A 144179-nucleotide genomic window follows, 5' to 3' on the forward strand; every position below is an offset into this window, starting at 1 on the left:
TTCCTCCCTTCGATCACCGCTTGCAGAGGCAATAAAGTCATTGTTGCTTCACATTCATGCATTCTTTATTCATTCATCACACAAATAGGGGGATGACTACCAAGGTAGCACAGGAGGGGTGGTGGAGGAGGGAAGGAAAATGCCACACAGCACTTTAAAAGTTTACAACTTTAAAATTTATTGAATGCCAGCCTTCTGTTTTTTGGGCAACCCACTGTGGTGGAGTGGCTGGTTGGCCGGAGGCCCCCCCACCGCGTTCTTGGGCGTCTGGGTGAGGAGGCTATGGAACTTGAGGAGGAGGGCGGTTGGTTACACAGGGGCTGTAGTCTCAGTCTGTGCTCCAACTGCCTTTGCTGCAGCTCAACCATACACTGGAGCATACTGGTTTGATCCTCCAGCAGCCTCAGCATTGAATCCTGCCTCCTCTCATTATGCTGCCGCCACATTTGAGCTTCAGCCCTGTCTTCAGCCCACCACTTACTCTCTTCAGCCCGCCACTTACTCTCTTCAGCCTGCCACCTCTCCTCCCGGTCATCTTGTACTTTCCTGCACTCTGACATTATTTGCCTCCATGCATTTGTCTGTGCTCTCAGTGTGGGAGGACAGCATGAGCTCAGAGAACATTTCATCACGAGTGCGTTTTTTTTTTCTTTCTAATCTTCACTAGCCTCTGGGAAGGAGAAGATCCTGTGATCCTTGAAACACATGCAGCTGGTGGAGGAAAAAAAAGTGATAGCGGTATTTAAAAAGACACATTTTATAAAACAGTGGCTACACTCTTTCAGGGTAAACCTTGCTGTTACCATTACATACATAGCACATGTGCTTTCGTTACAAGGTTGTATTTTGCCTCCCCTCACCGCATGGCTACCCTACCCCCTCAACCCTCCCCCCTCCCCGTGGCTAACAGCAGGGAACATTTCTGTTCAGCCACAGGCAAACAGCCCAGCAGGAACGGGCACCTCTGAGTGTCCCCTGAAGAAAAGCACCCTATTTCAACCAGGTGACTATGAATGATATCTCACTCTCCTGAGGATAACACAGAGAGATAAAGAACAGATGTTGTTTGAACGCCAGCAAACATACACTGCAATGCTTTGTTGTACAATGATTCCCGAGTACGTGTTACTGGCCTGGAGTGGTAAAGTGTCCTACCATGGAGGATGCAATAAGGCTGCCCTCCCCAGAAACCTTTTGCAAAGGCTTTGGGAGTACATCCAAGAGAACCGCGAATGCCGGGGCAAATTAATCCTTTCACATGCTTGCTTTTAAACCATGTATAGTATTTTAAAAGGTACACTCACCGGAGGTCCCTTCTCCACCTGACAGGTCCAGGAGGCAGCCTTGGGTGGGTTCAGGGGGTACTGGCTCCAGGTCCAGGGTGAGAAACAGTTCCTGGCTGTTGGGAAAACCGGTTTCTCCACTTGCTTGCTGTGAGCTATCTACAACCTCCTCCTCATCATCATCTTCTTTGTCCCCAAAACCTGCTTCTGTGCTGCGTCCATCTCCATTGAAGGAGTCAAACAACACGGCTGGGGTAGTGATGGCTGAACTCCCTAAAATGGCATGCAGCTCATCATAGAAGCGGCATGTTTGGGGCTCTGACCCGGAGCGGCCGTTTGCCTCTCTGGTTTTCTGGTAGGCTTGCCTCAGCTCCTTAAGTTTCACGCAGCACTGCTTCGGGTCCCTGTTATGGCCTCTGTCCTTCATGCCCTGGGAGATTTTGATAAATGTTTTGGCATTTTGAAAACTGGAACGTAGTTCTGATAGCACGGATTCCTCTCCCCATACAGTGATTAGATCCCGTACCTCCCGTTCAGTCAATGCTGGAGCTCTTTTGCGATTCTGGGACTCCATCATGGTCACCTCTGCTGATGAGCTCTGCATGGTCACCTGCAGCTTGCCACGCTGACCAAACAGGAAATGTGATTCAAAAGTTCGCGGTTCTTTTCCTGTCTACCTGGCCAGTGCATCTGAGTTGAGAGTGCTGTCCAGAGCGGTGACAATGGAGCACTCTGGGATAGCTACCGGAGGCCAATACCATTGAATTGTGTCTACAGTATCCCAAATTCGACCCGGCAAGGCCGATTTAAGCACTAATCCACTTGTCTGGGGTGGAGTAAGGAAATCGATTTTAAGAGCCCTTTAAGTCGAAAAAAAGGGCTTCATCATGTGGACGGGTGCAGGTTTACATCGATTTAACGCTGCTAAATTCGACCTAAAGTCCTAGTGTAGACCAGGGCTAAGGTACCACAAGTACTCCTCATTGTTTTTGCACAAGGTGAGTAACCCTCTCTTCTAAGCAGCAAAATGATGAAAGGAAATGTTGAATAGTGAATAAAAAATAGCTTCCTTTAATTATGTCTTTTTGGATGAATGATTATTAATGCCAAAACTAATAAAACTTTTAGCATTTGCACACATTTTCACAAAGGAACACTGGGCATTCCAATACTTGAATGTGTAGCATACCGACATGAACTCATCAAGTTTCTTTGTGAAAATATTTGCAAATTGTGTTTTGTGTTACTCAACCAGCTATACTCACAAGTCTCTGGTCCCCACAAACATAAAAACCCATGCAAATTTTTTCTCAGGTCTGTTACATGATTTCATACACTGAACTGTTGATTTTCATAACATTTCAGGGGACTGAAAATGATTAGCCACTAAGCAGGCAAAAACATGAAAAGCCACTTTCGTTTGAAAATTCAAACATGAATTCAGAAAAAACAGCAACACTAAAAGCCACCTGGTCTAATGGATAAGAAAAGGATTTGGAGCTGGGAAGTACTTAGAAATACCAAGAGGAGGCACTGTTAGTTAATGGGTCAGGCAGAGGTTGCAGATAGAGCTGGCTGGAAATCTTCCAACAGAACTTTTTTTGTCAGAAAATGCCAATTCATCAAAAGCAAAATGTTTTGTGGAAATGTGTCAATTTTGACTAAATTTAATTTCGGGGGGGGGGGCGAAGAGAGCGTTCTAATAGGATCAAAATAGAATATTTCGGTTTTTCATTTTGAAATAACTTTTCATTTCAAAATTTATTTTATTTTTAAAAAGTTGAAATCAAAACAAAACTTTTCAGCAGAATTTTTTTTTCAATGTCATTTTATGGGACATTTTGAAATATTTTGATTTTGTGTAGTTTTGGAATGGGAAAAAAAATCAAAATTGTGGAAATTACCATGAAACAGAAAATACAGTTCTCATCCAACTCTGCTTGCAGAGTGAAGGGACTAATAGATTTTAATCAGGAATGTAGATTGTAAACTCTAGCACCTAGCATAATGGAACCCTGATCCTGGCTGGAGCCCATCAATGATACAGCAATACAAATAATACAGAATAATCTGACACTGACTCAGGCAAATCTCTTAAAACCCCTGCTCACTTTTCTTAATGAAAAACGAAAACATTGATATTTACCTACAAAAGGATGTTTGTAGTGTCTTATATAAATATTAAGACCAATCAACTCTGCTCTTCCTAGTGCCAACCAAACACTTAGGCCCTAATCCAGAGCCCAGTGAAGTCAATGGAAGTTTTCCCAGTGACTTCATTTACCATTGGATCAGGCTCTTAATCTTCTGAATTACAAAATTCTCATTCTGTGCCATCAGCAGTGTTTTTTTCAATTTCACAATTTTTAATTTTTGACAAATATCAAGGAGGTTCTTGATATTTCACAAGCAGCTGGATATGTGAAATTATTTCACTGAGAAGGATTGTAGACTCCACAGTAGGCATATTTTGATGAAAAAAATGACATTCCTACAATTACTTTCATTTTGACAGGTTTCAGAGGAACAGCCCTGTTAGTCTGTATTCGCAAAAAGAAAAGGAGTACTTGTGGCACCTTAGAGACTAACCAATTTATTTGAGCATGAGCTTTCGTGAGCTACAGCTCACTTCATCAGATGTATACCGTGGAAACTGCAGTTTATATAAAGTCTGCTGCAGTTTCCACGGTATACATCTGATGAAGTGAGCTGTAGCTCACGAAAGCTCATGCTCAAATAAATTGGTTAGTCTCTAAGGTGCCACAAGTACTCCTTTTCTTTTTTCATTTTGACGTTTCCAAACCACTTTACAAACTCAGTGATTGTGAAAAGAAAAGGAGTACTTGTGGCACCTTAGAGATTAACCAATTTATTTGAGCATAAGCTTTCGTGAGCTACAGCTCACTTCATCGGATGCATACTGTGGAAAGTGTAGAAGATCTTTTTATACGCACAAAGCATGAAAAAATACCTCCCCCCACCCCACTCTCATAGAATCATAGAATATCAGGGTTGGAAGGGACCTCAGGAGGTCATCTAGTCCAACCCCCTGCTCAAAGCAGGACCAATCCCCAATTAAATCATCCCAGCCAGGGCTTTGTCTCTCCTGCTGGTAATAGCTTATCTAAAGTGATCACTCTCCTTACAATGTGTATGATAATCAAGGTGGGCCATTTCCAGCACAAATCCAGGGTTTAACAAGAACGTCTGGGGTGGAGGGGGGGGTAGGAAAAAACAAGGGGAAATCGGTTACCTTGCATAATGACTTAGCCACTCCCAGTCTCTATTCAAGCCTAAGTTAATTGTATCCAATTTGCAAATGAATTCCAATTCAACAGTTTCTCGCTGGAGTCTGGATTTGAAGTTCAGACCTGTCTGGATTTGAAGTTCAGACCTGTGCAGGCATGTCTGATAACTGTGTGTTATCAGACATGCCTGCACAGTGGCACCAGAACCTATGGCACACGAGAAACTACAGCAGTACTTCATACAAAGAACTGACACTGATTATTATTTATTTGAGGGTAGCACTGAAAGTCTCAGATCAGGATCAGGGCCCCACTGTACTTAGCGGTGTACAAACAGAGAGGTAGACATGGTCCCTACCCTGATGAGCTTAGATTATAAAAAGAACTGATTAACTGGATTTCTCTTCATGATCCTTAGTTTCCCCTCAAACTTGGCAGTAGTATGTGGGACCTGGAGAGCTACTTTATTAGCAGAAAACTATCTAGATTTTTATGTCACAGTATTCCTAACCCAAAGATTTCAAAAATCATAGGCCTCAAAAAGTCATGAGATTGGTTTAAAATAATGAGATTTTAAAAATTAAATAAATTTGGGGTTCTTTTTCACTTCAAAGATTCATAGTGTTAAAGGCCAGTAGGGACCACTGGATAATCTGTATGTCACAGACCCTTCAATTCCAGCAGTAATTCTCATATTCAGCCCAATAAAACTTGTGTTTGGCTAAAGCACATCTTCAAGAAAGGCATCCAATTTTTATCTGAAGATATCAAGAGATGCAGAATCCACCACTTCCCTTAGTAGTTTGTTCCAATAGTTAATCACCCTCACTGTACAAAATTTGTGCTTATTTCTGATTTGAATTTTTCTGGCTTCCAAACACTAGCTCTTATTATGCCTGTCTTTGCTAGATTAAAGAGCCCCCTAGTACCCAGTATTTTCTCCTCAGGAAGGTACTTATACACTGCAATTAAGTCATCTCTCAATCTTCTTTCTGATCAGCTAAACAAATTTCCTAAGGCATTTTCTTGAGCCTCAAATAATTTGTATTGCTCTTCTCTGCATCCTCTCCAATTCTGCAACATCATATTTTTTTAAATGTGGACACCAGAACTGTCCACATTACATATTCCAGTATCAGTCTCATCAATGCTATATATAGAGTTAAAATCATTACTCACTACTCCATTCTTGATCATACATCCAAGGACTGCATTAGCCCTTTTTGCCATAGCATGGCACTGGGAGCTCATGCTGAGTAGCTTCTCTGCTATGACCCCTAATTGGCCCAATTTTAGTTTGCCTTTGGCTTTAAGAAAAACATCAAATGTAGAGAGACTCACAATAAAATGGTGAGAGTTGGCCACACTGACACCAGCTCATCACCATGGTATTTGAAGGTCTGCTTGGCTCCTTTAGAAAGCAGGCTGTGTCTGTCCCCCAAATCTCTGCCTAAAGTGGGAGTGTCTCACGTTAGAGACCTAGCACTCAGTCCCCTCAAGCCTTCACTTCCCACCAGTTTGCTCTCCTCTGCTCCCTGCATAGCTGCCCCTGCAGAGTCTCCTTCATGTGGGGTGGACAACACAGCAATAGACTTTGATGTGAATTTGACCACCTTAGGTACCTTTCACTTACCTCCCTGTGTGGTAGGAACATGGCGGTGATGAGCTCTGAGGGCTGTGAAGTGAAAATAACTAAACCCAGTCCATTTCACAATGGAATCTGTTGTGGTGCTATAAACCTAGCACAAAACAGACTCTGTTGGAGCAGACTCTGTGAAAGGGAAAGCAACAGAAAAAGTAGAGAGGGAGGAGGTAAATGGGGGAGGGGAAGGGATAGCTGGGGGGGGCGTGTGCAATAGATCAGGAAGAAGGGGGCACATGTGAGTCAGCAGAAAGAAGAAGCTGCTAAGAATATGATCTTTTTTTTTTAAAAAAAAGAAAACAGAAGTATTTGCAGGCAGACAATAAACTAGAGCACTGCCAGCTAGCTCTACCTAATTAATACCCAGTGTTTGCTAGTAGGGAATGTCATGATTTGAGGCTGCTGTAGAAGGAGGAATTCCCTACTACTGTGGCATGAAACCTGCTGCTTGAGATGAACCAGTGGTAGGAAGTTCAGAGTGTGTACGGCTTTGGGTTTTCACCCTTAGAAATTCATTAGATGTTTCAGGTTTGTCCGAAACTCTGTTCTGTTTGAACCTGGCAAATTTTGATGGTTTCATATACAAAAGTGAGAGTTTTGCTCCTCCAGTCCCTTCCTCTTTTCCCCAGCTTCACCTGCCTTCCTACTTACCTTTTTATGTTTCCTTGTAGTAGGGCCAACAGTCTTTCTATGTACGTCTGTCATTGTCTTTGGAATGGGCCGACTAGCCTCCACCCAATGCTAGATTTTCAGGTGACTGCCCCACCTGTACTTTCCAAGAAGTTGGTAAACTCACCCCAAACACAGATACACCCACTATCTTCTAGAGGTAGTTACGTTTCAGCTCCTCTCCTCCATTCTGAAGCAGAGTGTCTGAGAAATGGATTTCCAGCCCCACTGTACTGCTTCGTTCTGACCTCTTTACTTTAGTGTTGAGATATGTACAAATGCACATGCTAATAGGTAATCCCTTCCTGAAAAGATGGAGGGATGAACTGTATCCACTACTTACTGTTAGAGAGGAACTAACTGAGAATGTGAAAATACAAGGGAGCTTGGAATCAGTGTCCACAGTGTTCTTTCATTTAGCACAGGAAGGAAAGCAGCAGTGCAAGGTATTAGATTCCTTGATAGCTAATTCTAGAGAATTAAGAAAACCACTGAGTAAACTGCAATGGGGAAGAAGCATCTGCCAGTGTAAAAGAAAGCTAGAAAGCATCTTAGACATTGGTCCAGATCATACACACGCCCAGAGAAGACCCCTTTTATGTGGCTCACTTCAGCCTGGATGGAACTGGGGGTCAGAAGCTTCCATGATGCTATCCCCTGGTCTCTGTGGAGGAATGGAGAAGGGAGGGAGGGTTGGGGAATGTTTATAATCCCATCCATCAACCTGCAGAATCCACTGAACAGTTAATATTCCTTGAGAAGATTTCTTCAAGGAGACTGGAGGAGTATTTGACAGTGTTGCTCCAATGGAGCTGCACTGCCAGTAAGGGGAAAGGAGGTACCTTCCCTAGAACTGTTTTAGTGGCACTTAAATGCATTTAATTAGAAAAGGAAAAATCAACAAAACAACAGAGACAGTTAAAGCTCACAAAGATGGGTGCCAAAAATAAAATGGTTTGAACCTCTTAAGGTTTGAATGAATGTTAACCAAATAATTGAAGACAAATTAAGTATGTATATTATTTGTAAGCCTTGTGGCCTGAAGCCCTAGAGAGCAGGGAGATCACTATTGACACCTATTGGTTAACTGGGTGAAAAGTGGCCCAGAGCTGCTTGCGAACACCAGGTTGACCAAGCCTCTGCAGAGAAGAGTGTTCTCCACTGCCATCTATTGGCAGGCAAGGGGAAATTACTGAATGGGCCAGGCCTTATTTGCATTTCTGTTATGTGGCAATTTGGTCAAAATTCAGTTAAGTTCTGGGTTTGAGGGTAATAAAACATTATTATCCCTGTCAGATAACGAAAGACAAGACAACCACACCAACTGTGCCTGGGGTGGAGGGGTCACCCTGACCAAAACCACAGACTGGTATGATTGGGTAGGAGAGCCTGGCCAAAGCTATAAATAAATCAAGAAAAAAAAATAATTGTTTTGTTACAATAGTGTATCCTAGATGGCAAGGATTCTGTTGGGGTCCTGAATACTGCTGATTCTTCTCTGAAGATTTTATAAAGGAGGGGTATAGAGATAGTTCTTTGCTAAAGCTAAAATAGAATCTAGTAGTATAACTGAAGAATTCCACTGAGAGCCCTTTTATGTAACAATCAATAACAGCTGTGATTACTACCATTGGATTAGGTAGTAGACTAGCATTTACCTTAGGGGCTGGAGATAGACCTATCCAAATTCTGGACTCCACAAACCTTGGACAACAAACAGTGAGTGAGGGGCGGAAAGTGGCTCTTGCAGGAATGTTTTACCTGTTGAATGCTTACAATCTGAATAGATACATACAGATATTGTTGATTAATTATTATTGGTTTTCCCAAGTTTATTCTATGCCCCTTTTCCCCCAGTGAAATGTTCTTTGTTTGTACAACATACTCAGTGCTTGTGCAGGGGAAATATTGTCTATCAAGTTTCAGAGGAACAGCCGTGTTAGTCTGTATTCGCAAAAAGAAAAGGAGTACTTGTAGTCTCTAAGGTGCCACAAGTACTCCTTTTCTTATTGTCTATCAAGGATGTTTGGGGAGGGGAATAGGGGTGGAGAAGATATTTAATTTTCCCAGGTTTAGGGGCCAGGGCTCAAGCCAGTGTTGTTCATTAAGTTTTCAGACAGAACTACTTGATAATTGAACCCAGTCCTTTTTGCTGTTGACAACAGCTGGCAGAAGAGTTTTAATGTCATGATAAACAAACATACAAACAACATACAGAAAAAGAACATTGTGGTTACAAAATCAGGCACTGAAAACTTAGGAAATACCAGACATAAGGTTGCCCCTGCCCTAAACCTTAATTTCTCCCCTCCCCCGTTTGTATGCATTATGATACAGTCTTTAGTTACATGCTCACATATTATTTTCTCCACAGGACTCCTACTTTATTCATTGAACGGGGGGGTTCAATTTTTTTTTTATCCTTAGTCAATGTGTGTGATCTCAGGACTTAATTACCACATAATATTCAAACCTTCCACAATGCAAAATTATTGATTTCCTCCTGGATGTTGCTATTGTGTTCTCACCATAGTGTCTGAGCGCTCCACAAACATTCATCAATTTAGCTTCACAACAGTCCTGTGAGAATAGCTGGTGTTGTTATCCCCATTTTACTGACCGTGAACTGCAGTTTCCACGGTATGCATCCGATGAAGTGAGCTGTAGCTCATGAAAGCTCATGCTCAGATAAATTGGTTAGTCTCTAAGGTGCCACAAGTCCTCCTTTTCTTTCTTCAAGAATAGCCAGTAACTCATTCACTCACCTGGGATGTAGGAGACCTGAGTTTAAGTCCCTCCTCAAATCAGGTAAAGCAAGAATTAAAATCTAGGTCTCTCACATCTCAAGTGAGTATCGTAACTACTGTGCTATTGGCTATAATGGGGTAGGAGTCTCTCTGTTTATTCATGAGAAGGGACTGACCTAGCTTAAGCACCTATCCCCAGGAGAGGGGTCCCAGCTGAGAATCCCAAGCAGAGATAGTAGTCTGCCTTATGCCTGTCAGTCAGCTGTCTAAGGCCCTGATTAGTGGGAATTAGGCACTGAAGGGCCTCTGTTGATCTGGGTCCTAAGCCCCATACTTTTCTTTTGCATTTCTTACTGGTTACATTAGGCAGCTCCACACTCAGCTTGCTGGCTTCTGAGAATCCCTTTCTTGAGAGTCTAACTCTCCCCATACATTGTATAGAAAGCCTGGGCACCTAAACTGAAGCTGAGAATTCTACTGGATAGTAGGGCACCTAGAAGTTAGACTGAAGTCCCTTTGTGAATCTAGCCCAGAGAGATTAAGGCTAACTTGTTAAGTGTCCACTAATTTTGGATGCCCAATTTGAGACACCTAGTCTCTGATTTTCCAGAGTACTTAGCACCTTATGTTCAAAGCACAGCTCACATTGACTTCAGGTTTAATTGTGAGCACTCAGCACTTTGCAAATCTCGCTCCAAGTGTCTCATGTTGGGCACTGAGAAAATGACAAATAGACAATTAGTGGCCAACTGTGAACATTTTGGTTTAAGCAACCATTATTGCCAACCTCAAAGCGATCAAAGATAATGAGTCAGAACTCCAGATTTTTAAATTTGGTTTTTGTTTTTATCTTTTGATTTTTGAACTCCACATGTCCATCCCTAGTGTGCGTGTGTGACAATAAGTGTTGCCCACTTTTCCAAATGTATAGGGTAAGATGATTTTGGCCACGGCTGAAAAATCTCTCACCCTCACAACTGGCCATCCCCTGCCTAGCAATTAATCCTGTCCCCCCAGTCGCACCTACCAGTTCTGTCCCCACCCCAGTCCTCCCCTCAGTCCAACCTCCCCAGCTCCCATCACTTCAGTCCTCCCCACAGTCCCTTTCAGCCCCCTACCCAGCCTCACCTCTGCTCCTCTTAAGGTTCTTCAATGCCCCCCCAGGCTGGTGGGGCAGCAGTTGTGTCCCCTCTCCCCCTTCCCAGGCTGCTGGGCTCTTTGCTAACTCCTCGTCCTCTCCTCCCTGCTCCCATGAGAATGGGGAGTGGAGGAAAGAGACTCTGCTGGCTTCTAGCAGGGCTGAACTTCATGAGGGGGCCGGAGCTCCTCACATCATCATGAGACAAGCCCCAGCCCTGTCTGAAAACCCATTACTTACAAAAAAACAAAAAAAAAAAACCAAAAACCCAACAACGCTGTGAGAGTTTGCAGTACTGAGTGACCTGCCCAGCATCACCCAGGAACTCTGTGGCCGAGGCAGAACCCAGGATGGCATTCTATTGTCTTAACCATGAGACCATCCTTTCTCTTCCTCCAAATCCCTGCCTCATTCACCTTCCAACTTCTCCAAGAAATGAGTACATACAACAGCTTCATTCATTATACAACTCTGATTAAATCCCAGATTACTGTCCATCCTCTGCACTGAATGAGGGAAGAGTCCTGTAGAAAAGAAGTATGGGATCATGTAACTGACTGTACACATGTACACATGTAAAATACACATGTACAAGGGGGCAGAATTAAGGTTGCATGGACAGCCTTAAGTCTAGCATTTCCTAACTTTCCAGCACTCGACTTTGCAACCTTCACGTTCCTTTTAAAATAAGGGTTTTTATGTAATTTCATGAAACAAACCAAAACACAGAACACAAAGCTGGGAAACGGAAATCAATCACCTGGAATGATATTAACTCCCAAATGGGGTAATCAGCAGTGTTTGCATGTTTAGCCACAACACAGAGCTCTGCTACTTGAGGTATCTGGTAGCAGTAGTAGACTGTGTATGTGGATCAATACATCTTGCCAGTGGGTTTCACAGCTATTTACTGACAGCAGAGGAATGTAAATGCTCAGCACTCCTTGGGTTCAATTCCAGGTTCCAGAGGGGAGCATGCTGTAGTGGTAATATATTATTATTAATAATTATTATTATTTTGTATTTCTGTAGCATATAGGAGCCCCAGTCATAGACCAGGACCCCACTGTGCTAGTCAATGTACAGACGCAGAAAAAGAAGATGGTCTATGCCTCCCAAGGACTTAAAATTTACTCTTTACCCCTGACCTCCACCCCCTTCCAAAACTGTCTCTGTTCCTTTCTCCTCCTACCCTCCCTACCTGCACCCCAGCTCCTGCCCACCTCCCACTCTGCCCCTATCTATCCGCTGGCTCCTGCCCTCTTCCCCTTATTTGTGCCTCCCTATAAACCTTCCAAACCCTTCCCCTCTCACTGCCTTTTACCCAACTCTCGCCTGTTCCTGTACCTTTCTCACTCTACTGCCTTCTGTTTCACACTGCTTCTCCCCATCCCCATTGTGGCTAATGCTCCCCCTGCATCCCCCATCCCCTCTGCTTTTCTTCACCCCTTGGCTCCTGCAACCCCCTCTCCCCATATTCCTTCCTGCCTCACCCCACTTCATTCTAAATCAGGCTGCTTCTTCCTCCTCCTCACTGCCTCAGCACCAGCAGGAGGAAACTTGAGAGCACAGGAGAGATTGTTTGGCCTGCCCTAAATTTTGTTGGTTGGTGCTACAGTGACCCAGAGCAGCCAAATCCAAGGAAAGTCCTGCTCAGAGCCCTGGACCGGTGCTCTGTAGGGATGGCACCTATACAGTCTAATCAGCAGGTAGGAACTGAGAGGGGCTGAAGCATGCTTAATACAGACAGAATCGTCAGAGAATTTAACAGCCAAACTCTAAAAAGTCTCTACTGAGCACCTACAAACTGATTTGTCAAAGGATCATAACTTGGCCAAATCCCCTTCCGTCCCCCTCCCCCACCAAAGGAACTTCCCTTGACCTTAGGATGACTTTCCCCTGCCAAATTTTCAAGTCCCTGCTCCAAAGCATGGAGGCACTAGAACTTCTAAAATAAATTCTTACAACCAATTCATTAATTTGAGGAAGATAACACATCTCACTCTTGGAAACAGCTCAACAATTTTTGCTGAAACTTTCCAAAAATATTCAGACACCCAGCATGTAAAATTTCAGCCTAAATGGTTAAAGCTCGGCAAAGTTATAAGCAACTGAATACAGGGTTCTATAATGGGAAATATCTGGCAACCTTAACTGCATCACCTATAATATCAGGGGAAAGCAACTGATGTACTACTGGCAATTTAGGTCTACCAATGAATATAGAGAGGCATGAAATTAATGACTTGGATATACCTAAGAGGACAAACTTATTTTTAAAAATTCATCTTCAACAAGAAGAATAAAGAAACAATTAGAAAATTGACTTCGAGGAAAACCTTATTAAAATAGTTATTCATTAAAAACTAGGAAGAAGACTGCTTGGAAATATAAAGATACAGACATCAGCCCCCACAAATATGTATCATAATTTATTAAGGGAGTTAGGAAATTAATTTTCTGTAGCGCAAGTAATTGTTTTTTGACAAGTCATGGAAGACTGGTGAAAAGGAAATGTACCAATCTTTAAGAAAGGGAAGAAGAATGATGCTGGCAATCACTTCCCTGATACTCTTATTTCCCCGATTAAAATAATTTGACTAATATTAAGAGGAAAAAATTTAGAGAAGAACGTAAAAGCAGGAGGGCTTATAACTGTAGATTTTCCTGGACAGATCTAAGTTGTTTTTTAGACAAAACTGCACAATTAATGGAAGGAAGGAAACCAGTAGCAACAGGTGTGGATTTTAATACAGAATTTGATTCAGTGTGTCCCAAAATCGTACACTCAAAATTAATACAAACTGGCTTGGATGTGAATACTCATATGGATTGAAAATTGCAAAGGGCTATAACATAATTATAAAATAATCTGCCAAGTACATTATCGAGTTGAGGGGAGTTGTAAGCTCTTTGGAGCAGAGATCATCTTTTTGTTATCAGTGTGGTCAAAGACTAGCACAATGGAGACTACTGTAAAAATCACCATCATCTTCATGATTTAGAAAAGGGCAAAAACAATATGCTAATGAAATTTGTAGATAGACTCCAGATGTGAGTTGGAATATTGATGTCTGAGTGGTCAGCAATAATGTAATATTTAATGATGCATTAACTCTGAAGCCTAATGAGAACATTTGCATATCAAAAGAGTTCACTGTTTCACTACTGATCATTTTAGTAGAAACAACTGCTACTTTGGTATTGTGGATTTAGTTTGTGATTGAGGAAAGGGCACTATTACAATTTTTTCCCTGCTCTGACACCTGTGAAGTCCAGAGCCTTCTTCAAGGTTCACAAAAAAATTCAATGCAAAATTTTGCAAAGTTCAAACCAGTACCAAAGTGCTCACTGGCAGAGAATGCCTCATCTTAGAACCGAGGCATGTTATCAGTACCTTGGTACTCTTCAGCAGGGAATGCTCTTAAAAGAAATTAACTGTTTGTTTGCCAGAGTTCTCAGTGAGTTGAGGTGTAGCTGGACATCAGATGGGAATAACAGGTGTATAGGCCAAGAAGAAGCACATTCCAAGTGGGTCAGGCCTTGAAGTGCAGAGAGCAGTGGAGGGCCTGAATAGCCCACATCTGGGATACGTTAGCGGCTTGATACCTGGGGACAGGTGGCAACAGGGTCAAAGTAGATGCAGGTTCACACTTCTACCTCCTGGGGAAGTAGAGACACAAGAAGGGGATAATGAAGGGAAGGGGAGACACGAGGACCTTGTCTTCACTACATGGTTTTGTCGAGAAAAGTCAGCTTTTGTCAACAAAACAGTGGACGTGTACATACTTCTCTCACCGATGTCACTCTCCTGCTAAGCCAACATAATAAAACCACCTTGACAAGAGGTATAGAGCTTTTTGCGACATAGTTAGACTGATGCAGTGTCAGTATAGATACCCCAATTGGTTATGTCGCCCTAATAGGCCTCCAGGAGGTATCCCACAGTGCTCATCATGATACCTCTGGTCAGCGGTTTAAACTCTGCTGCCCTGAAGCTACACAGGTATGCGCCCCTCCACCATTTAAAGGTCCAGGAATTTTTGAAATTCCTCTTCCTGTTTGCTTGGCCTGAGAAGTTCGCATCGCATCTTCCCAGTTGACCATGCTGGCTTTCTGCAGCTTTGCGCTCCTGAGTGGAGCACACCAAAGTTGTTGGATCTGCTGAGTATATGGGGAGAGGAGGCTATGCAGCTGCAGCTTCGCACCAGCCATAGAAATTTTGATACATGAGCAATGACTTTGGACGTAGTCAGCTGACACAAGGAGCATTGTGTGGACATGCTCCACAGATGTTATTAAAGCAACTTATGATCATCAACAAAACTTAAGTTGATTTAACTCTGTAGTGTAGACATGGCCTAAGTGGCAGAGCAGTAAGGAGGAAGTGGTGGGGAGTGAAGTGATATGAAGAGTAGGTAAAGGATGAGGATGGAATTGGTCAGCAAAGTGGGAGACAGAAGCATTGATGCAGGGGCAACAAGGACAACACTATAAGGATTTGGGGGATGGGGGCAGGAGAGACAGATGGAAAAGCTCAGCAAGGGGGAAAGGAGGGACATGAAGGATATGTCTACACTGCCCACGTTACAGTGCTGCTGCAGTAGCGCTGTGACGTGGTCAGTGTAGTCACTCTTTATCGCCAGGGGAGAGCTCTCCCGGCGATAAAAAATAACCACCTTGAATGAGGGGTGGTAGCTTTATCCCACTCCTGGTGATAAAACACTGTCTATACGGGTGCTTTTCAGGGCTAAAACTTTTGTCACTCAGGGGTGTGTTTTTTTCACACCCCTGAACTAATAAAGTTTTAGCGCTGAAAGTGGCAGTATATTCACAGCCAAAGACAGAAACAGTGACAGTAGGAAGCTGAGACATGAGATGGGGCAGCAAAGGGTTAAGAAGAGGCAAAGAGAAGGCAGGCAGTGAGGAGGGGCAATGAGAGGGGAAGCAACAGTGAGACAAAAAGAGATATAAGGGCAGGGAATGGGAAAGAGACACCTGACACAGGAGCAGCAAGGAGGAGGGGAAGGAGAGAAGGAAAAGTAGGCAGAACATAGAGGAGAAAAAGACCTATTTATTATTACATGACAAAAAACCCTCCTATCAACATTGCCCTGAGTGCTGTACAAACACACAGGGCTTTCCCTGAATAACTTAATACATTGGCCAAACCGGACAGTCTCTATGTAAAAGAATAAATGGACACAAATCAGATGTCAAGAATTATAACATTCAAAAACCAGTTAGAGAACACTTCAAACTCTCTGGTCACTTGATTACAGACCTAAAAGTCACAATTCTTCAGCAAAAAAACTTCAAAAACAGACTCCAATGAGAGACTGCTGAATTGGAATTAATTTGCGAACTGGACACCATTAAATTAGGCTTGAATAAAGACTGGGAGTGGATGGGTCATTACACAAAGTAAAACTATTTCCCCATGTTTATTTCCCCCCCTACTGTTCCTCACACGTTCTTGTCAACTGCTGGAAATGGCCCATCCTGATTATCACTACAAAAAGTTTCCACCCCCGCTCCCCGTTTCCTGCTGGTAATAGCTCACCTTAACTGATCACTCTTGTTACAGTGTATATGGTAACACCCATTGTTTCATGTTCTCTGTGTATATAAAATCGTCCTACTGTACTTTCCACTGCATGCATCTGATGAAGTGGGCTGTAGCTCACAAAAGCTTATGCTCAGATAAATTGGTTAGTCTCTAAGGTGCCACAAGTACTCCTGTTCTTTTTGCAGATACAGACTAACACGGCTGCTACTCTGAAATTAATCTAAACTATTTATTCTTATTTAGTGATTTCAGTCCATGCTACCACGAGCCTGTGAGAATGGTTAAAGGAGAGAACAGAAGTTGATTTTCTGAAGGACTGGGGCTCATGCAGTTCCTATTGTCCACATAGGGAGCAGCTGGGTTGACAGCATTTTTGAAAATCAGGCCACATAGTTAGGTGCATAAATGTGATCGCAGAAGTCTAACTTTATGCACCTATATTTTAAAAGCTTGGCTTTTGGGCACAGTCAGTTTCACTCTTTTCCCAGTGTAGTCAGTCAGTTTCCCCTGTTTGTGAAGGTTTTTTAAACAAACTTTTTTTTTTTTTTTTAAACATAGGAAAATACGGATGCAAATACCACAAAATTTGGCAGGACGACCCACGGGCATGGGTAGGACATCAAAGTCCTTTTCTCCCCCCCCCCTTTTTTTTTTTTAAACATTGATTAGATTTCAACTCGTCCTTGTTTTAAGATAGTGAAAGTTAATGTAAGTCACAGATGGTTTTTATGTTTTATCATATTCTTTTGGCAGAAAAAAAATGGGCCTGGATCTGGTCTCCCACTGGTGCAAATCAGGAAAGAAGCCACTGAAATCAGTGGATTTACACTCGTGTAAAACTAGGCCCAAGTTGCCCCTGTGGTGTCAGGCAGGCAGGAGCCGGGGGGGGGGGGGTCCCTTTACCCCCAGCGGATTGCAGCGGGTGTGTGGGGGGCGGGGCCAGTACACGAGCGCAGAACCGGGCCCCAGGTGGGGCAATAGCTCTTGTCCTCGTGGGCCCTCGGGCTGGGTCAGTTCCGCTGAGGCGCCTGGCAGGGGGAGGCGCGCGGCTCGCGCACTCCCTCCTCTGTAACTTTCCCGGCCCCGCGCGGAGCTGCCCCCACGGGAGGCGGGGCCCGGGCACTCCGGCGGCGCGGCCCCTTTAAATGCTAATGAGGCCGCCCCGGGCTCGGGGCTGGCCCTCGCTGACTGTATTAAAAACTTCGGCGGGGCCATTTTGGGGGCAGTAAGACCCAGCGCGGAGCCCGAGCGACCCAGCCCGAGCGCGAGACACCGACCCACCCGACGCGCCACGCGCCAGCACGCGGCCACCACCGACCGCCCCGGAGAGACGCAATGAGCGAGGCGGCGCAGACCAGCCCCGCGGCGGCCGCGGCAGCCCCCCCGCCTCCCACCGGCCCCCCCGCCGCCGCCACGGCCTCCCCGGCCCAGGACGCCAAGCCCAAGAGCCCCGCTAGCCCAAGCGCCCCGGCGGGCAGCGCCAGCGGAGACGCGGCCCCCGCCAGTGACAGCAGCAGCGCGGCCCCCGCCGCGGACACGGAAAAGAAAGTTCTGGGTGAGGCGAGGCCCGGCCCGGCCCGGGGGGCGCGCGCGCAGGGGAGCCCGGGGGCCACTGACAGCGACAGAGCGGCCCGGCCCGGTCCGGCCCCGCCCGAGCGCTCCCCCTGGGGTGGGCGCGACCCCCTCTACCCCCCAGGGCGCGACGCCCCCTCCACCCGGGGCGCGGGGGTCCCTGCCCGGCCGGCCGACCCGGGGCGAGACCCGCGGCTGGGAGCTGCCCCCCCCGGGGGTGGGGTGAGCTGAACTGGGCCGGGCCGGGCCGGGCCGGGCTGCCCTGCGCACGTGTAGCGGGCCGGGGATCCCGCCTGGCCCCCGCGGCTGCTGTGGTGTCCGGGGCTGGAGCGCGTGTCCTGCGCCCCGGCTGCGGCGGGTTCGCTGAGCGGACGGGTCAGCTGCGCTGCGCTGCGCTCCGCCCCTGGGACTCGCGGCCGCGACCTGCCCCGCTGCGCGGCCAGCCAGGCCCTGTCCTCTCCGCGGCGCGGCCGCGCTTCCCGGGCGGGGGCGCTCACGAGAGCGTCGGAGAAAGTCTCCGTGTAAACAGGGCGCGTCTGAGGCTGAGCTGCGCAGCGCGCGCGCCGGGCCCAGAGGCCAACGCTCCGCCAAGCTGTGGGAAGCGCAGTGCCCTTCCCGGGAGCCGGCTGCTGCGCCCGCGCTGCGCTGTGGGAAGCCTCATGCTGTCAGCAGGGACCGGAGTGAACGCCACGGGGGCGGCTCTACCTGTGTCTGAGATCTGGCGGGGGGGGGGCGGCGCTACAGTTGTTTGCTCTATTGTTGCAGCGTGTTGGTCTCAGGGTATTACAGAGGCAACGTGGGTGAGGTAATAGTTTTTTACTGAACCAACTTCTGGTGAGTGAGACAAGTTTTTGAGCTACCCAGACCTGAAAAAGAGCTCTCTGTCGCTTGAAAGCTTGTGTCTTTCACCAGCAGAGGGGTCCAGTAAAAGATATTACCTCAACACTTCAGCGTTTATAGTTGATATTAAACATCCGTTTGCTAATGGAGACAGACTCGTGTAAAGGAGGTTTCATGGTGGGAGGAAAAGATTCTGGTGTTGGGAGATCTGCTACTTCCTCTCACAAGTAGCTTCTGTTGCCCATCATTCCTTTCAGGAAGATAGTAAGTGGCCTGCCAGTCACAGTGGGCATCAGAAGTGACCCTGTGGAGATGCATGCTCCTGTTTCACTTGACTCACCATGATCTGACACACTTGGTCACGGACTCTTGTCTGTTGTTTGTCAATGAATTCCTTAAGGACTTCTGAATGTCCTAAGTGAAGGATGGTGATTCCCTAGCACCCTAGTGCTGAGAGAGGCCAGTACTGAGAGAGGACCAGGAGCATGGCCTGGTGGGTGGGCTTTTTGAGGATATTAAATGTGGTGGTAGCAGCGGGGAGAGAAATAAGGAGCAGGTGGAATTAAAGCCAGGTCATTCGGGGGGTCAGCTACTGATATTGGTCATCAGCTTCCTAAACTTTGTTTTTCAGTATTCTGTGTTTCCTTTCATAATACTATATTGCATCCATTTTGGGTAGATCAGCAATATAGTGTGGAGGTATGTCAACAGTGTTCTAGGGGTATTTTAGCCATGCTTGCAGTAATTGTGGGATAATTCATCAGCATTCTGGAGTACAGTTGCTCTAGTAGTATTGGGTTAAGGTTCTTTTGCAATATGCTGTCATGGGCAAAGATGCACTGAAACAAGAACTCCTAGATCCAAACCCCAAACTTTGTGCAAGTTTGGGTTCTGAACTGGATTTCATGGTTCAGGCACACCTAGGATACCTGACGGGTATATCAGCAGTTATGTGTTGCTATCTATTCCAATTTTTACTGGATAGAGTAGCTTGTAGGATGGCTTAAAAAGTACTAATGTATTTTAGGAACTACACTGTCACATGGTATGTTTGCACTAGGGAAGTAAAATGTTAACTGGTTAACTGATAAGCATCAGTCTTACCGGTAATGCATTCAGTTAATGTTTAAATGCCTAATGTGCACATTAAAAACATCGTAGCAATACCATTTCATAGTGTATGTGGAACTAAGTTCTCTATTGTTAGGAGTTGGGACCATTGCTATGGAACTGATGTCATATTTGCGGGGTGTGCTGCAGCACCCCCATGTTTTACATGGCAGCTAGCTGCCGGGACCCCGGGTAAAACATTGGGGTTCTGTAGCACCCCTGGTTCCTGCACCTATGTTGTGAACTTGTTAACGGTTAAATATTTAACCGAAGCAATTTTAATAGTTTAAATGTTTACTTTTTTTTAAAAAAGCTATTTACATCCCTAGTTTGCACCTTCTCCAAAAAGAAACAAATGAGGAAACCATTCTGTTGTGAAATTACTCTGGTTCTGTGATATTGCGTTATCAGAAAGGACAGGATTGCAGCCTATAAATCCCTTAAGTAGAGCAGTTTAAATGGAAGAAGGGAGAGATGTTTTCCCAGTCTCTGATGGGAGGACGATTAACACAATAAAGCTGGGGCTATGAGACTAACTAGTAGGGAAAGGCCTTTACACTCATAGGGACTGAGACACTTGAATACGCTTCCCAAGAGAAGCTTTCAAAGTCCTATGGTTACTTACATACAGGAGCAGATTAAAAAAAATGCCCTTGGGAATGAGGGTGGAAAGAGTCTTTCAAAATGCAAGGGGGAGAACATCATTGTGCATTCCCCCACTTCCCTTGCCCTCTGATTCATCAAGAGCAAGTCCGTGCATATCAGTAGCCATTAGTACACTATGAAGAAGTAGCCGATAAGGTGTAATATCTTTTTATTGGAGCTTCAAAATACAGTTATAATTAAACCTTTCCTGACTGGAAAGATAACTTGTGCCTTTACTACTTATTTTTTTTTCTAATAAGAATGATAAAATCTTAAATTTGGTCTCATGTCAAAACATTGCTGTTGTCTGCAAACCAGCCTTATTGCTAGGTGTTTGTGGTTTTTTTGACGCAGGGAATGTAAGGATGGTGGTTTGACTGTGTTGGTTGAAATGGTCTCTTGGGCAAGTCTTTTTATTTATTTTGTTAATCTCAAACTTCCATGTTAATGGCTCTGCAAATACATATGCTAAGTTTCTGATCAAAAAGGAACCACCCAGCCAACTGCCCCTGAAAGCATATTGTAACACATGGTGAGACCACCTGAATTTGATGGACAAATAGAAAAATTAGTTACCCACCAATTATTGTTGACTCTTGAAGAAAAAATTTTTTTTCTGAAGTTCCCTGGGATAACTGGTCAGATTTGTGAAATTATTGGTTTCAGTCTGAGAGCTTTCCATGGACCTGTTGAAATGAGAGGTCTAATTCAATTCCTATTGGGACAGGTGTGCATACCACAAAAATCACCTCCATGATTGGCACTTATTGATCCCCGTTTTGTCAGACTAACTGGAAAGACCAGGGTACTGAACTCTCATCCCTGGAAATGATATCTCCATGGTGGGGATGAGATACATTTGTATGAATAATGACAACTTCCTCCGTTACATTAGACAGATTTTAAAAAAGTATAAGTAGTCTAGACCATCATGCTTTAAGACTTAAGCCCATTACTGACTGCCTAGAGTTAGGTAGAGGTATTTCCTGGTGGCAGCTTATTCCATAATTGCTAAGGCACCACTTAACTTGTGATATTGCGGAAAATACGGATTCCACAATATTAGGCTTCCATTGCAATTTTGACAGCAGGAGCCCTGCCGTGTACGTGTCAACCCTGAGTGGCCGACACTGGAAAACTGCTGAAAAATAATAAATGGACTTAATAAATCATTTATTAATAATTAATTATTAGTAGTAATAACTGAAAATGTCCGTTATTTTTTCACAATTTTGCATGGCTTGTCCACTACTCAGCTGCAATTGTTTGACAGTCATCCCACAATTCATGTAGGGCCTTAATAATTGCCCATTTTGGGGTTTCTTGTGCCTTCCTCTGAAGCATGAAGTACTGGCTTTGGCCACAAGATGGGGTGGGGTGGAGGCCTGGATATTGATAGACCCCTGCTCTGAGCTAGTATGGTAATACCCGTGTTCCTATCATTCTAGTTAAGGGTTTTGGCCAATTCTCTGTCCAACTCCCTTTCTTTTCCTTGTTCTTTGAAGCAGGTATATTCAGTACAGATAAGATAAATATTAGAAATGAAATTTCAAAGTGAATTTTATCCTTTAAAAATTCTGAAATTCAAGAAAGTCTGTTACTATTTTAACATACATGTTTGTCTGTTTATTATATCTGGCAAACTTGTTTGGTTGGGGGAACATACCATGCTACAGGAGAGTGGATCTCAAACTTTTTTACTGGTGACCCCTTTCACACAGCAAGCCTCTGAGTGCGACCCTCCCCCAATAAATTAAACACACTTTTTAATATATTTAACACCAGTATAAACGCTGGAGGCAAGCGGGGTTTGGGGTGGAGGTTGACAGCTCGTGACCCCCCCCCATGTAATAACCTTGCAACCCCCTGCGGGGTCCTGACCCCCAGTTTGAGAACCCCTGCTATAGGACCTGGTGAAACTTGTTCCTCCAAGATAGTTTAATAGAGTCCATGTGAAGGAGTGTGGTTGGGGACTGTTAGCAGAATGTTTCAGATCAAGAGCTGTGGGATTTTAGGGCTCAAGATTGTGCTGAGTTCTCAGTAACTGTGGGAGTCGGTGATCATGGAAAAAACAGAGAGAAGGAGGAAAACATCAGAGACCAATAGATGAGACTCAGGCCATCTGTTTAGAGGTTCCCTGTTTCACTGATATAATCTTCCTTTTGATTTTCTAGAAAGAAAGGAAGAATTGGCCAAGGAGCGGATATGGTTATATCTGTATCCATAGAATGTAAGAGTTAGTATAAGAAAAAAGCTGTTTAGGGAAAACCAAGAGGATCTGTAACTAGAGATAAAGGGGTGAAAAAGAGCAAAGGGTGAGCATTTCCAGTGGGATATCAGAAAATATTTCCCTAACAGTAAGAACTATCAGCCTGTGGTATAATCTCCTTAGGGAAAGTGGTAAAAGCCCCCTGCTCTAGTGATGCCAGAAAAGACCTGTCAGGTCAGGTCCTGCCTGTTACCCACACTCCAGATGATCCAGCATGAGGTTAGGTTCTCTGTGCTATTTTGCTGAGTCTACTTCTAAATGTCCTGAGCAGGCACTCCTGCCATGTTTGCTTTTTGATAGCTGAATACTAGAGTTAAACACAACTAAGTGGTGCCCCAATGTGGCAGCTGGATTCTCTGTTTGTATGTCCTGCATCTTGCCACAGCTTATGCTCAAGCTAGGGATCGCACATGGGGATCAGTAGGCAGCAGCTGGATTGTAGAGGTGGGAAAGATGTGATCTAGTGGTGAGAGAATGGGGCTGGAAATCAGAAAATCTGGGTTCCATTCTTGTCTCTGCCACTGACGTGCTGTGTGACTTCAGGTCAGCGGTTCTCAGCCCATGGGCCGCATGCAGTCCACTTAGCACACAGCTGCAGCCCAGCTCAGCTGTGTTCTAAAGATACTGCCAGGTTCCTGGCTGCTCAGAGCAGAGGGGTCCAGGCTGCAAGTTCTGAGGGCTGGGGCAGCTGTCCGCCCCCGGTCCAGGGCAGTCGCGTTGTGGGGGTCCCGGGTCGGGCTCCGGGCTGTCGCTGCCCTGCCACCTGCGGGCTGTTGCTGCCTTGCAGTCCAGGTAACACATTGTGGACCACTGCTTTAGGTAAATTACTTACCCTCAGTCTCCATTCCACATCTGTGAAATGGGACTACTCATTTGTCTCCAACTGGGTAAAATAAACTGATAAAACTAAAAAAGTGCTATGTAAGTGTAAAGTATTATAAGGGAGACTTTCTTTGACTATAATAGGGCTGCGCTATGCATTGGCCTGTCCTAAATAACTCCGTATAGCATTTGCAGGTGTAAAGGAAGGGGAACACACATCTGTTGCGTTTGATGCAGGAAGCTACTAGATGTGTGTTACTAGAGGGTGACTGATATTAATTTACTTTAATTTTCAGCCACTAAAGTTCTTGGCACTGTCAAGTGGTTCAACGTCAGAAACGGATATGGCTTTATCAACAGGTATGTTTGTTGTTATTGATAAATTTGTGCAACACTGCAGTTCACATGCTTAATGGATCTATTAACTCTTGAGTCTTCAAAATCAGGCTAGAAATCTCACAGGAAGAGGGGTTTTCTGAGATTTCTGGTATTTCCTGTTTCTGGTTGGGTTCAGAATACCACAAGGTTGGCCTGTGATGCCGCATTTTAGCTCTGACTGCCTGATAACCATTAAGGTTCTGAGTTAAAATCAGATGATAGGTGGATGTGGGAGGAAGTTATTGAGCCTTTCCAAACGTGTGTGTTGTGGTAGGGAGGGGAACAGACTTGAGCTTTGGAGAAAGTTTTGGTAAGGGTGTTCTTATTTTCTGTCCAAACACGTTCACTCATCCCAATTCCAATCTCCCCTAACATTCCACAGTTCTGTGTTTTATAGTTATAGCTGGTCACAGATTTGAACGTGCAGAAGTTATGGGGTATTCCAAAGCTCAAGTCCAGATCCACGTCTGAATTTTGGAAGTGGTCCCTCTCTCTCTCTAATAGGTCAAACCAGAATTCTAGCTCGACTCTCCCACATTGAATTCTAAGAAACTGCATCTTGTACTCTCAGTACACCCTCAAAGGCATCTTATCACCCGCTCATGTGGGTTTCTAAATTGTTTCTAAGTGACTTCAAGCAAAAAATGGGAGAGCTAAAAGCTAGTGGTACATGTCTTGCTCATGAAAACACTGTGATAAACTTAGTTGACAAGCTACAGAAACTTGCTTATTAATATTATTTATTATTTAAAATAGTTTTCAAACTTTTTTTTTAAAATCCTCTGTCAGAAAATGGATATAGCAAAAGAATCCACACAAGCTTCAGTTCAGGGAGTTTGATAACTCAAGGAAATCAGAGAAGGGAGACACACAGTCTTTCACATCATAGAAACCATTTCCAATACAACACTGTATTGTGGCGGACTCGATGTCTGTGATGAATTAGAGAATGGGGATACCGAACCTTTCAGTGCAACCACAGCTCATTGAGGCTGGCTGCTCCTCGAAAAGGGCACTGATATTGGGGAGGTGGAGAGGGGATCTGATTCATGTTGAGGGAGCTCTATATCCCCTTCTAAAGCACATTTTCCAAGGTCGTGCAAGATCAGGAGGTTAATGAATGGCTTGGAGTTAAGGAAAATAATATCAAGCCTTCCATCTCTAGGTCGTTGGTTTTACTTCAGCCCCTCAGAGGTAGTGATTGTTTCCAATTATGTTCTCTCAGTGAAGTGAATTTTCTGGGTCTCAGTCCAGTGGGAGAAGTCTCCACACAAAAAAAACATTATCAAAATTTGCACACTTAGCTCTGGTCTACACTGGGGGGGGCAGGTGTCAACCTAAGATATGCCATTCGCATATCTTAGGTCGACTTACCTGGCCATGAGGACAGCGGTGAGTCGACCGCTGCTGTTCCCCTGTCGACTCCGCTTCCACCTCTTGCGAGCTGGAGTTCCGGAGTCTTCGGGGAGCATGTTCGGGGATTGATTTATCGCATCTAGACGAGACACAATAAATCGATCCCCAATAGATCGATCACAACCCACCGTTCCGGCAGGTAGTGAAGACCTGCCCTTATTCTGTTCCCCTACTTTCCCTGATCCACCCATTATCAGTCCCAGTAGGGAAGCCAAACTGTTGAATCGGCCATGGAGACTTCCCTTCCTTCCTGGGAACATAGATAATATACCCAATAGTGCTTCTAATTCAGTATCCTGACTCTGACAGTAGCCAATGCCACATGCTTCAGAGGAGGGTGCAAGAAACCATGTAATAGCCAATTTTGGAACAACCAGCTTACAGAGGAAGTTTTTAACCCCTGTTAGTGCTTGACTTTTATGCCTTGAAATAAAAAGGTTTATATTCTTATACAATTCTACCTTCCTAAGTCAGGAGGAGCATATTTGGGAGAAGGGCATGGGGGAGTCCCTCAGATTTCTTTACTGAAAACCTAGCACCTTTTCATAAGCCACAGAATTAACTTCAAGTACCTGTTGTAAATAGTAGAGTGGAACTGAAATTGTTTTGGAGTATTTAAGAGTTCCTAGCTTCTGCATCTGTGTGTGCGCACTGGATGTGAGTTTCTCAGATATGTCAGCCTGTATCACATGTAGAATCCTGTACTGGCTGGAGGATTGTCTAGACAACCTAGAAAGTGGGGTTTTTTTGTTTTTGGTTTCTTTATTTCATATGTAGCTCTCCCCCTCCCAATGAGTATTCCTAGTCCCTCCTCTCCTGGGCTGTGTTGGGTTTCAGTGTAAGGGGAGCTATGTTAACAGCTGTGCCCAGTCCTGTTGACAGTCTCACTTGACCTGTGGGATAATGTGCTGGGAGCTTGAGTTGCAGGTCCTGTGGTCATGGAGAGGAGAGGGAGAGAATATAATAGTCTTGCTGCCTATGTCAGACTACACCTTGGATGTCTGCCCACAGATTACAGGGTGGTCCCTGGGGAAGGTGGACAATCCCCTCCTGTTGGGGAAATGATACAGAGCGAATTCACAGCCAGGTCTGGATGGAGAGGCAGAGTAGGTTTGTACTGCACATGGACTCCCAGGGGGTGTGTGCCCTATGGAGGCTTCAGGAGATGTATTTCCAGGTTCTGCTCCTCCTCAGAAGAGGTGCATGGACTGGTGAGCTGAACCCCAAGAACTATCTCCCGTAAAGCCGCAGGTCTAAATAATCAGATGTCCCATGATTACATCTCTCTCTTCACACTTTTTCCACAGAAATGACACAAAAGAAGATGTGTTTGTTCATCAGGTGAGTGAGAGGCAATGGACTGTCTTTTTGTACATTCTATGCATGGTAAAACTTGTTGCTATGTACTGTTCATATTCATCTCTCAGCCCTAGTTTCTCCTTACGAGTGCTAAAGGGGTCATTCTGAACTGATTCAGCCCCACATGTATCACTGACAAATTTCCTTCTCTTAGCCACTCTCATTATATGGAGTTAAAGGGGTTGTCCTACTCGGAACTCTCCCAGCTTCCTCTGTATGTAACCGTGACAGATTCCCCTCTGTCTTTCAGCTCCTTCTGTCTTCTCTTGCCCACTGTGGTTTAGGCAGGGGGCTTTTTTCTTTCCAGCAGGGTAACTGCTCAGTTGGTGTTGGGGAGGGAGTATCTGGCTCAAATGAAGTTAAATGAACCTTTTTTGCTGTTTTCTACCTCATCCTCCCACCCTCCTTTTCTGCACTAGACTCTCTCCTGTTCATACTCCAGGCTTCTTTTCCAGTCCTCTCAATCTTCTTTTCTCCTTTTCATTCTCAGCCCTATTCCTCCTCTTGCTCTACTATCAATCTCTCTTTCTGTCCCCTTTCTTGCCATTTTCTTGAAGGAAAAGGATCCAGTCTGGTCCTTAACCAGCCTGGACATTATCAGCTGTCACAATGTGAGATAGCTGCAACCAAGAATGACAGGCAAGAGGGAATGCACCAGTTGTGACTGGGCAGGGAGTGGTCAACAAGAAGCCTGCTAGTGCACATGGGGTTCCCTGAACCATCAGCAGGTCATGCTTTTAAAGTGTTTCCACATAACCTGGAACTTCTGTTCTGAGAATTGAGGATGGCTGCCATATCCTGAGGGTTAAATGCTCAGGAGCTATCTGTATTTACATCACACTCCTTACTGTAATATCTGAGAGATGCACATTTGACCAAGAGGTTGTTACCCACACAAAATTCTGTTACACACTTTAGGGGAACCCACCTTTACTCGGTTCCTAGGGCTCAAGCATAACCCTCATAATTCAGACACCCCTACCCTTTCCCTGTTCCTAGGGCTCAGGTATAACCTTACGCTCTAGGGCACCCACCCTTCCACCATTCCTAGGTCTCAGGAATGATCCTGTTAATTTAGGCACCCACCCGTACCCTTCCGTGGGCTCAGGGCATAACCTTACACTCTGCAAGTTTGCAGGGTCTTTTACCAGTGAAAGAGCCTTACTCAGTAATAGCCTACTTAACCTCTATTTATTAACAGTTCCCTCCAAAAAAGAATGCATACGCTAAGCATACAGTGCTCACTGCTTCCAGTCCCGATAAGGCAGATGAACTTTTCTTGATGGCCAGTCAGGATCAGGTCATCTGGGAGACTCCAGCTTCCTCACGGAGTGGTTGGCAAGGTGTTGAGGTCTGGCAGCTCTGATCTTGGGGTTGTGTCCTGGAGTTGGCTCCCAAGAACTTCCTTTTGGACCCCAGTTTATATAGTGAAACTTGAGTCCTGCTTAACCAATACCATAACCAGTCATTTTACTAAAATATTACAAAACAATTTTCTAACCAATCCTAGCATATTGTAAAACAATTCTTTAACCAAACATACCCCACCACCTTAATTAATTTACACCTGGCAAAATTAATTATGTAACAGACAGAAACAATCAACAGACAGAGACCCTGCAGATAAACAATAGAGAAATGGGGGACCATAAAGACAAAACAATAAAGTAGGGATTTCACAACCACAACTTGTCGATAAATGATTTCTTGCCAGACAGAATGTCATCAAGCAAAGTTTTCTTCAACCATCTTAAGATCGGTTTCTTTGTCTGGTGATGGTGGTTGCTATTAGGACAGGATCGCCTTCTTAACAGCCCGATATTACATTGTTTTAATGTAATTTAGATGGAATGTAAGGATGTGACTTTCTGCTTCTTGGCTAATGGCTGCTGCTCTTCTAATGTGGCTGCAGAGAAAGGCCTTAGGCCTTACAGGGTTACATGCATTCCCTGTTGGGAAGCTTGTCCTAAACGCCTAAAAACAACAAAATTTCAAATTCTCCCTGATGAGCTAGCATCTTGTATAGCGCCTGGAACTTTAAGCACCAAAAACACAGGCTTCTACCACTTAAAACTAAAGGAGTAACTCCATCAGCTGTAAGAGGTTATATCCTCTATGTGACCCAGCCACTAGAAGCAGATGAGACACACACACAGCGTGCATGTTAAACAATGGTTAGTGTGTATTGTATATAACATTACTGGTGCTAAGGATGCTCTGCTTAGTGGTGTGACTGTTCCTCAGGGTGATAGGAGTCAGAGTTCACCTCACAGTTTTAAGAGTTTGTGAACGTGTTAATGAGAGATGAGACACCAGGGGTGCTTGTGTGTAATTCATTACAATTTATATTGCATTAGGGTTTATAGCCTCATGTGCTAGTCATTGTACAATATCTCCCTGTCCCAAAGAGCTGACCGTCGTAAGTGCCAGGCAAAAGGCAGCAGGTGGATACAGCTAAAAGATGGGGGTCAGCACAAGGGAACAGTGAGATGATATTGGTCATGGTGAAAAAGGTGATAGCAGCAAGTGAGCTGCCTAATCATTGTCAAGTTTTAATAGGCATCATGGCAGTGAAGTATTTTTAAGGGGAAATTTAAAGAAGGACAATGAGGTGGCTCTACAGCTATTTACAATGGTGTGGGTGTAGGCACAGAGGTGCTTGTTGAAAAGTTTTTAAAATGGGCAATCAAGAATGGCATTGGTAGCATTCTTGCATAAAAGATGATGGTAGATGAGGGTTCTTAAATGTGAAGAATAATAGTTTGTTTTGATGTAGCAGAGTTTCTACCCACTCTCTTTGTCACCTCTTTGTTCCTGTTCTCAGAGAAGGGGAGATATTTGATTCCCATATGTAGATTAAAGAGCTATAGTGGGAAGATGGGGGAGAATTTTTGTCCTTCCACAGGTCAATATATGGTAAAGTGGATGGTTAAAATCCTCTAGGAGTGTGCCCTTTGAGCAAAAGTCAGGCCTGATGTAAGTGAGTGAAACTCCATTTATTTCAGATGTCTGTTTACTCTAGGATTAAATATGTCCCATTGTTTCAACATCCATAACTAGACCATTCTGGCTGGTCTGAGACTTGGTCCAGGATTTGATGTTCCCAAATTCATGCTTCCTTCCCTTTCTTCTGTTGTCCCACTACCCTGTCAGGAGCCCTAACCAAATGGCATTTGAAACTCTGAAGGACTGACCACCTTCAGGCAATACTAGGCAATTGGAGTTGGTATTGATTCAGTGGGAAGCGATATCCCCACTGCAGTAGTCTAGGTTTTCCTGGTAGGATTCCCAACCAAATACAAACTAAACCAATCCCTGCTGAATTTATGAGAGATGGGAGGGATCTTAGCATCCCCTTGGGATGGTACAGTGATTCAGTCAAGCAGATTGGGGCCTGCCTGAGTGAGAAGGAAAGGGAACAGTCAGGCAGGGAGTGGCAGTTACAAAGTCCTATCAATCACGTACACAAACATCCTGCTCTGAACTGCCTCTTTCCTCTGTGGGTAGTGACTGTTCCCTGCCACTGTGGACTCCTCCCCCAGCATTTGGGGAGTATGGAGGAGGGGCTGGATTACACATGTAATCTCTTTAGAATAAGGCTGACCTAGTTGAAGGGACACACCCACCCTCCACACGCACACAGTGGGAGGGGAGCAGGCAGATCTCATGATCAGGGTGAGGGTTAACACTCTTTATTTGCTGCTATTGGATGCTATTTATATATACACAGAGCATACAGATTAAAATGCTTCTCTCCTTAGAGCATATGTGGCTGCTTTGTATTAACAGTTTCTCTCTTGCCATGGCTCCAAATCATGTAGAATCTGGAGCTAGAAAGACCTATTTGACCTCATCTTGCTTATCTTTCCCTGCTTTCTTGGACACAGCCTGATCATTCTTTGCTGTGTTATCTAGGTCTCTTGTCTATTACCAGTTATAAATGACCCAAGTGATGTGCCTCTACCATTCTCATTGGGAGGCTATGGCTATTCCAAAATGAAATAAACGATGAAATATTTCTTGGAACTTTCCTCCTGAAATTTCAACTAATTTCTTCTAGTTGCAGCCCCTTTAGCACCCTTAAAGGTCTCTATCCCTCTTTGGCTGTACTGGGTCAGACCATTCTTATGTTCTTAAACACCAATCATACATCTAGCCCAGTATCCTGTCTTCAGACAGGCCAATGCCAGGTGCTTCTGAAGGAATGAACAGAATAGCAATCATTGAGTGATCCATCCCCTGTCATCCACTCCCAGTTCTGGCAATCAGAGTCTAGGGATACCCAGGGCATGAGGTTGCATCCCTGGCCATCTTGGTGAATAGCCATTGATGGACCTATCCTCCATGAATTAATCTAGTTTTTGAACACTGTTATAGTTTTTGGCCTTCACAACATCCCCTGGTAACACATTCCACATGTTGACTGTGCATTTTGTAAAGAACTATTTCCTTTTTGTTTGTTTTTTGTTTTTAAAACCTGCTGCCTCTTCATTTAATTGGGTGACTCCTAGTTCTTGTGTTATGAGAGGGGTAAATAACACTTCCCTATTCACTTCTTCCACACCATTCATGATTTTATAGACCTCTATCATATCCCCCTAGTCATCTATTTTCCAAGCTGAAAAGTCTCACTCCTTTTATTCTTTCCTCATATGGAAGCTGTTCCATAGCTCTAAACATTTTTTTGTTGCCCTGCTCCAATTCTAACATACGATGGGACAACCAGAACTGCATGCAGTATTCAAGGTGTGTGCACTGAAATGCAGTTGCTTCTTGGATGGAGCATGGCTATTTTTTAACATGTCATAGTAACATGATATGACTGTATCATCAGAGGATACATGAAGAAGACTTCTCCAAATAGGCTTCTCTTTGGAAAAGGAAATCCTGTTGTACAAGCTTTTAACTATTGAGTGCCCAGTGTGTCTTAATTTGTAATGCTCTCACCTCTGAGATGGAAGGGCTGAGTCAATCTTGGTTTCACACCTGTTGCTGATACTGCACAGCAGTAAGACAGGACAGTGCTGCTACTCATCTTTTGAGGAAGACTTCTTGCCTGTTTACATCAAATTTTAGAGCCTAGGGAAACCCTTGAACATAAGAACGGCCATACTGGGTCAGATCAAAGGTCCATCTAGCCCAGTATTCTGTCTTCTGACAGCGGCCAATGCCAGGTGCCCCAGAGGCAATGAATAGAACAAGTAATCATCAAGTGATCCAACCCCTGTCACCCATTCCCAGCTTCTGGCAAATAGAGGCTAGGGATGCCATCCCTGCCCATTCTGGCTAATAGCCATTGATGGACCTATCCTCCATGACAGTTTATCTAGTTCTGTTTTGAACTCTGTTATAGTCTTGGCCTTCACAACATCCTCTGGCAAGGAGTTCCACAGGTTGACTGTGCATTGTGTGAAAAAATACTTCCTTTTGTTTGTTTTAAACTTCTGCCTATTAATATAATTTGGTGGCCCCTAGTTCTTGTGTTATGAGGAGTAAATAACATGTCCTTATTTACTTTGTCCACACCAATCATGATTTTATAGACCTCTATCATATCCCTCTTTAGTCGTCTCTTTTCCAAGCTGAAAAGTCCAAGTCTTATTAATCTGTCCTCATATGGCAGCTGTTCCATACCTGTCATCATTTTTGTTGCCCTTTTTTGAACTTTTTCCAGTTCCAATGTATCTTTTTTTGAGATGGAGCAACCACGTCTACACGCAGTATTCAAGATGTGGGTGTACCATGGATTTATATAGAGGCAATATGATATTTTCTGTCTTATCTGTCCCTTTCTTAATGATTCCGAACATTCAGTTATCTTTTTTGACTGTTGCTGCACATTGAGTGGATGTTTTCAGAGAACTATCCACAATGACTCCAAGATCTTTCTTGAGTGGTAACAGCTAGTTTAGACCCCATAATTTTATATGTATAGTTGGGATTATGTTTTCCAGTGTGCATTACTTTGCATTTATCAACATTGAGTTTCATCTGCCTTTTTGTTGCCCAGTCACCCAGTTTTGAGAGATTCTTTTGTAGCTCTTTGCAGTCTGCCTGGGACTTAATTATCTTGAGCAGTTTTGTATCATCTGCAAATTTTGCCACCTCACTGTTTACCCCTTTTTCCAGATCATTTATGAATATGTTGAATAGGACTGATCCCAGTACAGACCTCTCAGGGACACCACTATTTACCTCTCTCCATTCTGAAAACTGACCATTTATTCCTACTCTTTCTTTCCTATCTTTTAACCAGTTACCAATCCACGTGAGGGAACCTTCCCTCTTATCCCATGACTGCTTACTTTGCTGAAGAGCCTCTGGTGAGGGACCCATCAAAGGCTTTCTGAGAATCTAAATACACCATATCCACTGGATCCCCCTTCTCCACATACTTGTTGACCCCCTCAAAGAATTCTAGTAGATTGGCGAAGCATGATTTCGCTTTACAAAAACCATGTTGACGCTTCCCCAACAAATTATTTCATCTATGTGTGTCATAATTTTGTTCTTTACTGTAGTTTCAACCAGTTTGCCCAGTACTGATGTCAGGCTTACTGGCTGTAATTGCTGGGGTCACCTCTGGAGCCCTTTTTAAAAATTGGTGTCACGTTAGCTATCCTCCAGTCATTTGGTACAGAAGCTGATTTAAACGATAGGTTACAGATTACAGTTAGTCCTGCAATTTCACATTTGAGTTCCTTCAGAACTCTTGAGTGAATACTATCTGGTCCTGGTGACTTATTGCTTGTTTGGCTTATCAATTTGTTCCAAAACCTTTTCTAATGACACCTCAATCTGGGACAGTTCCTCATTCTTTTTAGGTGACAAATCTGGCTCAGGTTTCGTAATCTCCCTCGCATCCTCAACCGTGCAGACTAGTGCAAAGAATTCATTTAGTTTCTCTGCAATGGCCTTATCATAAATCCTTGAGTGCTCTGTTAGCATCCCTTAAGGTTATTTCAGCAGAGGTCCTGAACTGTGAACTGTTCCTTCATGTACAATCTGTGTGTTTTACTTTGTTTCAATTTTGAATTCATTCAAAATTAGTTTTGTCTCTGTGTAGTATATCTCCCGAATCTGTCCATGTATAATATATTTCTATTATCACCTTTTTCTCTAAGTGAAATATTAAGAATTGCAATCTTTCTATCCATAAATCTCATAATACCACAAACTATCCAGTCTGTCCTCAGTCACCATAGCATCTGGGCACCTCACAGATTTGAATGAATTTATTCTTACTGTACCCCTGTGATATAGGTAAATCTGATATTAGATTCCTCATTTGACAAATGGGAGTAGGCTAGGAGAGACTGAACCAGATGAAATGATGTGGCCACAGTCACACAGAAGTCTGCATCGAAGGCAGGAACTGCACCCAAATCTCCAGAGTCTAAATCCAGTGCTGGTATCAAATTTTCCTGGTTTTGATCTAATCTGTGTCCAAGTTTGTTAATTGTGATACCTAGCTCTTATATATAGCACCTTTTTTCATGTTAAGATCTCAAAGTGCTTGACAACACTTCTAGGTATACTTAATCCTGCCTCAGCACCAGAAGAAGGCCTAGATGACCTCTTGAGGTCCCTTCCAACCCGACGTTTCTATGATAGTGCTTCAGTTAAAATCTTTGACATAAATTGCATTAACTTTAGTAGATGTAGGTGTAGCCCACTAATTGCTCAAGGAGCCTTTCAATGAATATGGGCTGAGCTTTGATAGTGGAACAGAGCCCAAAGCCAGAAGTTTTGCATAGTTTCAGATTTTGTTGCAAACATCTTGCACAGTTCTGCGTTCCCTTTGTTGAAACTTTGGGGGCACTACTGGATATGGGGGGTGGTGGTCTGGGTAGAGGGATGCACAGTTAATATTGTCATCCATCAAGAGATTTCAGTTTAATTCACATCTGCCCATCTCTCCTTTGCTGTCCACAGAGAAGAGAAATTCAAGATGCTGTCAAGGTCGTGTGGCTTTTTGGACCTCTGTCCTCTATGGTCTCTGAAAGGACGTCAGGTCTTGGGCCTCCTGCCCATTCTTGTGTCTGTGTGGAATTAGATCAGGACCTAAGTACGCTATCCCACGTATACAAAACACTTATCACCATGCAGGTCCAAGTGGGTTTCAGGAACTTGTCTCTTCCCTTTGAGGACTTGCGACCAATGATGGTGTCCAACGACCTTCTTAAGACAAAGGACCAGAGCATTAGAGTCAAAAATGGCATATGGGCATATTTAATCTAATCTAATGCTTCACCACAAGCAGTTAGGTGAACTTCCCTCCTGAGTTACAGGAACAGAACTAACTTGTATCTGTTAGCAAGTTCAGATCCTCCTGTGACTCTGAGCATCTCTCAATCTGATTCTTTCTCTGACTTACCATGTTTGAACTTTTTGGTGGGGGGGGCAGGGGTGGAGGATGCTGCTTCGGAAAAGGGGTGGAACCATTAATGCTACTTGGTCTGGCATTATTAATGACCTGTTAAGTGACTTTCAGAAAGGGCCTCCTCTTCTTGCCCTTGGTTCTACTACCCAGACAAACACCTAGGGTAAAATATTCCTTCCATTATATAATACAGAAACACCACTGTCATGACAGCATTAGAGCCTTTGTCACAGATACCATGGTACTCTGAACTATATGGGGAGAAATTGCCAATGTGGATGCCAGTGGGGTTGTGGGGATGGTCTGGAGCGTAAGAGGGTAAGTTAGGACTCGGGAGACCTTGGTTTGGCTCCTGCCGTGGTTCAATCCAGCAGACTTCCTGTGTGACTTTGGGCAAGTAACTTTATCTACTTAGTGCCTCTGTTCCATGTCTAAAAATGAGAATAATATCTCTCGCTGTACTCTGAGGTAGAGGTTATGCTCTGCTAAGGATTGTATGGTACTGAGATACTAAGTTGCTCAAGGTCATTTAAATCACTATATAGTGCCCTTTCTGAATAAAGCAGTGAGGCTGTACATGAATAGTCTGAGATTTGGCAGAGGCAAGGGATAGCAGCCACTCTGTCTCCTTGCTGCCAGCCACTAACTTGCTAACAGGGGAACTGCTCTGGGAGAATCTGATTTCTGTTGCATTCCACCTCTGACTTTTGATCAAGATGACTGTTTTGTCTCTTTAAAGACCGCAATTAAGAAGAACAACCCACGGAAATACCTGCGCAGTGTTGGTGATGGAGAGACTGTAGAATTTGACGTGGTCGAGGGAGAGAAGGTGAGAGAATCAGAGAGAGAGAGAGGCCTAAGTGGTCTTGAGTAGTCCATTTCCACCTTTCTCCCAATGGGGGTGGATGTAGGATCATTCCTTTGTATATGTCCTCTAGTGCTCTGTCCAGTCTAGTGATAAATTACTCTACTGATGGAGCTTCTGCTATTTCCCTTGGGAGACTATTGTTCTGTCTAATAAATCTTTGCAAAATATATCAGGATCTCCACTTTGAAATTGTTTCTCTTGAATGTCATCCCATTACTCTTGTGGGCTATAATTTTTTCTTAAATAGGAGGGCTGTGGGTCTGTACATGCACATTTTTGTTCCCGCTGAATAATTCTCTCTGTCCTTGGTATTGGTACCCTTCAAATACTTGTAGATTCATGTTCCCTGTTAATTGTCATTTAGCTAATCTGTAGATATTCAAGGGTTGTTTTGATTTGTGGTGTGTGTGTGGTTTATTTGGTTGGTTAGGGGTGTTGTTGTTTTTGTTCCTCATAATTCAATTCAATTTTTCTGGCCCTCTGATCATTTTGCTGATCTCTTCTGAACTCCCTATAGTTTGTGAATCTCTTTCTGGAAATGAAGTTGAGAATACCTGGCCTGCTTGTGCATTCTTGCCATATGCAGCTTGTGAGGAATGGAAAAATAAGCAGCGTCAAAGAAACCTGCTATTTGGAGGGAAGACAATCACCTCTTGCCTTAATTCTGGAAACAGGGAGGTGTTTTGATTCCCCATCTTGCTTCCTTTTTCTGGGTCTGTACACCTTCCACTTGGTTCTTGTTCTCTTGCATGTTTTTCATCACGTCCTTTCTCTCTGTTTCTGTCTCAGGGTGCAGAAGCAGCCAATGTCACTGGTCCAGATGGAGTCCCTGTGGAAGGCAGCCGTTATGCTGCAGACAGGCGCCGTTACCGACGTGGCTATTATGGCAGACGCCGTGGACCACCTCGTAATGTAAGTTGGGCTCATTTTTAGTTCCAGCACTCCCACTTCAAACCCAGATCCTGAGATTCCCTGCATGAGGAGTGGGGAATTCCAAGTTAAGCTCTGTCATGATGAACAAATCTAGCTGAACTTGGAGGCAAGTGGTATGTTCCTCCTGATGTACCCAGAGGGGAGAGGTTAACCGGCCACTGTCTTCTACCATTATTATGTGTCCACAGTGTTGGAGCTGACATAATACACTCAGCCACTTGAGCTTTTCTGAAGAGATCCCTCTCTGGTGTCTGTCTCTAGGAGGATGTGAAAAGTGGCTTTTGGTGGTGAAAATATTTTCCGCCTTAAAAATGTGCCTGTATTTCTTTGCACAGTGAAGTGTTCACTCTATTCTCTTCACTCACTCCTTTTTGGTTCTGTCTACGCTGGCCTAAAAAGTGATGGAATAAACAGTTGCTTTCCTTGCCCGTACAGGGACCATGTTAGGCCCCTATCTGTGCAAGGGCTTCAAGCAGTGCACCTTTCGCCCTGTGATTATGCCAAAGTCTGATGCCCATGTTTGGTGCCTCCTGTGCCTGGGTAAAACCCATTCAGTAAAGCATTGTGCAGAGTGCTATACTTTCATTCCGTGGACCACATGGGAGATTGAGATGAGCCTGCAGCCTCAAATCTAAGCCTACAGCCTGGTAACCTGACAGGTCTGCCAAAGGTATTCAGTTCAGCCTTTGTGCTGAGGTCCTCTGACACAGGGTCCAAGACACACACTTGGGAGCCCTGAGGCCAGAACAACCTTCTATCATGGGCCGAAGATCGGAATTTCCTTGGCTCTGTATTGGGTGTAAATCTGTCACAGGTGCCACTTTAGATTTACACCGTGGCAATATCTGCACCAATTGCTAAGATTTCAAACCTTAGCATTGACAGAGGAGGCAGCAACAACAAAGAGAGAGGAAGCCACATCCCTCTCCTTTATTCTCTTCAATCCATGAGGGCCTTGAAGACTCTTATGGCATTGCCGTCGCCTGTTCTCCATGCTTCTCAGGAGCTGTCATAACTAATTTGGATTCCTCATTGGTTCAGGTGGCAGTGTTGCCTTTTGATATCTGTGCGCCTGAGTTGGCGGGGGGGTCCACTGTCAAGGCAACTAGCCACCCCACAACTTGCTTTTTTTGCTGTTTGAATTCTGTGCCTGTACTGATTTCTCTTGTCTTAATCCAGAACTGCCTTGGGGGTAACTTTTAACCCCTTCAGAGATTAACTTGGAGGGTCTCCTGACTCAGCCTCAGGACCCTGGTCATCTACCCCCACCTCAGATCAAGGTATCATGGAAGGATATCTTGCAGGGCCATCTTCAACTTGTGTTGCCCTCTGTACAGGACTCCATGAAAGGCTTGCTGGAGGTTGAGGCCAATCTCTGCACTGGCACCAGTGACCCTTCCAAAACTATATCTTCTCTCTGCACCAATGCCCTCACAGGCACCTATTCCTCATCTGCCACTGACACAGCCTGTCTTTGCTGACACAGATACCAGTAAGAGACCCCTTAGATCTATCCACATCTGTGGAATAGTATGAGATTCCTTCAGAGGAAACGTTCAAGTTCCTTTTGTAGGCACATACGAATAGTGTCTCATCAGAAGAACAAATTCGTGCTTCATCTGTTTCCCTCCTTACGAACAGATACTGTTTCAGTAACTAGTGGGGAGAATGGCAAGTGTTCTCAAGCTGCAAAAAAGGTTATGGCACCAGAGATATCAATCCCCTGTTTATCAGATTCCAGATGCAGACCAGAGACAAGCTTGCTCTGCCTACAACTGTGCCTAAGGATATCTGGCTCTCTTTGCTCTCATTTCCAAGAGAGTAGACAGGGTTTATGTTAAACCACGTGAAGGACATCAGTTATAGTGTTGCTTGGCAAACTCCGTGCTGTTGCCTGCAGCACAGGAAAGAAGGGTCAGTAAGGTGTTCCACACTACCCTCTCTGACAGAGGGGATATTAACTGGATATTTTGGTAGATGTTCCTACTTACCTGTCTCACTAGGATTTTGGGTGGCCAACTGTAAGCCACATGTCCCATTACAGTTATGCCCTGTGGATACCACAAGACACATCCTGGAGTTTTTCCTGAGGAACAGAAGAAATGACCTAGGACACTGGTTGTTGAGGGTCATGTGCTTGCTAAAGTGCTCCCTAAAAGCAGCATATGATGCCTTGCACAGAAGTCAAGGATGGTTGGCCATAGGAGTGTACTCCTTTGAGGGCCTGGGCTTCTTTAATGACAAAACAGATGAAGCCTTAGAGAACATTAAGGCCTCTGCCTGCTCTTGGTGGCTAGCAGTCCTTTTCCTCAACTTGGAGGAGGTCTGCCCTTCCTACTTTCAAAGTCAGGTTCCCTCACAACACCAAAGCATACAGCCCCAAAGGTGATATGCTCCACCTCCTTCTAAACTTGCTACTTGCCTCAGCAGTATAGAATCAGGTTTCGTTGCCATTGGATAGAGTCAGCATTGGCCTCTATCCAAAAGTTTTGCGAGGTATAGTTGAGAGCTGTGCACCAATTTACATCTTGTCTCCCTATCCTTTGGATCCAGTCTTTCTTTCTACAGTATCTAGTATAGGATTTCTTCCAATTTCTGGGTACTGGACACAGTCAGTGACAAATACTCCATCCAGTTCTTCGTTGTGCCACCTTGTCACCTCCCTCTTCAGGGACCCGTATTCTGAGACAGTTCCGTCAGAAGCGGTGGATTCTCTTCTCAAGAAGAGCTACAGGGGAGTTTCCACAAAAACGCTGAAGGGAAAAGAATTTATTTTTTCTCTTTCCTGATCCCTGAGAAGAATGATGGCCTGAGACCCATTGTGGACCTCAGAAACCTCAACAGGTACATGTAACCATTCACATTCAGGATGTTCATGATGGGGGGCATTTATGGCTTCCTTAAAGAACACCTGCTTTCATGCAGCATCCAAATGCTTGCATCAAGTTCTGAGGTTCTGTGTGGAGACAAGGCATTAGAGTCCTTCCTTTATCACAGCCCTGTGAGTGTTCACCAAGTGCTTCATAGTGGTTGCTGCACACCTCAGACACTAAGCAATATTTGTTTACACGTCTGGTTGACAGGCTCCACAGGACCTCTCCTCAGCAGTTCAGTATGTATTCAGCCTCTTCCAGTTTTTGGGATAGTTTGATTAATTGGAAGAAACCCACTTTTCAACCTGCACAAAGTATCACCTTTTATCAGAGTGGTCCTGAATGCCAGTTGGGTTAGAAACTTTCAGGATGGTACCTATTGCTTCCCAACTCAGCATAGTTGCCCCGATGCCTTCGATCTTGACTAGGGTGTGTATTGCCAAGGCCATAAAAGACAAGACATATGGAACACGTGGGATTCCAGACAGTCTGATGTGCTCCATCCAGGTACATAAACAGGACAGTGTAGTGCTCCTAAATACTAGCAGAAACCATTCAGTCTCTCATTAAATCTAGCTGCTATATGGGAGGATTGGAGGTATATATATATATATATTTTAAAAATGGCTCAGTGATCTGTGAAACGATAGGTTCTATAAGCTGTACGTCTGTACCTGGTAACCTGGCTGAAACAATAACTAAAAATAATCTTACAGATGTTTTATTACAGGGTCTACTCACTACAATTCTTGCGAAGGAAAATAGATTTAGTGCAACACTATTAAAATTCTTTGGCCTTGTCAATGAAGTAGTGGACAAAGCAGAACCAGTTGAAATAATTAATTTAGACTTTCAAAATGTCTCTGACAAAGTCTCTTACCATAGGCTACTAAAGATGCTAAGTATCATGGGGTGAGAGGCAAAGTATTGTCATTTGATCAAAAACTGGCTAGGAGACAAGACAAAGTAGAATGGTCAACTTTCGTTATGGCAAAAGGTTGTGGGATGACTCAAGTTTCTGTACTGGGTCTAGTGTTTAACAACGAAAAGGGCAGTTAGGTAGCAAAATCGGCAGGTAACAGTTATTTAGGTTAGTCAGAACTAGAGAGGACTGTGAGGAAGTACATAGACTCGACCAAGCTAGGTAAATGGGCAACATGAAGACAAATGTTAATTTAACTATCCTACATAAGAAAAGGGCCTGGACATCATTGTAGACAACTCAGTGTAGACCTCTGCTCAGTGTGCAGCTGCAGTCAAAGGAGAACAAGATGCATAAGAAATGGCATATAATGCCATTACATGAATCAGTGATCTGTTTAATCTGGAATTGTAGTTGCCCTGGCCCTGGGACTAGCACCTCCTGCAGTTTCAATCAAGAGGGATAATGTTAAGGCTTGCAGCTGTGATGCAGTAGCATAGAATGCTGTCCTTGGAGAGAGACTGGCAATGAGAGAGCAGGGAGAGGGGAAGGAGTTGGAAGGTAGTTAAAGAAGGAGACGACAAAAAGAGGCGGTGCTGGGATAAAAGGGGGATTTGCCAGAGGAAGCTAACTGTCTGAAACACAGTGTGCAAGGAGCCTGGATGTGAGGGGCATACCTCCTTGTGAATGATGAGGTTGACCACTGGGACATTGACAGGGAATACAGTTTGGGCGCCTTGGGAATGAGTGTGGCTATCCAGGTAGAGGAGTGGACCTGTAGGAAAGAGATGTGGTCATTGGAGTGTCAAAGCAAAGGAGCGTCGCAAGCCAGAGAGAGGTGAAGGTGGTGGAATAACTGGGGTGAAGCTCAGGGAGAGGAGGTGCTGATTCTCTCTTGGGGTGACACAACATGGTGTTAACAAATTTCTTTTGTGATGGTAATTTACAGTTTATTTTCCTAAGCAAGTATTTGTTACTTTATATTAATGTTCTGTTATATATATCTTATTGTCCCTACCAAATTTCTGGGTGTTTCCTTTTTAAAGTTTAACATTTAAGATTATCTCCCTTGTATTAGCTTGCCTCTGTCTTTCTGCACAGTAGGAATAGCCTAGCTGAGAACTGGGTCACTTCAGAATTGTGCATGCAGTGTAGGTCACCTCACCTCTAAAATAATAATGCAAAAATACAGGGGCTCAGTGAAGAGCAATGAAAATGGATAAGCATGGAAAAGACTGTCATATGAAGAAAAATTAAAAGATTTGGATGGCTTACCTTAGAAAGAAGATGACTAAAAAAAGACATGATAAAAGTATATAAAATGGTGTGTGTGTGTGTAGGTTAGAGCTTCTGTTTTTCACTGTCTCATAACAGAAAAACAAGGGAATGTTGAAATTGAAATGTGGCAAATTCAAAACTAACAAGGAAATATATAATTGGACTTTGGAACTTGCTTTCAGGGGATGTTCTTGAGGCCAAAAACTTAGAAAGATTCAAAGAGGGATAGCACTATAGGGATAAGCCTATTCAGAGTTATAATAATTAATGCTCAAAGGAAGGTCTTGAAAGGGATAAACAGCTTCATGATTAAAGCCAATCTCTGACTATTAGGACAAGATCTTCATGGAGGCCTTCCCACCCCAGCTGCAGGGTTCTTAACCTTTTTTCTGAAATATCTCATACTGGCTAGTGTTAGAGACTGGATACTGGACTAGATGGACCTTGAGTCTGAAGTAACTGGTATATTCCTGCAAAGGTGGAGGAATTAGACTTGTCCGTCCGTCCCTGTCTCTCTCTCTCCCTCCCCCCCCCCCCCCCCACGCTTTATAATCTATAGTGGGGAGAAACCTGGAGGAATATTTTAAAATGTTTTTGTCTTTCCTGACCCCTGCACAATGTTGTTTGTGTTTTTTTGTTTTTTTTAATATTAGAAATTCAGGTATTTTCTACTCCCTCCTGGAAGACTTTATAGATGGCTAAAGAACTGGTAGGATTATGGCATCCAGGCTTCAGTCTCCTGTGGAACTGTGAGGGGAAAGGATTTTATTTTATTGTCTAAAAACACTAATACACTTATTTCTTAACTCTGCTAAATCATTTCCATGTACTCTTCACCTTTTCTGAAGTCAGTGGAGTTACAATGGCATAAACATGGTGTAACAGAGTGGAGAATCCAAGGTGTGAACGGCTTGTCAGGAGGAAAGAAAAACCTGAGAAAAAGATCTTAGTGAAAAAACACAAACACCCAATTCCTGTCAATTGCAGGCTATAAAGGCTACCACTCCTATTCACTGGTCCTTGTAGTAGTGCTCTAGCAAAAACCAGGGAAGACCTGACTTGATTGTCTTGATGTTTCAAAGCCCAAAAAAGAGATAAAATCCACTTTGGAGAAACACACACTTTCTTTGTACTTCCACAGAGAAGGAAAAAGGAGACTTTTTTGCATGTCACTTCTAGATTATGTAGAAGAGGTAGTAGTAAGTGTTTGTGGTAAGTTTTCTGCCATTGACTTCACTGATAGTAGGAACAAACATTTAAATGGTCAACTCTTGCGGGTGAGTGTGTAGGATACAGCTCATTCCCTACGGTATGTTTGTAAAGCTCCATATAAACAGTTGATGCCATGTATGTGACCATATGGTCAACTGTGTGCAAGCCACAGAAGTCGACAGACAACACAACATATGTAGGGAGACCTAGATTAAGATTCTGTGATAAAATTTTGTTTTATTTCTTTATCATTTAGTATCATGTACACCCTGATCAAGGCCCCAGCATGGTCAGCTTGACCTAAACTATAGCAAAATCCTGGATTCCATGTCTAAACTAGAAATTCTCTGGAAGCTGCATTTAAATGAAAAGGGGGAGGATTTTACTGAATTAAATTCAGATGAAAAGACCAATTAGTATAGTATTCCCTCAGTTATTTATTTGGGTATTCAATTCACAGGTTTTACACTGCCCTTAAATTTTCTTTCTTCTATATGCTGCAAGAGTTTTAAATTAAATTGCATTTTGGAAGCTGCCATGGGGAAGATGGAGGCTTTGGCAGATACGTAGGCTATTGTAGGACTTTTCTGCAGTGTCAAAGGCTCAGGAAATGGTTTGGGATTGTGGGCCATGTATATTGGCTGGAAGCTATTGCTAAAATGATCAGTTGAAAAATTGGTAGCACTAGTGATATTGTCATAATGGGATTTCAGTGGCAGCCGCAGGGACGTGCTAGGGACATTGGCTGGGAATGGTGAACCGCAGCCACTGTTGCAGACGGTCAACGTTAGCAGAATGTCTCGCAGGCCACAGGTTCCCCACCACTGGCTTAGAGCGTCTTCACCAGAAGCGCTACAGCATGCAACTGCATTGGTACAGCTGTGCTGATGCAAGTGTATACCTGCCCTAAGCCTGGTAAAGGGGATTTCCTGTAGTTCAAATGGTACAGGCCTATATTGTTCAAACTGAAGGACCAGGGTTCTAGTCTTGGCTTCTCAGAGATGTGGGGGAGTGTGACTTTTCTAGTAATCATCTGTCTACAGCACACACATCCATTACAGTGGGTACGGGAGGGGCCTGCTGATCTGGATTGGGCTTTGCAGTGCAAGGGAGTCTTGAGGAGAAATTTGGTAGGTATGCATGCTAGGATAAGGGAGTACAATGCAGGCCTGTGGCTAGCATGGAAGAAGGCGCAAAGATCAGAGTAGGCAAATACACAAAGGGAATGATGAAATGGTATTTGCTTCCAATCATGGCCCGTGGTACCTCCCTCTCCCTAAAATCAGTTCCTGCTCCTTGATGTTCACATTATGCCCCTCCCCACTGTTGAGTTGTTCCTTAGATAGGCTGCATGTCATCTTTTGCACCTTCCCTCTTAAATCAGACCTTCCAGCCCCTTCATCATTCTTGTTTTTGTTTTCTCCTCATTCCCTTCATTGTGACTGCATCTTCTGGCACTGCAGTGCCTGAAACTGGATGTTGCTGACCTGGTGCATTCGCACTGGAGTCACAGAAAGGGACTGTCTCCTCCCTGATAAGGTGCTCAAGTGTGTGCAGTCTAGAATTACATTGGTTTTGTGTAGGGGAGGCCTTGGTTTGACATCTGCTCCCTCCTCCTCCTCCTCCTGGTTCTCACTCTGTGTTTCTTTGCTTCGTCAGTACCCGGGTGAGGAGGAGGAGGAGGAGGGGAGCGGGAGCAGTGAAGGATTGGATCCTCTCATCACCGAAGGGCATATCCCAGGGTCACGGAACCAGCTGCGCCGCCCACAGTACCGGCAGCGCTTCTTCCCACCTTACCGCGCAGGACAGACCTTTGACCGTCGCTCACGGGTCTATTCCCATGCTGCTGATGGCACGCAGGTAAAACAGCGTCTGGAAACTATGATTACCTCCCTGCCCTGCTCCCTTCTCCCTTGCTGACCCATCTGCCTCTACATCTGTGAACTTGCTTCTCAGTGGAGTGATTCAGACACAGTTGTGACTGAACTTCCAGGTTGATTTTCTGCTGGTACACTTCCATCCTCATTAAACAACAATATAATTGTCCCTCAAAAAGGTATAATCCAGTTACATTATTCTGACATTCAAATGGTAATTGCAGGGTTTGGAGGACTGAGGCAGCAGGATTCAGCTTTCTCTGATGAAGAGGTGATTGAGAAACCCAGTAATCTCTATTGCAATGACCTGTGGAGTTCACTGGAGCCATGGGACACTTGTTGCCTCTCTATGCATTTGTAGTATTCATATTTCAGTAGTTCTCCAACTTTTCATTCTTTGTGGACAAGCCAGTAACTCTCCATCCTTCCCGCCATCCCCTTTGCTAATTCTGAAAGATGTCACCTGTTGTGGATCATCTGCTGTTCAACGGATCTCGCTTGGAGGAAACTATTGATCTAGAGCTGTCTGTCTTAACTCAGTCTGTGCCCAGGCATCATCCACCCCATGAAACATAAGAAAGTAAAGAAAGAAAGTAGGGGGGGAGTTCTGAAACTATGGGATTATTTTACTGTCACCTGTTTTGTAGCATGTTGCAAGCCTTCTGATTCCAAAAGGATAAGAGTAATAGTTCTATCTCAAACCACTCTAAATGTCCAAGTTGTCTTTCCCTCCTGGGTGTTCACACCTTTCAGATTGTATTTGATTACCTCTACCAGTACTATCCATTTAGCCAGCATTTGATGGAGATTCCTCTGGTTACTTTTTGTCTGTCAGTTTTTCCACCAACAAACGGCATTACCTGATGTGCTGTTTTCTTTCACATGCTCTCTCTCTGTTTGTTTTTTTTCTTTGTCTTGATTCCACTCCCTACTTTTCTCCACCCCTCCTCCACCCCAGCAGCTGCCCCTGTCAGGCTGCTAAAAATAGTTGGCATAGCTATATGCAGGCACAGCATGTGAAACTGCAAGTGTCTTTAGAGCAGCTCTGTGTCTCTAGGAAACTTTGGAGGCAGAAAAGCCCCAGGAAGGACCTGATATATATCATCTCTCCTCCCCCTCCCCCCCCCCCGTGATGAATAATACAAGAACACACAGTGCCCAGGATTGGGGCACTCACAAGCATGTGTCAGAAGCAGTTTTGGTAAGGTTTCTGCCTCTCTGGAGCAGTGAATAAGCATCCTAAGGTGGCTTTTCTACCATCTGTTTCCTTTGAGGAAGGGGAGGGGCATTGCTGGCTCGTGTACTTCCAGTTTTCTTCTTTGTCAGAGTAAGAGCCTTCTGACCATGTTGTTCTTCCTTCTTTGGTACATAGGAATTCCCATACAGACCACTGGTCCATCTGCCCTGATATCTTGCTCCTGACAGTTCTGCTTGTTGGTCCATATAGTCCAGTATAGTGCCTCGCATATTAAATATTCCTTCAATTCCAAAAAAGGAAAAAACCCTGTAATGCACTTGGCTAATTGTATAATGCTTTGAAAGCTTCTGTCCCCTGCAACTGATTATTTTGCACCTTGAAGTATGAGTTCTCAGTTCCTTTAATGGACAAAGTTATACGGTCTTCTTTTTAAAAAAAAACTTGCCATATTTGTTGACTGACGCCCTGCAGCAGTGAGTTCCACAGGTCAGCCAAATGCAGCATGAACATACATTACCTTTGATTTTGTTCTAAATTTACTGGTTGTTTAATTTTGCCATGTTCCCCTTTGTTCTCATATCATGTCCCATGATCAGAAGAGGCAGGACTAGCTGGCTTTCACTCCAACCGTCTGTAGTTTAGAAATCCTCCATCAGCTGCCAACGTGTCCATAATCCTTTTGTTTGGTCTTAGGGTGGTGATGGGGAAATCAAGGATGGGGTCCCAGAAGGAGCACAGCTTCATCAGCAAATCCATCGGAATCCCTCCTATCGCGCGCGCTATCGCAGGTATGTACCATACACTCTCCCCTATCCAAGCTACCACTGGATTGAAGCTGTCACAGTGCCTATATAGTACCTAAGAACATTTTGGTACAGAATCCCCAGAACTCAAAATACTTTACAAAGATTTGTGTGTAAAAAGCATTCTCGCCATTTTACAGAGGGGAAGCTGAAGGAGGGGTGATGGGATTTGCCTGCGGGTGTGAGAATGTGTGGAACTAGGGTATGTGATTCCTCTTCCCTAGTCTCTGGTGTCTCAACAATTGGCAACATTCTGAAATTTGTCACACATTATCTGTTTTCCTGTATGACTACGCTGCACCCAAAAAACCAACCAACAGCCCAACGCAGCAGCGAAACTCGGGCTGGTGCCCAGGTTCTGAGACCCTACCCCTGTGCTGGGTTTCAGAGCTGGGCTCCAGCTCAAACTGGAACAGCTACACTTGCTGTTTTGTTTTTTTTTAGCCCTGTAGTGTGAGCTCCACAAGCCAGAGTCAGTTGACCTGGGCTCTAAAATTTGCTGACTGGGTTTTTTGCAGTGTAGACAGACTATTTGAGTCTTACCCTTCAAGATCTAAAAGGACAGTTAGAGTCCTGATTTTAATCAGAGCATTGCAATTACTCTGTAGTATCCTGCTGTTCGGACACTTTCTGCAGGAACTGGGGGGGATTGGCTAGGTTTGAGGGAGGACCTCAAGATTAAGGACTTGTCTGCATGGGGGAAATAGCTTTTCCACAACGGTTTTCTAGTGTGTACACTTATTCCAAACTGAGTGCCTTCATGTGGTTTAGCTTAATCCACTTCCAAGTCTTAAATTAAGTCCACTTGGATTAAGCTAAACTGCACAAAGGCACTCTTACTGTGGAATAAGAGTCTGGAATAGCTATTGAGCTTTAAATTCACACTTCAGCTTATTCCACAGTGTCTTCTCTGTATAGGCAAGCCTCAGGGCTTGGCTGTACTTGCGAGTTAGAGCGCATTAAAGCAGCCCTGGGTGCCCTAGCTCACTACCCGTCCACACTGGCAAGGCACGTAGAGGGCACTCTGACTCCATGGCTAGAGCACTTCTGGTACTCCACCTCAGTAAGAAGGTTAACTCTTGTTGTGCCTTGGCTGAAACACCTGGGCGTCAGTGTGAACAAGATGTTTCATTCCTGCGCTCTGATCGGCCTCTGGAAACGTCCCATAATCCCCTTAAGTCAAGTAGCCACTCTTTTCATTGTTTTGAACTTGCTGTAGGAATGCGGATGTGCCCTTTGAAAGCTCCATTTCTGACAGCCGGCTGCTTATCTGCCCCGAGACAAAGCAACCATTACTGTGGAATGCTGTGTGTGAGAGAGAGGCGGGGGAGAGGTGGGGTCTGCTGCTGTCTGAAATTACAAGACAGCATGTTGACATGCTCTCAGCCCCCCAAAAACCCACTCTCTCTCCCCCTACATACACACAACACACTCCCTGTCACACTCCACCACCCTCCCCCATTTGAAAAGCACATTGCAGCCACTTGCATACTGGGATAGCTACCACAATGCACTGCTCTCTGTGGCCGCTGCAAGAGCTGCTAACGTGGCCACGTCAGTGCGCTTGTAGCTATCAGTGTGGACAGATTGCAGCACTTTCCCTACTGTGCTCTCCAGAGGCTGGTTTAACTCAAAGCGCTCTACATCTGCAAGTGTAGCCATGCCCTAAGTTTCTTGAATGCTCAAGATAACTGGCTGGGTAAAGGAGAGTATTGCAGAGTTATTCTTGCCACTCCTGTAAGAAAATGTGGTGACTTTAAAGGGGGGGGGGGAACTCATCAGACTGCTTTTGGGAGGGGTTAGAGAACTTCTCCCTTCCTCCCCAGAAAGCAAAATGACTGGTTAGATGACTGGGATAAAAATAACACAGTGACAGGTCAGGTGGATTTCACATGAGCGCTGGTGCCTTCCAACAGCAAGTTCATGGACTCTCTTTGGGTTACATGTTTTACATCCTCCACTGGCAATATAGGATTGTTCCCTTCACTCAGCAGGAAATTCTCCAGTCCTCGTGTTAAATGACTCACAATGGAGCTTCCACCACATCGGTTGTGGAGATCTCTGACCTCTTTTTGGTTTCATGAGTAGGACTGGTACACAGAACAGGTTTAGGTAAAATCAGGAGTTGCCTATTTTTCATCCGAGGCTTGAACCTGGAAATCACCAAACTTTTTTTGAGACTTGGCCCCACTTCTAATGAACTAAGCCCCTCCAATTTGAAAGGACCATTCAGATGCTTGTCCTGAATGTGTCTTATTCATCCCTCAAAGAGGGCATGAATGGTGAGTGTGAGATAAGGTACCCTGAACTGCATTCATCTGGAGTAAGGTCAGATCTTCTGCTCAGCTGTAATGACTCCACATTCTTCACACAGACTCTGCATAAATCACACTCATTCTGTTAGAACTGGGACTAGAATCATTATCCTTTAGTGCCAGAAACACAAGCCTTGTGCACCTTGACTAATAAGTCCCATATCCCCTCTGTGCGCTCCTCCTATGGGGATGACATCACTCACTTGTACATTTGAAGCCAGTGAATTACATACTGTTTTCTGTGTGAGATCAGTGGGCAGGATTTTGCCCTGCTCTAAATCCAAAGTGACTGTTGCTTTGCTGTTAAACCTCTATTTTTGGAAAGCTGTATTGGCCCCTAGCTCCTACGGTGAGGGTCAGGATGGCTTAAGCCACATAACTAATGGAAACTGGGTGGTGGGCAGTAAGTTTTTTGGTCACCGTTTTCAATTGTATTGGCTTGACACTCTCCAAAAGTGTTCTTGTAGGGTAGGAAAGGAAGCCTACAAAGGGTTGGGGTGGGTATCTTGGCCTTTGTAGCTGCAGGGAGATAGATTGGATGAATTCACGGGTCTGCACCATCTCTGATTCACAGCTGAACCCAGTTCAAGTTTGGACTGCTGGAGTTGAAAGGGAACTTGTTTGAGATGACTCTTATCACTTGGGGAGGTTCTACTGGTAGCAATTACTGATTTTTTTTTTTTTTTTTTTTTTAAATATCTATTTTCTCTGCATCTCCTCCTGTTCAGAGGACCCCCACGTCCACGCCCTGCACCAGTGGTTGGAGAGGCTGAAAACAAGGAGAACCAGCACGAGGCTAATGCTATGAGCCAGCAGCCATCCCGTCGTGGATACCGGCGCCCATACAATTATCGGCGACGACCCCGCCCGCCCAGTGCTCCATCCCAAGATGGCAATGAGGTGAGAGCATCCCTGGCAATGGGGAGAGGTATATTGAGTTCTGGGACTGGTGCTGCCAACATGCACACCTAAGACAGCTCTGTAGCTATTAGCTTCCCTCTCCTGCTGCCCGTGTCCCTAACCCTGTGCTGAAAAGCATGGGCAGGGGATGTCATAGGTAAGTGTTGAGGCTGCCAAAACTGGTGCTATATGTGAGGGTGGTTGTATTTGATATAATCACCTGTCCTACTAGAAACTTGCTCAAGAACCAACTCATTTCACACAGGATGGTAAACAGCCATCAGATGGGAATAACTGTTGGCCATTTCTGAACTGGATCCAGTGTCCTTGAGGTGATGGAACTCCATTGCCTTTCCCCATTCCCTCTGAGCCATCCATCTCTCTTCAAACAGGGTCTGTATTGGAATCAGTGCCCTGGAGGTGAAGGCTTCAAATCCCATTCCTTGATTGTTTTGAACCAGTCAGTCCCAATGACCTAGTTGCAGAGTCCAGCAAGAAGCTTAGCGATGAAAGGCACTGAGTCTCATTCCGCAAACCACATGAGACAGCTGATCTCCTCCTTCCGTGCTGGAGCTGAATTGGAAGTAGTGTGCTAAAGGCAAAACTCTACTATGGTCAATGTTTGAGGATTCATTTTTCTTGGGATTTCCAAGCCTCAATTATTGATACTAATACTGAATAGAGGAAGGGGCTGGAAATCATCACTTTGCCTATTCCATGCAACTATGTTCTTTCAGACCAAGGTGGCCGAAATACCTGCTGAGAACCCTGCTCCAGTGACCGAGCAGAGCAGTGCTGAATAATGTCCGGCTCCCAAGGCACCTTTACCATCCCTCAGGTAAGGAATATAGGAAAATCCAGAGTTTGAGCGAAATTTTCTCCTTCGCTCTATGGCATTGGTTACCAACTGGTCAATCCTAGAGGATCTTCCAGTTGATCGCGATTTCCGGCAGGGCTGCCGCTAAGACAGGCTCCCTGCCTACCCCAGCCACACGCCGCTCCTGGAAGCAGCCAGCACGGCCATGGAGGTGGCGTGGGGCCAGGGGTCTCCTTCTGCGCACTGCTCCTGCCTGAAAGCACTGCCCCGACAGTTCCCATTGGCCGGGCAGGGGGAGCTGTGGCCAATGGGAGCTGCGGGGGCAGAGCTTGCAGAGGGGGCAGCGCATGGGGCCATGTGCCACCCACCCCAGGGGCAGCAGGGTGCGCTGGCCCCTTCCGGGAGCAGCGTGGGGCTGGAACAGACAGGGAGCCTGCCTTAGCTGTAGCCACGCTGCACCGCCAACCAAGAGCCGCTGGAGGTAAGTGCTGCCTGGTGGGAGGCCACACCCCAGCCCTGACCCCCTTCCCAGAGCCCTCACCCCCTCCTGGACCCCAACCCCCTGCCCCAGGCTCAGCCCAGAGCCTCCGCCCATACCGCCTCCTGAACCCCAACCCCAGCCTGGTGAAAGTGAGTGAGGATGGGGGAGAGCGAGTGACAGAGTGTGCGGGGGATGGAGTGAGTGAGGCAGGGCTTTGGGGAAGGGGCAGGGCCTCGGGGGTGGGGCAGGGCAGATCCTGGGTTGCACTTAAATTCAAAAAGTGATCTTGGGTGTAAAAATGTTGGAGACCACTGCTCTATGGCCTAGTAATTAGCAGGCCACTACCATCTTAATTTCCCCTTTGCACATTGACAGGGCTGTCTCCATGACAGGCTCACAAAAGTCACCTGACAATATCCTCTCAGACACTGCAGCTGGAGGGAGTTGGGTTTATTTGATGGCAGCCATGGAGCCTTGGGCAGCCGGCCCCACAATTATATTCCATAGCACAGAAATGATTCTCAAATCTTCAGCAGTTCCCTTAGCTGTGTGTGCAGGGTCCACTGCCCCAGTCCCAGAGACATTTCTAGGTGGAGGTTTCCTTTTCTTGACACTTGAAGTCCAACCTGCTCATCCTTATTTTCCATTTTTTTTCCCTCCCTAAAAATTATTTTTCTCTGTTTTTTGGGGTCTGCCCCCATGCTCATATCCAACCCACACTTCATCTAGGACTTGGGTGTGGGCGGAAGACCAGACATTAGGAATAGGGGTGAGGAACATGGCTGCAAGAGAGACTTCATCCCAGAATAGAATGGATCAGGAGCAATCCTGAAGATTTTACTTGGGGCTCAGCCTTGGGGCCAGATGACATCCTGGCATAACTCCATTGATATCAAAGGAATTGCATCAGAGATGGATTAGGGCCCCTGATATTTAAAGGCCTGTGTACCATAATTGCATAACATGAGGACATGCTTTTTCTTCCCATCCATACAAGGAATATCAAACTGTTTTTATGATTGTATTGGGATACAACTGTGTTAATCACACTGTTCTAGGAAAGTCAGTTTTCCATCAGACAATTTTTAGATGATATGCATATAAGACTCAACAGTATCTTTGTAACTAGGTCATGAGACATGCAGCTGAGACAAACCTGGGTGAGCTGTGTCCATACATGAGCATTTTTCATGACACAGCCATGTGTCAATGGTGTTTGTGTCTGTACTAGCTACACTACCTCACTGTGTTTGTCAGTGCATTTTGGGAATATCTGGTACTGTCGCAGAGCACCTCAGCAGGGGGCAGAGTGCCTGGTGGACATGCACGTAGAGCAACACCAGCAACTTGGAATGCAGTGCACTGCAGGATGACCACGTCCTCAAAGTTCTTGGAGGACGGTGGACCAACTGGTTATACAAGCATTGTTGGGAAGTGGGGGTCCGTCTACATTGCAAAATAAGTGAAATTTAACTGGTTACAAGTAGACAATCATGTCCAGACAAGGTCACTGAGAAGGGAAGCACACTGTGACTGGTCACAGCTACTAGCCATGTTGTACAAGGATAAAAGCTGTTCTTAGAGCCAATAGTCTTACAGGTTTATTGTTTTATACCACATTCCTTGCTGTTGTAGCTACAAACTTGGTTAAAAGTTAGTGGAGACAAGGCCTAGGAGTTAATGGAGGGGGGATATTTGAAGAATTAAATAAAGAAATCACTTGTTCGATTTGACCTTTTCTACAGGTGTCCTAAAGTGTAATTACAAAAATAACACCAAAGAAAGATCCAAGCAATAAAATGAAAACAAGTGACGAAAACAATGAAGATTTGAAACATCGGAACTTAAGAGAAATAAAAAATATACCAGCAGCCGAGATCCAGGGAACGCCTGCAACAGATGCATAGAGAGAGAGAGAATGAGAGTCAGAGCGACCTCCCCAGCTTCCACGGCAACTGCGGGGATTTTTAAAATGTCACCATTTCGCTATTATATATATATATATATTTTCCCCTCCAGTTTTTCTTTTGGTACCAAACTAAGAAAAGAGAAGGTGGGGGGGAAAACCCCAACCAAAGAAATGAAATTTTAAGTCAAAAACTTTTTTACTGGACGCTGGTGCTAAAACCTCCCAGGTGTGATGAGGGATTTTTTTTTTTTGTTTTTTGTGCCAGTCCTGCTTAATTTCAGGACACGGGGAGGAGAAATTTCTGCTTTCCTTTGTAAGATCTATAAGAAAATGTGCAGTGTGGGTGACGTTCCTCACAAATAAAAGTGATTTAACTTCCAAAAAACAAAACAAATGAAAGGTAGAAGTGTCTCTTCCATGATTACTTTTAAAACAGCTGAACTACTATATTTTGATCTTTCAGCACTTGGATAACAAAATGATAGCTGCTGTTATGAATACACTTGATTTGTTTATAGTGCCCAAAAGCATGCTGGACACTGCAGAAAAATTCAGACATGCTTGTGTTGTGTCAACTTTGTGCCAACACAGCCAGTGTACGGTGGTCACAAAGCAGCTGTAATATCCCCTCTCTGAGACTACCCTCCTGCTTTTGCAACCAGTGTAACCAAACTGTGTGTCCCCTTCTCTGAGTGATTGCACATTCCACCATTGTGTGTACGTGCCCCACCTGCAGTTGTCGGAAATTTTTTTCCCTCAGTGGTATCCATCAGGGCAGTTCGAGTGCCCTCTTCTGCATGCCACTGTATGCTGGTATAAAGGGGTCCAGGCTTCCCAAAGCCGCCTCAGTTGCTTCTTACTGCCCGTGACAGTCATTGGAATTGCTTGACGTGCCTTAGTAAATGCTCTGTGTATTTTTCTTGAAAATTTATAATAGTTTTCTGGTTTTATAGTAGATAGGATTAGTTTCTTTTTTGGTCCCTGGTTTGGGATTTCCATTTTTCTGTGCCAAGGGATGCTTCAGTCACCAGACTTCAACCTTGTATCTCTTGTGTTAGGCCAATGCCTGTGTGTAACGCACACTCAAGCTGCTTAAAGTGTTTAGGGGAAGCTCATATTCTGGATCGTTACCTCAAGTCAGGGGAAAAGGCTGTTCTCACAATGGTCTTTCTGCACAGGTGTATCCAGATAGACCTATTTGCGACCAAAACCAACAGGAAAGGCCATCATTGTTGCTTCCTAGAAGGTCACAGTCCCAGCTCTCTGAGGCTTTCCTTCTACCCTGATCAGACAAACTCGGCTACACTTTTTCCCTGATCCCACTCCTACACAGAGTGTTAGTATAACCCGAGAGCATGGTCCCATCTGATCTTTACTAATAGCCCCAGCAGCACTAATTCTCCACTCTACTGCATCTGCCAGTGGAGGTTCCAATTTTGCTTCCATTGGACCTAGACTTAATCTCCTAAAATCACAGTCAGCTGCTCCATCTGAAACTGAAGGGGCTTCATTTAACAGCTTGGAAGCTCCATGGGTAAATCCTAAGGAGGAGTCTTGCTCAGAAAAAGTTTGCAGTGTCTTGTTAAATAGTAGAGAGCCCTCCACCAGGTCTACTTACATGTCAAAGTGGAAACATTTTTCCCTCTGGTCTCGTTAATCTGGAGTTTCACCAGTGCAGTCCTCAATCTTCCATAGCCTGGACTATTACACCTAAAACAGCAATGGTTGGCAGTTATTGCTTTCAAGATCCACTTGGCAGCTGTATCAGCTTTCCATCCTCATGGACAACTGTTTATGTATTTTTCTAACTATGAAAGTCAGATTTTTGAAGGGCCTGGAAAAGCTGTACCTTTAGCTAAGGCACGGGTGGGCAAACTATGGCCCGCGGTCCGGATCTAGCCCCTCAGGGCTTTGGATCCGGCCTGCGGGATTGCCCTCCGTTGGGCTGTGGGCCCCATGCCACTCCCAGAAGCAGCCAGCACCACATCCCTGCTGCCCCTGGGCGGGTGGGGCAGAGTGCTCTGTGCATTGCCCTTGCCTCCAGGCACCGCTCCCCGCAGCTCCCATTGGCTGGGAATGGGGAACCGCCGCTAATGGGAGCTTCACGGGAGGTACCTGGAGGCATGGCAAGGGCAGCATGCGGAGCCCCCTCCTGTACCCCAATCCCCTGCCGCATCCCTCCTGCACCCAAGCTCCCCGCCCTGAGCCCCCTCCCGCAGTCCACACCCCTGACCTAAGCCCCTTCCTGCACTCTGGACCCCTCCTGCACCCCAACCCCCTGCCCCAGCCCTGCATACAATTTCCCCACCCAGATGTGGCCCTTGGGCCGAAAAGTTTGCCCATCCCTGAGCTAAGGGAACCTGTCTCCCCTCCTCTCCCCCTGGGACTTGATCTTAGTTTAGTCAAGGTTCCTGGGGCCTCCATTTTGAACCTCTAGCAACATGTTCCTTGCTTTATCTATCACTAAAGGTGGCTTTCTTAGTAGCCATCACTTTGGCCAGGAGAGTTGCTGAGTTGCATGCTCTGACATCCACACCACCTTAAGGATAAAATATATTTGTGCTGTCATCTGAGATTCCATTCTAATGTATCTAATTTTCATATTAACCACTTGATTTACTGACCTACATTTTACCCAAAACCACATGCCAGTAGAGAGGCGCAAACTAACACAGCCTAGATGTTAGAAAAGCTTTGGCATTCTATGTAGACAGGACTAAACCGGTCCATTTGTCAATCCAACTATTTGTGGTAACTGCAAACCATGAGAGTGGAATGGACATGTGAAATACATCTTGAACAACACTGGCTACATAACATTAGTAACCATTTTTTACCACAGGAGCCCCTGGTTCAAGGGGCATGCTGTGAATGGGAGGGGGAAACCAGGATACCTGTTCCATCAGGCTTTGGCATTAAGGCCTAAATTTACAAGCTCGCTGTCACTTGGGAGAGGGTCTTACAACTGCAAAGGTCCCTGAAACAAGCCTCCATTCCAGAGTAGCAAGATAGGTTTGTTAGCCCCACAGGATCTCTTTATTTGAAATCAGTATAAGATTCCTGACTGTAATGGCTTGGGACAGAAAAGTTCTCATTCTCGTGTGGGTTGGTGGTTGAACTTTATTTAGCACCTCCACCCAGCATGTGCTGATCCTGCTGCTAATGTTCTCAAAAGAGCTGCCTGATCACTGTCTGCCTGCAGCCAAGCTCAGCCACATTCCCACCCAGTGCCCGTCCTGATTGCCTGACTCCTCTCTTGCAACTGCCATGACTCCACTCCTAGCAGCCAGGCTCCTCCAGAATGTTGAATACTCCTTGAACCACTCCATCCCTCTAACTGTACCACTTTACAGTTTCCTGGCTGTTTTAGCTGGCAAGTGCTCCACCTACTCCACCCTCTGTCCCCCTTTACATATTAGACTCATAGACTTTAAGGTCAGAAGGGACCATCATGATCGTCTAGTCTGACCTGCACAACACAGGCCACAGAATCTCACCCACCCACTCCTGTAATAAACCCCTAACCTATGTCTGAGCTATTGAAGTCCTCAAATCGTGGTTTAAAGACTGCAAGGTGCAGAGAATCCTCCAGCAAGTGCCCCATGCTACAGAGGAAGGCGAAAAACCTCCAGGGTCTCTGCCAATCTGCCCTGGAGGAAAATTCCTTCCCGACCACAGATATGGCGATCAGCTGAACCCTGAGCACGTGGGCAAGACTCACCAGCCAGACCCCTAGGAAAGAATTCTCTGTAGTAACTCAGATCCCACCCCATCTAACATCCCATCACAGGCCAGTGGGCATATTTACTGCTAATAAAGATCAATTAATTGCCAAAATTAGGCTATCCCATCATACCGTCCCCTCCACAAACTTATCAAGCTTAGTCTTGAAGCCAGGTATGTCTTTTGCCCCCACTGCTCCCCTTGGAAGGCTGTTCCAGAACTTCACTCTGATGGTTAGAAACCTTCGTCTAATTTCAAGTCTAAACTTTCTGATGGCCAGTTTATATCCATTTGTTCCTGTGTCCACATTGGTACTGAGCTTAAATAATTCCTCTCCCTCCCTGGTATTTATTCCTTTGATATATTTCTAGAGAGCAATCATATCTCCCCTCAGCCTTCTTTTGGTTAGGCAAATTATTAAACTGTTTGTCTGCTTCCACGTGCTTCCTTTTGCTAGCTGCAAATCTTACCATTTCCCTTCTATAGAATGCTGTAAATAGAGAAGGGGTTAAAGGGTTAAAGTCTTACCTATGCCATCTGCACATCTATGTGATTAAGCAGCACGGAGCATTGTGGGGGGTGGTTGTCTATGTCTCCTCTTCTGGTTTCCTTGCTGTTACTGGGGCCCTGTATTGTGCAGGCAGCTTAATAATTAAAAATCACATCAAGTTCTGTGGGGACCCACTTCTTTGGTTTACCCACCTCCCAGCACACATTTGCAGTACAGTAAGATGCAGGGTGTCAGATGGGAAAGCTGAGATCCAAGGCATCTTGTTTCCAGCTGCAGTGCAGGTAAGTTAATGGTATTCTATATTTTCTCTGCCCCACTTGCTCCTTCTGTCACTTCCTGTGTGTGTGAATGTGATGGAATCTAAATTGGAACTGAAAAGCCAGCTGCCCTCTGCTGATTGCAATGGAAATTCCCTGTTCACTTTTGGGATTTATTATTAAGTCTCATGTTGAAACACCCTAAAAAGGAAAACTGCAGGCTCAGTGCAGGGAAGAGCTGGAACTCTTGTTTCATCCTTCTGATGAATCTCCTTCCTTAGAAGTTTTTAAGGTCAGGCTTGACAAAGCCCTGGCTGGGATGATTTAGTTGGGGATTGGTCCTGCTTTGAGTAGGGGGTTGGACTAGATGACCTCCTGAGGTCCCTTCCAACCCTGATATTCTATGATAGTTTTCCCAGTTTACCGCAGTCCTGACCTGTAGCACTTAATGCTGTTCAATTATATTAGAATCCCTCGCTCTGTCAGTGCTCCCACATACTGACCTGCAGAGCCTCATGCCACTTACCTCTGGGGGAAAATGCACCTTAATCTTTGACCTGTATACATCATCATGGCACCACTGCCTGTGGGCTGCATTTTAGGGCTGTCGATTAATCACAGTTAACTCACGCGATTAACTCAAAAAAATCATGATTAAAATTAATCGCTATTAATTTCAGTTTTAATCGCACTGCTAAACAAGAGACTACCAATTGCAATTTATTAAATATTTTGGATGTTTTTCTGCATTTTCATACATATCTTGTATTTTGTGTTGTAATTGAAGTCAAAGTGTATATTTTGATTACAAATATTTGCACTGTAAAAATGATAGAAGAAATAGTATTTACCAATTCACCTTATACAAATACTGTAGTGCAATCTTTGTCCTGAAACTTGAACTTACAAATGTAGATTTTTTTTGTTACATACGTGCACTCAAAAACAAAACAATGTAAAACTTCAGAGCCTACAAGTCCACTCAATCCTATTTCTTCAGCCAATTGCTAAGACAAACAAGTTTGTTTACATTTGCAGGAGATAATGCTGCCCTCTTCTTATTTACAATATCACCAGAAAGTGAGAACAGGCATTTGCATGGCACTTTTGTAGCCAGCATTGCCAGGTATTTACGTGCCAGATATGCTAAACATTCGTAGGCCCCTTCATGCTTCGGCCACCATTCCAGAGGACGTGCTTCCATGCTGATGAGGCTCATTAAAAAAATAATGGGTTAATTAAAGTTGTGACTGAACTCCTTGTGGGAGAATTATACGTCCCCTGCTCTGTTTTACCCGCGTTCTGCCATAGATTTCATGTTATAGCAGTCTCGGATGATGACCCAGCACACACTGTTGTTCGTTTTAAGAACACTTTCACTGCAGATTTGACAAAACGCAAAGAAGGTACCAATGTGAGATTTGTAAGGACCGCTACAGCACTTGACCCGAGGTTTAAGAATCTGAAGTGCCTTCCCAAATCTGAGAGGGAGGAGGTGTGGAGCATGCTTTCAGAAGTCTTAAAAGAGCAACACTCTGCTGTGGATACTACAGAATCTAAACACCAAAAAAGAAAATCAACCTTCTGCTGGTGCCCGCTGACTGTGGGGGGAGGGAAGAGGGATTGTTCAGTGGTTTGAGCATTGGCCTGCTAAACCCAGGGTTGTGAGTTCAATCCTTGAGGGGGCCATTTAGCTATCTGGGGCAAAAATTGGGGATTGGTCCTGCTTTGAGCAGGAGATTGGACTAGATGACCTCCTGAGGTCCCTTCCAACCCTGATATTCTATGATTCAGATAATGAAAATGAACATGTGTCAGTCTGCACTGTTTGGGATGGTTTTCGAGCAGAACTCATCATCAACATGGACGCATATCCCCTGGAATGGTGGTTGACATATGTGCATCTGGCACAAAAATATCTTGCGATGCGGGCTACAACAGTGCAATGAGAATGCCTGTTTTCACTTTCAGGTGACATTGTAAATAAGAAGCAGGCAGCATTATCTCCTGCAAATGTAAACAAACTTGTTTGAGCGATTGGTTGAACAAGAAGTAGGACTGAGTGGATTTGCAAGCTCTAAAATTTTATTGTTTTATTTTTGAATGCAGTATTTTTGTACATAATTCTATATTTGCAAGTTCAGCTTTCATGATTAAGAGATTGCACTATAGTGCTTGTATTGGGGGAATTGAAAAATACTATTTCTTTTGTCTTTTTACAGTGCAGACACTTGTAATCAAAAATAAATATAAAGTGAGCATTTACACTTTGTATTCTGTGTTGCAATTGAAATCAATATATTTGAAAATGTAAAAAAGCATCCAAAAATATTTAAATACATGGTATTCTATTATTGATTAACAGTGCGATTAATTGTGATTAATTTTTTTAATTGTGCGATTAATCACAATTAATTTTTTAATTGCTTGACAGCCCCACTGCATTTACATGTCTGTTCGGTGTAGTGTTTCTCCTTGCACTTCTTGCATGCTAGGGCCAGAGTCTTGCATTAATTAAGATAAAAATATTCTTACTGATTTCTAAAATCTAATTTTAAGGACTGATCCTATGAGATGCTGAATGTCCTTAACTTCCATCAACCTCAATGGGAGTTTGTTCTGTGGCTCATATGGTCAGGTCCTTGGCCTATAACTTCTCCCAGGTCACATAGTGAGTCAGTGGCAAAACCAGGAATAGAATCCAGGTATTTGAACTTACGGTCCCCCCAGTCTAGGATATACCCTGTGACTGACTCAGTTGTAGGGGTGTCATTTTCCTGCTGTTTCAACAGACAGATTTATCCCAGTGGGCCATCTTGTTAGGACCCCTGCTGTGGAATGAGGCACAGACTGAGTTACTTGCCCGTGGTCTCACAGGCGGTCCACGGTCGAGCTAGGAAATGAATGTGGGTCTCCCATATCCCAGGCTAATGCCCCAAGCACTGGGCCATCCTAAGTGACTCATAAGACTTCGTGCTTTATCACCTTCTATCTAAGGATCAAAAATGCTTTAGAGCCACTAATGAACTAGGCCCTGATTCAGCAGTGCACTTAAGCATGTTCTGAAATTTTAAGCATTAGAGTCCTCTCCCTGAAGCCAATAGGATTACTCATATATTTGAAGTTATGCATATGCTTTGCTGGACTGGAACCATAGGGGAGTGGTGTCAACTTCACAACAGCCCCATGACGTGGGTACCACTTCCTCTGTTGCTTTGGGCAGGGGCAGATATATTTGGGCACCTAATGACTTTACCAGCAGAAATTTCAGGTACCCAGGAACTTCAGGTGCCTATAGAGTTAGGTAGCAGTCGAGTGTGGGGTACCTAGCTGAGGATCTCATGGGTACCTAGTGTTAACCTTAGGGGCCTAAATGGCACTTTGGCACCTCTGTCCCTTTGTAACAAGGTATTCTCTCCCCTTGCCCCTTATATAGAATACTTTGCAATAATTCTGTACATACCTCATGCCTAAATAGCCAGGATATCAGCCCTGTTCAGAGAGTCAAATGTATGCTTCATGCAGATGAAGGCAGGGCAATCAGAATGAAGATGTAATTGAGGTTTCAAATGCATTAATGAAATGCGCAAAACAAAATCTTTCATCAGAAAAAGGAGAGACTTTGAAAATTTTCTTAAAATTAATTCTGAATAAAGAACTCCCTCCAAGTCAGAAAAACTTGACAGGTCACTGGGGAAAGATTTCTGGGTCTCTCAAAAACATTCCAGTCAGTCAGAGGCTGAATAAGTAACAACACTTTTCTTCTATAGATTTCAAAAGTGTTTTATAAAGGTGGCTATATGAAATTATCTCTGTTTTACAGAGGTGGAAATTGAGGCACAAAGCCTCAGTTCCACACATGGATATAGGTGTTGCAACACCTAACTTTTAGGTGCCCAGAAAATCACTGGAACAACATAGCAATCCACAAAGCCTGAGTTAGGTGCCTTGGCTCCCTACGCAATGAATGGGGAGAGACAGGTGCATTACGCTGTAATTCACGAAGTTCAGCACCATAAGTGGGGAGCTGCCTAAGGTAGCCAATGGGAGAAGTTGATGAGATGGGTTTGTCTTAAGCCCCATGCCTCAGTTAGATATAAGGGCCAAAGGCCTTGTCTACACTAAAGAGTTTTGTCGACAAAAGGCAGCCTTTGTTGACCAAACAGTGGAGGTGTACACACTACAAAGCTGCTTTTGCCGACAAAATAAAACCACCTTGACAAGAGGCATGGAGCTTTTTGCAGCAAAGTTAGATTGATGCAGTGTCCGTGTAGACACCACGCTTGGGTTTATTGCTGTAAATGACCTCCAGGTACACAGGCATCCAGCCTGCCCCTTCTAAAGGCTCAGGAATTTTTAAAATTCCACTTCCTGTTTGCTTGGTGTGGAGAGCTCACATTGCATCTTCCCAGGTGACCATGGTGGCTCTACACAGCAAATGCTCTCCCGCTTGGACCACAGCTGAGTTGCTGGATCTGCTGAGTTATATGGGGAAAGTAGGCTGTCCAGTCCCAGCTGCGCTCCTGCCATAGGAACTTTGATACCTGTGGGCAGAGAACTACAAATGGAACATGAAGTGCCGAGCTCAGATAAAGTAGCTGAGGCAGGCATACCAGAAGGCAAGGGAAGCAGACGGTCACTCTGGTGCTGAACTGAAGACCTGCCACTTCTATATGGAGCTGGACATCATCCTGGGCAGTGACCCCCACTTCCACTATCAAGAGCCCTGTGGATACTTCAGCAGGGCTGGACGGGGCAGACAGTGGACCTGACCCCAAGGATGAAGTCATGGATGAGGAGGTCAAGTTGGAGGACTACGTGGAGCACACAGCAGAGTCATCCAGTGGCACAGTGAGTCAGGACCTCTTTTCCACTCCAGAGGGATCTCGTCCATCTTGGCGAGACAACAAACATGTCACAGCACTGAGTGCTCCTTTACTGCATTGCATCCTACAGAGCTCAAAAGGTCAGGACTAGCTACAAGCTCCATTTGGGTACATCTTGCCGGCATTGCGGCATTCCATCATAAGACTGATGATTGTTCAGTATTTACCTACATGATAACAAAAAGATTTCTCAAGGGCCTTCAAAACCTGTATCCTGAAGTCTGAGATCCCACCCCACCTTGGGTTCTCAGCATAGTCTTACGTTGCCTCATCAGCTCCCCACCTGAACCCTGGTGACCTGTTTCTACGTACAGCGACCCACGGAGACGCACTTTCTCGTAGCCACCACATCTGCTCGACGGGTAGGGGAAATAGAGGCCCTCCTGGTGTGTCCCCCCCCCCCACACACACAATCTTCTTCAAGGATAAGGTCACATTACAACCACACCCAAAATTCCTACCCAAAGTACTGTTTCATCTGAACCAGCCTGTTCACCTTTCAGCCTTCTTCCCCAAACCACAAGAAAACAAGTGAGCAGCCACATTTCACATCTTAGATGTTAGAAGGGCATTGATCTTCTATCTCAAAAAACTAAATCATTCAGCAAGTTGCCATGATTATTCCTGTCTACAGAAAGATCAAGAGGATCTGCCATATCCAAACAAAGGCTTTCAAAATGGATTTCTGAGTACCTTCATCTTTGCAACCAGCCGCATAATCTACAGCACCCACCACAAATTCAAACACATTCTACTCGATTGTTTTCCACTTTGATAGCCTTCCTGAACAATGTGCAATTACAGACATTTGTAAAGCAGTCACCGTGGGCATCAACGGACATATTCACACAACGTTACGCGATCATCCAGGACTCAGCATCAGATACTCTACTGGGACAGACTGTTCTATCCTCTTTAACAAATCCAACTCCGAAGCCCTAGGGCACTGCTCTACAGTCACCTAAAATGGAGCACCCACAGGGACACTACTCAAAGAAGAAGGAAATGTTACTCACCCTGTACAGTAACTGAGGTTCTTCCAGATGTGTGTCCCTATGGATGCTCCACAACCCGACCTCCTCCCCTCTACTTTGGAGTTCAAACATGTACTGTGTGGTAGAGAAGGAACTGAAGGTGGTCAGACCGCACAGTACGATATAGATGCTGCTCGCAGCACAAGACAGGGAGGAACACATAGCAGTGGGCACTGCTACTGAAGATCTCCGGTCCTAGATGCAGGGACACAAGCACATCTAAAGTGGAGCACCCATGGGAATGCACACCTCAAAGAATCTCCATTGCTGCACTGTGTAATAGGCTGACCAGATAGCAAGTGTGAAAAATCGGAACCCGGGGGTGGCCGGTAATAGGAGCCTATATAAGAAAAAGCCCCAAATATTGGGACAGTCTCTATAAAATCGGGACATCTGGTCACCCTACTGAGTAACCTTCTTTTCATTCCCCCTTGAGACTGTGATGCTTCTATGTACATGGCTATGGCTCATTATCCCCTGATGCAGCACGGGAGTTTCACACATGAACATGTGCTTAATTTTCATTTCTCCCAAAATCCAGCTATGAATCTGCTGGATTTTCAATGTAATTAATTTTTCATATCTTGTCTCATCTCTTGAAGCCTGCTTTTTCTCTAAAGGTTGCCTTTGTATCATGCAATGCACTTCACTGCATGGTATTAACTACTTTCCAGATAGAACCTCCTTGCCTGCCATTTTTACTTCTGGTGCCTGTTTTAATGTTTTCTAGGGTCTTACATGGCAGAAATTCTTCTTACCTTAACTGATTCCACAGCCAGGCTTCTTACTTGCAGAAGGTGCAGTCTAGTGCTTCTCAGCTGGAGGAATGTTCATTAGGATTTGGGGTCTTTTGATGTTGGTGAGGCAGGGGAGAGAAAACAAAGTTCCTGTAGGAGTTCAAGTACTGCTCAGACACAATCAAATGCAATTCACTCACACATACACATGACTGGGAGAACCACATGGTGACTTGCCTGCCTGGTGCAAAGGTAGTGGATCTCTTGAGACCTCTAGATAGGCTTATGGGTAGTGCTGGGGAGGAGCCGGTGGTCGTGGTACATGTAGGTACCAATGACATAGGGGAGGATAGGAGAGAGGTCCTGGAGGCCAAATTTAGGCTGCTAGGTAAGAGATTGAACTCCAGGACCTGCATGGTAGCATTCTCTGAAAGGTTTCCAGTTCTACGCGCAGGGCCAGTTAGACAGGCAGAACTGCAGGGTCTCAATGTGTGGATGAGTGATGGTCTAGGGAGGAGGGGTTTAAATTTATTAGGAACTGGGGACATTTTTTGGGAAAGGGGGAGCCGATACAGGAAGGATGGGCTCCACCTAAACCAAAATGGAACCAGATTGCTGGCACTTAAAATTACAAAGGTTATAGAGTAGTTTTTAAACTAAGGGCTGGGGGAAAACCGACAGGTGCAGAGGAGCATGTGGTTCAGACAGAGACATCCCTTAGAGGAGGATCTATTAATGGAGACTCTCTATGTCCTAGTGAGGAGGAGAGGATGAAAGATGATAAAATACGGGTAGGATATGTGAAAGAAAGCATAGAAACAAATGAAGTAAAAAACTTAAATGAACCAAACTGTACCATAGATTCTCTATGGATAGTAATTCCATGTTCTAATAAGAATATAGCCATAGAGATATATTACCCACCACCTCACCAGGATGGTGATAGTGACTGTAAAAGCTATAAAAGAAAAGAAAAGCTATAAAAATAAAAAACTCAATAATAATGGGGGATTTCAACTATCCCCATATTGACTGGGTACATGTCACCTCAGGACAGGATGCAGAAATAAAGTTTCTTGACGCCTTAAATGACTGCTTCTTGGAGCAGCTAGTCCTGGAACCCACCAGAGGAGAGGCAATTCCTGATTTAGTCTTAAGTGGAGCACAGGATCTGGTCCAAGAGATGAATATAGCTGGACCGCTTAGTAATAGTGACCATAATATAATTTAAAATTAACATCCTTGTGATGGGGAAAACACCACAGCAGCCCAACACTGTAGCATTTAATTTCAGAAAGGAGAATTACACAAAAATGAGGAAGTTATTTAAACAGAAATTAAAAGGTACAGCGCCAAAAGTGAAATCCCTGCAAGCTGCATGGAAACTTTCTAAAGACACCATAATAGAGGCTCAACTTCAATGTATACCCCAAATTAAAAAACATAGTAAGAGAACATAAAAAGTGCCACAGTGGCTAAACGACGAAGTAAAAGAAGCAGTGAGACACAAAAGGCATACTTTAAAAAGTGGAAGTTAAATCATATTGAGGAAAGTAGAAAGGAGCATAAACTCTGGCAAATGAAATGTAAAAATATAATTAGGAAGGCCAAAAAAGAATTTGAAGAACAACTAGACAAAAATTCAAAAAGTAATAGCAAAAACATCAGAAGCAGGAAGCCTGCTAAATAACCTGTGGGGCCACTGGACAATCAACATGCTACATGGGAGGGAGGGATAGCTCAGTGGTTTCAGCATTGGCCTGCTAAACCCAGGGTTGTGAGTTCAAACCTTGAGGGGGCCATTTGGGATCTGGGACAAAAATTGGGGATTGGTCCTGCTTTGAGCAGGGGGTTGGACTAGATGACCTCCTGACATCTCTTCCAACCCTGATATTCTATGGTTCTATGATTCTAAAGGAGTACTCAAGGATGATAAGGCCATTGTGGAGAAACTAAATGAATTCTTTGCATTGATCTTCACAACTGAGGATGTGAGGGAGATTCCCAAACCTGAGCCATTCTTTTTCAGGTGATAAACTTGAGGAACTGTCCCAGATTGAGGTGTTACTAGAAGAGTTTTTGGAACAAATTGATAAACTAAACAGTAATAAGTCACCAGGACCTGATAGTATTCACCCAAGAGTTCTGAAGGAACTCAAATGTGAAATTGCAGAACTACTAACTGTAGTTTGTAACCTATCATTTAAATCAGCCTCTGTACCAAATGACTGGAGGATAGCTAATGTGATGCCAATTTTTAAAAAGGGCTCCAGAAGTGATTCGGGCAATTACAGGCCAATGTACTTAGATTTTCAGAAAGCCTTTGACAAGGTCCCTCACCAAAGGCTCTTAAGGCAAAGTAAGCTATCATGGGATAAGAGGGAAGGTCCTCTCATGTGGATTGGTAACTGGTTAAAATATAGGAAAGAAAGGGTAGGAATAAATGGTCAGTTTTCAGAATGGAGAGAGGTATATAGTGGTGTCCCGAGAGGTCTGTACTGGGACCAGTCCCATTCAACATATTCATAAATGATCTGGAAAAAGGGGTAAACAGTGAGGTGGCAAAATTTGCAGATGATACAAAACTACTAAAGATAATTAAGTCCCAAGCAGACTGTGAAGAGCTACAAAAGGATCTCACAAAACTGGGTGACTGGGCAACAAAATGGCAATTGACATTCAATGTTGATGAATGCAAAGTAATGCACATTGGAAAACATAATCCCAACAATACATATAAAATGATAGGGTCTAAAAATAGCTGTTACCACTCAAAAAAGAGATCTTGGAGTCTTTGTGGATAGTTCTCTGAAAACATCCACTCAATGTGCAGCAGCAGTCAAAAAAAGCAAACAAAATGTTCATAATCATTAAGAAAGGGATAGATAATACTGCCTCTATGTAAATCCATGATACGCCCACATCTTGAAAACTGAGTGAAGATGTGGTTGCCCCATCTCAAAAAAGATATATTGGAATTGGAAAAGGTTCAGAAAAGGGCAACAAAAATGATTAGGAGTATGGAATGGCTTCCATATGATGAGAGATTAATAAGACTTGGACTTTTCAGCTTGGAAAAGAGACGACTAAGGGGGGATATGATTGGTTTATAAAATCATGACTGGTGTGGAGAAAGTAAATAAGGAAGTGCTATTTACTCCTTCTCATAACACAAGAACTAGGGGTCACCAAATGAAATTAATAGGCAGCAGGTTTAAAACAAACAAAAGAAAGTATTTTTTCACACAACGCACAGTCAACCTGTGGAACTTTTTGCCAGAGGATGTTGTGAAGACCAAGACCATAACAGGGTTCAAAAAAGAACTAGATAAATTCATAGAGGATAGGTACATCAATGGCAATTAGCCAGGATGGGCAGGGATGGTGTCCCTACCCTCTGTTTGCCAGAAGATGGAAATGGGCAACAGGGGATGGATCACTGGATGATTATCTGTTCTGTTTATTTCCTCTGGGGCACCTGGCATTGGCCGCTGTCGGAAGACAGAATACTGGGTTAGATGGACCTTTGATCTGACACAGTATGGCCGTTCTTATGTTCTCAAGGGTTTCCCTAGGCTCTAAAATTTGCTGTCTCTCGATGCAGCCAGTACTGCTCTCGCTCCCAGCACTGGTCCCAGCACTGCAGAGCTGTGGACTCAATGGCACCAGGGGTCGCCTGGCCACCCCAGTGGCAGAGCCCAGTACGATGGCCCTTTTGGACCCCTTGGGCCTACCATCAGGGTCAGGGCTCCAGGGTGGCATCAGTGGTGTCTGCACCCCATGCCTCCCCCTCAGCAATGCTGCTGGCTCGTCACAACCCCAGGGCTCCTGAGGACCTGAACGAGACAGGTACTCTGGGCTGTCACACTCAGGCGCAGCTCCCGAACCAGTGCCACCAATTATACTAGAGCCGTCTCCAGTCACGGTGGGGTCTGAGGTACCTGATCCAGCCTCCGGACAGCCAGAAGGGCAGGAAAACCCAGTCCCACGGGCCTCCTCCTCCTTCTCGCCAGATGAGGCGGTGGCAGGCACCCCGCACCACCCTTACGACAATGGACATCAGGACCTTCTTAGGAGGGTGGCTCTAAACCTAAATCTCCAGGCAGAGGTGGTCACGGAGGAGTCGGACCCGATGGTGGACATCCTTGCCCCGGAGGGTCCATCTAGGGTGGCCTTGCCCCTGATAAGAACGATCCAGAACACCACTAGGGTGCTCTGGAAGATTCTGGCCTCAATACCACTCACCGCTAAAGAGATGGAGAGATGCTATTTTGTGCCACAGAAAGGGTATGCGCAAAAAGAAAAGGAGTACTTGTGGCACCTTAGAGACTAACCAATTTATTTGAGCATGAGCTTTCGTGAGCTACAGCTCACTTCATCGGATGCATACCGTGGAAACTGCAGCAGACTTTATATACACACAGAGTTATACCTCCTCCCACCCCACTGTCCTGCTGGTAATAGCTTATCTAAAGTGATCATCAAGTTGGGCCATTTCCAGCACAAATCCAGGTTTTCTCACCCTCCACCCCCCCCCCACACACAAATTCACTCTCCTGCTGGTGATAGCCCATCCAAAGTGACAACTCTCTACACAATGTGCATGATAATCAAGTTGGGCCATTTCCTGCACAAATCCAGGTTCTCTCACCCCCTCACCCTCCTCCCAAAAACCACACACACAAACTCACTATCCTGCTGGTAATAGCTCATCCAAAGTGACCACTCTCCAAGTTTAAATCCAAGTTAAACCAGAACATCTGGGGGGGGGGGGGTGTAGGAAAAAACAAGGGGAAATAGGCTACCTTGCATAATGACTTAGCCACTCCCAGTCTCTATTTAAGCCTAAATTAATAGTATCCAATTTGCAAATGAATTCCAATTCAGCAGTTTCTTGCTGGAGTCTGGATTTGAAGTTTTTTTGTTTTAAGATAGCGACCTTCATGTCTGTGATTGCGTGACCAGAGAGATTGAAGTGTTCTCCGACTGGTTTATGAATGTTATAATTCTTGACATCTGATTTGTGTCCATTTATTCTTTTACGTAGAGACTGTCCAGTTTGACCAATGTAAATGGCAGAGGGGCATTGCTGGCACATGATGGCATATATCACATTGGTGGATGTGCAGGTGAACGAGCCTCTGATAGTGTGGCTGATGTTATTAGGCCCTGTGAAGGTGTCCCCTGAATAGATATGTGGGCACAGTTGGCAACGGGCTTTGTTGCCAGGGACTCTAGTGGTTGATGCAGCAAATCATAAGGAGTGACAGGGGCAGCCAGGTTCCGCCTCTAAGTCATGGGACGCTAAGTAGCTGGACCTTTTCGGCTGAAAGGTCTACTTGACCAGGAGGCTCCAGCTTCGAGTAGCCAACCAGCAAGCAGTACTCAGCCACTATACTTTCAATTCTGGGAGTTCATTGGCAAAATTCCAGGAGTCGCTCCCAGCTGACTCGCGCAAGGAGTTTAGCGTGCTCCTTGAGGAGGGCAGGGTGATCTCGAGAACCTCCTTTCAGGCCGTGTTAGATGCAGGGGACTCAGCGGCTCGGACTATGGCCACCGCTATTACAATGAGGCGTAGCGTGTGGCTGCAGGAGTTGGGGATACCACCTGAGGTCCAGAACACGATCCAGGACCTCCTCTTTGACTGTACAGGCCTGTTTGCCCAAAATATAGACTCTTGCCCACACAGCCTTGAGGACTCGCGGGTGACTTTGAAGTCTTTGGGGTCCCCTGCACCCCAAAGAAAGCTGTTTAAACCTCAGCCCCCCATCCCACTTCTACTCTGGGCCTCTGAGGCAAGACTCGTCCAGGAGACGGGGCAGAAATAATAGGAGGTGCCCTCCACAGTCCTCCTCAGGCCAAGGCCAGAGTTCTTCCAAATAGCCCCTGGGCCCGAAGCCAAACTTTTGAGGATGCGCCCGAGGACGGAGCATCAGTATCAACTCGAATCCTTACCCCCCCGTTTGTGAATTGAATCTCCCACTTCTATCGTGCTTGGTCCCAGAGCACGTCAGATCGCTGGGTCCTGAGCGTGGTAGGGGTGGGATAATCTATCCAATTCTGTTCCTTCCCTCCCACCTCCCTTCCCCATCTCTTTCTCACAGACAACTCCTTCTGCAGGACGCACAATCGCTCCTCGGTCTACGGGTAATAGAGGAGGTTCCTCAGGAGTTATGGGGCAAGGGTTTCTACTCACACTACTTCCTCATCCCCAAGGCTCCAGGCTATCCTGTGTCTCTGACTTGGGCCATCTTCCGCAGGCTGGGCCTCATATTGAATGTGCCCAAATCCACAGTAGCCCGGACATAGAGAATAGAATTCATAGGAGCTCTCTTGGACTCCATACAGGCCAGGGCATTCCTGTCTGAGCTGCGCTTCCAAGCACTCATGGACATTATCAAAAACCTTTGCCGATTCCCCACAACCACAGCCAGAAATTGCATGAAACTGTTGGGGCATATGGCAGCTTGCACATACGTGGTCCAGCACACCAGGTTACGCCTTCAGCTCCTCCAGACATGATTGGCGCAGGTGCACGGGCCAGGCAGGGACCCACTGGACACGCTAATGACCCTCCCCCTTTGCATTCTCGAGTCTCTCCACTGGTGGCTGCAGCCACAAATGGTCTGTGCAGGAGTACCCTTTGCGAAACCCCAACCTACGCTATCGCTAGTCATGGACGCCTCAGTGCTCAGTTGGGGAGTGCACCTGGGCAATATCAGAACCCAAGACCTATGGTCCCACGCAGAATTATCGCTGCATATCAACATAAGGGAGATGAAGATGGTTCATCTGGAATGCCAAGCGTTCCAGGCCCGCCTTCAGGGCGCATGTGTGTGGGTGCTGACAGACAACACTGCAGCAATGTTCTATATAAATAGACAGGGTGGTGCTCGCTCCTCTCCCCTGTCCCAGGAAGCTCTCGGACAGTGAAACTTTTGCATCGCCCATTCGATACACCTAGAGGCGTTGCACCTTCTGGGAGCGCAAAACGAGCTAGTCTATCACTTCAGCCACGCTTTTCATGGTCATGGGTTCTCCCCAGATAGACCTGTTTGCAACACAGAGCAACAGGAAGTGCCAGCGGTTCTGCTCTTTCCTGAACCACAGTTCAGGCTCCATCACAGATGCCTTTCATGGACCTTTCACCTTTCACCTGCTGTACGCATTCCTACCCTTCCCTCTCATACAGAAAGTCCTCTTCAAGACTCACCGGGACGGGGCTTCCTTGATCCTCATAGCACCAGCACTCGTTCACCATGCTGTTGAACCTCTCAGTAGACAGACCAGTAGCCCTTCCTGTGTGCCCGACCCTAATCACACAGGACCACAGCCATCTAAAACACCCCAACCTGGAGTCCCTCCACCTCATGGCGTGGAAATTCTATGGCTGAACCCTCTTGAGCTTCAGTGTTCAGACCCAGTTAGGGAGGTCCTGCTGGAAAGTAGGAAACCCTCCACTCATGCCACGTATCTGGCAAAGTGGAAGCGCTTTTCCATCTGGTCTCTGCAGAGGGGCACTGAACTGTAGCTAGCACCTGGACTACCTGTTATAACTCAAGCAGCAGGGGTTGGCAATATCATCTCTCAAGGTACACCTGGCTGCCATTTCGGCCTTCCACCCGGGAGCAGCGGGTAGGTCAGTCTTCATCAGTCCCATGGTGGGCCATTTCTCAAGGGCTTTGTCATAAATATAAAGGGAAGGGTAACTACTTTTCTGTATACAGTGCTATAAAATCCCTCCTGGCCAGAGGCAAAGTCCTTTAACCTGTAAAGGGTTCAGAAGCTCAGATAACCTGGCTGGCACCTGACCCAAAATGACCAAGGAGGGGACAAGATTCTTTCAAATCTGGAGGCGGGGGGGAAGGCTTTTATCTATCTGTGTGATACCTTTGCCGGGAACAGATCAAGGATGCAAGCCCTCCAACTCCTGTAAAGTTAGTAAGTAAGCTAGCTAGAAAATGTGTTAGGTTTTCTTTGTTTTGGCTTGTGAAATTCGCTGTGCTGGAGGAAATGTGTTTTCCTGTTTTTGTGTCTTTTTGTAACTTAAGGTTTTGCCTAGAGTGATTCTCTATGTTTTGAATCTGACTGCCTGTAAGATTATCTTCCATTCTGATTTTACAGAGTTGTTCTCTTATCTTTTTTTGTTCTTCTTATAAAGTTCTGTTTTTTAAGAATCTGATTGGTTTTTTTGGGGTCTTAAAAATCCAAGGCTGGTTTGTGCTCATCTTGTTTATTCTCAAGCCTCCCCAGAAAAGAGGGTGTAAGGGCTTGGGGGATATTTTGGAAATAGGAACTCCAAGTGGTCCTTTCCCTGTTCTTTGTCTAAATCACTTGGTGGTGGCAGCATACTGTTCAAGGACAAGATGAAATTTGTGCCTTGGGAAAGTTTTTAACTTAAGCTGGTAAAAATAAGCTTAAGGGGTCTTTCATGCAGGTCCCCACTTCTGTATCCTGGAGTTCAGAGTGGGGAGGGAACCCTGATAGGCTTGGACAGACTTTATCCCCAGGTACTATGGCCCATTCCTCAGTGGTGCCTCAACCTGGCTCTGTCCAAGCTTATGGGGCCCCCTTTTGAGCCCATGGTGACCTGCCTCTGTCCTACCTTTCCTGGAAGGTGGCTCCATGTCTAGTTGGCAGCCGGTATCAAGTGGAGTGCCCCAAGGGTCGGTCCTGGGGCTGGTTTTGTTCAATATCTTCATAAATGATCTGGAGGATGGTGTGGATTGCACCCTCAGCAAGTTTGCAGATGACACTAAACTGGAAGGAGTGGTACATATGCTGAAGGGTAGGGATAGGATACAGAGGGACCTAGACAAATTGGAGGATTGGGCCAAAAGAAATCTGATGAGGTTCAACAAGGACAAGTGCAGAGTCCTGCACTTAGGACGGAAGAATCCAATGCACCGCTACAGACTAGGGACCGAATGGCTAGGCAGCAGTTCTGCAGAAAAGGACCTAGGGGTTACAGTGGACGAGAAGTTGGATATGAGTCAACAGTGTGCCCTTGTTGCCAAGAAGACCAATGGCATTTTGGGATGTATAAGTGGGGGCATTGCCAGCAGATCGAGGGACGTGATCATTCCCCTCTATTCGACATTGGTGAGGCCTCATCTGGAGTACTGTGTCCAGTTTTGGGCCCCACACTACAAGAAGGATGTGGAAAAATTGGAAAGAGTCCATCGGAGGGCAACAAAAATGATTAGGGGACTGGAACACATGAGTTTTGAGGAGAGGCTGAGGGAACTGGGGATGTTTAGTCTACGGAAGAGAAGAATGAGGGGGGATTTGATAGCTGCTTCCAACTACCTGAAAGGAGGTTCCAAAGAGGATGGATCTAGACTGTTCTCAGTGGTAGCAGATGACAGAACAAGGAGTAATGGTCTCAAGTTGCAGTGGGGGAGATTTAGGTTGGATATTAGGAAAAACTTTTTCACTAGGAGGGTGGTGAAACACTGGAATGCGTTACCTAGGGAGGTGGTGGAATCTCCTTCCCTAGAAGTTTTTAAGGTCAGGCTTGACAAAGCCCTGGCTGGGATGATTTAGTCAGGGATCGGTCCTGCTTTGAGCAGGGGGTTGGACTAGATGATCTCCTGAGGTCCCTTCCAACCCTGATATTCTATGATTCTATTCTATGATTCTTTCTGGTGGCCATAACCTCGGCCAGAACGGTATTCGAGCTCAGAGCACTGACTTGCAAGCCCCCCTATATGGTCTTTTATAAAGACAAGGTGCAGCTATGCCCTCACTGTGCATTTCTGCCAAAGGTAGTCTCCCAGTTTCATGTGAACCAAGACATATTTTTACCTGTGTTGTTCCCTAAGCCACATGTCAGTAACAGAGAGCACATGTTCCATTCACTGGACACCAGGCATGCCCTAGCATTCTACAGTGAGCACACAAAGCCACTTTGTAAGTCACCAAAGCTCTTTATTGCAATAGCAGAAAGGATGAAGAGGCTCCTGATCTCATCCCAGCACATTTCATCGTGGATCATGTCCTGTATCAGGACGTGCTACGACCTGGCTAAAATTCCAGCCCCTCCGCTTATGGTGCACTCCATGAGTGCGCAGGCGTCATCTGCAGCATTCCTGGGGCAAGTCCCTATCCAGGGAATATGCAAAGCAGCAACGTGGTCCTCTATCCATACCTTCACATCACACTATGCCATTACTCAGCAGACAATGGACGATGCAGCCTTTGGCAGGGCAGTCCTGCATTCAGCAACCAGGTGAACTCTGACCCCTCCCCCAGGGAAACTGCTTGGAAGTCACCTATTGGAATGCACATGAGCAATCCCTCGAAGAAGAAAAAATGGTTACCTACCTCTCGTAACTGTTCTTCGAGATGTGTTGCTTATATCCATTCCAAATCCCACCCGCCTCCCCTCTGTCGGAGTAGTCCAGCAAGAAGAAACTGAGCAGACGGCGGGTCGGCAGGGACCTATATACACCGCCACTCCAGGGGTTTCCACAACCGACCCGATGGGTACTGCTAGGGGAAAAACCTTCCGATGATCGTGCATGCAGTGCGGGCACACCTATTGGAATGGACATGAGCAACACATCTCAAAGCACAACAGTTACGAGAGGTAGGTAACCAGTTCTTTTTAATTTCACATTCTTTAGGGCAAGCTGCTAACTCCCCTCAGATGCTTATACACAATCCAGAGTTAGCACTATTCAGCTATACACAGTTGAACCTCCACAGCAGAATGCTAAGGATCAGAAAGTATCTGAGATGAACAGTAAGGGAGGGCAGAGTTAATGATTTCTTGAGACACACTGGTACCAATGGCTGTGGCAGTAACCATCCTGCTGCTGGCTCAGCTTCAATGAAGGGAAAAAAATAGCAGGACAGTTTCTGGAATCTGACATAGCTAAGAGTTTGTAGTGGATGTGACATCTCGGAGGACTAGATTTAACTTCAGCAAGTAATAATCTTTGCCTAAGTTTCTCATCTATATTCAGTTCCAAAAGACTTCAACCCCTTTGGTTGAAGGACCCAATGTTTTCTGATTTCAAGAGGTCTGGCCCCTTGAATTCCCTAAGTGATGGACAACTCAAATATTTTGGCCTCCCTTATATCACTCCAAAGTTCATTGTCCCTGTTTCAAGAGCCAGGAAGGCTTCCTGATGTTCTTCCCTTCCTGTGGACTTCCCATCCCCCTGCTGATTTGTATGTAAATGGGGCTTCCATTATTTTGGTTCTACGTCGCTTAATTTACGTTAGAGACCAGTAGACAGCCTTCTCACTTGTCTGGGGGAAAACCTGTTTCTGCGTGTGTTTGGTCACAGACTTTAAAGCATAATATCAGTGAGTGTCCCTAATTCCTTGTATGGTGTGTGACAAAGTTCCTCCTCTACCTTGGTGGGTCCTGCGCTTATTGGTGGATTTTGCTCGCCTCAGAGATTCACGGCAGCCCTCAGTTTGGCCACTTTTATGGCTCAAATTTGCCATTCACTCAGATAATCTCATCACTGGCCAGCATGGGGAAAAAAGAGTAAGAACAATTCCCACAGTTTCTGCTGATCCACCCTGTGGGTCGGGGACCAGCTCAGAGACCTTCAGCTCTGGTGGAAGCTCCTGTGTTGGGTCAGGAGTTAGGAGGTTTGGGAGGGACCCGGGCCCGCCCTCTACCCCGGGTTCCAGCCCAGGGCCCTGTGGACTGCAGCTGTCTAGAGTGCCTTCTGGAACAGCTGCACGACAGCTACAATTCCCTGGGCTACTTCCCCTTGGCCTCCTCCCAACACCTTCTTTGTCCTCACCACAGGACTTTCCTCCTGATGTCTGTTAACGCTTGTACTCCTCAGTCCTCCAGCAGCACATCCTTTCACTCCCAGCTCCTTACGCGCACAGCTCACTAACTGGAGTGACAGACTTTTTAAACCAGGTATCCTGATTAGCCTTAATTAATTCTAGCAGCTTCCCAATTGGCTACAGGTGTCCTAATTAGCCTGCCTGCCTTAATTAGTTCTAGAAAGTTCCTGAGTGTTCTGGAATAGTCCCTGTTATCTTACCCAGGGAAAAGGGACCTGCTTAACCTGGAACTAATGTATTTACCTTCGACCACTCTCTTGTAGCCATCTGGCCTGACCCTGTCACAGGTGTTAATGCATAAATTTCACAATGATATTAAACACCAGTGTGTCACTGGCTTTCCTAAAAGACCTTCCTGAATACACAATAATATTGTATACAATCAGTTGATTCAGTCACTTCTGATTTGAGGTTCAGACCCCCTGTTTTTATAGACCAGTAGAGTTTGGCAATATATTCTCACATAAATTACAGTTTGTCCTGCTTGGAAGAGACATCATATGGTCTGGTAAAGACTTCATGCTGGTTCCTCCTCTTGTTAGCTTGATGGTTTTGTTTACCTTTTATGTAAATACACTTCCAATGTCTCTTGATTTACCTTGGAGACACATTCAATCAGGTGGAACTACATTGCAATCAACGACATGAGACCCAAGAAGACGATCACCTTCTGGTATTGACAGGCCCAATAAAATTAATAGGCAGCAGGTTCAAAACAAAGAAAATGAAGTATTTCTTCATACAACCCACAGTCATAGAATCATAGAATATCAGGGTTGGAAGGGACCTCAGGAGGTCATCTCGTCCTGCTCAAAGTAGGAACAATCCCCAACTAAATCATCCCAGCCAGGGCTTTCTCAAGCCTGACCTTAAAAACTTCAAAGGAAGGAGATTCCACCACCTCCCTAAGTAATGCATTCCAGTGCTTCACCATCCTCCTACTGAAAAAGTTTTTCCTAATATCCAACCTAAACCTCCCCCACTGCAACTTGAGACCATTACTCCTTGTTCTGTCATCTGCTACCACTGAGAACAGTTTAGATCCATCCTCTTTGGAACCCCCTTTCAGGTAGTTGAAAGCGGCTATCAAATCCCCCCTCATTCTTCTCTTCCGCAGAATAACCAATCCCAGTTTCCTCAGCCTCTCCTCATAAGTTATGTGTTCCAGTCCCCTAATCATTTTTGTTGCCCTCTGCTGGACTCTTTCCAATTTCTCCACATCCTTCTTGTAGTGTGGGGCCCAAAACTGGACATAGTACTCAACCTGTGAAACTCTTTTCCAGAGTATGTTATGAAGGGTTCAAAACAGAAAAAAAATGGTTACTAACCTTCTTGTAACTGTTGTTTTTTGAGATGTGTTGTTCATGTCTATTCCAATTAGGTGTGCATGTGCTCGTGTGCACGGCAGCTGGAAGGTTTTTTCCCAGAATTATCAGTTGAGTCAGCTCAGGAGCCCCCTGGAGTCGCACATTTATGGGGCTGGATATAATGCCCTGCCAACCTGCCACCACATCAGTTCCTTCTTGCTGGCTGCTCCAAGAGAGGGGTAGGAGGGTGGGCATTGGAATGGACATGAACAACACATCTTGAAGAACAACAGTTATGAGAAGGTAAGTAACTGTTTTTTCTTCTTCAAGTGCTTGTTCATGTAAATTCAAATTAGGTGGTTACAAAGCCCAGGATTTGGAGGCAGGGTCAGAGCTCAAATATTCGCTGACTGTAGCACCGCTCTACCAAAGGCTGCGTCATCTCTGGCCTGCTGGGTAATAGCGTAATGTGAGGTAAAGGTATGCATTGATGACCATGTCGCAGCTCTGCAGATTTCCTGCACAAGAAAATGGGCCAGGAACACCGCTCGTGGAGCGTGCTGTAAGTGGAGGGGCAGGTACCTTTGCCAGGTCATAGCATACTTGTATGCAAGACGAGATCCTTTGGGAGGAGTCTGGAAGCCTCTTAATTCTGTCTGCTACTGTGACAAACAGCTGAATGGATTTCTGGAACAGTTTCGTTCATTTGATGTAGAAACTAATGCCCAGTGAATGTCCGAGTGAAGTTTTTGCTCCCTGTTGCTTGAGTGTGTCTTAGGATAGAAAACTGGAAGAAAGATGTCCTGGTTAATGTGGAACTGGGAGACGACCTTTAGGAGGAATGCCGGATGAGGTCTGAGATGAACCTGGTCCTTATAGAACACCGTGTACTGAGGCTTAGAGGTTAGTGCCTTGAGCTCTGACACTCTCCTGGCCGATGTTATCACTACCAGGAACACCACCTTGTATGAGAGATACAGCAAGGAACATGTTGCCAGTGGTTCAAAGGATGTCCCCATCAGGCTGGAAAGGACCAGGTTAAGGTCCCAGGTTGGGACCGGCTGTCGTACGTGAGGGTAAAGTCTGTCAAGAGCCTTTAGGAAAAGACTCACCGTCGGGTTGGCAAAGACTGACCGACCCTGCAGCCTGGATGGAAGACAGAGATAGTGGCCAGGGGGAACTTTATTAATAACAAGTTTATTAACAACTTTATTAACAACAAGTTAAGCCCTTGCTGTCTGAGGTGGAGAAAGTAGTCCAATATGATAGGTATGTATGGTAGAGTTGGAGACAGAAGGTATTGTGAAGACCAAATTGAGAATCTCTTCCTTCTTGTCAGTTATGTAGCCCGAGTGGAAGGTTTCCTACTACCAAGGAGGACTTGCCTGACTGGGTCTGAACAGGCGCGCTCGATCGGATTCAGCCATGGACCTTCCACGTCATGAGGTGCAACGATTTGAGGTTCGGGTGCTGGAGATGGCTGGGATCCTGAGTTATCAAGTCCGGGAAGAGTGGCAGGATGACTGGGGTTTCCATGGACATTTTCACTAGGAGGGTGGTGAAACACTGGAATGCGTCACCTAGGGAGGTGGTGGAATCTCCTTCCTTAGATATTTTTAAGGTTAGGCTTGACAAGGCCCTGGCTGGGATGATTTAGTTGGGGATTGGTCCTGCTTTGAGCAGGGGGTTGGACTAGATGACCTCCTGAGGTCCCTTCCAACCCTGATATTCTATGATTCTATGATATACTTTGACTATGAAGCTTTTGATACTGTCTCCCACAGTGTTCTTGCCAGCAAGTTAAAGAAGTATGGATTGGATGAATGGACTATAAGGTGGATAGAAAGTTGGCTAGATGGTTGGGCTTAACAGGTAGTGATCAACGGCTCAATGTCTAGTTGGCAGCTGGGATCAAGCAGAGTGCCCCAGGGGTCGGTCCTGGGGCCAGTTTTGTTTAACATCTTCATTAATGATCTGTGATGGATTGCACCCTCAGCAAGTTTGTGGTTGACGCTAAGCTGGGGTGCAAGGTAGATATGCTGGAGGGTAGGGATAGAGTCCAGAGTGACCTTGACAAATTGGAGGATTGGGCCAAAAGAAATCTGATCAGGTTCAACAAGGACAAATGCAGAGTCCTGCACTTAGGAAGGAAGAATCCCATGCACTGCTACAGGCTGGGGACTGACTGGCTAAACGGCAGTTCTGTGGAAAAGGACCTGGGGATTACAGTGGATGAGAAGCTGGATATAAGTTAACAGTCCTTCCTTGTTGCCAAGAAGGCTAATATCATATTGGACTGCATTAGTAGGAGCATTGCCAGTAGATTGAGGGAAGTGATTATCCCCCTCTATTCGGCACTGGTGAGGCCACATCTGGAGTACTGCACCCAGTTTTGGGCCCCGCACTAGAGAAAGGATGTGAACAAATTGGAGACAGTCCAGCAGAGGTCAACAAAAAATATTATTGGGCTGGGGCACATGACTTACAAGGAGAGGCTGGGGGAACTGGGCTTATTTAGTCTGCAGAAGAGAAGAGTGAGGGGTGATTTGATAGCAGCCTTAAACTCCCTGAAGGGGGGATCCAAAGAGGATGGAGCTGTTCTCAGTGGTGGCAGATGACAGAACAAGAAGCAATGGTCTCAAGTTGCTGTGGTGGAAGTCTAGGTAGGATATAAGGAAACACTATTTCACTAGGAGGATGGTTAAGCACTGGAATGGGTTACCAAGGGAGGTGGTGGAAGCTCCATCCTCAGGGGTTTTTAAGGTCCAGCTTGACAAAGCCCTGGCTGGGATGATTTAGTTGGGGTTGGTCCTGCTTTGAGCAGGGGGTTGGACTAGATGACCTCCTGAGGTCTCTTCCAACCCTAATCTTGCATGATTCTATGATTCTTGGACTGTTCGGATTAGAACTGATAGTCAAGAGTTGAAAGGTATTTTTGCTGAATAGAACAGGTATCCTAAAAGTGGGACTTCATCTCCATACTGTTTAACTTCAGACACATTCTGTGCCTGTGACCTGAAGCTGGGTTAGAACCAATGCCCAACTATATAGGTGAAAAGTTCTATACTATCTGCCAACTATTTATCTATATGAAATGAGTGAGTGAGTCTTAGTTTGGTTCCAAGTATCTGTCCAGGAGTCCATGTAAAATAAATAAATGAATTGCCATCACAACTGACACAAATTGACCTGCTTGCTAGTCTTAGCAGAGAGGCTAAGGAATGAAATGGACAGTGAAGCTGGACTCCTTCTCCTTCCTATGGGTGGTCCCTCTAAGTCAGAATTTTGGAATATTGGTGGTAAGCACTGGAGAAAGCGGCACTGCATGCAGCCTTTGCAGCTGTATCTGTTCTGTAGAAGGGAACTTTCCCCTAATACTGTAATAGTAACCATCTTTTGATATTTGCACATAGGTTCAAACGCACTCCTAGTATAACTGTCACTTCAGTGGAGTTCACTAGGTGTTAACTCAGCCCATAAAGTCAAACTGCCCATTTTCATCTGCAACATTTTTGCATTTGGCTTCATCTCTTCAGCACAGAATACTTCAGTTTCAAGAGGTGTCAACCCAGTAACTTTGGTCAGTTTAAAATGCCAGTTTATGTACCAGAGAGACAAAGCTTGTCTCTCTCACCAACAGAAGTTGGTCCAATAAAAGATATTACCTCACCCACCTTATGTCTCTAATATTCTGGGACTGATATGGCTACACCTACACTGCACACAGTTTATGTACCAGTTTACAATCACAAGATGGTGCTGTTGCTTCACATCCTGACCACTGAAAAATTGCTGCATCCCATACCGGTAGGAAACTAGTGTATTTGAATGTGGGTTCTCTGGTTTCCGCTGCAACCCCACACTACCCAGCAAAGCAGAAAATCTACACAGGTGGTGAGATGCATGAAAGAAATAAAACCACACAGTCTCCACAACAAGCTAGTTGATTCTCTCCTTGTAAAAACAGACACCAAAATTCTTTTACTAGAAAGAGAAAATCTATCTTGCTATATCGGATTATGAGGAACATAGGATGTGCCATATGGACCACTCCAACTTTTCAGGATTGAAAACACCATGGGACTAGAATTCAACTACCCTGATATATTAAGTTCTATCATGCCAGTGGTCTGCCTAGTCCAGATGTGATAATATCTTCTGCAAAGTCATGGCTGAATCCATTGCATTATACCCTGCCTGAGCATAAATGATAATTCAACATCTGAAAATGGAAGTCAGTCCTCTTTCTTAATGTTGGTCCTCAAAGCCTGGCACTTGTCATGCTACTGTAAAGGGCTGATCAGTGCTCATTTCTTTCTTTCGTGTGCCTGCTCGGATTCAACCCTGGAGAAACCCCAGGTGGGGAGATCTGAATGGTATTGTTCCTTCCCCCAGCTAACTCAGTACAGCTCTGTTACCTGATACCAAGACAGAACCCTGGAGAAATCTGACCTCTTCAGAGTCTTGCTGGTAGAACAACTAGAAAGTTCTGAGCTGTTCTGGTACCTCTTGGTGATGGCTCACCACTGTCCTGCTCTCTGGTGTTAGGTGAGGAGGTACTGAAGATATCTTACAATGCTTGCTACCTGGGTGGGCACCCCGAGAGACTGTGCAGATGTGAAAATGGAAAGAGAGAGAGTTCTGTGCTGACAAGAGAGAAACTAACTTGTGGTGCTGGGAGGGACCCTGCAGATCCCCAGTCTCTAGTACCTGGACATGATCTTGGCACTGCTGCTCAAGGAAGAAAGTGGAGCTTTAAAAAGGATACATGTTCCCATTTCTCACACACTGTTCTCCAAAATCCTCAGAGTTGCGGTAGTAAAATCCCAGGAGTTCAGGACTGAAAAAATGCTACCAGACACCCCACTCCTTTTGTGATTGTATTCCCTAATTTCGCCATAGTAAGAGGACACGAAAATCTCTGTACCTTTCATTGTCTGACTCTTCTATCCTGGCAGGCAGCAGAACTCCACCTGGCAAGCTGGCATAATTATAATTCAGGTGAGTACCACATGTGACCCCACTGAATCTCACAGAGAAGCTTCTGATGAATTAAGGGCCAAACTTTCAAAAAAACTCAGAACCAAGCAGTTTCCATTGTTCTCAGTGGAACTGCTGGCACGGGTGCCATTTCAGATTTTTTTTTGAGTGGGCGCAACTTTAACTGTGATTCCAAGTGCTATTAGGCACTTAAAAACTCTAGTTTTTTTGTCAGATAACTTAGCAATTAGCTGACAGGAGCACTGTATCTAATTCCTATATAAAAGAAAGGAAAATAAATATTAGATCCACTCAGCTCTAATACTAACATGTTCTGACATCTTGTGGCAAGTCACTTAAGGGACACTGGTTAGGTTTAAAATTTTAATGTATATTCTTACTTTGTTACTAAGAGAGACTCTGTCAGGACTCCTGGGTTCTATCTCAGCTCTGGGAGGGGAGTGGGGTCTAGTGGGTTACAGCGGGGGGAGGGGAGGCTATATAAGAACAGAATGGCCATACTGAGTAAGACCAATGGTTCATCTAACCCAGTATCCTGTCTTCTGATAGTGGCCAATACCAGGTGTTTCAGAGGGAATGAACAGAACAGGCAATCATCAAGTGATTCATCCAGTCCTCCACTCCCAGCTTCTGGCAAACAAAGGCTAGGGACATGCAGGTGTTGAATCCCTGCCCACCCTGGATAATAGCCATTGATGGACCTATACTCCATGAACTTATCTAGTTCTTTTTTGAACCCTGTTATAGTTTTGGCCTTCACAATATCCCCTGGCAAAGAGTTCCACTGGTTGCCTGTCAAGTAATACTTTCTTTTGTTTGTTTAAAATCTGCTGCCTGTTCATTTCACTGGGTGACCCCAGGTGTTTGTGTTATGTGAAGGAGTAAATATTTCCTTATTCAATTTTTCCACACCACTCATGATTTTATAGCCCTCTATCATATTCTCCCTTAGTCATCTCTTTTCCAAGCTGAAAAGTCCCAGTCTTTTCAATCTCTCCTCAAACAGAAGTTATTACATACCCCAATCATTTCTGTTACCCTTCTCTGTGTACCTTTTCCAAATCCAATATATCTTTTTTGAGATAGGGTAACCAAATCTGCACACAGTATTCAGTATGTGGGTGTACCATGGATTTATATAGTGGCAATATGATATTTACTGTCTTATCTATCCCTTTCCTAAAGATTCCCAATGTTCTGTTAGCTTTTTCGATTGTCAATCCACATTGAGCAGATCATAGATTCATAGAATATCAGAGTTGGAAGGGACCACCGGAGGTCATCTAGTCCAACCCCCTGCCCAGAGCAGGACCAATCCCCAACTAAATCATCCCAAGCAGGGCTTTGTCAAGCATGACCTTAAAAACTTCTAAGGAAGGGGATTCCACCACCTCCCTAGGTAACGCATTCCAGTGTTTCACCACCCTCCTAGTGAAAAAGTTTTTCCTAATATCCAGGCTAAATCTCCCCCACTGCAACTTGAGACCATTACTCCTTGTTCTGTCATCTGCTATCACTAAAAATAGTCTAGATCCATCCTCTTTGGATCCACCTTTCAGGTAGTTAAAAGCAGCTATCAAATCCCCCCTCATTCGTCTCTTCTGCAGACTAAACAATCCCAGTTCCCTCAGCCTCTCCTCATAAATCATGTGTTCCAGACCCCTAATCATTTTTGTTGCCCTTCGCTGGACTCTCTCCAATTTTTCCACATCCTTCTTGTAGTGTGGGGCCCAAAACTGGACACAGTACTCCAGATGAGGCCTCACCAATGTCGAATAGAGGGGAATGATCACGTCCCTCGATCTGCTGGCAATGCCCCCACTTATACATCCCAAAATGCCATTGGCCTTCTTGGCAACAAGGGCACACTGTTGACTCATATCCAGCTTCTCGTCCACTGTCACCCCTAGGTCCTTCTCTGCAGAACTGCTGCCGAGCCATTCGGTCCCTAGTCTGCTGCTATGCATTGGATTCTTCTGTCCTAAGTGCAGGACTCTGCACTTGTCCTTGTTGAACCTCATCAGATTTCTTTTGGCCCAATCCTCCAATTTGTCTAGGTCCCTCTGTATCCTATCCCTACCCTTCAGCATATGTACCACTCCTCCCAGTTTAGTGTCATCCGCAAACTTGCTGAGGGTGCAATCCACACCAGATCATTAATCATTAAAAATCCAGATCATTAATGAAGATATTGAACAAAACCAGCCCCAGGACCGATCCTTGGGGCACTCCGCTAGATACCAGCTGCCAACTAGACATGGAGCCATTGATCACTATCCGTTGAGCCTGACAATCTCGCCAACTTTCTACCCATCTTGTAGTGCATCCATCCAGCCCCTACTTCTTTAACTTGCTGACAATAATACTGTGGGAGACCGTGTCAAAAGCTTTGCTAAAGTCAAGGAATAACACGTCCACTGCTTTCCCTTCATCCACAGTGCCAGTTATCTCATCATAGAAGGCAATTAGATTAGTCAGGCATGACTTGTGGTTGGTGAATCCATGCTGACTGTTCCTGATCACTTTCCTCTCCTCTAAGTGCTTCAGAATTGATTCCTTGAGGACCTGCTCCATGATTTTTCCAGGGACTGAGGGGTGAGGCTGACTGGCCTGTAGTTCCCAGGATCCTCCTCCTTCTCTTTTTTAAAGATTGGCACTACATTAGCCTTTTTCCAGTCTTCCGGGACTTCCCTGGATCGCCATGAGTTTTCAAAGATAATGGACAATGGCTCTGCAATCACATCCGCCAATTCCTTTAGCACTCTCGGATGCAATGCATCCGGCCCCATGGACTTGTGCACGTCCAGGTTTTCTAAATAGTCCGAACCACTTCTTTCTTCACAGTGGGCTGGCCACCTCCTCCCCACGCTGTGCTGCCCAGTGCAGTAGTCTGGGAGCTGACCTTGTTCGTGAAGATAGAGGCAAAAAAAGCATTGAGTACATTAGCTTTTTCCACATCCTCTGTCACTAGGTTGCCTCCCTCATTCAGTAAGGGGCCCACACTTTCCTTGGATTTCTTCTTGTTGCCAACATACCTGAAGAAACCCTTCTTGTTACTCTTAACATCTCTTGCTAGCTGCAACTCCAGGTGTGATTTAGCCTTCCTGATTTCACTCCTACATGCCCGAGCAATATTTTTATACTCATCCCTGGTCATTTGTCCAAAAGATCAGCAAGGATTTCACTGTTAAGCCAAGCTGGTCGCCTGGCATATTTACTATTCTTTCTACACATCGGGATGGTTTGTTCCTGTAACCCCAATAAGGATTCTTTAAAATATAGCCAGCTCTCCTGGACTCCTTTCTCCCTCATGTTATTCTCCCAGGGGATCCTGCCCGTCAGTTCCCGGAGGGAGTCAAAGTCTGCTTTTCTGAAGTCCAGGGTCCATATTCTGCTGCTTTCCTTTCTTCCCTTTGTCAGGATCCTGAACTCGACCATCTCATGGTCACTGCCTCCCAGGTTCCCACCCACTTTTGCTTCCTCTACTAATTCTTCCCGGTTTGTGAGCAGCAGGTCAAGAAGAACTCCGCCCCTCGTTGGTTCCTCCAGCACTTGCACCAGGAAATTGTCCCCTACATTTTCCAAAAACTTCCTGGATTGTCTGTGCACCGCTGTATTGCTCTCCCAGCAGATATCAGGATGATTGAAGTCGCCCATGAGAACCATGAGATGTTTTCAGAGAACTGTCCACAATGACTCCAAGATCTCTTTCTTGATGGGTAACACATAATATAGACCTCATTATTTTGTATGTATAGTTGGGATTATATTTTGCCACGTGCATTACTTTGCATTTAATCTACCTTGTGTTGCCCAGTCATCCAGTTTTGTAAGATCCTTTTGTAACTCTTTGCAGTTAGCTTTGGACTTAATTATCTTGGAAAATTTGCAAATGATACAAAATTACTCACCTCACTGTTTACCTCTTTTTTCAGATCATTTATGAATATGTTGAACAGTACTGGTCCCAGTAGAGACCCCTAGGGGATGCCACTATTTACCTCTGTCCATTCTCACCATTTATTTCTACCCTTTGTTTCCTATCTTTTAACTGCAGTGCCTGGCACAGCTTCCAGGATCATCCAACTATCCTTAATTTAATTTAAGGACAAGTCTTTTGTTACCTTAATCACCCTGCCTCTGTTTATAAACAAAGGCAGAAGCTGGGAGCAGCACAGAACTCATCACATATCACACTCAAGCTGTGTTGCAGTTGAGAGCTCCCTCTGGGGCTAGGGCATGTGTTGTGAGCAGACCTCAGGTACAAAACTTGTGGGGAGGGGAGGGCAGGGAGAGGGCTAGAGCCCTCCCACCCACCTGCCAAATGCTGCCCTGACTGCTGTGGCAAAATGATTTTGTGAAAACTGGCCACTTCATTTAGGTGCCTAAATGGAAACTGAGCTATTTTGAAAATCTGTACCCAATTGTGCATGCTGAACACTTACAAATCTGGTCATAAGGTCAGACAGGAAATAGAAGTGAAACAGATTCCAGGACATTGCTAAACTTGTAGCTAAGTTCAGAGGTTCTGAGGATTTTTTAACACTGAATTAAAACATAAGTGAACTTAATGCTGGTGAAAAATCCAGGCCAACAAGGGTAAAAACTAAAATGCTCTGTTTATACATAGGAGAAGTGTAGTAGTGCTAACTTGCTCCACTGCCCTGTCATTATGTTCCAACCTAGACCTGGAATGAAGACCACTTCAAGGGGTAGGAAGGCAGTTAATTTGTGTGGCCTCCTGGCCAATATTGACAACATGGGAGACAGTTAATACTAATGCTGTTAGTTTTGGTGATGTAAACACTAGCTCCCTAAGATCAACAGGTGGGTCCAAAGAAAAATTCATTCTGAATATTAAGGAAATATTTCTGATCTTGAGATGGTTTAGATAATAGTTTCTTCAATGGAAATGTGGGTAAGCCCCATCACCTTGTATATTTACAATAATACCAGACAAATTGATAGGAATGTATAATAGAAAAGAAGCTTGGCAGAGAGGCTGACTGATTTCTGACAGTCCTAGAGAATGAAATCCCCTATCAGCACAGCCTTTCACCAGTGCTAAAACATTTATTTACTTGTTGGCTGCTGGTCACTAGGTGGTGCTGTTGGCTCACATGTTGACTACAACTAAAAAAAGCATATTTTTTTTTAACCTGCTGTATTGCAGGATCTCATTGAGCTGGAAATCAGTGCCTTTGAATATGGCTTATTTGGTTTCCTCTGCTCCAGAGGACCTGCACCAGATTGTCAAGTGCAGACTGCACCACAGTCTGCACCTTACTGAACATTTTCCACTATGGTAAGAAAATTGAAATAATTCAACACAGTCTCCATCAAGCGCTATACAGTTCTCACTGTAATAACACATACAACTTCTTTACAACAGAGAGAGGATTAAAACGGCTTTCTTTCTGGGACAATTTTGAGAAACAATCCATAGAAAAGGTTAAAAAAGTCAAAGAAACACTATGAAATAAGTATGGATGTCTGAGCATAATAATGCAACTTTGCAACTATTAATCCAGCTATTCTGCAATCCCATATTGAACCATATTGGGTCAATCTGGAATTGCATCTGTTCTTTCAACTGGAGAAATCACTCTTTGTTTTTCTTCCTAAGGCCAGTTCCTAAAGCAAAACAACTGCTGTATTTCCATTGCAAAAGCATCTGCTTTTTAGAAGATGGCAAAGAGATCCCTAAATCTACAATTTATAAATCAGATTGGGATCCTCTAGGAAGATATCAAAAAAGGATCAGTTGTATATATGATAAATATAATATAATAATTATAATACTATGCCTAAAATCATAGAATAAGAATACATAAAAACAGAGACATTGTTACTTTTTGTTTCAACAATACATGTATTTGGCAGAACACATTTGTATATACAGTCACATCAATAATGCTTAATAAACTAGAAGATAATCCATTTGTAAGGCATCTGTAGATATTTCATGACTGAAAAAATGAGTCTGAAATGATTTCTTAACAGTCGCAATTTCATTAACAGATATGAGGACTGTTTATTCCTGTTTTTGTTCAGTGCCTTTAGTTTCCTTCAGCATCTCTTGCCAGTTCTTTTCCATCTCTTCTTTGCAGTTGAGGAATGCATCTTCCAGTCGCCTCATGGAGTTGGCCAAGTCTGGGTTGGTACGCATAACCACCATATCATATGCCATCCAGGTTGCCTGCACTGCAACAACGCAACCAACAGATATTAGAAATTCAGCAATGTTAGGACAGCAGGGAAATAATTGATATTCAGGGGAACAGTAGTGGGAATGAATGGTTACCAGTTCTAATCCTTGGCTGAATGTTCCTACAATGGAATAAATTGAACAGGTGGGAAGTGATTTTTTTCTGTTCACAGAAAAATCTGCAATTTTGGATTTTTTTCCATGACAAAATAGAGTGAAAACTAAACAAAAAATGAAATTTCTCATGAAATTAAATGAAATTTTCTTGAGTCAATCAAAACGTTTTGTTCCAACTTTGATTTTTTCATTTTACATTATATCAAATTTAAAACACTGAAATGAAATGTCATTTCAAAATGGAAAATCAAACCATTCTGTTCTGAAAAGGCTGAAATAGAATGTTTAAACCTTACCAAAATACTTTTTCACATTTTCTTTTTAAACAAAATTTCATTGAAATCGACAGTTTCTACATTTTGCTTTTGACGAATTGGTATTTTCTGACAGAAAAAGTTCAGTCAGAAAATTCTAACTAGCTCTAATAATAGCCAAAGAGCACACTCAGCTCAGTGCTCACAAGTAACCCTGCAGTAACAAATCAGTTTGCACAATACCATCTTTCCTAATCAATCCCACAATACCAAAACCAATGTGAACAGCTCCAAGTATCTAGGCAGTCTACACTAACAAACTACTGTTAAGTATCAGAGGGGTAGCCATGTTAGTCTGTATCCACAAAAACAACGAGGAGTCTGGTGGCACCTTAAAGGCTAACAAATTTATTTGGGCATAGGCTTTCGTGGGTAAAAAATCCACTTCTTCAGAGGCATGGAGTGAAAATTATAGATACAGGCATTATTATACTTATAATACAATACTTACAATAAAAATAATAATATACTTATTTATATTTAATATATAAATATATTATACTTATAATAATGCCTGCATCTGAAATTTTCACTCCATGCCTCTGAAGAAGTGAGTTTTTTACCTATGAAAGCTCATGCCCAAATAAATTTGTTAAACTACTGTTAGCAATCCTCTGATAATCAGTTAAACTTCACCATTAATACCACAGTAAATCGGTACAAACTGCTCATCATCTCACAAGCAGTCCTACAATGAGAAACAATTCACACCCACCAGTGCTCATGAGCATATCAATAAAACTTTATAGCTACTTTTATACGAACTGTCTCAAAATACTATGGAGTTAAAATGTTGGAACCAGTAGCAGCATTTCTACACTAATGTTCCTAATTTTGCTATTACTGGTGCTGCAGCAGTAAGAAAATTGAAGGAAACTTTTAGTGTAGACAAGGCCTCAGAATCTGGTGACGATATTCATGTTTACAAATCTGAAATTCACTTTCCACAAATATTCTTTAAAACCCACTTAAAATTTTATGATTCTGAAAACATCCCTTTCAATAAATTTATTCACTGGAATACCTGTAGAAAATGGGCACAAAGGGTGCAAACATATTATGAGCAAATTTGATATAAATGTAAACAAATATTTGCTGAAAGATTTTTTTATTTTTTACAGTATTTCTTCAGCTCTAGTAGTCAGTGGTGTTTGAGGACTGGGGGTGGGGAAATGTGTGATCTTGTCTTTTGTAGATATGAAGGTAAGAAGCAGTATTCTGTGCATACTGAAAAAATATCTATGATTTAGGGAAGCTCTGCAATAACTAACAAAATAGCATATGCAGTCCTGTGCTCAATAACAACCTTGTGATAACAAATCAGCATTTGCATAAGTGACTCTATTTACAAACCACATGTCCTTACAATAAAGAAACATGTACAGGCATACTGGTGGAGGAAATCCCCCCATATTTCACTTTCAAGTATCTTAGATGAGTTGAAAGAGTGACTTTCCGCTGAGACAAGCTCAGCTCTAAGTCTGGTCCCTGATTGGGCAGCACATCTGCTCATTGGTTATGGCCATTCTAGTGCATGATAAGTAATTTAACACTTAAACTACAAGCATTTTCCAGAACTGACAATGTTAAGCATAGGTGAGCACCTTATCTATGATGACTGGCTAAAATGCTTTAGCTTGCATTGTCTGAAGAGGAGAAGGCTACAGGGAAATCTAGAAGGGAAACATAAAAATGTGTGGAAAGATTTATCTAAACCCCTTCCCATTATGTATACAAAATTGAGATTAAATTCACCTATTATTTTCCCAGTTGGATAATCAATGTTTGTCATTCTCTGATCCTGGAGGTACCAGTTCTTACAACGTTTTTCCAAAGCAAATCTATGTTTATGTTCTAATTATGTTTTTAAACTCTGTAAATTCCTTTGTATTATTTTCTGTTCTCACTACCAACTCCTCCCACTTTAGTATAATCTGTGAATTTCATTTATGAGCTGAGCTATTAACGCCTTCCAGATTACTAATTATGTTAAATATGACCAGTCTGTTCCTGCAGACATTTATACCATGTTTGTCATCACTGTCTGTAGTAACTAAGGATTTCATGTACTGATGTTCTCCATCAGACACATCCCTTAGTTTAATACATTGTGGTCATTAGAACTCAATCTCATTAACAGATTAGTAGATCTCAATCTTTCTCCTCTTATATTTCTCCTATACAGAGACATTCTCCTCTACTCTTGCATGTTTACTATTATTATTTCTATGCACTGCTGTAATGTTTTCAGCCTCTAGCAGCAAATCTATATCCTCCCCAGAAGAAAGCTGCACCTGATAGTTTCTCCATTTCTTCCAGAAGTTTTTCTAAGTCCCTGTTCAAGTCCTCCAGCATTTTTACCATATTGTCATAGTTTCTTTCCCGAGGTTCAGATTTGGCCATCTACAAGAAAAGCAAGAGTGGGGCAAGTAGGGGGAGTAAGGAAATAAAACTTTTTCATACTAAGGGGAAAATAACATTTTAAATTGTAGCTCTAATAAGATCTGTAAAATTAAATATATTAATATCCTAGATTCACTTGCTAAATTAATTTAGAGCCTATATGATGCGGTGTGGCTCTTGTGTGTTGCCTAGCATTTTCAAATCAATAGACGTTTTGGACACAAAGATCAACAGCCTGCGGGCTCAAGTTCATGCTTTTTGTGAACTTTATAGGGCACTGTACTAAATCAGACCATTAGCAGGTCCCTTATAATCTTCTGCTGTCCTGGACTGGGTTCTTCATCCACCTGCTTTGGCAGTTGCCAATACCTGATGCTTCACTGAAAGATGTAAAATCTCCACCAATACACTAAAACCAAACTTGAGTGTCAAGTTAGGGACTTATATACCATATCTGGGCATCCATATAAATAGCCTGATTTTTAGAGATGCTGAGCCTCCACAATTCACTGACCTTAGCACAGAGATGGGCAAACTACGCCCTGCGGGTCACATCCGGCCAGCAGGCCTGTCCTGCCTGGCCCCTGAGCTCCCGGCCCGGGAGGCTAGCCCCTGGCCCCTCCCCTGCTGTCCCGCCTCCCCTGCAGCCACTCTGCTGTGTGGGCAGCGCTCTGTCCCGCCGCTCCTGCCAGGCAGCGCAGCTTGCACCCGTCCACCTCCCAGGTTTTCTAATAAGCCTGTCCTGCTGCTCTGAGCAACATGGTAAGGAGGCGGGGACCAGGGGTTAGATAAGGGGCAGGAGGTCCTGGGGGGCAGTCAGGGGACAGGGAGCGGTTGGATGGGGCAGAGGTGCGGGGGGGGGGGGGGGGGGGAGTCAGGAGACAGGGAGCAGGGGGTGTTGGACAGAGAGTGGGGTCCCGGGTGGGCAGTTAGGGGCAGGGATCCTGGGAAGGGGCAGTCAGGGGACAAGGAGCAGGGTGGTTTGGATGGGTCAGGGGTTCTGAGTGGGGCAGTCAGGGGGTGGATGGGGGTGGGGCCAGGCTGTTTGGGGAGGCACAGCTTTCCCTTCCGGGCCCTCCATACCGTTTCGCAATCCTGATGTGGCCCTCAGGCCAAAAAGTTTGCCCACCTCGCCTTATCAGAAGCTGCAGAAGCTCAACACCTGAAAATCAGGTCACTTGTTTAGGTGCTGAAATACCTAACTTCAGGCAATCAGGTTTCAAAATGTTGGTACTAGCCAATTGTGACCCCAGTGACTTTTGTGAAAAGTTCCAGGGGCAGCAGGTGAGCCCAAAAACATTGAACTAATTATATGTAGCTCTGATGTTAAGAGTTGTGTGTTTTGTTGGTGTGTTTTTTTTCCCCCCGGTTATTTCTCAGTTACATTTGATGGGCATATTTTTCTAGCTTCTATTTTGAATAAATGTTGTCGGTAAGGAAGTCAATTTTCCCCATTAGATTTAAAAGCATTTTAAGGAAAAGGTAAGATCTCCAGCCTAAACCCAGACCCCCCTGAATGCTTAAAGCAGCCAGGCCACCCATGTGCAAATTTCAGGAGATTCTTTGTCTCAAAGCCCTGCTTGTAACAGAACACACCCTCTTGTTGTCCCACAACGCTGTTTGCATTTGTTCATCATCTTACACCACTTTTAAGACACAGGAAGCTGTAAAGCATTGGGCCCCAATCCTGCAAAGGGAGCCAGAGCCTGGTGTCTGACCACAGCGTCCCTGACACCCCCCCACACACGTGCAATGCAACAGGGGGCGGGGCCTTGAAAGTCAAATGAGCAACGGGGGACACAAGTCTTTCTTTCTTCACAGATGTACAGAGTCCATTCACGTCTCCTCAGAAACGGGACAATACCTTGGGCGTCGCCTTCAGCCCCCCCCCCCCCCCGCAGCAGCAGCTGCTCTGTAGCCCCACCCGCAGCTCTGTCCCAGGGCAGGGTCTCTGCGGAGCGGCCTGCTCTGTCCCCGCCCCTGCCACAACGGGGGGGTGGGGGGGAGAGGGGTCCCGCTAACCCCCTGCCCCAGGCTCCGCTTCCTAAACACCCGCCGCCCGTGTCCCGCCCCGCAGGCAGAGCTTCCCCCCCCATCACGCGCGGTCCCTATCACCCCCCCTCCCCGTGACAGCCCGGCTGGCTCCGCTACTCTGCCCCGGTACAGGGACCCCGGGACCTCCCCCGCCTGCGGCGAGCCGTTTTATAGCCCAATTTAAACGGCCGCGAGCGCCTCACCCTCCCTCTTTCCCGCCCAAACCAACTGTCTTCTTCCCCGCGCGCGCCCCAGAAAAGCAGCTTTGTGCCAACGCGCGCCCCCTCCTCCCCCAACTCCACGCGCCTCCTGCTGTGTCACGCGTCTGCGGCCTCGAACTGAGGAAAAAGAAACTAAAACAAGTGGGCGAGAGCGGGAAACCAAAAACGGGTGTTCCCGATTCATCGTCCTCTCGTCTCGCAAATCTGTCCCCTCAGATGCTCCGTTGCACAATAAAATGTACGTTTCACGCTTTAGGCGGAAGGAAAAACAGGATCGGGAGGGCAAATGCTGGGAAGCTGAGTTAATAACGAGGGCATTGAGGCGCATTAAATCGGGCTAGGGTTTGTGCTGGCTTGACACTCCTATGCCACATTAATTGAAACTAAAGGTTTATTTTTCTCTTTAATATCTAGTTAGCTGGCTCTGACAGGCAAGACCCCAGCCCCACACCCCAGCCCCTCCCCCGAAAAGAACCCCAAAGGGGAAGGTGGAAGCAGCCCCCCACCAAGCGGTGTAAACGCGCTTTTTACAGTGAGAGATCCAGGAGCTAGAAACTCGTTCCCTGGTCCGTCACGCCGCACTACCTCAGTCCCTTGGCCCATCTCACCTCAGCAGCAAACCATCCTTTCATCTGCTGCAGTGGATTACCTCCGGCCCCGTACGGGGTCATCAAGCCACCGGTGAATTTAGTGTAGCGTCTGACTTTGCTGTACCAGTCAACCCATTGGTCCGTTTGGTACTTCTTGCCATGCTGTATCTACCAAACCATTAATCCAGCTAATCTTGGGGCCTGACTCCTGCTATACCACATGATCTAACCTTTGGTCCATTTGGTTGTCTCTCACCCCCTACTTATCACTGGAAACAGTTGGGAAAAAGACCCGAAAATCGGGACTGTCCCTATAAAATCGGGACATCTGGTCACTCTCCTATACACAATATCCCAATGGTCAGATTCAAGATGTGGGGAGCTTGGGTTCAAATCCCTCCTCTGTCTGCTATGGAGCAAGAACTTCCTCTCCTGGTTGAGCATACTAACCACTGGAGTCTAGGGTATTCTGTGATAGGGAGTCTCTCAATCTCTCCAGCTGAAGCTGTTCCACTTTGTGTAACTAATTAAATATTCATTGGGCCATGTTTCTGAGTATGCCTACCAGATTGAGCCCCAAAGGCAAAACTCCTTGTTTTAAATCCCACCTGAGTTTAGGTGTGAATTAGGTACTGAGCAGCTTGTGAATGTCAAGACTTAGGTGGCTGTGTGCATGCCCAGTGGCAGAAATTTAGGCACCTATTTAGGGGAATTTACCAGTGGAGATTTAGGTGCCTATAGGGTTAGGTGGCACCAGCGGAGTGGTTTTGGGAATCATAGAATCATAGAATCATAGAATATCAGGGTTGGAAGGGACCCCTGAAGGTCATCTAGTCCAACCCCCTGCTCGAAGCAGGACCAATTCCCAGTTAAATCATCCCAGCCAGGGCTTTGTCAAGCCTGACCTTAAAAACCTCTAAGGAAGGAGATTCTACCACCTCCCTAGGTAACACATTCCAGTGTTTCACCACCCTCTTAGTGAAAAAGTTTTTCCTAATATCCAATCTAAACCTCCCCCACTGCAACTTGAGACCATTACTCCTCGTTCTGGCATCTGCTACCATTGAGAACAGTCTAAAGCCATCCTCTTTGGAACCCCCTTTCAGGTAGTTGAAAGCAGCTATCAAATCCCCCCTCATTCTTCTCTTCTGCAGGCTAAACAATCCCAGCTCCCTCAGCCTCTCCTCATAAGTCATGTGTTCTAGACCCCTAATCATTTTTGTTGCCCTTCGCTGGACTCTCTCCAATTTATCCACATCCTTCTTGTAGTGTGGGGTCCAAAACTGGACACAGTACTCCAGATGAGGCCTCACCAATGTCGAATATCAGTGATGCCTAAATGTTAGACATAGTTATCTAAGTCCTGCTTGTGAACCTATCCCATATTATCTTACCTAAAGCTTAGCCTTTCCTTGCAAGTTTAGGTAGTTTCCACTTGACCTAGGCACCCCAGCATTGGGGGTGGGTGAGATAGTGTGCACCCCCCCACAATTTCTGTCTCTGTCTCACATGGCTGTAATTGGGCCAGGGCGAGCAGGGCAGCCACGCAGGTTGCAAAGCTGGCGGGGGTCGAAAAATGGGGTGGCAAAGGATTGGGCCCAGTGGTGTCAGTCCCCCCCACCCCAGGATTGGGCCTAGTGACATCAGTCGGAGCAGAGGTTGCACAGTCTCATTCCCCCTCCCTCAGATCGGGCCCAGCAGCGTCGGATGGAGCCCAGGGACTCAGGGACCCCTCTCCCCACAGGATCGCGGGCCCAGTGACTCTGGCTGGAGCAGGGTCTCCCCGTAGCACTAGGACTATGGTGGTGGCAGCAGGCAGGCAGGGCACTGAGCTCCTGCCCGGGAAGGGGGAGAAGCCCGCAGGGAGGTGTTGACTGGTGGGACGGCACAGCATTCTGGGTCTGTGCCATCCACCCTGCCACTGTGAGAGGGAGAGTGACACTGCCTCCCATCTCCAGTGGGTATCCCCCGCTGCAGGTACCTCCTTCAGTACCTTGCAAATACATCCTCCCAGTACACTCACACCCTTCTAGCACCCCAAATATTCCCTCCAGTATCCCCCAACAACCCCCTCCCAGTACACACATACCCCTCCAGCACCCCCAGTATACAAACACACCCCAGCACCCCTCAAATACCTCCTCCAGCACCCTCCAACTGTAATCGCCCCCTCCAGTTCCCCCTCTCTCCAGCAGTGTCCTCCTCTATTTGGCAACTTGAATTGTGGTAATCCGAGGGGTCATCCATTCTCATGGCCTCGGTTTCTGAAGCTGGTGGGAGCGAGTCCATCCTGTCAGCAGCAGCTGCCTGCCTCCAGTGCCTGAACTGGGCACCAGACTCATGTGGCTGAGCTCAGAGGTAGGGCTGTGTGACTGCAAGCCCAGCTGCCACGGAGCTGGAGCTGAGGCTGGGGCAGGGTAGCCAGTGGGATCAAGGGGTGGTTCCACTCTGCACGCAGGGAGTGTGGGGAGAGTGACCTGGCTGTAATGGCAGGTCCCCGGGCAGCGAGCAGAGTGTGACCAGGCTGCTGAGAGGCAGGTGCCCAAGGGAGATGCGTCATGCAGGGAGCACCTCAGGGAGTATCTCAAGGCAGCCAGGCTCCATGGGCAGGGGCCAGTTCCATGGGGCATAGCTGGCCACTGCCAGGCTCCTTCAGGACAGAGGCAAGAGTGTGTGAAGGGTGCAGCTCATGTAGTGGCAGCATGGCTTGGGGAGTGGGGCAGGGAGGGCTGCCAGGCTGTCAGCCAGCATCCCTCTCCCACAGAGTGGAGAGCCAGGGGCCTGAGCAGGTTGGGTGGTTTCCACAAACTTCCAATCTGCCAGCTCATTGCAGGTAGTGATGGTTTTCAAACTGTGAGGTGCATCGCCCTCAGGATGTGCACCTCACAGTTTGAAAACCTCTCTGCTAACAGGAAGGAACAAATTGGGGGAAAGGGAGGTGTAACTCTGCTTGGCCTCGACACGTTGCCTCTAGGGGGTACAAAACATAAGATGGTTGAGTTCAGGATCCTGACAAAACGAAGAAATGAGAGTAGCAAAATACGGATTTCAGAAAAGCAGACTTAGACTCCATTAGGCAACTGATGGGCAGGATCCCCTGGGAGGCTAATATGAGGGGCAAAGAGTAAAGGAGAGCTGTCTCTATTTTAAAGAGGCCTTATGGAGGGTGCAGGAACATACCATCCCGATGTGCAGAAAGAATAGCAAATATGGCAGACAACCAGCTTGGCTTAACAGTGAAATTTTTGATGAGCTTAAACTCAAAAAGGAAGCTTACAAGAAGTGGAAATTTGGACAGATGACTAGGGAGGAGTATAAAAATATTGCTCGAGCATGCAGGGGTGTAATCAGGAAGGCCAAGCACAATTGGATTTGCAGCTAGCAAGGGAGGTGAAGGGTAACAAGAAGGGTTTCTACAGGTATAATAGGAACAAGAAGAAGGTCAGGGAAAGTTTGGGACCCTTACTGAATGGCGAAGGCAATCTAGTGACAGATGATGTGGAAAAAGCTGACATATTCAATGCTTTTTTTTGCCTCCATCTTCACGGACAAGGTCAGCTCCCACACTTCTGTACTGGGCAGCAAAGTATGGGGGGGAGGTGAACAGCCCTGAGTGGTGAAAGAACAGGTTAAAGACTATTTAGAAAAGCTGGACATGCACAAGTCCATGGGTTCGGATCTAATGCATCCAAGGGTGCTGAGGGAGTTGGTTGATGTGATTGGAAAAAGACAAATATAGTGCCCATATTTAAAAAAGGGAAGAAAGAGAACCCGGGACACTACAGACCGCTCAGCCTCACTTCAGTCCCTGGAAGAATCATGCAGCAGGTCCTCAAGGAATCAATATTGAAGCACTTGGAGGAGAGGAAGATGATCAGGAACAGTCAACATGGATTCACCCAGGGCAAGTCATGCCTCACCAACCTGATTTCCTTCCTTGATGAGATAACTGGCTCTGTGGATATGGGGAAAGTGGTGGATGTGATATACCTTGACTTTAGCAAAGTTTTTTATACAGTCTCCCACAGTGTTCTTGCCAGCAAGTTAAAGAAGTATGGATTGGATGAATGGACGATAAGGTGAATAGAAAGCTGGCTAGATGGTTGGGCTCAGGGGTAGTGATCAATGGCTCAATGTCTAGTTGGCAGCCGGTATCAAGCAGAGTGCCCCAGGGGTCAGTCCTGGGGCTGGTTTTGTTCAACATCTTTATTAATGATCTGGATGATGGGATGAATTGCATCCTCAGCAAGTTCACAGATGACACTAATCTGGGGGGGCGAGATAGATATGCTGGAGGGTAGGGATAGGGTCCAGAGTGACCTAGGCAAATAGGAGGATTGGGCCAAAAGAAATCTGATGAGGTTCAACAAGGACAAGTGCCGAGTCCTGCACTTAGGAAGGAAGAATCCCATGCACTTCTACAGGCTGGGGACTGACTGGCTAAACGGCAGTTCTGTGGAAAAGGACCTGGGGATTACAGTGGATGACAAGCTCGATATGAGTCAGCAATGTGCCCTTGTTGCCAAGAAGGCCAATGGCATATGAGTCTGTATTAGTAGGAGCGTTGCCAGCAGATCGAGGGAAGTGATTATTCCCCTCTATTCGGCACTTGTGAGGCCACATCTGGAGTAGTGCGTCCAGTTTTGGTCCCCACGCTACAGAAGGGATGTGGACAAATTGGAGAGAGTCCAGCGGAGGGCAACAAAAATGATTAGGGGGCTGGGGCACATGACTTATGAGGAGCGGATAAATGAACTGGGGTTATTTAGTCTGCAGAAGAGAAGAGTGAGGGGGGATTTGATAGCAGCCTTCAACTCCCTGAAGGGGGGATCCAAAGAGGATGGAGCTAGGCTGTTCTCAGTGGTGGCAGATGACAGAACAAGAAGCAATGGTCTCAAGTTGCTGTGGTGGAAGTCTAGGTAGGATATTAGGAAAAACTATTTCACTAGGGAGGGTGGTGAAGCACTGGAATGGGTTACCTAGGGAGATGGTGGAATCTCCATCCTCAGGGGTTTTTAAGGTCCAGCTTGACAAAGCCCTGGCTGGGATGATTTAGTTGGGGTTGGTCCTGCTTTGAGCAGGGAGTTGGACTAGATGACCTCCTGAGGTGTCTTCCAACCCTAATATTCTGTGATTCTATGATTCTATGAAATATGGTTGGTCGCCCGAGGGCTAAAATGCTTAGTTACAGTTCTGCTGTCTCAGTCTAACTCAGGGTATGCCTACACTATGAAATTAGGTCGATTTTATAGAAGTGGATTTTTAGAAATCGATTCTATACAGTCGATTGTGTATGTCCCCACTAAGCACATTAAGTTGGTGGAGTGTGTCCTCAATACCGTGGCTAGCATCGACTTATGGAGTGGTGCACTGTGGGTAGCTATCCCACAGTTCCCGCAGTTTCCGCTGCCCTTTGGAATTCTGGGTTAAGCTCCCAGTGCCTGATGGGACAAAAATATTGTCGCAGGTGGTTTTGGGTACATGTCATCAGTCGCCCCTCCCTCCGTGAAAGGAACGGCAGATAATCGTTTCATGCCTTTTTTCCTGGGTTACCCGTGCAGACTCCATACCATGGCAAGCATGGAGTCTGCTCAGCTCACCGCTGATGTTGTGGGCATTGTAAACACCTCGCACATTATCCTGAAGTATGTGCAGAACCGGGTTAAGAGACGCCAGCACAAGGACCACTGTGATGAGGACATGTACACAGACGTTCCTGAAAGCACGGGCTGTGGCAACTGGGACATCATAGTGGCAGTGGGGCTGGTTGATACAGTGGAACGCCGATTCTGGGCCCAGCAAACAACAGCTGGTGGGATAGCATAGTGTTGCAGGTATGGGATGACTCACAGTGGCTGCGAAACTTTCGCATGCGTAAGGCCACTTTCCTTGAACTTTGTGAGTTGCTTTGCCCCACCCTGAAGTGCAGGAATACCAAGATAAGAGCTCCGCTGACAGTTGAGAAACGACTGGCGATAGCCCTGTGGAAGTTTGCAATGCCTGACTGCTACCAGTCAGTCAGGAATCAATTTGGAGTGGGCAAGTCTACTGTGGGGACTGCTGTGATCCAAGTAGCCAATGCAATCACTGATGTTCTGCTATCAAGGGTAGTGACTCTGGGAAATGTGCAGGTCATAGTGGATGGCTTTGCTGCAATGGAATTCCCTAACTGTGGTGGGGAGATAGACAGAACACATATCTCTATCTTGGCACCGGAGCACCTTGCCAACCAATGCATAAACCGCAAGGGGTACTTCTCAATGGTGCCACAAGCACTGGTGGATCACAAGGGACGTTTCACTGACATCTGCGTGGGATGGCCGGGAAAGGTGCATGATGCTCGCATCTTTAGGAACTCTGGGCTGTTCGAAAAGCTGCAAGAAGGGACTTACTTCCCAGACCAGAAAATTACCATTGGGGATGTTGAAATGCCAATAGTTATCCTTGGGGACCCAGCCTATCCTTGCTTCCATGGCTCATGAAGCCATACACAGGCAGCCTGGACAGTAGTAAGGAGCAGTTCAACTATAGGCTGAGCACGTGCAGAATGGTAGTAGAATGTGCCTTTGGGCGTTTAAAAGCTCGCTGGCACTGTTGAGTGACTAGGTTAGACCGCAGCACAACCAACATTCCCATTGTTATTGCTGCTTGCTCTGTGCTCCCTAATATCTGTGAGAGTAAGGGGAAGACATTTATGGTGGGGTGGGAGGTTGAGGCAAATCGCCTGGCGGCTGATTTTGAGCAGCCAGACACCAGGGCGATTAGAAGAGCACAGCAAGGCGTGCTGTGCATCAGAGAGGCTTTGAAAAACAGTTTCATGACTGGCCAGGCTATGGTGTGACAGTTGTGTGTGTTTCTCCTTGCTGCAAAGCCGCCCCTTTGTTGATTTTAATTCCCTGTAAGCCAGCCACCCTCCCATCTTTGATCACAGCCTTGCAAAGGAAATAAAGTAACTATTGTTTTGAAACCATGCATTCTTTCTTTATTAATTAAAAAAAAAAGTGAGATATCCTACAAGGTAGCCCGGGTGGGGTGGGGTGCAGGAGGAGGGAAGGACAAGGCCACATTGCTTATTGTAGCCACACTACAAATCAAAACTGTTTGAATGACAGCCTTCTGTTGCTTGGGCCATCCCCTGGAGTGGAGTGGCTGGGTGCCCTGAGCCTCCCTCCCCTCCCACATTCTTGGTCATCTGGGTGAGGAGGATATGGAACTTGGGGAGGAGGGCAGGTGGTTATACAATGGATGCAGCGGGGGTCTGTGCTCTTGTTGGCTTTCCTGCAGCTCCAACAGACACTTCATCATGTCTGTTTGCTCCCCCATTAGCCTCAGCATAGCCTCCTGCCTCTGCTCTTCGCATTCACTTAACGCTTTCCTGGCCTCTGCCACTGAATGCCTCCATGCATTAAGCTGTTCCCTATCAGTGTGGGAGGACTGCATGAGCTCAGAAAACATGTCATCATGAGTGCGGTTTTTTTCACCTTCTAATCTGCGATAACCTCAGGGATGGAGATGATGGGGGAAGCATAGAAACATTTGTACCTGGGGGGATATAAAAAAGGAGAGTAAAATTTAAGATGATACATTTCTGAGAACAAAAGGGAGACTCTTTCACAGTGAATCAAGCAGACAGCATATGTGCTTTAGGTGCAAGGTCGCATTTTGCTTTTTATATTGACCGCCTGCTGGTATGGTGACACATCACAAACGGCTGGACAACAGAATTCGGTTTCCAGGCAGCCGTGGTAAGTCTTTTGGTACACGGAGTTGGCTTCCTATGCCTTCATGACATGTGGGAATGGTTTCAAACTGCAACGCCATCCTTTCCCATAGCAAGCAATGCCGGTTGAGTTTCACATTTAAAAGGAGGGGCTGCGGTTTTCGGGTGGATGTGCAGCACACACCTCCCCCAACCCCACCACATAGCTATTCTCCGGGATGATTCCTTTTAGCCAAGCGCAAACAACCCAGCATGAATGGGGTCCTTTTACTGTTCCCTTACAAAAATTCCCCTATTTCAACCAGGTGACCATGAATGATATCACTCTCCTGAGGCTGACACAGAAAGATAAAGACCAAATGTTGCTTGAATGCGACCAAAACCCAGGACCATTCACTGCCATGCTTTGTGCTGCAATGTTTCCAGACTTACTTGCTACCGGCTTGGCATGGTAAAGTGTCCTACCATGGAGGACAAAATAAGGCAGCCCTCCCCAGAAACCTTCTGCAAAGGCTTTCAGAGTACCTCCAGGAGAGCTTCATGGAGATGTCCCTGGAGGATTCCCGCTCCATCCCCAGACACGTTAACAGACTTTTCCAGTAGCTGTACTGGCTGCGAATGCATCCCAATTCTTCAGGGCAAATCAAACATTAAACACTATTGCTTTTAAACCCTGTACTGTAGTTACAAATGTGCACTCACCAGAGCTGCCTTCTCTAGCTTCAGATTCGGGGATCCCGCCTTGGGAGGGTACTGGCTCCAGGGTGATGTACAGGTCCTAGCTGCCAGGGAGAACGGATTCACCACTTGCCTGCTGTGCATTCTCATTCTCCTCCTCTTCCTCTTCCACAAAATCCTCCTCCCTGTTGCGTGAGACTCCCCCCTTGCAGGTGTCTACGGACAGTGGTGGGATAGTGGTAGGGTCCCCCCCTAGAATGCCATGCAGCTGATCATAGAAGTGGCATGTATGGGGTTCTGACCCAGAGCGACCATTTGCCGCCTTTGTCTTTTGGTAGGCTTGCCTGAGTTCCTTGACTTTCACGCAACACTGCTGTGTGTCCCTGTTGTAGCCTCTCTCCACCATGCCCTGTGCGATTTTGGCATATATATTAGCATTTCTTCTTTTTGATTGGAGTTCGGCCTGCACAGATTCTTCTCCCCATACAGCAATCAGATCCAGTGTCCCCCTTTCGGTCCATGCTGGAGCTCGTTTGTGATTCTGGGGGGACTGCATGATCACCTGTGCTGCTGAGCTCGCCACGCTGACTAAACAGGAAATGAAATTCAAAATTTCCTGGGGCTTTTCCTGTGTACTTGGCTAGTGCATCAGAGTTGAAAGTGCTGTCCAGTGCGGTCACATTGGAGCACTCTGGGATAGCTCCCAGAGGCCAATACTGTTGAATTGCATCTGCACTACCCCAAATTTGACCCTGCAAAGTCGATTTTAGCGCTACTCCCCTCGCTGGGGAGGAGTACAGAAGTCGATTTTAAGAGCCCTTTAGGTTGGCGGAACGGGGTGGGTTGTGTAGACGCAGTCATTTTAAAATCGACCTAACGCCTAAATTCGACCTAACACCGTAGTGCAGACCAGGGCTCAGTCAGTGTCTCCTCCTCACAGGCAGCCTTTTTATCCATATTACGCATCTCACCAAGGGAGTCAGAGAGACTCCCAGTAGCGGATTCACTGTGTTTTCTGTTAAACACCTGCAACTGAGTTAGAGTCATTGTCTGCCTTCCTAGTGAAGTGTATACCCTCCAGGATTGAGTAAACTCTTTGTTGCAATGTAGCAGACAGTAAAATAGTAACCTTATGCTGTGAGTAAGGATAAGATTATGTCACAGAGGTCACGGAAGTCACAGATTCTGTGACATTTTCCACTCCAGCCCTGGTGTGGTGGGCCAGAGCTGTCAGGCTGCGGGAGCTCTGGAGTTCCAGCCGGTGGCGAGTGGCCCACAGCTCTCAGCTGCTGCTGGTGGTGGTGGGGATCTGGAGCTCCAAGCCACTGGCCTTGGAACTCTCAGCCACTGTGGATGGCGGGGGCCCCACAGCTCTCAGCCATTGCAGGCAGCAGGTGGACTGGAGGTCCGAGCCACCGTGGGTGGCAGAGGAACCTGGAGCTCCCAGCCTAAACCATATCACCAGCAGAGACTGGAGTGTGGAGAGCTGAGGAGACTCACCTTCAGGGAGGAAAGTGAGACAGGAAGCAGGTGTAGTGGCACACTTGTCCAGTAGGGGGGCACTATGTGGCAGCAATGCCCCATGACTGGGTCCTTACAACTTTCTCTGCTGTGTTCACAAGAGCTTCCCCACTTACTCTCTGTCCATGCTACAAGTACTAACCATGTTTTTTTGTAACCAGGTCATGATCCTCTCCTCTAACTCAGAACAGTGTAGTTGTGTTCAGACAGTACCTTTGTCACAACATGTGTGCATAATTGCCCATATCAGGATGCCTGACCTTGCTTGTATCATTGCATTCTCAGAAATTCTAGGCAGCTCACTCACACTTCTTCAACAGGGTGCAGCGTGCCTGAAGGACATGTCCACAGGCCAGCATCAGCAGCACCTGGGGCAATGGACTGTTTGATTCACAGAAAGGAGCACTGGCTAAATATCAGCCATGGTTAGAGATTCCTTCCTTCCTTTCAAAACAACAGTGCACACTTCAGGAGGTGAGGGCAGCCTTGCCTGCCACCTCTCGGGCTTACCTCAAGCAGGTTCTATGGTCCCACCCACCCCACACCCCTGAGCTCCCCTGGCCACCCCACCCATATACCTTGAGCAGGCTGCAAGACCTGCAACCGGTTCACTTTCAAACGGCACCAAGGGCACATCTGTAGATGCTCATGGTCCATACTCTCCATTTCCTCACCCTTGTGTCCCACCCCAACACTGAGTGGCGGGACCTAATGCCACCTGTTGAGGGTCAGGAACCCCGGTGGGCCAGCCTATATTCCACCTTGGCCTCATGGCCTGTTGGGGATATCTGTTGGTGGCTCCTTCACGGAGCCGTGAGTATGGGCATATACCTTGGACACTTCACCCCGTTTCCGTTGCCTGTCCGTTTCGTGGCGTGAGGGAGATCCTGGTGCACGCCTATCTTGAGTGTGCCAGGTTGCACCCCCTCTTCCATCTCCTCCTGGACCTCCTACATTTTTGGCTGCACTCTCCCCCTCACCTTCTTATACATGCACACCCTCTCTGTGGCCCCACAAAGTCACAGGACCTCCTTGTCAACTTCCTCTTAGCGATCGCCAAAGTAGCCATCTATAACACCAGGGAGAGGATGTTGGCTGAGGGAGTTCTCTGCGACTGTGGGGCCTATTTCTGTTCTCTCTCGGCTCACATAACCGGGCAGAGTTCCTCTGGGTGGCATCCATTGGCTCCCTTGACACCTTTGAGGAGCAGCAAGTGCCATCCAGGGTTTTCTGATCAGTATCCCCTTCAGGTTCCCTACTTTTGACCCTTTGACCTTCATACCCATCCTTGTTATTTTTTCTGTTGCCCCCTATAATTATTTGAGTCCCAGGTTCAGTGGATCCTCCCCATAGGCTAGGGGAGGGTCCTTTAGCCGTGGGTGGGCTTGTGCCTGCCCACCTCCCGGAACCCAATATGAAAACAACAGTGCACCAGACTTTTACCCAATGACAACCATGTCTCAGTTTATCTGCAAGGGAAAAACACTGTTAGTTGCCATGGTTACTAACTTTTGTCAACATTGTATTTCAAAAATGAGAGATTGCTTTTTTAGCTCCCTGGCCCCACCCTTTCTCCTAACAACAATAATAATAATAAGCAGTACTCCCCTGTTTTTGACAGAGGCATTTCTTGCTACTTTTTGCAGCACTCAGCAACTTCCAATTTGTACAGAGATGAAAAATGGATGTCCCTTATACTAAGGGACTGTTAGCAACCCTATGTATTAATGGTGTGTCTAGGTACAAACTAAGTTTGGCACCAACTATATTCCTGACTGGCTAAAACTTGTTTAAAAGTTGTAGTATACGAGCATCCTTAAGACTTCTTTTCAGCTTAGGCTTTAGAATGCCTATCTATATATTACATTAAGAATATGATTCTGTCGTGGAAGTCATGGATTCTGTGACTATCCGGGACTCCGGGACTTCTCCCGGGGCAGTGTGGAGCAGCTGTTAGTCCCAAGGCTGCTGGAGCAGTGGCTCAAGGGCTGAAGCAGCGACTGGGATTGGGTCAGCCCCACCGTGGCTGGAGCAGTAGCTGTCAGCCCCTGCCGCAGGAGCAGTGGTGGGTCTGGAGCAGCAGCCAGCAGTCAGCCCTAGGGACGCAGGAACAATGACCCTCAAGCCACCAGAGCAGCTGGGGCCACCGGAGCAGTGGTTGTCAGGTAACTGGAAGAGTGGCCAGTGGTCAGCCCTGGGGTCACCCGAACAGCAGCCCGTGGTCAGCCCTGAGGCCGCTGGAAAAGCAGCTGGTTGCCAGCCCTGGGGCCACAAAAGCAGTGGTCCCTGAGGCCACTGGAACAACTGGCCGGTGGGCTGACGCCCAGAGCAGTTGGCCCAGGGCCCCAAAGCAGCAGTGGGGCTGGAGCAGCTGCCGACAGCACTCTGACTTAATCCCCACCCCATCCCCCCTAGGGTATTTTTAGTAAAAGTCAGGGACAGGTCACGGGCTTCCATGAATTTTTGTTTGTTGCCTGTGACCTGTCCCTGACTTTTAATAAAAATACCTGTGACAGAATCTTAACCTTAGCTATGAGGTTCAAACATTATTTATAAAAAATAATACAGAAAACTTCCATGCTATTACAAATATATTGAGGGCCTGATTTGGACACACTTTCCTTGCAGATTACCTTCATTTCTGAGTAGTCCCACTGAATACTGGGCAGTATCAGGTCCTAAAATATAAAACCCCAAACAACTTATTTTTATGAAGGCAATGTCTTGTTGGCACTTTGGAAAGGATTGAATAAGCCCAGGCAGGTTTTGATATTAGCAAAACTATATCTGCAATAGTGGATTGCTGATAAAATAATTAAGGGTGAGACCACTCCAGTCTTAGATTGCATGATTTATTGTCTATTGTATTAGGAATTGTATTGTATTAGCCATTAGGAACTGGGCTATCAAAACTGGCACTCTTGTTGGCAGTCTGATCAGAGAGGCCCAGGACTGAAATGACCACAGTGACTGAATTATCATCCTACCTCCATAAGCATATTGGTAGGGATGGTGTATGTCTGTGTAGTTTGCACTGTCACTGCTTGTGCTGTTGCTGTTCTGAGATCAAAATACAACTTGAGTTAGCAGGGCTGTCAATCCACTACCTTTCACCAGAGCTAAAAATATCTACTTAAACAAAAGTATTTAAACAATGTTGTGTTTTCTTTATGATGTGGAGAGAGAGAGAGAGAGAGAGGTTTTCTCCTAGCAGAAATGTTTGTTTTTCACAAGAGAAAATCTGAAAGTGACTGATTCCTGTCCCTTGAACCAAACAGGAAGAGGGGCAGGAGAGTGGAACAGGGAGGGGGCCATGTCCTGAGACCTGAACTCTGAACTCTGCAAATATCTCCTTCAACCAGTCTGACTGGAATAGCACAGGAAGTAGATTTAAAAGGGGAAATCAATAACAACAGAAGCAGCTGCTCAAAAGCAGGCTTAGAATATGAACCCCTTATCTCTCCCACCATTCTGCCTAGAGTCAGGAGGTAGGAGAAATGAGACTGGAAGAAGGGAAGCAGGTTGTCCATTAATAGAAACAGGAAACTTGAACATGTTCCCTAGGTTCTCCATGAGGAATGTAACCATAGGTGTCACCTCACAGACCTTGCACCCTGATTAAATAGAGAACAGACCCTTATGATTCATCTGCTCTTTCTACCATCTTTCAATAGGGAACAGGGTGTACAATGGAGTTCCTGCTGTTTTCACAGAAGAGACACCCCTCAGATTCAACTCATCTTCCCTTGCACCAATGTTAATAAGAAATAGTGCCTGGCACTGATTTGCACTGATGATGTTATATCAAAATTGGTAACTGGGGCAAATCTTCAATGCAGGTAAGGCCTCACTGGTTCCCAGTGGGCAAGAGTCATCACAAAAAAACACTTTCACTGACACTAATTTGCTCTTACTGCCAGTCTCATTAGAAAGACCAAGCAATGATGGACCAGAGAACCAACAACTCTCTTTCCTACTTCTGACAGGCAGGCTGTACTGTGAAGAGCTAAGGCACAATGGCCGAGGGAGGTTCAGGGAACACCACGACCATCTCTGCTGTTTCTCTTCTGTGGCCAAATGAACTACCTCATTCTCCAGCGTTGTCAAACCATCATCTTTTACCACCGCTAAAATCTACCCAAAAGAAATCATAAGCACAACACCAAGTGTTAGTAGGGAAAAGGTTTATTCTGCTCCAGGTGGTTGATTGTGATCATATCAGGATGCATCTCTCTCCAAAGCCACCTGCAGCATGTCATTGCCTGGGAAACGGACTCTGTGTCTCAACAGCAGGTGATATGTAATTTCCTGTTGTAATATAACCACCACCCACTTTTATTAAATAGCTGAGCAAATAATCCTGTATCCATTCGCATAACTTGATAGCAGTAACATGAAACTCGAATGGAAGGTTTTACAGTGGCAGCTGAGCTGACTTCTGGAACTGGAATAGCAGTGTGTGCTGCAGATCAGGATTGAGGTGCACTGACTGAGCTGGGTGTGCGACACAGGACTTGAATAGCAGGCGGAGCTGCTAGTCAGGAATCAGATATGAGATGCATTGGCAGAGCTTTGTGAAGAACTGAAATAGATGTATTGAGATGAAGAGTTGTGGTAGGTCAGGGTTGCGGGGCATTGACAGAGCTGTGTGTGAGCCCAGGACTGCAATAGCAGAGGGGCTACAGGGTAGAACTGAGGTGAAGTGACAGGTTTATATGTGAAGAAAGCTTGCACTGGCCTCTGTCTATGTGGCCAGCCTACCCAATGCTATCAGTCTTTGTCTCCCTCTCTGAGTCACTAATTCACCCACAAAGGGAGAAAAAAAAGTAGAATAAATATTTGGAAAAATCCCTGCATATTGTCCCTCAGGATCTGTTCTGCTTGAGAAAGGTTCCCTGGTGTCTGGAGCCTTTAGCTTTTGGGATTTTTTTTTTTTACAGGTTCTTTATTCTGTGCACCAATTCTTTCTGAAAAATATGACAGAAGTGTGTTACTTTGGGTGTTTTCTTGTTCCCCAGTTTCTCTTTTTCATTCTTTCTCTGTGCCTCTGTTGATTTGTGTTTGTGTCTGCCTTTCTTTCTCTTTCTTGATCACTATGTTCTGAGGTCCCCGCCCCAGGACTCTCTCTGGCCTTTGCTGTCAAAGCTGCAGGGGGTATTTGTATGTGGAAGAGCCAGGCAGACCCGTTTTACCAGTGTGGGTGTACCAGTCAGCCAGAGTGTTAGAAATACAATCACATGATCTCCCTGGGGAGACAGCTGAGAAGACTTTGAGGAGCAAAGAAGGGATGTTGGCCAGGTCCAGGGTACAAAAATCACCAGGAAGGAACTAGTCCTGGTGGGAAACACGCAACATAGCCGTCAGCACTGTTGTGAGATACCTAGGAAAGAAGCAACAGATTGGAGCTTCAGGAAAAGGCTACAGTGTCAGTAGAAGGGGGTTAACTCAGGTAGGCAAGAGAAAACACTGCTGAAAGATAATAGATGATGTATATTTAAATCTTTGAAAGAAATTTTACTTGTGTGTCACCTACTCTATGATGTGGCTCTTTAGCTATTCAGCTGTTTGTGCTGAGAATACCTGTCTTTGTAAATGCCAATAGTAACGGTGATGTTGGGGCAGTGGGGCTGGGAGAGAGGGAGGGAAGAAAGGAGCTGTGCAGGGGACATTCATCTCAGTTCTGTCTAAGTGAAATGACTTCTAGGGGACTTTTTGGGTGAAGAGGAAGATTTTTGCACAAAATTAAGGTCTGTCCATCAGAAACAAGGGAGTTGAGAACTCTAATGTAGAGAAATGCTGTACACATTGTATATAAGTTCTGTGTTACATATGTGTGATACATACCTATGGATCTGATTCTGATCTAATTTACATGAGCTTTACATCATATATGTCTGGTTCAGGGTGGAAAGCATGTCCATTTTATGATGAGCTGGACTGAATCCTCAGAACTCGCCCTTCAGTGCAGCTTGAGGAGCTGTGTAATAGAATGGAAGCAACTTGCAATGATAGGTGAGGGATGAAGAGGACAATACTTCTTGTTCCATGGACTATGGACTTGTCTACATTTAAAATGCTGCAGCGGTGCGGCTGCACCGATGTAGTTGCGCCGTTGTAGTGCTTCGGTGAAGACTCTACTTATGCCTACAGGAGGGCTTCTCCTGTCAGAGTAGGTAATCCACCTCCCCGAGAGGCAGTAGCTATGTTGATGGGAAAAGCCCTCCCATCAACTTAGTGCTGTCTACACCTGGAGTTAGGTTGGTATAGCCGCGTCTCTCAGTGGTGTGGATTTTATACCGTCATAAGTTGCTAGTGTAGATCAAGCCTGAGTGTACCAGAGGGACATTACCAGGTTTTCAGGATATCTCTGGGAAGTCCCAGGATCCAGACAGGGCGGTTGAAATGATAGCTGGGGTATTCTGAAGGAACAGGAGGAATCAGCAGACAAGGGGCCCTGTACACCAGGTATGTAGCTTTTGATTAAATATGTTCTGATGGAGGCCAGTTTGGCAGGCTTAAGGGCTGGGGGAAGAGTTATTATGAATGTTTCCTTTAGTGGAAAATAAGTTTTCCTAGTCATTAATTTCAGTCTGTTGCCCCTTTTTATCTGAATAGTTAGCCAGTATGTGGGGCCTTGCTGGGTTGTTTCTGTCAGCAACCATTTTGGATGCTACACGTCAGATGTATTTTTTGGTGCAATCCTGTTTATTTACAAAGTGTGTACACAAAGTCATGTTTTTCTGAACACTACAGAAACAAACAGCCGGCAGTTTCCTTCCTCAGAGTTTCCAAGCCTGCATGTCCAGCGTGTTCTGTGCCCAAGGAGCTCTGTCTCTCTGCTCCCTTTCAGGGCTATGCTCATGACTGCTTCTCTGGTTTTGTGGGCTTCCTAACTCTCAGACACTCAGATTCTTGCCAAAAAATCCTTTAGTACCTGTGTTTGCAACCAGCCCCAACAGAAACCCTCTTAGGCTCTGTCCACACTAGAGAGCTTACAGCAGCCCAGCTGTACTGATGCAACTTGCGCTGCTGTAAGATCTCTTGTGTAGCTGCTCTATGCTGAGGGGAGAGAGCTCTCTTGTCAACATAATTACACCACCCCCAACAAGTGGCGGTAGCTATGTTTGCGGGAGAAGCTCTCCCACCAACATAGCACTGTACATACTGGTGCTTATGTCTGTGTAACTTTTGTCCTCAGGAGGGTATTTTTCTCACACTGCTGAGCAACATAAGTTATACCAACATAAGTGGTGGTGTAGATATGGCCTAACTCCCCTTGAGTTGACTGTTGCTCTGGCCTTTCCATGTGGCGCAGTCCCTTGGATGGTGGCTTCTGTTGTTGTCATTGCATAAAAGGTGCTGAATGGTTCCTTCCATTTAGCCTGAGGAAAAAGTTCTTAGCACACCCATCAGCTTTAACCAGGTCTGTGTGACTGTCTAATAATTAAAGACCATCTGGATGGCATAACAAGTCCTTAGTATTTGAAAATTGTTCATAAAGTGAATGATCAAACCTGGCTGTGAAATTTAGGGGTCATGCATAATTCCTTGTACCATCACAGAACCTCCATCAGCTTCTTCATTCACAGACTTTTTTCTCCAGCATCATCTGTACAAATGTCTCTGGTGCAAGCCTAGCAGCATTTCCCCTCTTTCTCTCGAAAACGTCTATTTTTTCTTTTTCTTGGACCCTCAACACAGAGTTTTTCTGAGGTCTCTGTTCACCTACAAAATATAACCCTTAAAACATCTATTTACACTGACCTCCACAACTCCTCTTCCCTTCCAAACAATTGTTTTGCTCCTATTTTCACAATAAGCTACCACCACCAATTCATTTATTATGAGGAGTATTAGGTACGAATTCTAATTTTATATTCTTACCATTGCTAGTTCAATGAGAAAGTGCTTTGTAAGAATCATAGAATCATAGAAGATTAGGGTTGGAAGAGACCTCATGAGCTCAAAGCAGAACCAACCCCAACTAAATCATCCCAGCCAGGCCTTTGTCAAGCCGGGTGTTAAAAACCTCTAAGGATGGAGATTCCACCACTTCCCTAGGTAACCCATTCCAGTGCTTCACCACCCTCCGAGGAAAAAGTTTTCCTAATTCCAATCTAAACGTCCCCCCACTGCAACTTGAGACCATTGCTCCTTTCCTCATTGCTCTCCAGAAGGCACTGAAATTTGAAACTGAACTGAAGTGTCACTTTTCTTACTTGCATTCTGAGGGAAGAATGGGCTGTTGCTCTGGTAATTAACTATCATTTCTTACTTTTTAATACACTGTCTACTACTGGGCTATGGTTGTCCCAAAGGGAAAGTGGATGGGATTCACGGTAGTGGAATGGATAAGAAACCTCAGGTCTAGGAATATGAAAAACGGGGAAGACCTATTTGTGGATATGCACAGACACATGAATAGAGACTCAGACCAAATGTTTTGGGTTGAAGAGAAGAAAACAAGAGCCACCTCTGACAAACAGGACAGGCCCAAGCAGGAGGGCAAGGAACTGAAGCAAGACTACTTCTGAAAGGAGATGGAAATGAGAATGGAGGACAGACAGCTCCAAAGTGAAGTTTTCATTGTGTACAAAGAGGTTCAAGAAGAGATGTCAGAACAGCTGACCCAACAATTTACCAGCAACTGCACTAGTTGCCAGTGCAACACTTAATCACAGAGCAATATTATAAATGGGGACTGCCCCTTATTCTCCAGCTCCCTCACATCTGTACCTAGGGTATTACATCTCTTCATATAACAGAGACATGGTAGTCTGGAATCCCAGACTTGGTCTACATCACCAACTTATGTCAGCATAGCTATGTCATTCAGGAGTATGGTAAATACCCACCCCTAAGCGATGCAGTTATCCCAACTAAAATCCTGGCTTCTCCCATCAACATTGCTACCTCCCTTCCGGGAGGTGGAGTACCTACGCTGATGGGAAAAGCTCAGTGAGACACATTGTATGAACTGTAAAATATTATCTCTGTTACCTATGCTTGTGTAAATTTGCTATACGGGTTTGATATTGAATGCTTGTTTGCATTTAATAAAATAGATTATTGAAAAAAACCTTTCACTTGTTGGTTTTTATCTATCACTGTTTTCAGATATTGCCGAAATATCCTTTGCTGCCTTGCTGCATCCGACTCAAGAGCCTCAGAGCTACTTTTCATAAGTGTCAGCAGTCATCTTAAATATTCATGATAAATAGGCCCAATGGCCTGTGATGGGATGTTAGATGGGGTGGGATCTGAGTTACTACAGAGAATTCTTTCCTGGGTATCTGGCTGGTGAATCTTGCCCATATGCTCAGGGTTCAGCTGATTGCCATATTTGGGGTTGGGAAGGAATTTTCCTCAAGGACAGATTGGAAGAGGCCCTGGAGGTTTTTCGCCTTCCTCTGTAGCATGGGGCACGGGTCACTTGCTGGAAGATTCTCTGCTCCTTGAAGTCTTTAAACCATGATTTGAGGACTCCAATAAGCTCAGACATAGGTGAGAGGTTTATCGCAGGAGTCGGTGGGTGAGATTCTGTGGCCTGCATTGTGCAGGAGGTCAGACTAGATGATCATAATGGTCCCTTCTGACCTTAATATTTATGTATCTATGTATCTATCTACCTTTCTTACTGAGCAAGGAACAGGAGATATGAATTCATTCTAGTCTCTGCTTTTGAGGAAAGGGCTAGTAAGTAGCACTGGTACCCAGAGAATCAGGGAGTTTCCATGGAATTAAGAGTGGTTTTAAGAGCAATCACTCTCTGTTACATATTTGTAAATCTCTATATAGATTCACATTTGTATGTCTACACATACTGTCTAGAATAATATTGTAGTTCAAGAAATACCCCTGTATTGTTATTAGAGAGAATTTGTCTTTTATTTAATTTGTCTTTTGAAACATTTGAGAACATGGTGCTGGTGCAAGGTGGCAACCCTGGAGACTGAAGTGCTGTATTTATTCACAGAAGAGGTATGGAATAGGCAGTGGCAATGCAAGGTTCCTCATTGTGCCTCCACTAATGTGCCTTAACCCTGACCTTGGAGGGACCATTTTTAAGACAGAAGGTAGGTTAGTTTTAAGAGCGTGTTTCATGTTTGGTCTCTGCTGAGACAGTCAGCAGGAGGCCGATTAGTTTGTGTTGTAACCATGTATTTGAGATGTGAACACCTGAAATAAGAGGAACTGGACTGAGATCTACCAATGCATTTCATACAAACCACCCAAAAACTATCCGATGGTAACAGCTTTCAGTCAATACTGAACTGACCTGAGCTGGGTTCACTTTGCCTACCAAAAAGTGCGAGTGTCTTTAGCCTGGTAGCAAATGTGCTAAGCCAGCCAGTCCCCTCAGGGATTCATTTGCTTAAACTCTTTTTAAACACCATGTAAGTTGAACACTTCATGCCTCTGGATACAGTTTCATGATTGTTACACAATTAATTAGCAAAGAGTGTATTTAGAACGGAACTGGGAATTGGGAAATGTTAAATTCCATATAACCCTTCTTTGTTCCCAAGGCTCTAAAAGGGGGATAATAATACTTATCTACCACACAGGGGGCTTTGTGATCAATCAGTTAATATTCGTGCTATGCTTCAAAGCTGGGATCCTAGCACACAAGAATTGCTATACTGCAGATCAGAAGAGTGGCCCATGTAAAGTGCCAAGTCATTAGAATCAATTTGTGCTTTATATTGAAAATAACACTGAAAAATATTTCAGAAGATCATTATAATTTTGTTTTAAATGGAATGGCGTTCTGGATTTTGTCCCCATTTGGTTCAGTTTTGCTGGAGGGGCTGTTATGTGAATGGGCTTGTCTAAACTAGCCTTTGACTGAAAAAAATTCTTTCCATTGCTAACAGCAGTGCAGTTCCACCAAAAGGAGTAACAGTGAGAGTGCCAGTGCAAATAAGGTGCTGGTCGCTGCCATCTATTTTATCACCAGCTTGCGTAGACCTGCCCTGATCACGGATAGACATCTTCCTGTATTAATGCTCCCGCCACAGCGGTTGCTGATAGAGTGCACCCGTATAAACAACATTGGGATTTTTTTCAGAGAAAGGGATGATGTAGATACAGCCTTTGTGTCCAGATGTTTGTGTGAATTTGTTTGGTTCTGAGCACCTTTGTGACCACACAAGCACATCTGTGTGTAGATACAAGTCTGTGTGCACACACGTCTCTGGGTGTGCATATGTGTATAAGTGTGAATGTGCATTTTTTTGTGTGGATCTGCATGTGTGTCTGAATCGGGGACCACATGCATGTATTTATTTGTGTGAGTGCTTGTGTGTAACTGGGAATCCAAGTGCCCAAGATTGTACCTATTACTGACTGTGTCCATGTATTTGTCCATGACAGTGTGCGTGTATTATACCTGAGGTGGGTTTACTTAGTTTGCTTGCTTACAAGGTAGGGCTGAAAGGTTTGGGTTGATCTTATTGACTTTTCAGTAACAATCGTCCTTCTGGTTGACTCTGGTTTCAATGATTTGCTCACTTCGGACCCACTCCCTGAAAACAGGTGAATCTGCTGTTGCACTGAGCAGGAAGAGAATTAAAAAATGAAATACAGCTCCAGCTGGGAATTCCCAAACTGCTGCTTGTAGACTCATAGACTTGAGGCCAGAAGGGACCATCATGATCATCCAGCACATTGCAGGCCCTAGCTTTATCCCACTTTGTTTCTTCCCACCTTTTTTCCTATGCACATGTCAAACACCCACCTGTAATGGTATCCCAAAGTCAGCTCTGTTGAGTGTTTTCTGAACCACCAAAGGCTATAAACCTTATTTGTGTCTGTAAGGACACAGTGCAACACTAACAATTGTGTTGAAATGCAGCAGCCTTGCACAGTCAGCTCTAAATCATGCAAGAACTTGCAGGATCAAGGCCCTAGCAGCTGTGTAATGATCTGCATGAAATGTCTTAGTGGGTTCCCAGGGCCAGGCTTCTGGGCACGAGTTTTGTGAACAATGTCCCACTGGTCCAATACAAGTACCTTGAATGAATTTACTCACCTTTCTGTCAGCTGCTACCATTCACCACAGTAACTCTCTCAAACAATTTAGATATAATGGGCCAGATCCTTAGCTGGTGTAATTCAGTGCAGCTCCATTGGAACTATGCCAATTTGCACCAGTTGAGACTCTGGCCTCATGTGTGAGTGACTAGATCTAGCTGCAAAGGGAAGGGGTGGGCACACATTTTTGTCTCATTTGACTAAAATTGCATCAGTGACAGGGCTGTGATCAAGGTTTTCATGAATACTATCCCACAGCTGTGTTGTGGCCTACTCCAAGAGCACTGATCAAATTACTGGTCTCCATTTTCTAATTCACTACAGTCATTTTCTCTCTCTCCCTCCCTCCTTGTATCTTCAATCTGAAAGAAAGAAAGAAAGAAAGAAAGAAAGAAAGAAAGAAAGAAAGAAAGAAATGTAGGATGGCAACGGGAACCCTTCCAATGCACATATGCATTCTCCCAGGAGTATGCAGGATTGCATGGTCATGAGTTTCCCCTGAATATTGGTGCAAACAAATGCTTGCACAAATATTTGCAGTAAGCAAATAAGAATGGATGTGATGTGAATATGGTCAAATTGAACTTAAATTAGAATTGAGCAGAATAGGGTTGTCATGTTGGCCTAAAACCTAAGCATTTCTCATGACTATGCTAAAGAAGTGTCAAGAAAAATTCCCCAGGAAGCTTTGCACAGTCAGGTTAAGAGAGACAATAAAGAGTTATTAGCAAGCAGATTTTATATTGCTTATAGAACAGAAAATATATCTTAAGGTATAGCCTATTTTTTTTCCTGCTGTTTACATTTTTTATACTTTATGATTAGCTGTGCTTTGCAAAAAAACACCTTTGTGTTTAACTCTGATTATAACTGAAACACAAGAAAGGCGTATATGGAAAACATAGCATGTCTCACAGGTGCATAGGGAATATTAGTTATAAAGGTGACATTAATCTTTAATTGGTTAAAACTCTTGTTTTAAACCCACACTAAACTCTGCAGTTAAAAGGTTACACTGTTGTGATACTTTGTTATGCTGGAAATTTAGAGCAAATGTAATATATAAGCCATTGGCAACAAAATTGACCTTTGTCAATGATTGAATGGTACCAATCATGTCACTTGCCACAAATTGTAATGTGGGATAAATATCCTGTCTATAAAAGTCCATTGAAACTGCTGTAATGCATACCAGTGTGGGTAGGCAGGCCTGATATTTCAGAATTGGTAAATTAACCTTGTGCTGTTTGATCTTAGCTGTCTAGTCTTTGATTAGTATCAGAGGGGTAGCCGTGTTAGTCTCTATTCACAAAAACAACGAGGAGTCCAGTGGAACCTTACAGGCTGAATTGGCCTTGTCATCACTCTTTCTCCATTTGTAAGGTAACTCCCTTCTCTTCATGTGCCACTATATTTATGCCTGTATGTGTAATTTTCACTCCATGCATCTGAAGAAGTGGTTTTTACCCACAAAAGCTTATGCCCAAAAAAATCTGTTAGTCTTTAAGGTGCCACCAGACTCCTCATTGTTTTTGTAGTCTTTGATTAGTAAACCAAATTTGATCTTGATCAGTTGATGTCTCAATCAATAAATAATGAAAAGGACCCATTATTTACAATAGAAACATTTTTCACCCCACTCTATATGTAGGAATTACAGCTATGTTATCTTGCAAGGCTCATAACATCCTATGCCAAATGACACATATACCTGTATGTTTTATAGTTTTACCAATAAGCTGACACATACCTGGAAATGTTTACTAATATTGGCATTGGAGCTGATGCAAGTTTGTCACTGAGTAAGCATTATTGACATGGTAAATAGTCACCTGCCTGTATTTCACAAATATATATACTATCACCCTGTTACTGGAGTTCAGGTGAAATTTAAAGACAGATAGAATGTGAAATAAGTATAGTAGAAAAAAACAGAGTTGCACAGTAGAAAATGCCACTGTTGCACAGGTGATATTTTGAAGTTATAGGTATGCTGTCATATGTTATCTGATGGTTCACATATTTGTAAATGGATCTTTGAAAAGTGATGAACAGAATTATTGGTATGAAACTGTACCCCTGCATATTGTACAGAATTGCAGCTGTTATGGCCACACCTAGATACTACACAGCATTATGGACCAGACTCACCAGTACCTTCTGGCTGCTTTACGCATCTCAAGTAATGCAAAACTGATGTAAATCCATATTAATTGGATGGTTAAAGAAGGTTTACAGCTGCTTTGCCATGCCAGAGTAGCACAAAGCAACTGGTGTGTATTGGTGAATCTAGTCCTATGTATGCAAGGGTGCACAAATGGTAGTTATAGAGATTTCCACAGATAAAGGGTCACTATACATAATTATAGGTGTAAAGGTGCATATTTGCATGTTGCACGGAATGTCAGGTGTAATGAACGTTAGAGAGAATTACAGGTGTAATGAATCATATGTATGACGTTTCCTTACAGATCTGATTATGTCTGTAATATGGAATCAGTATTGGAGACCTTAGTGAGAAAGCTGCTATTTCTTAGTATATGTTCATGATGCAATAACATAGTGAAAGCACTCGGTCAGGAATGCCAGGTAGAATGGTGTGATGTGGTGTCTTATGCACATGTGCCTGATGTTTTATAGGCCTGGAAATAAAAGACTGAGTTATTCTTGCATCTGAAATGTGATTTACACAGATAATTTAAAATATAAGTAAACTAATGTCTTTTAACTTATGCCTTCCTGAGGAATGAGAGGTACCTGACTCTCCCGCATGGTACTGCAGAACAAACCTAGCCTCTGCTCCTGTACTGAGATGCCATCACCAGAAATTGATTCTGACTATGCCATATTAGACCATTAACACCTAAGTGCCTATAGCTCCCCAAGTCTCTGATTCACTTCCTCCCACTAATCTGAGGCTGGATTAGAACCAATGACAAAGAGGGTGAAGAGCATAGCTTCTCACCCACTTTCCCAGCAACCATCTTGTCCTGCCACTGTATTTATAGTAATGCTTCATATCTGTGCAGTGGAAATTCCAGAGATGAAGGACATGCTCACACCCAGCTGATCATGGCAGGGAACGTAAGGAGACTCAGACGCATGCTACTGGAATGCAACAACAGTGACAAGTTATGTGGTAAGATTCCAGGCAACTGTCTCCTTGCCTTTTACTTTTGTGTGTCCAGGTTTTATAAGCTGAGCAGCAGGACCTGCTCAGTCAACTGTGAGCCACCCTCACCTCCAGAGAGTGATTTGATTGGGCCTCCCCTGCAGTAAATCCCAATGCATGACCTCTTCTTCACACCTGCCCCCATCTGTTTTGCCTTTTCAGCTGAGTGTATTGGCTTTTTCACTAAGGGTGGAGAACAAAGAATATGTTTCCAGCACTGGTGTATATGGCTGGGTGGAAAGGATAGGGGAATGATGGATGAAGATTTCCTGTTAAACAGGAGAAGCGATGTAACACCCTGATCAAAGTTCAGACGGAGGTATACTAATTCCACCTGGGGGGGTCAAATTATTATCATCACAGAGCTCTGAGTCAGCCCAAATTAGTGTTGCACTCACACCAGTAGCACTAGAGCAGGGGTGGCCAACCTGTGGCTCCGGAGCCACATGTGGCTCTTCAGAAGTTAATATGCGGCTCCTTGTATAGGCACCACCTCCGGGGCTGGAGCTACAGGCGCCAACTTTCCAGTGGGCCGGGGGTGCTCACTGCTCAACCCCTGGCTCTGCTACAGGCCCTGCCCCCACTCCACCCCTTCCCGCCCCCTCCCCTGAGCCTGCCTTGACCTTGCTCCTCCCCCATCCCCAAGAGCCTCCTGCACACCACGAAACAGCTGATCTGGAGGTGCGGGGAAAGAGGGGGAGGCACTGATTGGCAGGGCTGCCGATGGCTGGGAGATGCTGGGATGGGGGAGCTGATGGGGGGCTGCTGACATATTACTGTGGCTCTTTGGCAATGTATATTGTTAAATTCTGGCTCCTTTTCAGACTCAGGTTGGCCACCCCTGCACTAGAGTATAAGAAATAAACAACACAAAAGCATTCTCACTGGGATGCCCTGCATCTGCAGGCTTGGCAGCCTTAACTGTTCTGGCAGATCACCAAGGGAAACCCAGATGCTGCAAGAAATGCTGTTTGTGACTCATTAGGAGAATCTCTTCTTTCTGAATCACTACTGAAATCAATGCCCCTGCAGGAGGTTAGGGGAAATCATATTTTGGTTGAGATATATAGATGAGGTCTTGACCACATATGGTCTTTAAAGATCGCATGGTATTTTTCAAGGGACCGACAGTGGTAGGTGCCAAGCCCCACCAGCCCCTATTAATTTCATGGGCAGTTGAAGGTACTTATCACTTTATATGAGAATCATAGAATCATAGAATATCAGGGTTGGAAGGGACCTCAGGAGGTCATCTAGTCCAACCCCCTGCTCAAAGCAGGACCAATCCCCAACTAAATCATCCCAGCCATGGCTTTGTCAAGCCTGACCTTAAAAACTTCTAAGGAAGGAGATTCTACCACCTCCCTAGGTAATGCATTCCAGTGTTTCACCACCCACCTAGTGAAAAAGTTTTTCCTGATATCCAACCTAAACCTCCCCCACTGGAACTTGAGACCATTATTCCTCGTTCTGTCATCTGCTACCACTGAGAACAGTCTAGATCCATCCTCTTTGGAACCCCCTTTCAGGTAGTTGAAAGCAGCTGTCAAATCCCCCCTCATTCTTCTCTTCCGCAGACTAAACAATCCCAGTTCCCTCAGCCTCTCCTCATAAGTCATGTGTTCTAGTCCCCTAATCATTTTTGTTGCCCTCTGCTGGACTCTTTCCAATTTTTCCACATCCTTCTTGTAGTGTGTGGACCAAAACTGGACACATGAGGCTCCAGATGAGGCCTCACCAATGTCGAATAGAGGGGAACGATTACGTCCTTCAATCTGCTGGCAATGCCCCTACTTATACATCCCAAAATGCCATTGGCCTTCTTGGCAACAAGGGCACACTGTTGACTCATATCCAGCTTCTTGTCCACTGTAACCCCTAGGTCCTTTTCTGCAGAACTGCTGCCGAGCCATTCAGTCCCTAGTCTGTAGCGGTGCATGGGGTTCTTCCGTCCTAAGTGCAGGACTCTGCACTTGTCCTTGTTGAACCTCATCAGATTTCTTTTGGCCCAATCCTCCAATTTGTCTAGGTCCCTCTGTATCCTATCCCTACCCTCCAGTGTATCTACCTCTCCTTGCAGTTTAGTGTCATCTGCAAATTTGCTGAGAGTGCAATCCACACCATCCTCCAGATCATTTATGAAGATATTGAACAAAACCAGTCCGAGGACCGACCCTTGGGGCACTCCACTTGATACCGGCTACCAACTAGACATGGAGCCATTGATCACTATCCGTTGAGCCCGACAATCTCGCCAACTTTCTATCCACCTTATAATCCATTCATCCAGCCCATAGTTCTTTAACTTGCTGGCAAGAATACTGTGGTAGACCATGTCAAAAGCTTTGCTAAAGTCAAGGAACAACATGTCCACCGCTTTCCCCTCATCCACAGAGCCAGTTATCTTGGCATAGAAGGCAATTAGATTAGTCAGGCATGACTTTCCCTTGGTGAATCCATGCTGACTGTTCCTGATCACTTTCCTCTCCTCTAAGTGCTTCAGAATTGATTCCTTGAGGACCTGCTCCATGATTTTTCCAGGGACTGAGGTGAGGCTGACTGGCCTGTAATTCCCAGGATCCTCCTTCTTTCCTTTTTTAAAGATTGGCACTACATTAGCCTTTTTCCAGTCATCCGGGACTTCCCCTGATCGCCATGAGTTTTCAAAGAGAATGGCCAATGGCTCTGCAGTCAAATCCGCTAACTCCTTTAGCACTCTCGTATGCAGTGCATCCGGCCCCATGGACTCGTGCTTGTCCAGCTTTTCTAAATAGTCCCTAACCACCTCTTTCTCCACAGAGGGCTGGCCACTTCCTCCCCATGCTGTGCTGCCCAGTGCAGTAGTCTGGGAGCTGACCTTGTTCGTGAAGACAGAGGCAAAAAAAGCATTGAGTACATTAGCTTTTTCCACATCCTCTGTCACTAGGTTGCCTCCCTCATTCACTAAGGGGCCCACACTTTCCTTGACTTTCTTCTTGTTGCTAACATACCTGCAGAAACCCTTCTTGTTCCTCTTAACATCTCTTGCTAGTTACACCTCCAGGTGTGATTTGGCCTTACTGATTTCACTCCTGCATGCCTGAGCAATATTTTTATACTCTTTCCTGGTCATTTGTCCAATCTTCCACTTCTTGTAAGCTGCTTTTTTGTGTTTAAGATCAGCAAGGATTTCACTGTTAAGCCAAGCTGGTTGCCTGCCATATTTACTATTCTTTCTACACAGCAGGATGGTTTGTCCCTGTAACCTCAATAAAGATTCTTTAAAATACAGCCAACTCTCCTGGACTCCTTTCCCCCTCATGTTATTCTCCCAGGGGATCTTGCCCATCAGTTCCCTGAGGGAGTCAAAGTCTGCTTTTCTGAAGTCCAGGGTCCGTATTCTGCTGCTCTCCTTTCTTCCCTGTGTCAGGATCCTGAACTTGACCATCTCATGGTCACTGCCTCGCAGGTTCCCATCCACTTTTGCTTCCCCTACTAATTCTTCCCAGTTTGTGAGCAGTAGGTTAAGACGAGCTCTGCCCCTAGTCGGTTCCTCCAGCACTTGCACCGGGAAATTGTCCCCTACACTTTCCAAAAACTTCTTGGATTGTCTGTGCACCACTGTATTGCTCTCCCAGCAGATATCAGGATGATTGAAGTCTCCCATGATAACCAGGGCCTGCAATCTAGTAACTTCCATGAGTTGCCAGAAGAAAGCCTCGTCCACCTCATCCCCCTGGTCCTGTGGTCTACAGCAGACTCCGACCACAACATCCCCTTGTTGCTCACACTTCTAAACTTAATCCAGAAACTCTCAGGTTTTTCTGCAGTTTCATGCTTGAGCTCTGAGCAGTCATACTGCTCCCTTACATATAATGCAACTCCCCCACCTTTTCTGCCCTGCCTGTCCTTCCTGAACTGTTTATATCCATCCATGACAGTACTCCAGTCATGTGAGTTATCCCACCAAGTCTCTGTTATTCCAATCACATCATAATTCCTTGACTGTGCCAGGACTTCCAGTTCTCCCTGCTTGTTTCCCAGGCTTCTTGCATTTGTGTATAGGCACTTGAGATAACTCGCTGATCGTCCCTCTTTTTCAGTATGAGGCAGGAGCCCTGCCCTCTCGCGTGCTCCTGCTTGTGCTTCCTCCCGGTATCCCACTTCCCCACTTACCTCAGGGCTTTGGTCTCCTTCCCCTGGTGAACCTAGTTTAAAGCACTCCTCACTAGGTTAGCCAGCCTGCTTGTGAAGATGCTCTTTCCTCTCTTCGTTAGGTGGAGCCCGTCTCTGCCTAGCACTCCTCCTTCTTTGAACACCATCCTATGGTCAAAGAATCCAAAGCCTTCTCTCTGACACCACATGCATAGCCATTCGTTGACTTCCACAATTCGACGGTCTCTGGGTATCCCAGAGTATTGTAACCCAAGAGAGTAAGGATGTTAACCCCAGCATTCTGGCCAAATTCCAAACCAGTTAATTTACGCTTCCGCTCTAATATTCCAGCCCCCCCCCCCCACCATGTTTTAATAGGAGAAGTCATTCACCTCAATTGCACTGTTCTACAGCATTGTTGACATAGAATGGCTGCCCAGGCTCCACCCCAGAGCTAGCTGCATTTCATTGGTGAGTGATCCCTAAATGCACTGGCTAACACTTTCATATACAAGTATGTGGCGGAGCAGTGGGTGTCATGCATTCACCCTATTGAGGAAGAAGATAATAAACTCTTCTGGGTTCGTCCACACATCTGCAAGACTTCCTGTGCCTGGAGGAGGAAGCTTAAGAAGGGAACACCAATCCAAGGGTTGGTAACTGGGGAAGATTATTGTGCCTCAGAGACAGCTGATTACAGGAATAGATTAGTGAAGGGGGAGGCAGTCATTGATCCTGGGATTGCCTGGACCAGGTACAGAGTGGATGTTTCCCAAAAAGCTGGAGGGGGCCGGGTTCTAGGGAAGGACTCTACCCCGATCATGACAATAAAATGCCTATAGATAAGCTGGGACCAAGATTTGCCCATGAGACTGAACGCCTTATATCTCCCTTTTCTTTATTTTGGTCTTCCCTGCCCCCGGAGAGGGGTAAAAGTGTGTGTGTGTGTGTGTTGTTATTTTTTGAGAGAGACTCTTGTCTACCCCAAGCAGGAGTAGGAATCTGTGAGTGTCAGAGGAAGGAAGCAACCCAAACCGTGGTCTGTGGGGGACGCCAGGAGATCCCATCCACCACAAGGCACCTAAAGAAGTGGCCTGATATTCAGAGGTGAAGAATTCCCATTGACTTCAGTGGGAGTCTTAATAGTCAGCCCCTCTGGAAATCAGGCTAGCAGTTGATGAGGTGCTTAGATACTACTGCAATGAGCACAGCATGGATAGATAGCTCCTTCATGTTGAAAATTACTAGAATGGACTATTATTATGGTGTTGTACAGGCTTTGTTCAGTGTGGGAGTGTTGTACACACGGTGATTTCACTGAGCAATAACGGTTACTCTTTGTTTCCCGTTTTCTCTTCCCATTGACAGTTGTGCGTGAGTACCAGACTGAAGTGATCATCATCCCTGTCTTCCTAGTGGGTGTCTTTGTCATCCTGTTAGGTGTGATCCTTTGGCTCCGCTATCGAAGCTGGAGGTCGAAGCAACAGCAACTGCCCAGATGCCAAGGTAACAAAGAGGGGAGAGCTGGGTTCAATGGAAAGTCTCTCATTCCCACCCCCAGGGCTGTCAGAGACAAGGAGAACTGAAGAGCCTGAGCTTGGAACTCAATGGCCTTGTCTACATTAGGAAAATTGGGACCTCTAGTTCACCACTAGTACAGCTCCACCAATGGTAGCCATGGTGGAGGTTGTAGCATAGAGGAGACTCAGGTCCATAGAGCATTGTGTCATCTCACCCTGCTGGGGGTACAGTTAGATGACGTAGTGGTAAAATCACTTGAAACCTGTCATGCAGGGGACATGGTTTCAAGCTTTAGCCTCAATTCCTTCAGGGCCAGTGTAGGCTGACCACAGTGCCATCTGGACGTTAATACTCTGCACTGCAGTAGATCCAGATTCAGTTTCCAGTCATGGTGTCCTATGGCTAGGAACACTATGAGGCTAAATTGGTTGGCATATTCTGTGTGGGTATCACAAATTTGATTCCCGGTTATAGTGGCCAATTCATAGAATCATAGATCATTGAATCATAGAATATAAGGGTTGGAAGGGACCCCAGAAGGTCATCTAGTCCAACCCCCTGCTCGAAGCAGGACCAATTCCCAGTTAAATCATCCCAACCAGGGCTTTGTCAAGCCTGACCTTAAAAACCTCCAAGGAAGGAGATTCTACCACCTCCCTAGGTAACGCATTCCAGTGTTTCACCACCCTCTTAGTGAAAAAGTTTTTCCTAATATCCAATCTAAACCTCCCCCACTGCAGCTTGAGACCATTACTCCTCGTTCTGTCATCTGCTACCATTGAGAACAGTCTAGAGCCATCCTCTTTGGAACCCCCTTTCAGGTAGTTGAAAGCAGCTATCAAATCCCCCCTCATTCTTCTCTTCTGCAGGCTAAACAATCCCAGCTCCCTCAGCCTCTCCTCATAACTCATGTGTTCCAGACCCCTAATCATTTTTGTTGCCCTTCACTGGACTCTCTCCAATTTATCCACATCCTTCTTGAAGTGTGGGGCCCAAAACTGGACACAGTACTCCAGATGAGGCCTCACCAATGTCGAATAGAGGGGAACGATCACGTCCCTCGATCTGCTCGCTATGCCCCTACTTATACATCCCAAAATGCCATTGGCCTTCTTGGCAACAAGGGCACACTGCTGACTCATATCCAGCTTCTCGTCCACTGTCACCCCTAGGTCCTTTTCCGCAGAACTGCTGCCTAGCCATTCGGTCCCTAGTCTGTAGCTGTGCATTGGGTTCTTCCGTCCTAAGTGCAGGACCCTGCACTTATCCTTATTGAACCTCATCAGATTTCTTTTGGCCCAATCCTCCAATTTGTCTAGGTCCTTCTGTATTCTATCCCTCCCCTCCAGCGTATCTACCACTCCTCCCAGTTTAGTATCATCCGCAAATTTGCTGAGAGTGCAATCCACACCATCCTCCAGATCATTTATGAAGATATTGAACAAAACCGGCCCCAGGACCGACCCTTGGGGCACTCCACTTGATACCGGCTGCCAACTAGACATGGAGCCATTGATCACTACCCGTTGAGCCCGACAATCTAGCCAGCTTTCTACCCACCTTATAGTGCATTCTTCCAGCCCATACTTCCTTAACTTGCTGACAAGAATACTGTGGGAGACCGTGTCAAAAGCTTTGCTAAAGTCAAGAAACAATACATCCACTGCTTTCCCTTCATCCACAGAACCAGTAATCTCATCATAAAAGGCGACTAGATTAGAATTCCCAGGAGTCCACTCAATTGTAGCTGGCAACGCTACAGAATTGGGGTTTGCAAAGTGGCTAAAGCAAGAAACCCAGATCTGAGCTTGTTTTATATCCATGCACAAAGAGCAGAACAAGTACCTCCAGTCTAAAGTGAATTGGTATTTTTTAATTGGTATATATTAAGGGAATTAAGAAAGAACGAAAGTAAAGTCTCTAAGGACACTGTATGTCTCTTCTCTGTAACAATCTACAGCAATTCTGAGAACAAAATGGCTGCTGTATCTACACACTGTCAGAGTTCTTAGACGTGTAAAGATGCAGTATCCAGAAAACAAGGGTTTAGAAGTTACATACACCATAGATTTCAGGTCTCAGTTTCTCCTGCCTCTCAGCCAAGTTGGGTGGGAGTCCTGGGGAAGCAGAGTCCTCTGTCTCCTTGTGGGCTGGCCTAGCTGAGATCAAATAACACTTCCCCAGCCATGATTCTGAAAATCAAAATAGAGCATGAGCCTAAGGGAACAGTTCATAGCCAGTGGCAAAATGTAAAGGAGGAAAATTCATCCCCCAAACACTTATATATCATTTGGCTTTTATTTTTGCAACAGCTGTTGCCCCATTGCCAGCAGAGGACAAGAACCAGAAGGAACACAGTGAGTCAGAGAACACCTACATCCAGCTGAGTGAGACAACTGTGGAGAGTCTACTGAGATCTGCAGCCTTGACTCTGAAGGAGCTGGAAATACCACGAGACAGACTCATACCAGGGTCCTCGAAGCTGATACACAATGGCAGTTTTGGGGGAATCTACAGAGCAGAATTGGAGACTGGGAACCCTGGGAAAACTAAGACAGTCATCCTGAAAGCCTTACAGGGTAACAGAGGTGGCAGGAGTGCTCCATTTTTATACACTTCTCTGTTTCCCACTTGTGTGAATCCACTAGAAATTCCCCATTCTCTAGCTCTGAGTCCGTTTTCTTTCTTAGCAGTTGCACAAGGGGCTTCCCCTTTCTCTGCTGTGAGCTACTGCTCCCTGCTTTCCTGTGTGCATCCTCCCAGTGATTCCTCTCTGTCTGTGTACCCTCTCAATCTCTCTCTATGGCCTTGACTTCACTACAGAATTTGATCATATTTGAATATGCCTGTAAAGGTGTGAGATGACAAGATGCTGACCATGAATTTGCATTCACTGTAGGCAAGCACAAGTAGTGTTAATCATTATGTCAGCTAGTCATGGTTAAACTTTGGTCTTAGCAGGGTTTAGTCACAAGCAGTATATATGCATGTTAAAGGAGGTTGTATTGCATGGTCTAATAATGCTTAGTCCTGCCATGAATGCAGGGGACTGGACTAGATGACCTCTTGAGGTCCCATCCAGTCCTATCATTCTTTGATTCTGTGTTGAGAATATTGAATATGATCTTTTCTCTTCTTTGCCTCCCTGTGGTGATGCTGTCTTTTTCTCTGGTACTTTCAGACACTGCTGGACCCAGTGAGGTGAAGGATTTCCTGGGAAGGATTAAGTTCCATCAGTCCCTTGGTCATCATGATAACATGGTTGAACTGATAGGATGTTGTGTAGTCCAGCTGCCCCTTTATATGATCCTGGAGGATGTGTCCCATGGGGACCTCCTGAATTTCTTGTGGACCTGCCGCAGGGTGAGTCTGAGGAAGTGAATGCCAGACCAATTATCATGTCTATCCTCCACCTCTGTCCATGTCTCTTACATACATCTATTTAAGAAGATATCTTTATCGTGTGTGGTTCTTTTAATCCATCCATCCTTAGGCTTCTCTAACCATCCATCCATTCACAATACAACTCTTGCTTTTTTATGTATGCATATTTCTACCTAGTCATTCACCTCCTGTCACACTTCCCCTTCCTTGCTGCTTACCCACAAGCTATCCCCACTATATCACTCACCTGCCCCACCAACCATCCATTCCTCCAACGTACCACCTACCCTTCAATTGTCTAACCGTTCACCTTTTTACCTCTTCCATGTTTGTGTTTGATGCAGTACCTGAGCATTATAAATGTTTATAAAGAATAACTATCTCAAGCAGGGCCAATAATGCCAATTTGCTATGGGGCACGTAAGGAGAATGATGCCTGTAGGAGGATGCAAGGGTTAGATGGATATGGTGCCATTTGCTGAAACCAGAATCTCATCAGAAAGAAGCAGAATTCCCCCTCTTTTTCTCTACTGTGGCATTTGTTTGATGTGCTTTCTGCTTCTCTTTCTCTAGGATGTAATGACCATGGATGGTATCCCGTATGACTTCACGGAGAGGCAGGTATATAAAGTCGGGCAGCAGGTTGCAGCTGCCTTGGTAAGTCTACATCTTGATTCATTTACCATGATAGGAGAGACAAAAAAAGAGACAGAAACCCACTCTAACGTCAGAGTCCAACCTGGGGGAACTCTATTCTTTCAAATTTAGAATCCACTAAAAATTATGTGTGCTAGATTTAAATAGGAAGCACAAATGGTTTTAGTTCCTCCTAGATTTGATAAGACACTGTTACTGCCTGTTTCTATTAATCCTTGAAACAGGCCAGGAATTACTTTCATTCAAGAATCTGTATTGTTTACCTGCTGTAGTAGCACAAACTGACATTTAAGTAGAAAAACTGTAGTTTAAAAATGGAAGTTCCCAAGAAACAGAAGAGATAAAAATGGAGGAAGGATGGTAGTATGATTAAGGCACTGGACAAAAACTCAAAACATCAATGTTCAATGGCCAGCTTTGTCACAAATTTAGGCAAGTCACTTAAGCTCTGTGTGTCTCAGTCACCTGTGTGTAAAATGGGGATAATAATACATTTCTATTTAGACTGTAAGCTCTTTGGGGCAGGGGTTTCTCTTACTATGTGTTTGTACAGTGCCTTGCACAATGGGGCCTGATCTTAGTTGCGGCCTTTAGGCACTACTGGAATACAAATATTTAACCCAGCTAGAAAAAGATTTGCGAATCTCACAAATACAATAATAATGCTGAACAGAATATTATTAGAGAAACCCAAAATGCCCTTCTGTTTCATGAATGAAAATGTTATAGCAAAGAAAGGGGGAAGCACACACAAGAGTAACAGGGAAAAGATAGGAGGCAATGGGTTTCCCCACTATTGGATTTTCCATTTCAGCAGGACTGGATTCCCCCACTGGATGGATTCACCCTCTCCCTTCTCACTAGTTAGAGCAGATGTTCCCTCTCAGTGGAAGAGGAAGGTCTCTCAATTAGTGATTTTCACTCTTTTAGGAATAGAATGTCCTCCTTGGCAGATTTTCATAGAATCATAGAATCATAGAATATCAGGGTTGGAAGGGACCCCAGAAGGTCATCTAGTCCAACCCCCTGCTCAAAGCAGGACCAATTCCCAGTTAAATCATCCCAGCCAGGGCTTTGTCAAGCCTGACCTTAAAAACCTCCAAGGAAGGAGATTCTACCACCTCCCTAGGTAACGCATTCCAGTGTTTCACCACCCTCTTAGTGAAAAAGTTTTTCCTAATATCCAATCTAAACCTCCCCCACTGCAACTTGAGACCATTACTCCTCGTTCTGTCATCTGCTACCATTGAGAACAGTCTAGAGCCATCCTCTTTGGAACCCCCTTTCAGGTAGTTGAAAGCAGCTATCAAATCCCCCCTCATTCTTCTCTTCTGCAGGCTAAACAATCCCAGTTCCCTCAGCCTCTCCTCATAACTCATGTGTTCCAGTCCCCTAATCATTTTTGTTGCCCTTCGCTGGACTCTCTCCAATTTATCCACATCCTTCTTGAAGTGTGGGGCCCAAAACTGGACACAGTACTCCAGATGAGGCCTCACCAATGTCGAATAGAGGGGAACGATCACGTCCCTCGATCTGCTCGCTATGCCCCTACTTATACATCCCAAAATGCCATTGGCCTTCTTGGCAACAAGGGCACACTGCTGACTCATATCCAGCTTCTCGTCCACTGTCACCCCTAGGTCCTTTTCCGCAGAACTGCTGCCTAGCCATTCGGTCCCTAGTCTGTAGCTGTGCATTGGGTTCTTCCGTCCTAAGTGCAGGACCCTGCACTTATCCTTATTGAACCTCATCAGATTTCTTTTGGCCCAATCCTCCAATTTGTCTAGGTCTTTCTGTATCCTATCCCTCCCCTCCAGCGTATCTACCACTCCTCCCAGTTTAGTATCATCCGCAAATTTGCTGAGAGTGCAATCCACACCATCCTCCAGATCATTTATGAAGATATTGAACAAAACCGGCCCCAGGACCGACCCTTGGGGTACTCCACTTGATACCGGCTGCCAATTAGATATGGAGCCATTGATCACTACCCGTTGAGCCCGACAATCTAGCCAGCTTTCTACCCACCTTGTAGTGCATTCATCCAGCCCATACTTCCTTAACTTGCTGACAAGAATACTGTGGGAGACCGTGTCAAAAGCTTTGCTAAAGTCAAGAAACAATACGTCCACTGCTTTCCCTTCATCCACAGAACCAGTAATCTCATCATAAACGGCGATTAGATTAGTCAGGCATGACCTTCCCTTGGTGAATCCATGCTGGCTGTTCCTGATCACTTTCCTCTCATGCAAGTGCTTCAGGATTGATTCTTTGAGGACCTGCTCCATGATTTTTCCAGGGACTGAAGTGAGGCTGACTGGCCTGTAGTTCCCAGGATCCTCCTTCTTCCCTTTTTTAAAGATTGGCACTACATTAGCCTTTTTCCAGTCATCCGGGACTTCCCCGGTTCGCCACGAGTTTTCAAAGATAATGGCCAATGGCTCTGCAATCACAATTTTCCCATCCAGTAGAAGTGGGTATCACCTGACTGGTGGATTTTCCCTTCAGTAGGAGCAAGGACCTTTATTGGTGGATTTTCCCACCCCCACCTCCCCTTGGTGGATTAGGTGTGGACCCTGCTGATGGAAATTCACTATAGGTGGCTGCTTTCAGTGGTGGTAGCTGAAGTGAGTTTCCTTAGGAATTGTGCATGAAAGGCCAAAGGGCTGAGGAAGCATGATAGATCTTTGTGTGGTATTGGAACTTCTTGGCCTAACCAATGAGAATATTCCTCTGATAAAAGCTCCTTGTGATATTATGTAGGTGTGCCAGGTACACTCACCACATGGCTGGCTGCCAGGGACCCAGGTCACTGTGGTGCATGCATCATTGGTGGGGGCAAAGGGCATAAATTAATTGATTTTTTCAGTCAGTTAAAGAGAAAAACAACTAACTCTTCCCCTTTTTCCAACTTGCTAGGAATTTCTCCAGCAGAAGAAACTTTTCCATGGGGATGTGGCAGCCAGAAATGTCCTGATTCAGTCTGACTTCACTGCCAAACTCTGTGGGCTGGGTCTGGCGTGTGAAACCCACACCTATGGCACCAGCTGTGTCAGACAGATTGTGCCACTCAAGTGGCAGGCACCAGAGCGGCTATTAATGAAACCTCCCAGCATCAAGGCAGACATGTATGGTTTGTTCTGGGGTGAAACTATATCTAGCTTTCAAACCTTATCTATCACTTTCAATTCCTCACACAACACTGTGTTCTGATCCACAGATCAAAACTCCACTGTAGGGCTCACCCTTGCTTCCAGCATGGAGCTCCACCTGGTGGCTTGCCCCTTCCTCCCTCTGCTCACCTCCCCAGCTCACCCTCATTGTTATCATATGTTTAAATTATTACCTTGCTTTTTTCAGTTGCTTTCAGGCTAGAGATTGGAATAAGACCTGCCAGTGAAACTGACACTGTGTTTTCTTACAGATGGTCCTTTGGAATCTTACTGTATGAGATGATCACATTAGGTAAGAAGAAAAAATAAAATCCTAGGGAAAGGCTGGAGTGTCAAGGGACAGCTCAGGCTAACAGTCTCAAACCTGAATGTGTACAGTTAGGTGTTTAAATAAACAGTTTGATTTTTTTCAAAGGTGTATATCATCCACTACTCCTTTTGGATTTCCTGTCAATGGGATTTACCTTAGTAAATCAGGATGCCCTTTTAGGAGCATAAATATGGATTTTGGTGCCTAACCTTAGGCACCCAAGGTTGAAAATTTTGACTTATGGGCCTGAATTACATTGGCAGTATGGCTACAGAAAAAAAGATAGGCTACATTCTACTGCTGCTGCATGCAACATCAGAATCAAGAGTGTGTGGGAAATGGCCATGGTGTCTTTTATGTCATGTGGTCACTTCTGTTTGCTAGGAACTGGACTGAGACCTCTACAACTCATTTCACAGAGACAACAGAACAGCCTTCAGATGAGAATATCTTTCTACGTTTACTCACCTAGTGTCAGATAACTTAAAAAAGAAAGGCTCTGCCCCCTATTCCACAATCTTCCTGAGCCATCTAGTCCTCCTAGTTATTCTGGAAACATTGCCCTAGAAATGAAAGGTTCCATGAAAGGTTCCATATCCCATTCTTTAAACTCTGTGCTATCTCATCACTCCAGATTCCATTTCTGATATTAAGCACATTTTTAGAGGGGCTTCTCCAGCAGTTATCTTCGTATTCCCCAAATAAGGATGCAACTTATGCTGTATCTAAAAATGTGCCTCTCTTCTTCTGGCCTTACAAACATGGGAAGAAGAGAGAGATAGGAAAGACCAACAAAGAATAAAAAATTTAAGTGATTAAAAGACTGCAGTTCCTGTATGTTGCCACAGTGTGTCACCCTTATTCCTCACCTTACTTTATGCTGCACATTTCCACACTGTGGTTTAGGGCTGTCACTTCTGAGCTGCAAAAAATTGGGACATCCGAACCATTTAATCTGGGACAGCGACGTTAAAGGAATCATCCTGGAAAAACCTGGACAATTGGCCACCCTAACCTAGTTACAGATGCTACTTTTGCTCTGTGCAATTACCCTGTCCAGCCACCAGGTGTTAACCTTTCATGATTCATCACTCAGCATTTCTTTGAGGGGAAAGGAAAGTTGGCATCACACCTTCACTGGTTTATTTGTGGTAGGAAAGAGGATAGGCCTCATGTAGGAGCTGGAACTTGGAAATCATTTTCTCTGATAATTTTAACTTTTGTTGTTCATTTTTCTCTTCCAGGGGCTCCACCGTTTCCTGAGGTGCCACCTTCTCATATCCTACAACACCTTCAGAGAAGGAAGGTCATGAAGAGGCCCTCCACCTGCCAGCCAGCTATGTAAGGGGCTTCCTCTTCTTCTAACCTGATCTGAGTGGTGGGGCTTATACTCTGCTCCCAGCTCAGAGCTGCATGGAGAAGCTCTTACAGCCACGGTTTGCAAATTTTTCCAGTCGCATCCCTCTTACCATTCATTGAATTTGTCTCCCCACCCCACCATTACTTGTAATCTGAAGTAATCCCCTACTTTTGTGCTGTTGCTGGTTATGGTGCTCTCTTTAGAGCTGGGTGCTGGAGAACGGCATCTGCTGGCCAGGGCATTCATTTTGTTTGTGGCATGGGAGGACTATTTTATTAATTCCACACCCATCTTGCAATACCCACTCTGTTCCCTGCTCCTGCTATTATGGCGGCAGGTCCAGCGGGACCCATGGGATACAAGTTTCTTTATGCTCCTCTCAGGGAACCTCCTGCACCCCCCTCCCCAGAGGGGTAATCCCCCAGTTTGCACACCACTGTCTTACAGTATTTACACCTACCCTCAAAGATCACACACTGTCCTTGCTACTACTTGCTAAGGGTTTTCTTCTTTTTTTCAGTCTCAGTCTATATCTGAGCACTTCACTACCAGAAAGATGTTGACAGACTAGTGAGGAATTCTGAGAATGATTAAGGGAGTGGAGGAAAGATTTGAATAGAGAGGTTAGGAACTATTAGGAAAGGGATATATAAGACAGAAAATATCATAATTCCACTATATAAATCCTTGGTATGACCACACCTTGAATTTTGTGTGCAGTTCTGATCACCTCTTCTCAGAAAAGATATATTAGAACTGGAAAAAATACAAAGAAAGGCAACAGAAATGCTTCAGGGTATAGAACAGCTTCCATATTAGAAGAGATTAAAAAGACTGGTACTGTTCATCTTGGAAAAGAGTTGACTAAGGGGGGGATATAATGGAGGTCTATAAAATCATGACTGGTGGGGAGAAAGTGAATAAGGAAGTGATATTTACCCCTTCACATAACACAAAAACCAGGGGTCACCCAATGAAAATAGGCAGCATGTTTAAAACAAACATAGTGAACTACTTCTTTACACAATGCACAGTCAAACTATGGAACTCATTGCCAGGGGATATCGTGAAGGCCAAAAGTATGGTTGGGTTAAAAAAAATAATTAGGTAAGTTCATGGAGGATAGGTCCATCAATGGCTATTATCCAAGATGGTCAGAGATGCAACTCCTAAAACTCTGACTGCTAGAAGCTGGGACTGAGCGACAGGAGGTGGATCACTTGACAGTTGCCTTGTTCTGTTCACTCCTTTCGAAGCACCTGGCATTGGCCACTGTCAGAAGACAGGATACTGAGCTAGAAGGACCATTGGCCTGATCCAGTTTTGCCATTCTTATGTTCTTATATCTGAGGGGGATAGAATGGACTAGAATATTTGTAGGATGTAAATAATAAGGGAGCTAAGTTATTTTCTCTGGTACTGGTAAAAAAGAGTATTGCAAATGCTAAACTGAATGAAAGTGAGTAAAGGGAAAGTTGAGGCTGGATATTGAGGAACATTAAATAACAGTGAGGGACTATGGAACAGATTTTTAAAAAAAAGATTTGTAGGTGCCTAACTCCCATAGATTTCAGTGGGAGTTAGGTGCCTAAACACCTTTAAAAATCACACGCTATGAGACTATAGGAAGGAAGGAAACAGAGGAGGCCAGTCACTTGGAACACTTAAAACTAGGACTCAAAAAAAGCCTGGAGAATAGACTAGGCAGCAATCATTTATTGGCTAAGGAGATATGGGAGGATGGACATGATGTGCTCTAACAGATCTCTTTAATCTCTTTGGGATGCTACTGTATGAAACTTTGACTGCCCAAAGGTCTCCTTCCTTCTCTTGAAGTTTATTCTTGCCACTTTGATCCCCCATCTGTCCTGCTGTGCTGTTGTTCCATCTGGGTCTACCCCAATTTGAACCTGGTTTTCTTGACTCTCAGAAATTAGAGGAAATGTCAAAGCAGTGATCAGGTCTTCCAAATGGTACAGGAGTCTCCTTGATAATAACTTGAATTCTCCCCTAAATGAATGAATAATCTTAGTGGGACAGTACCTCCTGTGCTGACATCAGTCCTGGACAAAAGAGCCCCTGGATATTCAACAAGGAGTCCTGGTAGCTCTCTCAATAATCAAGGAAGTGGTATGACTTAATGAACATTACCCCTCCTCCCCCATTCCATTCTCATAGGTGAATTCTAATACTAGCAAGTGTGCGATTTCAAAGGTCCCTTATGCTAGCTGTGTATGTAGATGAGATCAAGGTGTGGTCTCCAGAGTTTTCACTGAGGGGTGGGGATTCCTTTGTAGCATAAATTTGTCCTTGTGCCTCATTCCTGGCTTCGCACCACTCCTCTGTCTTACAGGTATGGTATCATGAAGTCCTGCTGGCGGTGGAGTGCTACAGACCGGCCGCCACCCAGAGAGCTGATCAAGCGCCTGCAAACAGCAGCCAAGAGCAGCAATGACCAAGTGGTGCTCCAGGTGCCTGAGCTGGTGGTGCCTGAACTATATGCTGATGTGGCTGGCGTTGATTTGAGGAGTCTCGACAGGGACTACACTGTGCTCTGAAGCATGCCTCTGTGTACTGGGAAGGAGTGGATCTCTGACTTTGCCCCTCTTTGGGGAAACAAGGGGCTGACCCCTCTGGAAATCAGAATGGAGTGTGTGTTGGGAAAGTTCCTCTAATTTTTTTTAATGCAGAATGTAGTTAGGAGGGTGGGAAATTCTGAAATAAACACTAGGATCCAGAAGGGACTCCCAACTCGGAATTGAGAAATATATCCTGCACCACTCAAATGCCTCTCTACATCATGATTGGCTGCACTGAAGGGGACCGACCAAACAGAAACAATCATTCTGAGTGGCCTCAAGGTGGTGCTCAGTTATGAAGTTGTACAGCTTTGAGTGAATGAAATCTGTGACAAGGAAGCATTCCAGTACCACCACAGGGAGAAGGGTGGGGGTGGTTAAAAGTCTTGTCACCCATGACACCCCCACTTTTGCTGCTTTTTCCAGTCATACATGTGAAGAGAAGGCTCTGACCTGCAGCAATAGCAACTATGTGGATGGGACTGAAAGTTGTTTTGTCCTGCGTTGAGCAGGAGGTTGGACTAGATGACCTCCTGAGGTCCCTTCCAAACCTGATATTCTATGATTCTATGAAAGCTGTCTACAAGGATTTACAAGAGGTGGACACCATGGGTGGCAAGGGATTGCTTTGGTTCCAAAGCATGTAAGTGGGAGGAAACTGGATGAAAAGGAATGAAGGGAAATTACAGGTGGATATCAAGAACCATTTCCTAACCGTGAGGATTTTTGGAAGTCATCCTACCCGCTCCCCCCACTCCCATTCCCCTCCAAGGAAGTGCTGGAAGTGCCATTGCTTGAACCTTTTAAAAGAGAATATGCTATAGGACACAATCTTGAACTGGCCCTAGAGATAAGAAAGTGGATGGATTAGGTGTTACCAAATAAGTCTTTTCCATCTCTAACTCCTCTATTGACTGAGGGCCCAATCAGATGAAGGGTAACATTACTTGTAAACATTCCACCCCATGTATGGACCTCTCAGGTGCTTTATGCCATAACCAACTGCAGAATAGTGGACCCTGTGTATTCTGATAGAATGAAATACCCTGAATGTTAAGGGATGCAGCAGAAATAGCTATATTAACGTAGGTTTCAGAGTAACAGCCATGTTAGTCTGTCTTTGCAAAAAGAAAAGGAGTACTTGTGGCACCTTAGAGACTAACCAATTTATTTGAGCATGAGCTTTCGTGAGCTACAGCCATAAGTACTCCTTTTCTTTATATTAACGTACCACTTGATGCAGGAATGTGTCTTATTTTGTGGTGAGTGGCAGGGGTGGCTAGTTGTATGGGCCCGTGGTGCCCAGGCTCCAGCAAATTCAGGGCCTGGGGTCCCAGCTCCACCAATGTTCTGGGCCAGGTCTCTCCCTCAGCCCTGCCTGCCACCCCGGCCCTGCCTGTCGCCCCTGCGTGCCTCCCCTGGAGTGTCCCTGCCTGCCCTGGGCAGTGGGCGGCTTTCCCCTGCAGCTCCACGCTGCACTTCCTCACCAGCCGCTGCCAGCTACAAGGGAGCAGCACTGGGGGCAGGCTAAGGCGGCTGCTGCACCTGCGGAGGGAGGAGGTGCATGGCAGCCCCCCCCCGGCAGGTGACTCTGAGTGGGGAGGGGCTTATCTTGGCTGGACCTCCTGAGCAATAGCCTGGGGGGGCTTGGGTGAGTGTCAGGCTGGGGGGAGGAGCCCCTCTCTCCCCCAGAGCTTGCTGCTGCCGACACCAAGAGGGCTGGGGGAGTCCTCCTCTCTGGCCCCCTACCCCGGCCCCAGGGCAGCCTTCCTGCTGCACCCCAAACTCCTCATCCCTGGCTCAGCCCCACACCCTGGTCCCACACCGAACCCCCCTCCCCCCCGCATCCTTCCTTCATCCCAACCCCCTGTCCCAGCCCAGAGCCCACACCCAGCACCCAAACTCCCTACCGGAGCCTGCACCCCTCCTCTACCCAAACTCTGTCCCAGAGCCTGCACCCCAAACCCCCTTCTGCACCCAAACTCCCTCCCAGAGTCTGCCCCCCCAACTCCTCCTGCACCCAACCCCCTGCCCCAGCCCACAGCCTGCACCCAGCACCCAAACTCCCTCCCAGAGCCTTGGGGAGGAGGGGGGGACTTGGACCCATTCTGGGCACTACCAAAAATTATACAAACCTGCCGTCCCTGGTAAGTGATGGCTGAGGCGTCAAAGGGTTGCTCAAGAGTAAAAGCTCCCATCCCACCATCTCAGAGAGAAATCCTCACTGAGATCACACTGTCAGGGAAGGCATCTGATGAGCCTTTGTTCTACCCAAGTGATGCAGAGCAATTTATTTTCTTGTACATTTATCCTTTCAGTCTCTAGCTCCTGGGGTAATTGCTTTAGTTTTTTGAGATGTTATTTTATCATTGTAAAATACATCTGGTTACTGTCATGACACAGCTAATATGAAAACAATATAGTGATTACATGGATAGGGTAAGAATAAAAGGTGATGGTAGAGTATTGTGAAAATTACATGGTGGTGATATCTAATCTGCTGTGTGAATAGCAGACATGGCTACTCTGTGACAAATGTGGCAATGCCTTATGTGCTGCGTGAATAAATTGATGACTACATCGCTATTTTGTCTTAATGTTGTGACAGCATAGGTACTCTGCGAATAACAATGAGCTGCTGGATTTGAAGTCAAGATTTAGTGGTGACAGAGGCTTTGGATATTATACTTTATATGGCACCCTTTGCTCAGGGCATGTACAAGTGCATGTCATTTTACTGTGAATTTCAGGCCTTGTCTATACTAGGGTTTTAGTCACTAGTATAGTTGCATTGGTGATCTATACTGGTTCAGTATGATTTACATTGGGGAAGCTTACTCCAGTTGAGGGGAAGCTGTCCCAGAGCAAACCTCACTGCACTGATGTCAGTTGTGTCTACACTAGTAATTTGCCACAGGGCAACTACACTAGTGACTAACATCCCAGTGGAGAGAAGGGCTAAGTCTATTTTTCACCTTGCCACCCTCATCTCAGAAGTGTCTGCATGGAACAGGGATAAATGTATTAGAATAATCATATGGATTATTTTGCATGCTTTATAGTCTATTTTATAATTAGTGACATATAAATCTTATCTGAAAATATCTGGGGCTTGTAAGATTTTTTTTTTAATAGGCATCCAAACTTTTACAAAGCTTGAGGCTGCTAGTCTTGAAGTCAGTGGCATTTTTTACCGTCAGACTCAGACCCTGAGCAAACAGACTTTTCACATGAGGTTTCCACAGTTTTCTGTTTTCAGTGGAGCTGGGTGTACCATAAAAACATCCTTTGCTGGGATTATGTTTCCTGTGGCATAGTAATCTGATGTGAGGCTTCTTCTGCCTTTCCTGATGAAGTTGTTCCAGTTTGGATAAATAATTAAAGAGTGAGTGGAGCAGGTGAACTGGGCCCTGCAGCCATTCTCTTCCTGTCCCATTGATTATTTAATGACAGGTTTCAGAGTAACAGCCGTGTTAGTCTGTATTCACAAAAAGAAAAGGAGTACTTGTGGCACCTTATAGACTAACCAATTTATTTGAGCATAAGCTTGTGAGCTGTAGCTCACGAAAGCTTATGCTCAAATAAATTGGATAGTCTCTAAGGTGGCACAAGTACTCCTTTTCTTATTGATTATTTAAGTATTTAGACACAGTAAAATAACTTTAAATACCAAGACAGTGACTCTAGTCCATGGCTTAGGACACTCAGCTGGGAGGGGGAGATCTAGGGTCCAGTCCCCCTGCTCCAGTCACTTTTTAGTTATTTATCCAGACTGGAACAACTTCAACAGGAGAGAGTGAGGAAGGCGACTATAAAATAGCTTTTAACCCCATGATTAGAGCATGTTGTCCTGAGTAGTGGGAGAGCCTGGTGTTAATTCTTTCTCCCTACCAAGTGAGGGAGAGAAATTGAACCTGGTTCTCCCACATCCCAGACAAGTACTCTAACCCCTGGTTAGAGGTAGGCACCACCATTTTCTACTCCATTTGTTTTGTGTGGAGTTAGGCACCTGACTAACTCATTCTCACAAGAAGTGGCTTAGGTGCCTACGCTGACTGCCTCCAGAACAGGGGTTCCTATGCGTGAATCGCTATCAGGGCTAAGCACCTCTGTGCAGTCTGGACTCAGGCTCCTATCTCCCTGAGTGGGGTGGGGCTTAAGACACATCCCTGCCTAGTGTCCTGGCTTCTCTGAATCCCATTCTGCTTGTCTCTCTCCATTCCTTGTATAAGGAGCCTAGACACCTAACTCAGTGTGCATGTATATCACAGTGTGTTCCTATGTCTTTCTAGGTGCCCAAAAGTGAGGTGTTGCAATGCTCAGCATCACAACATCTAAGGACCTTTTGTGAATCCAGGTCACAGTCCTTTGGTAGCTGGCTAGGGTCCATCAATACAGTTTGGGTCAATACTTTTATTTCTTAAGATGCAATGAAGTATTTTGCTTTCCCAAAGTGAGATCCTAAGGTGCTGAGTACCCTGATTTTACACTGAAGTGAACAAAGGAGGCCCAAAATGACTGTTAGCATTCTATCTTGAGGGCATTTTACCTCAAACAATATTTAAAGGGGAGAAAAATAACAGCATATCACGCCATAGCAGTGTCCAACCCTGGGTCTGTCACAGATATCATGTATATGAACTGGACTCTTATGTGCCTTCTTTGGCTGACACTACACAGGAAGTGGTAACTGGCTTGTATATGTGCTGTATTTCTCACCAAAACTCTGCGGGGGTGGACATATGTATCTTTACAAGAGAGAGTTTCAATTTGAATTGCCTGACCACCTTGGAATTCACTTTGCTAAAGCAAAAAGAAAAGGAGTACTCCTTTTCTTTTTGTGAATACAGACTAACACTGCTGCTACTCTGAAACCTTTGCTAAAGTACTGGTTTGTCTTTTGTATTAATTGAGGCGCTCACGGTGCCTGGAAACTCCAGATGCATGAGAGGCTTTGATCAGCTAAAAGTTTACATAATCTTGGAAAATTTACAAAAATATAGATGAAGATTCTTAGCACAGAATGGCAAATTTGATAAGTGTGTATGTGTGTACCCACACACATGCATGAGGAGATGTTAGGATTCTGTCATCAATTTAAATACAAGGCATTTATTTAACGGAGTGGCAGCAGTGCTATGACTTTTTTCCATTTTTGTAGAGCAGCTCATTTCAGATGCAAAATATTACAGACAGAGTCACTGTTTTCTCTCTTTCTGTCTCTTATACACGCTATAGTTCTGTGTCTGTTTGTTGTTTCCCTTAACGTGGTTTTCCAACTTTTCTCACTGTGGTGGCTGATTGCCAGAAAAAGAGCCAGATCCACTGCCAGTGTAAATGCCCACTAAAGAATTTCTGCCACCTTACCCTGTCATAACTGGTGACAGATGTTTGTGGGTGCGGAAAGTGTCTCCAATCCCATTTGCTGAGGGGTGGAGGGTTAGGAGGCAGAACACCACACGGCACGGTATTGCCGCCCTCACTTCTCTGCTGCTGCGGGCATTGGCGCTGCTGTTAGCGTTGGTGCTGCTGCTCTCTGGCGACCTAGCTGGGGAGGCAGCACAGAAGTTTGGGTGGCAATACTGTGACTCCCCCGACAGTAGCCTAGCAACCTCCCCCCCTTCACCCCACAACCTCCCAGTTTGAGCAACTCTGACTTAAAGACTTTACATGTTTATATTTTGCCATTTAAAAATACATATTCATGCTCTGTTCCAACACCATGACATTTAAGATTTCCATATCTGAAACCATGACATTCAAGTTTTTAAAACTTCTGTGACCATGAAATTTGCAAAAAATGGACTGTGACTTTGGTAGGGCTCTAATTATAAATATGGTTCCAAGAAGTGTTTAAGTCAATCTCTTTCTGCATTCACAAGAGGCCCTAGAGATGGCACTGGTGTGCAAATGGAATGTGACCCGTTAGGTCTAGTGGGCTTGCTGCTTCCCAGCCCATCTAATCTCATCTTGCAGTGAGGTCATAAAGCTGAGCTTTTGATGTCCTACTGTTTCCTACTATCTAGTAATGTTCCGACATCACTCCAAGCTCCAGCAGCAGGAAGAACCATGCTGGAAGGGAGAGAGACAGACTATATCAAACAGTCATTTAAAATAATGAGAGATAGGCCCAAACTGTAGAAGTAATACCCAGGTCAGAACTTCCCAAACTTTGCAGGGGTTCAGATCTGGTTCAGGTCACTGGTTTGAGCTCATGGCTCTAAAAATGATAAGAGGAAAGCAGGTAGGAATGACAAGCCAAAGAAACTTTAGGGTGCATCAATACTCTTCTTTTGCTTTAAAATCAGTTCTAGTGATGAAACTCCTCTTTAGTGTGCTCGTGTTTAGCTCCCTGTGATTCTGAACTGAGAAATTCTGCTCTCATTTGCAGAGGTGTAAATCAGGAGTAACTCCATTGACTTCAAAGGAGTTACTACCATTTTACCCCTGTGTAACTAAGAGCAGAATCTCTCCTTTATTCAGGCTTGTGGGAGAAGTTTGACCAGATAAGGAACATTCTCAAGGATGTAGTGTATCAAATGAGGCTGCTGCTCCACATTCCTAATCCCTCAATATTTGCCCCGATCATTAAAACCAGTTTTGTTTAATAAAATTGTACATAACAATATATGTTGTTTTGTAATATCCCAAGGGACCAGTCTCTTATCAATTCAAAAGTCCTGGGCTATACTTATCTTTGTTCCATTCTGCTTCATCTTCTTTTCTTGGTGTCTTAATCCAGTCAGGCACTAAATCTTCCTTTCTTCTCACGGATAGTATATCCCAATTGCCAACAATCTCCAGCAAGGACTTTTTCACCTTGAAAATAGGGACAAACCCCATTCCGATAAAATTTATAATTATTTTCTGGGATTTGAAACCTGGAATGCAAAGTCAGATTTCACATTTCATTTAAGGCAGATACCTTTAATCCTATTGCAAACATGAGTTAAAATGCCAAGAGATACTTACAGATGAGAGGATAAAGTGCTGCCATCCTCCCACACCCACTTCTTAATGGCTGTGTTATATGACAGTCCAAACCAGTAATTTTCATGGTAACGAAGATCTTGGCAAACATCAGAAAGTTTAAATAACTCCTGCATTATGAAATCCTGCACAAGAACAAGAGAACTAATGTAAGTACTAAGTTTCTCCTATTTGAATATTTCATTGGAAATGACAGGATAGTCTCATTAGAGTAATTAATGTTAGTGCTCTTGCACAGTGATATGTATCATCACTGGAGTTTCATGCAGTTAATGATTTCACAGGCCAAAGATGATCTCACTCAG

The 144179-nt window shown here is 45.2% G+C and overlaps 3 protein-coding genes and 1 long non-coding RNA gene across 5 annotated transcripts; 2 read left to right on the forward strand and 2 right to left on the reverse strand.

Annotated features, from left to right (window-relative positions):
- The first annotated feature begins 17519 nt into the window (after positions 1 to 17519).
- On the forward strand, positions 17520 to 53882 carry YBX3 (Y-box binding protein 3). 2 transcript variants are annotated; one of them, XM_048822043.2, is made up of 10 exons: positions 17520 to 17851; positions 23851 to 23914; positions 26656 to 26689; positions 35830 to 35919; positions 36748 to 36870; positions 44836 to 45036; positions 46945 to 47039; positions 50098 to 50269; positions 51007 to 51107; positions 53313 to 53882. In XM_048822043.2, the coding sequence occupies exons 1-9, from the start codon at positions 17632 to 17634 to the stop codon at positions 51070 to 51072; spliced, it is 1065 nt and encodes a 354-aa protein (XP_048678000.1). In that variant the 5' UTR covers positions 17520 to 17631; the 3' UTR covers positions 51073 to 51107; positions 53313 to 53882. The 2 variants fall into 2 exon arrangements, with proteins under 2 accessions (XP_048678000.1, XP_048678009.1); XM_048822052.2 differs by lacking the exon at positions 44836 to 45036 and having other exon boundaries at positions 17522 to 17851.
- On the reverse strand, positions 28058 to 57987 carry LOC125623164 (uncharacterized). Its single transcript, XR_007352908.2, has 3 exons — positions 57728 to 57987; positions 55095 to 55186; positions 28058 to 28148 (listed from the first exon to the last, which is right to left on the reverse strand). It is a non-coding gene; the product is annotated as an uncharacterized LOC125623164 (long non-coding RNA).
- A 30610-nt stretch (positions 57988 to 88597) lies between these two features.
- On the reverse strand, positions 88598 to 92157 carry SYCE3 (synaptonemal complex central element protein 3). Its single transcript, XM_048835956.2, has 2 exons — positions 91686 to 92157; positions 88598 to 88956 (listed from the first exon to the last, which is right to left on the reverse strand). The coding sequence occupies exons 1-2, from the start codon at positions 91792 to 91794 to the stop codon at positions 88787 to 88789; spliced, it is 279 nt and encodes a 92-aa protein (XP_048691913.1). The 5' UTR covers positions 91795 to 92157; the 3' UTR covers positions 88598 to 88786.
- A 27473-nt stretch (positions 92158 to 119630) lies between these two features.
- On the forward strand, positions 119631 to 139653 carry STYK1 (serine/threonine/tyrosine kinase 1). Its single transcript, XM_075120240.1, has 9 exons — positions 119631 to 119733; positions 125269 to 125406; positions 127734 to 128009; positions 128603 to 128784; positions 129379 to 129462; positions 132382 to 132590; positions 132887 to 132927; positions 134190 to 134286; positions 136659 to 139653. The coding sequence occupies exons 1-9, from the start codon at positions 119667 to 119669 to the stop codon at positions 136861 to 136863; spliced, it is 1299 nt and encodes a 432-aa protein (XP_074976341.1). The 5' UTR covers positions 119631 to 119666; the 3' UTR covers positions 136864 to 139653.
- Positions 139654 to 144179: the final 4526 nt, after the last annotated feature.

This window comes from Caretta caretta, chromosome 1, assembly GCF_965140235.1.
Source record: "Caretta caretta isolate rCarCar2 chromosome 1, rCarCar1.hap1, whole genome shotgun sequence".
In the NCBI taxonomy this organism is placed as follows: domain Eukaryota; kingdom Metazoa; phylum Chordata; order Testudines; family Cheloniidae; genus Caretta; species Caretta caretta.

Excerpts from the sequence above, each read along its gene's own strand:
- YBX3 (XM_048822043.2), top strand. The coding sequence starts at position 17,632 with ATGAGCGAGGCGGCGCAGACCAGCCCCGCGGCGGCCGCGGCAGCCCCC. Across the intron at positions 26,690-35,829 it reads AAGATGTGTTTGTTCATCAG|ACCGCAATTAAGAAGAACAA; the intron begins GTGAGTGAGAGG and ends GTCTCTTTAAAG. Across the intron at positions 36,871-44,835 it reads GCCGTGGACCACCTCGTAAT|TACCCGGGTGAGGAGGAGGA; the intron begins GTAAGTTGGGCT and ends TTGCTTCGTCAG.
- SYCE3 (XM_048835956.2), bottom strand. The coding sequence starts at position 91,794 with ATGGCCAAATCTGAACCTCGGGAAAGAAACTATGACAATATGGTAAAA. Across the intron at positions 88,957-91,685 it reads AGAAATGGAGAAACTATCAG|TGCAGGCAACCTGGATGGCA; the intron begins GTGCAGCTTTCT and ends GCGTTGTTGCAG.
- STYK1 (XM_075120240.1), top strand. The coding sequence starts at position 119,667 with ATGGCAGGGAACGTAAGGAGACTCAGACGCATGCTACTGGAATGCAAC. Across the intron at positions 125,407-127,733 it reads GCAACTGCCCAGATGCCAAG|CTGTTGCCCCATTGCCAGCA; the intron begins GTAACAAAGAGG and ends TTTTTGCAACAG. Across the intron at positions 128,785-129,378 it reads TCTTGTGGACCTGCCGCAGG|GATGTAATGACCATGGATGG; the intron begins GTGAGTCTGAGG and ends CTCTTTCTCTAG.